Source organism: Vombatus ursinus, unplaced genomic scaffold, assembly GCF_900497805.2.
Source record: "Vombatus ursinus unplaced genomic scaffold, bare-nosed wombat genome assembly UNPS02009062.1, whole genome shotgun sequence".
NCBI classification, from domain to species: Eukaryota; Metazoa; Chordata; class Mammalia; order Diprotodontia; family Vombatidae; genus Vombatus; species Vombatus ursinus.
In genome coordinates, this window is record NW_020948840.1 from 17471567 (window position 1) to 17595093 (window position 123527).

A 123527-nucleotide genomic window follows, 5' to 3' on the forward strand; every position below is an offset into this window, starting at 1 on the left:
TGATGACATCTTTTATGCCACCTACTTGTGCAATTCCTCATTTGTAGTGAGCTGCAGATGGAAGGCTGGACAAGATCATCTGGCAATCCAGTTTACTATATACAAAGAAAATCTACACTAGCAGTAATGATTTTCAGGACCACTGAAAGATGATTTATTCTTAAGATATCTGAAAGGGGGGGGGATAGCAAATATGGGAGAACAGGGGGGAAGGAAAACTCAGCCCTTATCATTAACACCCCAAAAAGACAAATGAGAAGATATTAGTAACTACTGATCCAGATAACTACTTTCCACATCTATGAAATCACACACAGAAAGAGTCTTGGATGAAGGTATAAGAAGGGAATGGGCAGACTTTAACAAGTGAAATTCCATAGTATACTATATCGTTATAGTCACACAACTAACTGAAAGATGGAAAGTAAGATTTCGCTGTTATGGTTGTTGTTCAATTGCTTCAATCATGTCTGACTCTTTGTGACCCCATTTGGGGTTTCCTCATCAAAGATAGTGGGGTGGTTTGCCATTTCCTTCTCCAGCTCATTTTAGAGATGAGGAAACTGAGGCAAACAGGGTGAAGTGACTTGCCCAAGGTCACACAGCTAGTTAAGTGTCTGAGGCTGGATTTGAACTCAAGTCTTCCTGACTCCAGGCCAGGCACTCTATCCACTGCACCACATAGTTGAATACAGCAATATGCTACCCATCTTAAAAGCTCTACTCAATCAAGGTGTATCCCATGGCTTTGTCAAATTCATATAAGATTCCTTGAAAGATGTAGAAAATGTTGTTCAATAACCCTCTTGTTCTTAATATTGAGGGAAGCATAACTAAGATTGAGCTAGAATCCTGCCCTAGACATTTACTGTGACCCTGGACAAATCACTCAACCTCTCTTAGCCTCAGTTTCCTCATCTGCAAAATGGGGATAACACCCACCTCACAGGGTTGCTGTGAAGACCAAATGACATAATACATGTAAAGTGCTTTGCAAAACGGTTAAAGTGCTACATGAATGTTAGCTATTATATTAATTTTATGTTATGGAGAAGATTGCCCACAGTCCAGACTTGTCCAGGGCAGGGACCGTCCTTTGCCTTTCTTTGTTACCTCTCCTCTCAGAGCAGAGGGTTGGAGAATGGAGGAATAAATTCTACCCAAAATCTTCCTTTAGTAGAGGGCTCCAAATTTTCAGGACCCCCCAGGTAAATTCTCCATTTTCCATCAGCAGCTCAGGTTAGTCTGGACTTCCCAGAGCCTCATCTCCTTCACCCCACCACTTTTCTTTTGTGAGTTGTCTTTCCCCATTAGATTGTAAGCTCCTTGAGGACAGAGGATACCTTTCTTTTCCTTATTTGTATTCCAAGTGCTTAGCACAGTGCCTGGCACATTTCTGTTATTTGTAGTTGAGTTCTTTCAGTCCTGTCCAACTCTTCATGACCCCATTTGGGGTTTTCTTGGCAAAGATGCTGAAGCGGCTTACAATTTCCTTCTCCAGGCCTGGCACATAGTAGGCACTTAATAAATACTTATTGACTAGCTATGATATGTAGTTCAATAAACAGTCCATTAAGCTAGTCCCACTGCCAATAGAAGATGAGCTGGGTCCAGAAAGAGCAGGAGGTGAATAGGTTGAATGGATTTTGGCAAATTGTGTGGTTACTTTAGGATCCCAAGTTGCTCCCCAACACAAAAGTTTGCCTTTCAAAGCTGAGGCTCTTCGAGGGTCATAGCATGGCTATCAGTCATGGAATATCAAAATCTCTGAAGGTCTGAAGGTAAATATCACCTTGGGTGATATTGGAACAATGCAGAGATGCATGGTGAGAATGAGAAGAAAAGTGAGCTGATGGAAAATAGATGCATATGTGTGCGTATGTATACATACATACATACACATACAGATTGTAGATTGAAAAGGTCAACCTAAATCCATCCTAATACAGCTAAATTTGAGAAAATATGTAATTATATTGACTATAACTAACCAAGTCAAATTTAAACCAGAACACATTAATGGAGAAAGACAAAGAAATTTTATCACATCTAAACATGTCAGTGAAAATAGCATATTAATTTTATGCATCAAATAATAAATAATTAAATTTGTAGGGAAAAGCAAGTGTTTAAAAGGAAATTAATAAAAGATTTCAACACACCACTATTAGAATGTAATAAAACAAAGATAACAAAGAAAGGAACCACAGAATTGAACACTAAGAAACTGAATTTAATAAATCTATAGGAAAAAATTTAATGAAAAAAGCAAGGACCATACTTTTTTCCCTCCTTAGTAGATGTGGAACATTCATAAAAATTGATCATGTCATTGATTATAGAGAAGTCCCAGGTACATTTAGAAAGGTGAAACTTTTAATGGACAGTAATTCAATAAAACTAGAAACCAGAAACAATAATATAGAGGGAAAGTAATAGGTCTTTTTGGAGATTAAAAGAAATAATTTATTAAACATCGCCTGGGTTAAAAAGGAAGTTATAAAAATAACAGACTACTTAAAAAATAATAACAACATAAATACTGTGTATTACATCATGATCTATACTTAGAGGGCATTTTGTATTAGTGTTTAACAAAAGGGGAAAAGAAATAATGAATTAAATCTACATTTAAAGAAAACAGAAAAGGAACAAAACAAAAGTGGAAAGTGGAAAAGAGGGGTCAGAGGAGAAATTAATAGAGGACAAAACCAACTGAAATGACAAACAACCATGTCCAAAATAATTGATAAATAATCAGCAAATACAATAAAAAACTCAATCTTACCAAACTCAAATTGAAAAATCACAGTAAACACAAAATTAAATACCAAGGATTGCTATACATAAAATTATGCTAATATATTTGATGATTAGGATAAATATCTACAAATATATGAAAAAAAAATCCAACTCAGGGGAAAAAGAGAACATAGGTATGCCAAACAAACCAATTTCAGAAAGAGAAATGAGACAGACTGTTCATGAGTTTCCCTATAAAAAGGCACTGGATTCCAAAAACTTAAGCAAATTATTTGAAACTGTCAAAGAACAAGTTATCTATAATGAAGACAAAGTTTCTATGGTAATTCTTCTCATGGGGCAAATGTAGTTTTGATACACGATTTCACAAAGGTAAAGATAAAAAACAAATTACAAGCCAATGTCATGAATAGTGATTTGAAAACACTAAATGACTGCAAAATAAATATATCAATATTCCCACCCCTATCCCCAAAAGTTACTACAATCAAGTAGGAGTGTTATCAGAAATATAAAAGATGGATGATTCAATATTGGGAAGTCAAAATCATACCACATCAACAACAAAAATCCTTTAAAAGCAATAATCTTATCAATAGTTAAAATTCCACAAAACAGAGCTGTCTAAATAAGAGACTGCATCTGTTTATGAATGTTTAAAAAGCATTCAAAAGTACAACAGAAAGAGTTTTTCCTCAATACGATAAAAAAGTGTCTATTTGAAACCAAATGCTACCAGCATAGGCACCACAACATGAATGATAATGACTTCACATTAAGGTAATTCTCAATAAAAACAGGATGAAACCAAGTTTGTCCATTTTCATTCATTCTATACAACAGTTTTAGAAATGTTAACAAGAAAGAATGGGGAAGAAGTTAAAGAATACGCATTGGCAAACACTTCAAAAACTTCTACTTTCAAGAGACTAAACAACAAAATGAGAGATAATTAATGCAAAGTAGTGCTATATAACATAAACCTACTCTGCATTCTTACGTATCACTTACAGAAAATAAGAACAATTGAAGGACAAATATGTTCAACATATGTTCACAATTACCATCAATTACCTACCAAGAAATATTTAACACCTACATTTAAAGATAACTTTTAAATGATTTGACTAAAGTGAGTAATTGTTTTCAGCATACATAAGAATGAGCCAACACTGTAAAGGTGTTAATGCTTCTTAAATTAATTTATATCTATTCAATGTGATCCCAATCAAAATACTGATGAACTATGTATATAATCTGATAAAAGGCTGACAAAATGAAACAGAGGTCAAGAATATTAAAGACAACTGTGAACCATAATAAAGTTAGTGAAGAGGAACTGACCTTCCCAGATTACAAAACATATTATAAAGTGGTAATTATTTCTAACTATATAGTACTAGGTTAAAAAAAAAAAAAAGAACAAAGGAACTGAATAGAGAATCCTAAATAGAACCAAATGTGTATAAAAGATTGGAATTTGATAAACCCAAGATCACAAAACAATGGTGAAGAGAATCACTAGTTAATAAAAAAGATGGGGAAAGTTGAATAGCAGTACAACAACAAGATGGTAGAAAGCCCCATCATACACAATAAATTTTAACTGGATTAGCAATCTAAACATAAATCACTGGAAATTTTTGAAAGAAAAAAATAACATTTTTATCTCAAGCAGAGGAGAAAATGTTTTAATTATCAAATAAACAGAAACAACCTTTGGAAACAAAATAGATTACTTGAGAATATAAAAATGAAAAGATTTTGCCTAAGAAAAAGCAAGTTAACCATGATTTTGTTGGTGAAGATACTCCCAGTCCATAGCCCCTGACATGGAAAAACTACTGTACAGTCAACGTGGTTCGGAAGGCCTCCAAAATTATCGAGGCTGATCGTCAGATGACAGACGTCCAGTCTGTTGTCGGGGCCATTTGAAGCTTTTTCTGGTTGATATTTCCTGTCAAAGTATGGATTCACTGGCATATCCTTCAGGGAACTAGGTCATCTCTGCACCACAATAAAGTATAAGAGGAAGGACTTCAGTGAAAATCGTGGCAAATGTTTGATAAAGCAAGCATCTGACATTTAGAATCTACTGATACAAACTTAAAAGGAAAAAGTACCCATTCTCCAAAAGATTAAGGATAGGATCATAGATATGGAGCTGGAAAGATCTTCAGAGGTAATTTAGACCAACCCCCCTCATTTTACAGATGAGAAAACAGGCCTACAGGTAGGACTTGACTGAGGAATATAGCTATTGAGTGGGATAGCCAAAATTTGAACCCAGGTTCTCTTAACTCCAAATCCAACTAGCTTTTCCCCTCCCATGCTGCACAATTTTTTAATGGTTCAGGGATATAATTGATATTTTTTAAAGAGATAGCCCTAATTCCTCTCTTGTTTGACCCTCTTTAATGTCTTTTGCTAAATCTTTACCTTGGTTACACCTGCTAACTGCGTCTATCGCCCAGTGCTCTGTCCTAGGTTATCCTCTCTTCTCCTTTTATATTATTTTGCTTGATGATCTCATCAGTTCCCACAGACTCAATTATATCACTATGCAAATGATTCTCAGATTTAGTGGACCCTAAGCTCCCTACTGACTTGCGGTCTCACAGCTCCAACCACGGGCTGGTTATCTCAAACTGGATGTCGCACAAATGTCTTAGCCTTACACAAAACTGAACTTAGTATCTTTCCCCCAAGCCCTCCTTTCTTTGGACTTTGCTATCATTGCCAAGGGGGTCACAATATTCCCAGTTATCCTAGGTGTCATTATTCCTTCTTCTTCTCAGCTCTCTCAACTCCCACATCCAGTGCATTACAGAGCCCTCTCCATTCTACCTTCTAAACATCTCTTCTACTTACCTGATTCTTTCCTCTGACATTGCCTGATGTAGGTACTCACCACCTCACACCTCAAGTCTCTCCTCATTCCAGATCTATACTCAGCTGTCAAATTGACTCTTTTTTTGTTGTTGAGGCAATTGGGATTAAGTGACTTACCCAAGGTCACACAGCTAGTAAGTGTCTGAGGCCGGATTTGACCTCAGGTCCTCTCAACTCCAGGCCTGCTACTCTATCCACTGTGCCACCTCGCTGCCCCTTATCAAACTGATTCTTAAATAAACACAGGCCTGCCCATGTCATGTCCCTTCTTCAATAAACTCCAATGGCTCCCGTGACTTTCTGGATCAAATATAAAAACACTTTCTGGTTTTTAAAGCCCTTCGTGATCTGGGTCCTCCATATCTTTCCAGTATTCTTTTATCTCATCCTCCCTCACATGCTCTGTGACACAGTGATGTCGACCTTCTGGATGCTCTTTGTTCATGACGCTCTATGTCCCAACTCCAAACATTTCTATTTGCTGTCTCTCATACTTGAAATGGTCTTCCTCCTCCTGGCTTCCCTGGTTTCTAAAGTCCCAGATAAAACCCCACCTTCCACATGCCTTTTCCCCAACTCCCTTCATGCTGGTGCTTTCCCTCTGTTAATTATCTCCAAATTATCTTGTCTATCTCTTGTTTGTACACAGCTGCTTGCATGTTGAAACCCCTATTGCAGGCAACTAATGACTCAGTAGAGAAAGCAATGGGCCTGGAGTGAGGAACCCCTGAGCTCAATTCTGACCTTGGATACTTACTGGCTGGGTGATCCTGGGCAAGTCACTTAACCTCTGTCTGCCTCAGTTTCTTTGGCTATAAAGTAGGGATAATAATAGCACCTACCTCGAAGGGTTTTTGTGAGGATCAAATGAGAGTAGTGATGGAAAATACTATTCACATCCAGAGAAAGAATTATGGAGTCTGAATATAGATCGAAATACACTATTTTCACTTTTTTTTTTTCCTTTTCTCTCATGGTTTTTCCCTTTTGTTCTGATTCTTCTTTCACAATCTGAGTAATGTGAAAATATGTTTAACATGATTGTAAATGTATAACCTATTTCAGATTGCTTGCTGTCTTGGGGAGGGGGGTTGAAAAATTTGGAACTCAAAATCTTATAAAAATGAAGTTGAAAATGATCTTTACATGTGATTGAAAAAAATAAAATATGGGACAGCTAGGTGGTGCAGTGGATAGAGCACTGGCCCTGAATTCAGGAGTCCCTGAGTTCAAATGTGGCCTCAAACACTTGACACTTACTAGCTGTGTGACCCTGGGCAAGTCACTTAACCCCAACTGCCTAAAAAATAAAATAAAATAAAATAAAATAAAATACTACTAAGTAAAAAAAAAAAAAAGAAAAAGAAAATGCTGCAACAACAGCAAGAATCTAAGATCAAGAAAAGCAATGGACAACTTTCAAAATGTCACCTGGTTAAATCTCCCTCATCCCCCTTGATTCTAAACCCAGCTCACTGCCCATCTAGGACCTTTTGTCTAAGTCAATACCTCAAGCCACAAAATTTCAGAGTTGTGAGGTGTATCAAAGACCATTCAGACATTCATTCATTCACGTACATGCCAAGTACTTGGCTAAGGGCTGAGGATACAAAGACAAAAGGGACACTCTTTCCCCCCAACCCCCAGGAGCTTACCTTCTATTGAGGGGTGAGGTAAAGGGAGTAACACGTACACAGAGATTTAAGTTAAAATTTTTTAGGTAGTAGGACACTAGAAGTAGTAGGAAGCAGGGGGGATCAGAATCTAATTTACAAAGGGGTATTTAAGCTGAGCCTTGAAGGAAGCTAGGGGTTCTACTAGGTGGAAGCAAGGCCAGTGTATTCCAGGCAACCAATCAGCCAATGGAAAAGCATAGAGAAAGAAGATAGAATGACTGTAGGAAGAACAGCACATTAGCCCACTAGTCCAATTTATATATGAACAAGGATGTTCTCTAAAACATACTCAAATAAGTGATCATCAAAGCTTTTGAAACCTTTTAGTGAGGAAAAATTCAATAACTGTATGAGGTACAAAGCTGGTAAATAGTGATTACAATGTCTTTGAGATGTCACCTTATACTCAATGTAGGCAAGACTTTGGACAAATAGGTATGTCATTACATTGCTGGTGGAACTATAAATTAGTGCCACCTTTTTAAAGGATAATAGACAATAAGACTAAGTAAAACTGATTATATACTTTGTTTCAGTAGCTGCCCATTGCTCAGGATTATGTCCTAAAGGGGTAATTACATACGAGAAAAGACCTATACATACAAAAAATATTCATGAATGACATACATAATAGCAAAAAAGTAGAAACCTCTACGTCTAACAACTGTAGTCTACCAAGGTGGTGAAATAGCAGACCATAGAAATGGCAATTACACATATACGTGTGCATATATATGTGTACATATATATATATATATAATCCCCATATACACACAATTATATATACAAATACAATTTTATACACATACTATATACACACGTGTATAGACATACAAACACAATTTAAAATATATGTGCACATATAATTTTCTATACACACATATCTATGTATATATATGTGTGTATATATTATATATATATATATATATACACACACACACAAACACACAATTATATATTTATATACACATACAATTTTATACACACACACTCTTATTCTGCCTCCCCCTGCAGAAACTGCTTTAGGTCAACTAGGAAGATGGGATCCTTGACAGTCATATCTTGGACTTCTAATGATAAGGAGATACACACACACACACACACACAGGAAAATCCTAGACTTCAAATGTTGTTTTCTACATGCTAACCTGTCATTTTCTTTTTGAGAAAACTGACAGGAAATCCCAAGCCTCTTCTTCAGAAAGGGGCATGGCTGTTTTCTGAGAAAACAGCCAATAAGACAAGCTTGGGGAAGGGAAAGGGGGATTTCTAGCCAACTGGTTCATGAATGCTCTTCTCACACTTAAGTGGAAAAACCAGCCTTCGACTGTAAATAGCAGGAAAAAGACAAAAACCAGATGGTTCATGGCGGTTTCCATAGAAGGTTGTGGTTACAGGAAGCAAGCAGCACGTCCCTTCTTCAGTCACACAGCTTCCACTGTTCCATGAACCTTGAAGGCTCCTGGGCTAGAGCTCACCATGATGTTAAATGTGTGGTCTTAAGCCACCGCTCCCTGGCAATGCCCCTCAGGCTACGAACTCAGTATCCTCCTACTCTCTAAATTTTTTCCTTTTCTCAAGTCTAAAAATAACTGGAGGAAATTTTATTTGGCCAAAGTTTTAAGACACTGCATATTCTTGAACTTTAATTTGCGCGGTTTACTTGGCACAGTTCTGTACTTGAACTTTAAAAAAAATAATTAGAGGGAACCATGGAGGTGACTAAGAGAAGCTTCCTGCTAACGGGGCCATGACTGGGGACCTTGGGTTTCAAGCAGCCACAGAACCATAGGTTAGAGCTATGAGAGAGCTTAGAAATCACCTAATCTAATACTTTTTTAATAGAGGAAACCAGCCTAAGTAGATGCCAAAGATATGAGTAACTTCTACAATCAGAAATTTAAGTAAGTAGTGACTGGAATAAGAGGTATCATGGTGTGAGGGGCAGAGCTGGCCTCAGTTTGGAATAAGAAATGAGTGGAAAAAAACATTCATGAAGAACCTACTATGTACAGTCCCTGTTCTCATGGACCTCACATTCTTGTATGACAAGACCGCACATAGGAGTTTTCAGCCTCCAGTTAGATGACTCCCAAGGCAGTCAGGTGGGGCAGTGGATAGAGTGCTGGGCCTGGCATCAGAAGAACTAAATTCACATCTGGCCTCAGATACTTACTAGCTGTGTGACCCTGGGCAATTCACTTAATTCAATCTCCTTGGCTTCCTCATCTATAAAATGGAGATGAGAAGAGCACCTCCCAGGGTTGTTGCATGATCAAATTAGAGTATTCGTAAAGAGCTTAATATGTTCTTGTTCCTTTTCCCTTCTCTTATCCCTACCAACATGATCCTTAGGATACAAGAAGCCGTGGGTTCAAGTCTTGCCTCTGACATATACTAGTTATGTGAGTCTGGATATGCTACTTAACCTCAAAGTGCCTCTAGGTGGTTCAGACTATGAAATGAAGAGATGACATCAATCTGCTGTGCTAGACAAAGTTCTTGTCTAGCTCCCTATGCCAATGAAATCAAAGAGCCAGTAAAAAAGAAAAAAGTGTGATTAGAAAAAACAAACCAAGTACCGTAGACATGGTGGCCCTGGGGCTCCTGCCACAGGAGAGGCGGAGGTTGCTTAATTGCTTGAGTTTGGCAGTTCAGGGGTATAGTGAGTTAAGCTGATCCAATATCCTCACTAATGCAATAGGGTGAGTACCTGGGAACAGGGAGGTACCAGAGCATCTAAGGAGGAGTGAACTGGCAAGATTGAGTCAAAGCTCCCTGGCCAGTCAGCAGGGATGATGTCTACCCACAGGGAGCTGCACTTCCAGCCTGGGTAAGAGAGAGACCCAGCCTCCAAAAAGGGAGGAGTAAAAGGGGGAAGGGAGGGAAGGAGAAGGAAAGGTGTGAAGGAAGAAAGGAAAGACAGGAGGAAGGGAGAGAGAGAAATGGAAGGAAGGAAGGAAGGGATAGAGGGAGGAGAGAGTTGAAAATAATGGAGAGGCAACAATTGTTCTAATCAATTATCATTTTTACATTTTTCTTGTTGAACAATTTAGTATCTACCATTTATTTGACCCTTCATATTCAACTTTGGTTATTTTAGATGTGTTTGCTTTATAGGATCATAGATTTAGAACTAGAAGAGACTTGAGATATAATATTATATATATAATCCAACCTCCTCGCTTAACAGTAAAGAAACCACATTAATTGCCTTGTCCAAGGTCATAAAGCTAGTAAGTACTAAAGCTGAAATTCAAACTCCTGCCAGGACTCTAAACCTAGGCAGAATCACAGAGCTGAGCCACAATTTCCTTCAACTAGGCTGTTAGCCTCTTGAAGGCAGCAGGTAACATGCCCCGGACATCTTTATATCTTCACATCTTCCACAGAGCCTGGCATAACGCTAGGCCAAGGCAATCAAATGCTGACTGGTGGATTTAACATGTAATATGATTTAATAAAGTGGCATTTGCAAGACAAGTCCTCACAGAAGCTTATTTCCTACTAGGCACAGGTTTGAAGTTCCTGTAGCAGTTATCTGAATTGGGCTGTGAGCCTTCAAAAGCAATCAGTTGCCAATCAAGGGGAATTTGCTGTGGGTTATCCAAGAAGCAGGCAATGAAGCTGCCACGCAGCCCATGAGTCTGCATTAGGCCAGAAATTCACTCATGGGCACTCTTTGGGTACTAATTTAGCACTTTTTTTTTTCTTACACAAAGAATCCAGGAAAATCGACTAATAACTATTCAACATTGACCCAAAGAGTTAAAGTGAATTGTTCCTTAGCATTTTTGAGAAATGTGCAAATAAATCCAACTACTGGGTTAAGGGAGTGGGGGGGTGGGAGAGTAGCAATGTCTAAATACATATAGTATAAATTTTTACAACTTTTTTGAAATGATTAGAAAATTTATAGATTTAGAGCTATGTATTCAGGCCATCAAGAGATTATTTTATAGAGCTAGATAAAATAATAAATTCATTTGGAAAAACAAAAGGTCTAAACTTCAAGGGAAAAGAATGAATAAAGGAGGGATAAAAAGGGAATAGCATTTATTATGAAGCAATAATTATCAAAACTATTCAGTATTTTTTTAAAGTAAAGTAGATCAGTATATAATTAATCAGATAACCAAGAACCAGAAACAATCAAAGATAGCAGCCTAATGTTTGATAAAAGGAGAGGAAATAAAAAAATTTATTATTTGTTTTATCCATATCTTAAAACCGCTGGGAAAACTGGAAAGCAGAATAGCATAAAATAACTTTAGATCATTGGAATTATTCAAAAAGTGGCTATACGATCCACATCCTATTACTCAGAAATTCCACTGCTAGGTATATACCCCAAAGAGGTAAATGAGAAAAAGCAAGGTTCTGAACACACAAAAATATTTAAAGCAGCACATTTTTGTGATAGCAAAACACTAGAAACAAAGTAGATACCCATTATTCAAGAAATTGTTAAACAATTTGTGGCACATGTATGTAATGGAATATTATTATGCCATGAAAAAAAAAGAAAAATATGAACACAGAGAGAAGCAGGCGAAGACTTCCATGAATTGATGCAAAATGAAGTAAGCAGAGCTAAGGGGGGAAAATATATATATATATCATGCATACATATTATATATATATATATATGTATACAATTACAACAATGTAAATGGAAAGCTACTACAAAATAATAAAAAAACTAATGTTGCAAAATCGCAAAAGATAAACTTGGTCCCGAAGAAAAGATAGAAGAGGACATGTCTCCCAAGTCCTTTGAAGAGGTGGGGACCCACAGGTGTGGAATTTCACATTTAATATTAGATTTGTTTCATCTTTCTTCGTTATAGGGAAAAAATTTAGGTGACATAAAAACAAAAGATATAATAAAAATCTATTTTTAAAAGCTAAAGTAGATCAGTGAAATAGATTAGATAACAAAGAATCAGAAATAATTGAATGGAGTAAATCCAAGCACAAAAACAACTAAGGAAAGGAATCACTATTTGACAAGAACAGCTAGAAAAATCAGAAAGCAGTTTGGCAAAAATAGCTTTAGACTAGGAGTCTTTAAAATTTAATCTGTATCATGGTCCCATTGACAGTCTGGTGAAACGTATCTACTCCACAGAATAATGTTTTGTTGCTTACATTTATAATGGAAGGAAATGCCAAATTTCAGTTAGAAGTTAGTGACAATAAAGATGAACTTTTTTGGGAGCCAAGTTCACAGACTCCCTGAAATCTAACCACAGATCCCTTGGAAGTCAATAAACCCTGGACTAAGAACTCATGCTTTAGACCAATATTCTACACCACATGCTAAAATAAATTTCAAACGGATAATCTGCCTAAGTATAAAGAGTTGATTCATTTAAAAAAAAAAAAATTACAGGCAAAAGGAAAAAGGTACCTTTCACAACTATGGCTCAGGGGAGAATTTTTAGAGAGAGAGGTGATAATAATAGGGAACATTAACAAACATTAACAATTTCAAATACATAAAATGTAAAACTTTTGCACAAAGAAAATCAATACAGTTGGGGTAAGAAGACTTAAAGTCAAAGGGAAAAAAATCTTCACATCAACTATCTCTGTTAAAAGTCTAATATCCAAATAAAAAAAAAAAGTCTAATATCCAAAATACAGAATTGACACAAATATATAACACCAAGAGCTATTGCTCAATATTTAAGAGGCCAATACTCAACACCTATGACCAATCTCAAAATAAAAATTGCAAATTATCACCAAACACATGCAACATTGTTCCAAATCACTAATAAGTAATGCATAAATAAAAACAATTCTGAGGTCTGACCTCATAACCATCAAATTAAAAAAAAATGGCAAAGGTGGACCTATGAATTGGTTTAATCATTCTGGAAAACAATCTGGAATTATGTGAGAAAAAGTCAATAAATCATTCATACCCTGTTACTAAGAGATCCCATTATCAAATGTATCCCCAAAGAGTTCAAAGACACCAAGATAAGTCTCATATGTACAAAAATATTAACAGCAACTGTTTCTGTGATCAGAAAAAAAACCCCCAAAACCAGGAAACAAAGTGGGTGGCCATCAAATGAGGAACAGCTGAAAGAAACTAGCATATGAATATAAAAAAATGTTGTTAGTGCTTAGCACAGTGCCTGGCACACAGGCACTTTATAAATGTTTATTGATCGTCACGCTATAACAAACAGCTAATATAAATAATCAGAGAACCTCGAGAAAATTTGCATGAACTGATACAGAATAAAGAACATATACAGTAACAATAATGTAAATGAACACTAAAACAAAATCGAACATTGTATAACTAATTAGCAATCTTGGACAAGGAGAATAGATGAGGAAAAGTGCTGCTCTCCTTTCAGTAGCAAGGTGGGGGACCATGAGTTCAGAATGTTACATATGCTGTCAAATTCAGTGTTTGACCAAAGTTTTGCTAAACTATTTTTCTGTGTTACAAGGGAGGACCCATAGTTAGGGATGAGGAGGCTGGGAAATGTATTTTGAGAAGTAACAGGGCTGGACAAATATAAGGCATCAATACAACATGTTAATAACTGGAATCACCTTACTTTTTGGCTGGGCCTTCACTTCTCAAATGTAAAATGAGGCAGTGGAACTAAATGGCCTTTAAAGTCATGTCCAGCTCAAATACTTTCATCCTGTTGTCCTCAGAGTGGGCATGGTGTCTCTTGGGAATGATGGGATCACAAATTTGGCATTAGGAGAAACCTCATACATCAACTAGTCCTAACTCCTCAACTTTACAATTGAGACCTTGAGTCAACTTTGACCCACAGGACACAGCAGATGCTATAGCACTGTTTCGAAAAGATTGGAAACACCCTCCCTTCCCTGCCCCCTTCACCACAGACCTTCTTATGCATCACTATTTATTTTATTGCAGCAAACTTGGATGGGTGTTTCTTCAGTAGTTAGCACTTTTTCATGTAACAATGAACACCAAGCATTTTGTATTCCTCTCTTGCCATGATGCATGGGGTTCAAAGAGTCATATGGGGATGGCTTCAGAAGCAGGGTCTTCAACTGATAAGAGTCTCAGAAATATAGCAGGTTTTGATCAGTGCAGACTATTGCTGGACCAGAACAACAATTCCTGTAATGTCAGATGACTAACCCAGAATACTCATCTCCAATCCTCTCAAGTCCTCCAGCACATTCTCAAAGCAGCAGATGAGTGACATGTGAGCTTTTACTCCTTTTCCCATCATCCTCATATCCACCCACCAAAAAATTACCCTGAAGTGGGCATTTAAGTAGGAGTACTGATAAGGGATCTGGATAACACGTGGTTACACTGGGGAGGTTTCCTCTTAAGCTAGATTAATAAACAGACATGTATCGAGACTAGAGTATTTACAAGGCTTGACATGGTAGCAATCACCGTTTGAACACGGATCTAATCTATCAATAATTTAACTTTTTTAAATAAAGAAAAGATGAGGGGCAGCTAGGTGGCGCAGTGGATAGAACACCGGCCCTGAAGTCAGGAGGACCTGAGCTCAAATCCGGCCTCAGACCAAACACTTGTCACTTACTAGCTGTGTGACCCTGGGCAAGTCACTTAACCCCAATTGCCAAAAAAAACAAAAACAAAAACAAAAACAAAAATAAATAAAGAAAAGATGCCAAGAGAAAGAAAGGTGTTGGCCAGTACCTCCTCCCTCAATGAAGAGGTAGAAGACTCCAAGGGCAGAATATTGTACACATTGTCATACAGTCTCCGTGCTCGATATTTTTCCTTAATTGTTTTCCTTTGACACAATGGAGAGTCTAAAGTGGAGGAGCCGGGTGCGGAAATGACTGACATAAACATAAAAAAAGTCAATAAAATATTTTTGAAAGCTGTTGGCTGCAAGTTGAGGGGGTCAGACTAGATGGTCTATGAGGCTTCTTCTAGTGTTAAACCTGTGATCCCATAATTCCCTGAAGGAAGTATGCACCACTCCAGGATAGAAGCTCATTTAAACAGGAAACATGATCTAGATTGGAACAAGAAATTAGTGACCTCGTGGTTTGGGAGACTGTTAAGACATTCCTCAGCCAGGAGAGCTTGGGTTTGCTCCTGGTTACACCTACACCTTGGCTAAGTCACTTTAACTTCTCTGATCCTCAGTTTCCTCATCTGTAAAATAGGGGTAACATTTTGGCACCCCACCACTCAGGGTTACTGTGAGGTTCAAATGATATAAGATACATACATACATACATACATACATATATATATATATATATATATATATACACACACATACTTTTTTTCTTTAAAGAGCTATAAAAATTTCTGTTTTTACTAAAAGGCAACCTGTATTCCCCACAAATAAATACAAGAAATGCCACAATAGGTAAGAACACTTAATCCAGCCTAAAGGAAAAGAAAAGGAACAAGTATTCATTAAGTACCTACAAAGTACAAAGCACTGTGCTAAGTGCTTTACAAATATTATCTCATTTGATCCTCACAACAATCCTACAAGGTGTTATTATTCTCCCCATTTAATAGTGGAGGAAATTGAGGCAGAAAGAGGTTAAGGGGCTTGCCCATGCTCACACATCAAGTTAAGTGTCCAAAGCCTCATCTGAACTCAAGTCTTCCTGACTCTAGGCCCAGCTCTATCCACTGGGCTATGTAACCAATAAAAAGAAATTACATACTGATACCCTTGCTAAATACTTTTCCCCCATTTCTTTTTTTTAGTTTTTATATCACCTTCATTTTCATATTCTCTCTTCCCATACCAACAAAGCATCCCTCGAAATAAAGAAACAAGAGATAGAAGAAAAAATAGTTCAGCAAAATTAACTAACAAAACCTGAGAGTATATACAATGCTCTAGACCCATAGTTCTCTATCTCTGCCAAGAAGCAAAGAATAATTTTCTTACCCATTTTCTGGGGTAATGCTTGGTCATTAAAATTATACAGCACCTATTTTAGCTACATACTGATTTTTTAAAAAAAGAAACTAGCACATCTCATGAAGGCGAATTAAAAATAACAAAAAGCATTTCATTAGATCATTAAAAATGTTTCCCAATTCTTCACACACACTAGCAAACACTGCAGAGACACTAATAACAATTTGAGAGTATTAGTGGCTGACAAGAACAGAATGAGTTACCCTGGAATGAATCTTAAAGACTATCTAGTCCATCCTCATTCTACCCCAGAAAAAAATGACTCCACAGAAGTTAATGGACTCATCCAAGGTCACACTGGTAAGACAGTAAAAGAGCCAGTACTTGTGACACTACTGCTTTAAGAGTTCCTTTCTATGACAATTATAATTCTCACTCAGATTTTCGATGAGATGTGCTCTATTTCTCATATTCATGCCCTGTAACATAAGCATAAGAGCTATGCTTCCATAATAACAGTAATAATTATAATAGCTGACACTTTCATAGCACCTCAAGGTTTGCAAAGTGCTTTAGACACATTGTCTCATTGGCTCCTCATAACAATCCTGTGAAGTAGGTGCTATCATCACCCCCACTTTACCAACAAGGAAACCAAGGATCAGAGAAGTGAAATGATTTGTCCAATCTAAGCCTTCTTGATTCCTGAAGTCTACTGTTTTATCCCACTACATCCCATTGCTATATGCGTTACACACTGCTATATGCAATGCATCTCAATATGCAATTGAAATATTACAGGTATTTTTCCTTTAGCAAGAAATTTGAATGCCCATTGAAGTACTCTATGCTGAGCCATCAACATTGAAAGATTTTCTAAAGCTGGGCACTAAGCCACGGTAGTTTCCAGGGATGGGGATTATATTAGTTACCATAATACCTTCGGAATAAATGAGTCATCTACTCGAGGACAAGTGCCTCTAACACAATGGATTGTGCCATGGATTCCTTTGGCATAGTCTGATAAAGTCTATGGCCCCCTCCTCAGGATTACAAAGGAAACTAATTATATTGAATTAGTTATCACTCAGATAAGGGTTTGGTATTCGAGTCACATAAACTAAAAGATCACACACACTCACTCACTCTCTCTCTCTTCCCCCCCTCCCCAGGATATAGGATAAAGATAACCTCATCTTCCTGTATGGTCTCATCGGCCCACCTCATCCCTATCTTCCACCTCTCTGATTGGAAGGTGGAGCCATGAATTCCAAACCTCTATTTAAGGAAAGAGTTCAGCTCAGGGATCTCATCTCTCTCCTGGCTTCACTACTTTGGGCCTTCTCTGACTGATGTCCACCATGTTCCAATACGCTCTACCACTTTTTAGTCCCCCACTCCCTTTCAGTTGACAATACTAGTACTAGGCTCATTTGATAGTCATTAATAAGAAAAGTCTTTATATACACCAAAATATTTATAGCAGCACTTTTTGTAGTAGCAAAGAACTAGAAAATAGATGCTTGTTAACTGGATAATGGCTAAACAAATCATGGTAACATGAATGTAATGGAATATTATTGTGCTATAAGAAATAATAAACACAGAGAAGCACAGAAAGATTTACAAGAGCTGATGCAAAGTGAAATAAGCAGGGCCAATATACACAAAGACTACAAAATGGAAATAATCACAAGACAATCAAAAATGAATATTGTGAAATTACAAACTACAAACATGGCCCCAAGGAAAAGACAATAAAAGGACCCCTTCCATCCCATTCATTTGAAGAGCCAAGAGATCCATGGGTATGATATATTGCATATATTTTCAGGCTTTTTTTAAAATGCAGTGATTGCTTTTGCTTTTTTATTTTTCTTTAAAAATGCTATTTGGTATAAGAGGTAGCTCTCTGAAAAGAGAGGGGATACTGGAAAAACTGGCAATGTAAAAACACAAACAAAAATATCAATAAATTTAAATTTTTTTAAATGTTACAAAAGTTATCAAAATACTTTAAAAGTCCAAGTTTATGTACCTCAGGTTAAAAAATCCTGCTAACAGATAAGCTTCATGATAAGAGCCCACTACCTAGAACACAAGTTTATACAGTCCCTTCCATTCCTAAACTTCTAGACCATACCAGTAATTCATTTAGCATCCCATAATGCTTTAAAAAGGGCTGAAGACACTCATGCCTCAGTAAATTGGCCAATAAAGAATCAACAATAACTATTCAACTGCCCAGGGAAATCTGGTATGCAGACACTCCCTAAAGATCATTCCATTCTGAGGAATCATCCAGTCTTTGTCTATGAACTAAAACTAGTGACTAATTTGCTTGGGCTCTGGATTTTTTTTTTTTAAACCCCAGAACTTACTCAAAGCAAGGCTGACGCCCAGTGGCTGCTTTTAGTACTGATGTCTGATTCACACCTGAAAAAAGTAGAAATGAAGTATATCGTAGTGGCAAACCAACAAAAAATACTTTCCCAAAAGGCTACTTTAACAACATATAACAAAAGAGGTTCAGGGACCCTGCTAAAGTTCACTTTACCATATGAAGAGCTTTCCTAACACACAGGTAAGCAGCTAAAATGCCAAAAAAATCAGACAAAACTAGTCCACCCTTTTAAGTGAAGTGACTTGTCTAAAGTCATACAGATGGTAAGAGGCAAAGCTAGGAATTAAAACCAGGTCCTCTGACTCAAGATCCAGACCTCTTTTCCACTGTACCCCATATGTCATTGGGATTCAGATGCTGTTTTAAGATACCATCCTTTTGTCTGACAGATAGCAAGATTGCAGTACAAATTCCAGTTTACCCACCCTTTCCTTATGACAAGGTTATTCTGATAAGATAGTTCTCATGACTCAAGCACCTCTGCCTCACAGATGTCAGTCAACATTTACTGAACATACAGCATGCAGAGACTGTACAAGCATCTAGAAATTCAAAGAGTACTGATGGAACACCTACTATGTGCAAGATACACAGAAGAGCCTAGCTACTTTACCTAAGCTAAGACAGACAGATCACACAGCAAAAAGAAATAAGGAAAAAAAAAGAAAAAGAAAAAAGAAAGAGCCATGATTCCCTAGAAGTACATATGAGGCCAACAGTCCTAAGTACAGAATAGCAGAATAGGTCAACTAAGCACAAGGGGATAAAAACAAACTTCCCATTCCCTCCTTTGAAGTTAACAGAAAACTGAATTTCTTTAAAGATACCTTTGAAAGAAGTCTTGCTTACTCTGAAATAGGCCTAATACTAATTAGTTCTCATTCTTAGGGGACGAGTTATCAAGTCTCACATGCCCCTGTACGAACTATCTTCTAAAGAAGGATAAAATAAAGAACCTTGCTCAACAGAATGAAGGGTGAGACACACTCTCAAAAGCAAATGAACTCTAGTTTGCCTTGACATTCCAAATCAGGATCCACTGGGGGTCTTGGAAAAATCTGCCCTGTGAAAACTACACTAGCAGTGGCTGTGAACTCTTAACTGGGTATCTAGTACTATTATTTCCACACTCAAACTATTCTTAGATTGACAAGTACTTCGAGAACAAGATACCTGGTAATTTCCCAAGAAATCCCAATCTTTTCAGGAGTTTAACATAGCCATTATTTGACACCAACTTCTGGTTGATGTGAGACAAAATCCCTGGACTAACCCCACTGCATCCAATCCCTTGATGTGGCAACTCTAAGATAAACACATTTAGAAAGAACTTTAAGGTTGACAAAGGGCCTCACATGCATTACCTTATTTAAGCCTCAAAACTACCCTGTGAAGTAGGTACAACAGGCATTAACATGCCATCTTACAAATGAGGAAACTGAGGTGTAGAGTTTCCTGTGATGACAGAGCTAGTTTAAGAAGGTGGGATCTGAACCTAGATCTTTTGGACTCCAAGTCCAACCGAGTATCTGCCATGACACAGTCTTTGTTGCTAGGTATCTGGTTTTAATAACTTTCACACAATACATGAAGGAAGAGAAGTATCTTAAAAATCAGCCCCTTGGTTTAACTGACCTAACCTAACAACCCAGCAAGATTACTTTTAATAGCTGCTCATGGCAGGGTTTTCAAAAATAGTATATTCTTTCGGCACAGATTTAAGAATATCTTCAACATTATATCCCCATGGACTAAATACTATTAATATGAAACTCAAAAACGAACTTTGAGATATTCAAGCACGTGTAGTTCTAAGATGGGAAGACATCAACTAAAATGAACTTGACCGAGAAACGCACTGATAGTTCAACAAGGTTTTGAACTCAACTTATAAGAATGTTCAAACCCACATTAGATACTAGAATACTTTCTAGCCTAATGAAAAGGGACTTTCAGTCACTAGTCAAGGAAGCACCAAATCAGAAGCATATCCTATTATCTGATTCCATTCATTGGTCACGATATCACAATGGGCTGTAGGTATATAATACATCAATGGTTACACTATACCGTTGGCAAGGAAAGGCTAGGCAAGATTTGCCTAGAATGGATTTTCTACAACTCAGGCCTAAAACTGTAAGATATATCTATCTAAAAGTTATTACTAGGTTGTCAATTCCAGAAAAGCCAAACGGACAGATATATCACCATTAGCACCGTGATGTTTTATAAAGATGTGGCCTAGTAAAATACCCAATCCCTCTCCTTCAGTCAGCTAAAATTATTTACGTGTACAGATCACTTCAATAAGTGCTCAAAAATATCATCCATAATGATCACATTGAGTTAGGGTATCCAATTTACAAGGTCCATCAAGTCAGTTTTTTACATGTTTATAAGCATGGACCTTTGGTTCTGTTTTACACATAGGTAAACTAGACTATTTGTCCATAAGAGGAAAACACTGGTCTATGTTCATGTTACACAACTTAGGCCACAGAACTTTTACTCTATTGCCCACCTATCTAAGACAACTGCTAAGGCAACAGAAAGAATCTGATATAGAGGAAGGAAGGGAATAAACATTTATAGCATCTACTAGGGTGCTACGGGAGAGGAAGAGGGATATTATTTATAGATGATGGTGATCTAAGCACATCATCTTTACTTAACCTTTGGGAAAAAAAAGTAAAAATTGATCAGCAACTCTCTCCAAGTATAACTACTTGTGTCAAGACAGTTATCAGCATTCAATTACAGAGCTTTCTTCTCTTCATAAGATGGTTTCTCCATCAACACTGGTTAACACTCACTAGATAAAACCCTTCTAAATATAGGAAAAAATTTCTGAACCACGTAACATTCTCCCATTCAACAATCACCTATTTGAATAGTTAGCTGACTACCCATGAGTCAAATTCATGGAACCACAAAGGACAATGTACAAATCCAGCCCCCCTTTACTTTATAGACAAGGATAACTAAAGTCCAGAGATTGGAAGTGGTTTGCTCAGTCACAGAGATAATAAGGGCAATCACTGAAAGCAAAGCAGTATGATCATTGATTGGGAGATCAGAATCCAAATCAAAAAACATGAAATTAAAGAGAAAAATAAGCTAGATCAAATTACACAAAACAGAAACCATCTAGCTCCTATAAGTTTCCAGGGCTGTGGGAGATAACTTAACAAAAAAATGATGTGGATTATTTATTTCTATACTATTGTTAGAACACTGACTTCAAAAAATTCTTCGATTAACTTAACAATGTGTCTAATACCTGCCTGTCCTTAGAGGTAAGAAGGTAAGACAATGATAGGAAGAACTTCTGCATCAAATGGATGATGTCTTCAGACTGAGAAAGTCCAATGCCAGAGTTTTACTTTTTATCCTCCCTCCAACCTCCAGGGCATCCTTAAATCATGGACCAATAGACATCAGCTGTTATCCATAAAAATAAAACAAAGGCAGAATGCCACTTACTAGCAGTGTGTTCCTAAAAATACATGCATATCAATTAACAGTCATTTCAGATGTAATAGGCTGTTTGCTATTTAACGAAATCATCAGTAAGAGTTCTTTCAGAATAACCTAATTTGCCTGAAAGCTTGGAGCACCCGAATACTAAGTACTTACTGTAATATCCAAATTTTCTTAAAACTGAAACATTCCTTCCATGATAAAGGAATAAATGAATTACTATTCACAACCAAAAGTGGATATGGGGAAATGATGGTTAGCCCAGTGTCAGCAATTACTTTTCACCCACTTCCTACACATAATCCTGGTAACACAAAGACTACTCAAGTATGTAATATCCATACAAGCCTATTTGAGAATGTAGGGCCATAACTGCTCAAGTAATGGTTCACTGATTCTGAAGAAATACACATCTTAAAGACTTCTTGGCCCACTCTCTTATTAGGCCTTGAAAGCAGATGAAGGAAATGCTTATTTTCATTACAATTTCTACATGCGCCAGGCCTTAAAATCAGTGTTCCATAAAGGCCACTGAAAATCAAACAGCAAGCAATGAAGCTACGCTTTCCTTGCCTCTTTAGCAGATACCACAAGACAAGCAACTGGGTAAAGATGTATATTTATTCACTTTACAAATATGGTGGTCTGGAAGCCATAAACAGCTCCATCTATAGACAAAGAGACTGTACATACAATATGTCCATGGCCAGCTCAAATTCACTCTGCCCAAGATGTTAATGTAGCTCCAGCTCCATAAGCAGAGTAAAAGGAGATTCTTGTTTGGCCACTGAGATTAAAAAGTCCCTAACAAATATGGTTGTTTTAAATATTCACAGGAAAAAAAGACCTATCCACCTAGCTCTTCCTTCCTGTTTGAGACCATGTTCCAATGAATATCCCCCTACTTAGCCCTAAACAACCTAGTTTTTCTTTTCAAATAAATGACTGATAATTCTAAAAGGTCTTTTTCAAGACACAAAAATAAAAATACTGGTTTATACATACATAAAAGTTTGAGTTCAAATTTTTTTTTCTTTAACAAGGAAAAAAAAAAGATATCCAAACTTTGCCAAGCTCAGGTAATAGAAAAAGAAAGCATTTAATTACTAAGTTACAACTGTATTTTCCTTGGACTAAAAAAAAAATTAAATTAAATTAAAAAAATCTGTTGCTAGGATGGCCACTGATACTATTATTAACTGAAGCAAAAAGAAAAAAAAAATGGTCTCTGTTCTAAAAATTTAATCAACAGTGGAAAGCTGAAGTGAATTTACGACTTTGACTGTAGGTGAATGCCAAAGAACAGCGTGCAGGCAGTTGGCATGTGCTTTAAAAATGAACATGGATGGATCCCTGGTCATGTTCTACAGTCACAGGGAACCATGCATGTGGCTAGGGATGTTGGTTATTTTGGTTTTTGAACTACCATAATTGTTTTTCTTTAAAAATTACTTAAATATCTAAAAAAAATATTAGCAGATTTTCTGAGGGGGGGAAGTTTGGGAGGTGTGGTAGGGTGAGAGAATAAGTCCAGTGATTGAGCCTGCCTGATTAAGATTACTTTGGCTACTATTCCTAGAGATTAAAGGTGCTTTTCTAAAAACCTTGCAATCACATCTACACCTTCATTTTTTGTCACATCTCATCTTCCACACAAAAAGGCAAATTTGGCTCATGCTCAACTTCTTACCAAGTTTACTCAGGACAGGGTCACACCTGGACCAGATTACACACACCAACCTGCAGTAAGAGTGGATTCCTCCAAAGAACAGGTTGGGCTGTGGTTTTGGTAGGGGAATGGGGTGAGGGGAGAATTTCCTCATCTTCATTTAACTCAATTCTTGATATAACCAATTATTCCAGGACTTTATTATATTATAAAAATATAAGATATGTAGGACAATCGTGTCAGTATGTTGCAGAAAAATGTGTCTATTTACTGTGTAAAGTTTATTAACAATTGAAAGAAACATTCTTATTTACACAGTTAAGTTTGAGGTGGGAAGGACAAGGGGGCTGGCATGGTGAGATCACCATTTTGAATTTGGAAAGGTGGGAGGACTTTCTGCATTCTGCCACAGAGGTCAAACACAGAGACTGCCCTCTCCAGGAGAACATGGCAGCATTCAACAATGTGAACCAAAGTTTATAGTTCTATTGGCCTATTTTTCCTTTCTTCTTCATTCTTCTTCACTTTCATTTTCTGGGTCCAAATCAGAATCTCCATTTATTTCTTTTTCAAGAGCCATTTCTTTCTCCTCACCATTTTCTGTGTCCTGATCTATTTCTTGTTGATCATCATCATCTTCCTCTTCCTCTTCATCCTTTTCACTTTCTCTCTCTTCTTCATCCTCCTCCCAATTCTCCTGATAAATTAAAAAGCAAAGGAAACATTCACAAAGGCTCTTTATCAGTAGGGTAGCTGTACAAGAGAAGGCTAAAGACCACAGTAGCAGGAAGAGCTACTTACATCAGAATTTTTATCTGCCATTACTTCATCATCAGACTCCTCTTCAGAAGATTCTATAAAACAAAATCTTTGCTTAATTCTAAAATGATCTAAAACCCAATACAATTAAGAACTCTATATTTTATTTTATAAAATGCTTATCTAGTAATAATGTTAGTCAAATGACTGTTTTTGACAAGACCTGTGAATTCAAAATAAGGAAATTCCCTCCACCAATGCAAACTGACACCTTCTCTGCAACTCAGGATCTCAGTTACTTGGTTCACTTCAAGGGACTGATATACCCAGGGTCAAATGTGTGTCAGAGGCCTTCGTGACTCTATAGCTAATCTCTAAATTCACTTTGCTAGACAGATTCAATATCCAAGCAAAAAAATTTTAATATTTCAACAGCATTTTTCTAAACTCGAGCTGTAATTTCACTGGAAAAGAGAATTCCTAATATGCAAATTCACTTTCCTCCATAAGAATGTGAGCACCTTGGGTGCAGAGATTAGTTTTTGCCACCCCTCCCCTTTTGGGGTGTGTGGGGGGTGGGGGGGATGAAAGCGATTCCTTGTGATTAGTACAATGCCTGGAAAATAGTAGACACTTGAAAAATACTCACCGATTGACTCTACCAGAGCAGATTGGTAGCTCTTCTGCTAGAATTAGTCTCAAAACGTTGCTTAGAACATTAAAAGGTTAAGTATCTTGACTAAGATTGCATAGCTACTATGTGTTAGAGGTGGGATTTGAGCCCAGGTCCACCTGATTATAAGATTGCTATTCTCTCTATATGACACACTGTCCTTAGATACAAGAGGCAAATGTCCTTGATGCCAAGGCCTCAATGCCTGCTAAAAATGATGCAACAAAAGAACCAAGGATCTAAACATACTTTATTAAAATTCAAGCTCTAAAAGCTCTGACAAAGTCCTAAGCTTTGACCTATGGCTTGTAAAGATGCAATCTTTCCAACCAAAGACAAATGGAGTGGGTGTGATTTAGTTACCATATTTTCTCTAAGACTTAGTATCTTATACAGCTTTTCCACTACAAAGCCGAATTTAAGAGAAGCAAAATTAAAGTGATACTTCTCATTTTCTACATTGAAAAGTGCAATAGAGAACTACAACTCCAATGTGAGTTCCCACTCCTTACCTTCCTCATAGACCAGCTTGGCTGTCTGCTCAGGTGGAGGCACACCTTGAGTTTTTTCAGAAGCTGCCACCTAAAAGAAATATTAACACAAAAGTCAGTCATAGCCTGGCTCCTCCCACCTTACCCATTAAAAAACAAAAACCCTACATCAAAAGATAGAAGACCAGATATTTTCAAGATTTCAATGATCTGTGGTTTCTGTCAGTGTGCAGCCATTCATCCTCTAACATGGCAGATCACACAACCCCTCTAAAATGTCAGAGATGGCTTCTGAGAGCTGCTGGGGCTAAGATGGTAATGAGCTTTATAAACACTGCAAGGCCTACCTGCTTTCCCCAGACAGAAGCAAAGCCCAAGTCACCACCCACTCAGACAAGAATAGGTTTCAGGGGGCTCCTTCAAAGGTTAAAAAAAAAAACATAAAAAAAAGAAAAATTCCAGAAAATGTATAGAAATCGGGGTAAAATATAGCAGTGTTAGCTTAAATACCAAAATTCTACGCATTCGCAGTAGCTCTGTTTTCCACAAAAAAATCCCAAGAATGTTGTGTGAATTCTGACAAACTGAGCATTTCTTGAAAATTAAGACAGGATCTTTCTACTACTGTGTATTCTAAATTGACCTGGCATATTTTCCACTAAAATAAAGTAGGTATTTCTATAGGATCAGATAAATGTGTTCTCATGCTTCCATTACTACCACATTCAAAATCTTTCATTGTGGACTATATGGTGATGTACATACCTGTGTAATGAGAAGGATGAGTTTTCCATGCAGTCGAGAGAGCTTTCTTAAGGTCTTGACTCTGCTCTCCATCAACTGGTATAACATCCCCAACTGGGGTACCAGGTCAGGCAACTAAAAGAAAAACGATCAAAAAGCACTTGTCTCATTTTGTGTCAAGCAAACAGAAGCAAAGTGAATCTCAGATGGACACATTAATTCCTTTAAACAGTCCTGACACAGAACTATTCTATGAACAGGGAAAAAACTACTAGGAAAAAAATCCATCTCTTATACCATTTTCTTAGTTCTCTTTCCCCCATTTTAAGCAGAGTATGAGTCAAGTTCACTACTCAATATACCTGGAGAATTCCTTGACACAAATCCCCACAGTGTGCTTCAAATGTTGAGATCCTCACCCTTAAAAGACTTGCATTCTAAAGAAGCAGGGGGTGTTTTAGCATCAACTATTGAGGTTAAGGATATGGGGATACAGGTGCAAGTTCACACAAACCACTTACAGAAAAAAAAAAAAAGCAAAGAAATGATGAAGAGGCTGACTTCAGAAAAACCTGGAAAGACTTGTATGGTATGATGTTGAGTGAAGTGAGCAGAACCAAGAGAACGTTGTACACAATAACAGCCACGTTGTGTGATGACTAATATTGATGAACTTAACCCTTCCCAGAAATACAAGGATCTAAGGCATCTCCAAAGGCCTCGTGATGGAAAATGCTATCCACATCCAAAGAAACAACTATGGAGTTTGAATGCAGATCGAAGCATACTATTTGCTATTTTTTTTCTTCTGTTGAGTTTTCTTTCCTCTTTCTGATGGTTCCTCCTGTTGGTTCTAATTCTTACTTATATCACTAATGTGAAAATATGGTTAATAGGAATGTATATGTATAGCCTACATCAGATTGTGTGCCGTCTTGGGGAGGGTGGTGCGGAGGGAGGGGGAGAAAAATTTTAAATTCAAATGCATATGGAAGTGATTGTTGATAAATCAAAATAAATTAATTAAAAAATAAAAAAGGCAAATTAAACTTTGATGCACAATTAACTTTTTTAACATTGGTATAAACTAAAGCTTTCATATGACACAAATGATCAGTCTGTTTTTTAGCAAAGCTGAACACAATATTTTAAAAAATTCTCTTCTATGAAATGCAGACATTATCTATAAGGATATATTCCAAAGAGCTATGAGGATCAAGGGAGAATGTATATACAGCACTTTCCAAATATTAAAATACTCTGTTAATGTCATATCATTATTGTGTGTGTGCGGTTAGCAAATATGAGGTGAGGACTGCTTAGGTGTTAACATATACCGAGGCCTGAGAATACAATCTCTTCTTTTCTACCATGTTTCCATTTACCTTCCCCACTCCTAAAGTCAAGAAGGGGAAAGGAGAAAGAGAGACCTAGAATAGATGGAGAACTTTTTCCAAAATACTTCTAGTTCTTCTCTACCTTGAAATCTCAAAACAGAACAATAAAAACAAAGGACATAGAGGGAATTGCTGATAAATTACATTATTGACATTCTGTAGGCATTCTTAATGTTGACATTAATTTTTCCCTAGAGTTGCAAATGTCTATTTCGCTGATTTATTGAGGTGAAAAAAAAGGAAAAGTATAAAAACTTCAAATATCAATAATAGCGATTTTAGGAGCAAAATGATTGTACGCAGCAGCAGGTAGGTGGTGCAGTAGATAAAGTGCTGGGCCTGGAAATCAGGAAGACCTGAGTTTAAATCTGGCCTCAAACACTAGTTTTGGGGCCTTGGGCAGGTCACTTAACCTCTGCTTCAGTTTCCTCATCTGTAAAATAGGGATAATAATAGCACCTACTTCCCAGGGTTGTTGTAAGATCAAATAAGGTAATAACTGTAAAGTGATTAGCACAGTATTTGGCACACAGGAAATGCCATAGATATAAAAATGTTAGCTATTATTAACAGCAACACACATTCTTATGTTCTTTTGATTTGGTCAAAATTTCTATTTCTTCATAAATAGTGCTTTGTTTCTTCCTCCACCTGCCCTGAAACATACCTTGAGGACAAACTTTATTTGATGGTTTTTGGACACTCTGGGTAGGGCCCAGATTCCCAGGAGACTATCTGCACCATCTTCCCTGGCCCCTGGGCTCATTTTCCATTTTCTGGGCTTTTATGCTGCTCTATACTGCTTCTTAATAACTAATGGTAGTCAATGAGACATGGCTGGATCATGCTCCTACAAAATATTATACAAAACCAGTGACCTGAAAAATAAGGGGCTATGGTATCACTAATTATAAATGGTAATCTCTAAGAGACATTACCTCTGCCTAGTTCAAGGGGGGATTTTTTTGGGGGGTGGGGTTGGGGAAAGGTAAGAGGGTTAGAGGTTGTGTGAATATTTAAGCCAAACCTTTTACTGAACTTCAGCAAGGTAAGGGGACCCCACTCACTCACCCACCCACCCAAGGGTATTACAAAGTGTCTGTCTGGTATTATTGCTGAAAATACTTACTGTGGACAGATAAGATGCATGTATGGTTAACACAGATTTTAACCATGGAACCATAAGTACAGCACTGGAAAGAAAAAAAAAATTAAAACCCAAAATTCAAAATAATTTGGTTATTAACCTTAAGGGGAAAAAAAGCTATATAGGAGAACTACACTACAGGTCCTGTTCTCTGAAGGTAAACTGTCACATCAAGTCTTAACGGAGTTCTATAGTTTCTAGTTTTTTCCAATATTCACAGGAGGCCTATTTTGAGTTTTATACTGCACTAGAAACTACAGGGGAGTACAACATTAATTCCTTTGGAAACTTCAAATCCAGTTGAAGAAATTATATTCTTCTACTATCTAGAGAATGAAGTTGAGGTAAAGAACCATTCCTTTTGCCATTTTCATTCTACTGCAACGCCCACTGTTGGCATCATGAGGAGAACACAAGACCTAGTATCAGAAAGATCAGAGTTCAAACACTATCTCAGACACTCATTAGCTAGGTGACCCGGGGCAGGTCATTTAACTTGTCTGCCTCAGTCATAACAGCACCTACCTCACAGGGCAGTCGCAAAGATGTACTGAGATAATATGTAAAGCACTTGACTAGTGTTATCATAAAGAAATTCAATCCTCTTTACTGACCGATACAAAGGACTTAATAATAGGCTTTTAATGAGGAAAAAAAAATCAGCTGACAATTCATGTGTAAACATGAGCAAAAACACAAAGCTAAAGACCCTCATTCACTAAAAGCAAGGGGTAGGGGACAAGAAGTATATCCACAAAAGGAAATTTTAAAATCATTACTACTACCATTAAAAAACAGCTATGATGAAGTGACATAGCCTTAACAGCTTGAAAGGCACATATGTGTATGTATTATGTATGCATGTTTACATGCCTGTAACTACTTCAAAGGCTCAAGGATAAAAAAAAGGAATCAAGAAATTCTGTGCCTTAACTCAACAAGCAGACAACAGAACCACTTCCTCACAACAGTATTAACAGACATTACCAGCTAGAGTCAGGTTCATGTAGAAGACGTGTGAATCACGCATGCTTTTTTTTTTTTTTTACAACAACAAAAGACTTAAATGTTTTATAGAGCATCAGGAACAATGTAGCAGAACTAAATTCCCAACATTTAATCACACTATGTAAAATAGCCCGAGCTAGGAACCCCAAAATGCAAAATGTAAAATGACAGCCCTAGCCTCAAGAAATGCATATACAGTATACGACAAGAAGCTGCAAGGTGAAATATGACCCGGGCCAGGAAGAGAGTCAGAGAAAGTGCTCTACAAAAATGTGAGGTGCAAGGGAATACTTTCCTGGTTTTGGGGACGTGGAGGGAAGGAGAAAATTACCACCAGGCTGCATATGAGCCGAGCCCTGAAGATTCTGAAAAGGAATGCTAGGGAGGAAGGACATTCTAAGACTGAAATTTGGCAGGACAGGGAATAGCTAGCAGTCCAGTTTATCTAGAAGCTTGACCAGAAGGCAGTAATGGTAAATAAGGCTGGAAACTGATAGGTTGCAGCTACATTGTCAGTTGTTTAATCTGTTTAAATCTGCATTCTATCTTATAGGTAATATGGAACCAACAGAAGTATACATCCAGACCTAGGCCATAAAGATTATTTTGGCAGTCCATGTGAAAGATGGTTTGTAGAAGTGAGAGACTACAGATAGGCAAATCATTCAGGAGGTAATTAACAATAAGATAGGTAAGAGATAATAATGAAGTGTTATGTTCAAGGAACAGCAAGTAGGCCAGGGTATAGGAAGGGAATAGGACTTTAAATGTCAAAAAGAAGATTTTATATTTGATCCTGTAAATAAGTAAGAAGGCATCAGAGTTCAATGAACCCAGGGATGACTGGTCAGACTTAAACTTTAGAAAAAATCACCTAGGAAGCTCAGTGGAGAACAGACTGGAAAAGGGATAGATTGGAGGAAAGTGACCAGTTACAAAGCTACTGCTTAGTAGCAGTACTACTTGCCTGTAGTCCAGGCAAGAGGCAATAAGGATCTGAGCAAAGATGGTAGTGGTGGGTGGTTATGTGAAGGGCATATGTGTAAGAGATTTTGCAAAGACAGGTGAATTGTATATTCTTCAAGGACACAATTCATAACTCACCTCTGTGCGTATTAAATTCCGCTTTTTGATTTCTCTTGCTTCCTTTAAGACTGAGCTCAAAGCCTACTTTGCTCAGAAGGCTTTTCCAGTCTCCCCAGCTGCTGATGGCTCCACATTTTAGATGACTTATTTTGTATATATCTCATATATACCTAGATTTTTACATGTCTCCACCATTAGACTATATGCTTCTTGAGGAAGGGAACTGGCTTTGGGAGGATTTAGGGGCCTTTCTTTGAACCCAAAGCATTAAGCAGTTTTTGGCAAATAGTAGGCACAATAAATGCTTGATGACTGAATGACAGTTATGCTACTACATTCTTAAATAACAGAATAAACATTTATTAAGTGCAAGGCACTGTACTAAGCACTTTAATAAATATTAACTCATATAATCCTCCCAATTACCCTGGGAGATAGGGGTTATTAATATCCCCATTTTACAGTTGAGGAAGCTAAGGAAGATAGAGGTGAATTGACTTGCCAGGAGGTCTTCCTAACCAGGTCCAGTGCTCTAGCCACTGCACCTCAACCCCCCCTTCAATGATTTGATATGACTCACCAGCCTCTACAGAATTCTACAGCTTAATGCAACTACTATAATGTCATCTACAGACAAGAATCTGGGGGCACCGTTGATAAGGATCCCTCTTCCATTTGAACTCAGAGCTGAACGTTCTTCATGACAGTATGCTTTTTGTGAACATAGACGTTTTATGCCCCCACTTTAATATCAGTAAATCAGAGGAAAGTCAAATGAAGCTACCTCTATTACTCCACCTATCAAAGAATCCTGTATAATTTTACAGAGGGATTTGAGGTACTGGACTTGTCACAAGAGAAATGAACAAGGCCAGACAGCACACATGATATTGTATAGCTCTTCTAAAGCCCTCAAGACTCTTTGGGAAAAACAATCCCATCAATACCAATTATTTTTCCAGCCACGTTTTATGACTACAAATTAGATAATGCCATTCTCCATGAATCTAAACTATAAGTTAGCCAAAGGGAAATGGAAACATGTATGATAGGCCCACCTAAATAAGCAATAAGTAGTTTAAAAAAAAAAAGATATCAAAGAGATTTATGACCAGAAAAGGAGGTGAACTGGCCACATATTGAAAATGAATGATAAATATACAGAAAGCCTAGCTGCTGCCCTGATGTGCAATGTTGAGGAAGGACCTCAGCATGTTAAGTGGACCACCTTTGGATCATTTAAAGGAGGACATGAACAAAGGAAGAATGAGTTGCAATATGCACCACTGGAGGGAATACCCAACACCAATGAAATATAAAAAAGGAACATACTAGAATTAATATCATTAGGTACAGTTTAATGGCAAGTAACAGAAAACTAACTGGCAGGGTTGGTCTTTAGCTATCTCCAAAGCTATCCTTAAACTATTTAAAATCAAGATTACCCAGAGGAAAACTGTTCTTCCTGATTTTATTTCTCTTGGCATATCTGCAGGAAAGCAGTAGACAGAAGAGAAGGGCAGATCAAAACGATGGTTTCATGATTTCTCAAAGAGCCACGTATTTGGCAGGTAGGGATGCATTCACATTTTTTCTCAGCTTATCCTACTTCACTCCCAAAAGTGCCACAAGGCATATAATTAAATTATCAAGTGAATAAAAGATAATTTTCAAAGACTGGAGACAGCTTGGGGCAATCCCAAATTTGGGCTAAGAAATATTGTGGTAGTCTCACAATAATATGCACATCAACAACAAATTCTTAGCAAAAAGATGATGCCTCACCTATTTGGATGTCCTTGCAACCTCTTAGTAAGCTGGAAAGAAAAAAAAATCAGAACCAATATTTAACACATGATTATCTCTATAATTTCCAAAACTACCTATGCCACAAATATATCCAAGGAGAAAAATACTAAAGCCTTTTCGACATTACGGAATTTTTAACTTTAGTTGTCAGTTTCTATAATGTTAATTTTTAATAGTAAGATATAAAATATATTCATATATATGTACACACACACAAAAAGAATAAATCTTTGATATTCAAGTCTCCAGCAGAGAGGGCTTCCTCTGAAATGGGATTCGCAAAGGAAATGACTTCAAAACAAAAAAGCATCAATAAAATGCATAAAAATTTTTTTAAATTACACCAATTCAAATTTCTTATTCTTACCACCTTGTCTCCCAAGCGTTATTTGCTGGAAAAGAAACTACTACATAGAATACTCTTTTCCTGGGGCCATATTCAAAGCTCTCCCTAAGAGAAGTATTTCACTGATCCAACAACACTTAATATATGGTACATATCAACACACTGCTACATCCTCAGCTGAGGAAATGTCTGAAAATGCCAATTTTAAGGAGTACCCTTAACAACAGTATTATTTGGTAGTTACCAGTAACTCCAAAGCCTGAAGCCGCTGTAAGCTCTGGATTAATAACCTTAACCTCTAACTCCTCCCCTCCAAAGCTAACTTTTATATGCTTTCAGATCTCTGGATTTATGTGTTATTCAACTAAAATTCTCAAGTATGTCCAGGTTTAAAAAAAAAGGCTCTGATGCAGAGAGAAAAGAAGTAATGTAAAAATGATTTATTTTCTATTAAAGTCTGTAATAAACATGGTTACTCATTTATGACAATCCTTTGACAGACTGACTTCAACAAATATTTATCTAGTGACCATGTCTAGTGAGTTTCAAAATGGACACTTCTGCTAATAAAATAACCAAATGTGCACAGTGGTGCATCTTATACCTTACAGCAAGCAGCCCAGTAGAGCAGAGTTCACTTAGTTGAACTGAGCACAGAGTTCAAAGCTCTAAACTAGGGATCAACAAAACTAGCTAAAGTTTGAGGCCCAGTCCTGCCACTCACTAGGTAGTGTGACTGTGCAAATCACAACTGCTGTGTTCTGAAAGGTAATCTTTTTAGGAAACAGTACTAAACAAAATGGTTCAAGAATTGTAGGAGAAAATAAAACATGCCTGGTCTTATATACGAGAAGGTTCTCTTACCTCATTCAATAAAGGAATAACAGCATATACTGGAATCCTTAACACTGTGTTTCTTATTAAGGTATCCTTTCTTGTTTGAAGTACTTTCTGTAAGTAAAGGATAGAAAATTATCCAGTAATACAGCCAGTAAGGACACAAAGTTAGTGGGTAAAAAGGATGCTACTAAATTTTAAACCTAAAAGGAAAACCCTGTAAGGAACCCTTAACAACAAAAATAAATGAGGGCAAGACAACTTAATTGCTATACTGTGACCAACTGAAAATGAGAAAGCTTTAGTTTTTAGGATGAAGAGGAAATATATTTTGATTACAGTTTTTCAACAAATAACTTTTTCTTTACAAAACATAAAAAAAATTTCCCCATTAAAGATGAAAAAGTGCCTTGTATTTGCAATCACAAGACCTGGCTTTAAGTCCTGGGACGGGATCTTCCCAGGTGTGTGACTAAAGGCAAGCCACTTCAACCTTCCTGAGACTCAGTTCACTACTTTCACAATATCTCACAGGATTACAGGGTCAAAGATCCACTCAGTAATCTCCAGTGGCTCTTGACTGCCTCCAGGATCAAGTACAAAATGTTCTCTCTGGCATTCAAAGCCCTTCCTAACTTAGCTCCCTCCTACCTTTCCAGTCTTCTGCTCTCTCTCCTCAACTCTGCCTACAGACCTCCCTGGCTTGCTTTAAGTCCCAACTTAACACCTTTTACAGGAATCCTTTCCCAACTACTCATAATTCCTGTGCCTTCTATCAATTATTTCCTATTTATTGTGTATATTACTCACTTGTACATAGTTGTTTGCATGTAGTCTCCCCTATTAGAGGGTAAGCTCCTTTAGGGCAGGCTGTCTTTTGCCTCTTCTGGTATCCCCAGTGCTTAGCACAATGCCTGGCACATGGCAGGCACTTAATATATGTTTACTAATTGATTCGTACAGTTGGACTTGTCCTCAGAGGACATCTAGTCTAATTCTCTCATTTTACAGATGAAGACACCAAAACCCAGGTTAAAGTCACACAGTGAGATTTGAGAATCCAGATCTACTGACCAGAATAGTGCTCATGCGAAAACTCTAGCTAATTGGTAAAAATAAAACTCTGTGAATATAAGTATTTTACTGTAGAGAAAAACCTCATTACATGACTGAAAATTAGTCCAACTTACAGTTGAAAAACCACTATTTTAAAAATATTAAAATAATTAACATCATTAGATTTCCTCAGAAAAAGATATAATTAACACAATGCAGTAAACTCTGAAAATTCACTTAAATGACAAAGAGGATAAAAAGTCTAAGTTACTAAAAGCTAAAGTATTATTATACAATGAAACTAGAAATATTATACAAGAAATTGCATCCCCTTGGGTAATCTCTACATAGAAAAGAGGCATGCCATCATGCTTTGACCATCATATGCTCAGAACACACACACACACACACACATATCCCCCCACATCCACATTGCACTCCCCCCCCTTTTTTTAAATTTAAAGTACTCTGGAAATATCTTTAGATAAGGTAATAAACTGGTCATGTAGCACAGACAAGGACATCTGGACATGACATCCCTGCTCCCCACCATGGCACCAGAGTCTGTGAGACATTAAAAAGTCATGGGAAGAAAGCTTCTACAACACTAGATAGTAGCTCCTCTATGGAGAATGTGGATGAAAAGGCCAGCATGGATTATCGGCTGAATCAGTCAAAGAATTATACAATCTAATCTCTTAAAACACGTTTGAGTACATACAGACACACATGTAGATGTGCCAAATTATCATATCACATACACTAGTTTGTCTCAACCAAAATATTTTATAGAGGTAGAGGATACGACCCCAAAAGAAAGATGTCATGAATCACGAAAGAGTTCATGAATCACTGGCAATTGTGTTACCATTTCAGATCTATGCAAAACCAACAAGTGACCCTTACATTGAGCATATAGCAGTCGTTGCTCTCTAGGCCCTGCACCAGAAGAACAGGGTAGCTGTCCGCCTTCAGGTCCCCTTTTCTTTTTTCTTTCGTGGTGTCTATGTCCATTGCTCCCAATCGCTCTTCAATGCTAACTTGCTGAATAAATAAAAACACTGTGGTTAAAGCACATTGAACTACTCCATTATTATGCATATGCAGCCAGCCACACACTAGAATACAATGTTGCCATATGATTATCCTATGTCCTTGTGCTCAGATCCAAGAGCTAATAATGGGCAATTGTCACCTCTCCCTCCCTCATGAAAAAAAATAAAACAACTCTTTCCTATTGTACTAAAAATCCACTATAATGGCTAGTGCTTGGGACAAAAAACAGCACCCATAATATACATTTTTCTTGTTAGAGTAGAACTATGATCACAGTGTGCAAAAAGGGATGACTCAATGTGCTTTACAGAAGAAACACTATTAGTTACATTCTCCAAAGATTAATATTTATGAACTGAAAAAAGTAGGTCCCTGATGGTCCTTCACTCAATTTCTCAGTTGTATTGATACTAACAACTCTAAAACAACTCACGTGTCTACTTCTATTCCCTGCCCTGTATTCTACTCACATCCCATTACCACCTGCCTGATACATGATTACCTTCTTAGAATAATGATTCCAACCTCAATTCTCTCTAATCCTTACTTGGTAAATTCATTTCACTTATAAGCAGATCTGATCAGGTCAGCCATTAGTCTATTCAACACTTTTAAAATTTAGGCAAATGAAACTGACTGCAAATAAAATCTAAACTACTTAGCCAGGTATCCAAGGTACTCCACATCTGAAGTTATTGTAGGAACAAAGTTTTCCATCTCAATACTCTCTATGTATTCTACATGCCAACAAAAGCCTCTAGAACTGAACTGATATTCAATTGAATTGACTGCTATCATACATATATATATGGTATGCATGCATATTTGTATATATGTATCTATCTGAATCTATGTGTTTTGAAAAGCTACACATTCTTCATGATATAGCTTACATGTTCCTATTTCCTCTATAAATCTTGTCTCTTTGATTACTCAACTAAGAAATCATGCCTCCTTCTTCCTTACACACCAAAAAGAGTATTTTGTACCACTCACTTCAGACCTGTTTTGTACAGAGCACTTTGTCTGTGTTGCACCTCAGGGCAAGGATCATGTCTTCATCTTCTTTGGATTCCTGGCTCTAGCTATGGGACTGCATACAATATGAACTTAACGTTGTATCATGGAGTAGATGAGAGAGCCCTAAAATGGGTGTCAGAAAGGCCTGAGTTCAAATCCTAATTAAGCACTAGCTCTATGATCCCAGGCAGATTATTCAACTTCTCTGTGACTGTGCCCTGATGCACTCCAACATCAGAAGGCTGGACTAAAGTTCCTTTAGGCTCTCAATCTATGATCCTATGACTGAATGCCAGACATGCTCAGACAGCCAAGAGAAAAGCATCACTGGATCTCAGCAAAAGGCGAAACCAGATTGAAATCATCACAGCAAGTACTGGCTTTTATTTAGTTCTGTAGCACATGAAACATTCTGACAACGATTATGCATATATACTCCTTTCTAGCTGATGTGTCAAGAAAAAACTAAAGGGGCAGCTAGGTGGCGCAGTGGATAGAGCACTGGCCCTGAAGTCAGGAGGACCCGAGTTCAAATCCGGCCTCCGACCAACCACTTGACACGTACTAGCTGTGTGACCCTGGGCAAGTCACTTAACCCTGACTGCCTCACTAAGAAAACAAAACAAAACAAAAAAAAAAACACAAAAAAACTAAAGATTTATATTTCTAACCCAAAAGTGGTCCAAAGCAAGGGTCATTTTCTACTTTTTTTGGCACTACACTCATAAAGGAAAATAAAACAGCAACAACAGCCTGACAAACTTCTAAAGGGTTAAGACTTAAATGCTAATTAAGTATGATACCACCTCCCACTGTCTTAATGGAATAAACAAACAGAACAAATAACCTAATTAATACAAGTTAGACATAGTATGTGGTAGCAAAGGTGCCATCAGCCTCTTTGAAGGCTTCAATGGCAACAAAAGCAATGACTGACAACTGGACGAATGTGCCATTCTTTGCAAAATCTGTCACTTTAAATTAAATGAAGAATCACCTGGATGACCCATACCATTTGATATCCCTCACTTCAATTACCTCCTTCTCCTTTAATCTCCTTTTGCTTTCCGTTTTCTCTGTCTCCAATGTAGGTTTGATGGCTGCATGATGTCCAGGAATCCCAGGGCCTAAAACTTTGGCCTCAGAGTTCATCATGGGTGTTCTTACCTATAGAATTGGAAACAGTGTTAAGAGAAATGGGGAAAAAAACCACATGACTCAATTACTCACCTCAGACAAGCGTAAATCAGGAATAATGGTGACATGCATCACAAAATGGGTGAGATATACCACAAATGTCTGCTACTTGACCTAAATTCAATATGTATTAGACTCTCTCTAAAAACATTTTCAATCAAAGGATATGAACAGGCAGTTCTCAGATGAAGAAATTAAAGCCACCTATAGTCATATGAAAAAATGCTATAAATCACTATTGATTAGAGAAATGCAAATCAAAACAACTCTGAGATACCACATCACACCTATCAGATTGGCTAACATGACAAAACAGGAAAATGAAAAATGTTGGAGAAGATGTGGGAAAATTGGAACACTAATGCATTGTTGGTGGAGTTGTGAAATGATCCAACCATTCTGGAGAGCAATTTGGAACTATGCCCAAAGGGCTATAAAAATGTGCATACCCTTTGACCCAGCAATAGCACTTCTAGGGCTGTATCCCAAAGAGATTATACAAATTGGAAAAGGACCCACATGAACAAAAATATTTATAGTAGCTCTTTTCGTGGTGACAAAGAATTAGAAATTGAGTGAATGCCCATCAATCAGGGAATGACTGAACAAGTTGTGGTATATGAATGTAATGGAATACTACTGTGCTATAAGAAATGATGAGCAGGCGGATTTCAGAAAAACCTGGAAAGACTTATATGAACTGATGCTGAGTGAAGTGAGCAGAACCAAGAGAATGTTGTACATAGTAACAGCCACGTTGTGCAATGACTAACATTAACAGATTTAACCCTTCTCAGCAACGCAAGGATCTAAGACATCTCCAAAGGTCTCATGATGGAAAATGCTACCCAAATCCAAAGAAAGAACTATGGAGTTTGAATGCAGATCAAAGCATACTATTTGCTATTTTTTTCTTCTGTTTTGTTTTGTTTCCTCTTTCTGATGGTTCCTCCTATTGGCTCGAATTCTTCCTTACAACATCACTAATGGGAAAATATGTTTAATAGGAATGTATTTGTATAGCCTACATCAGATTGCACGCTGCATTGGGAAGAGGGAGAAAAATTTAAAACACAAAAGCTTATGGAAGTGATTGTTGATGAATCAAATTAATAAAAAAAATTTTTTTTAAATAATATGGCATTAGTTTCTTCCCAATCTAACAGATTTTTTAAAAATCTAACCTTGATTGAAGATTTAAATTAGATGACAAATTGATTTTACCAGAGAAATATGTATATTTTAATTAATTTGCCTACAAACAAGTTTCTCAACCATAAAACTACATATTTATCAAACTTAATTCTTAATTCTACTACTAATTTAGTTTATAAAGAATTTTCAAGAAGCATCACTACATTAAAAGGAAAAATGCAATAAATCTCCTTTTATAAAACTTACCATTTAAAAACATAGCTGATTATTTCACCAAAGCTACCTAACTGATATGCCAGGACAGCTCAGACAGCCAAGAGAAAAGCATCACCTATGAAACTCAGCCACAAGCGAAACCAAATGGAGGTCATCACAGCAACTCCCAGCTCTTATGGTTTTGTTTTTTCTGAAGTATACCAAACTGATTTTACTTCATCATTAGCCTCAAATTTGTAATCAAAAACAAGAGTGTCATGCTCTTTACCTTTTTTATTCTCCAAATCAAGGGATTATCAGCAAATTAAAATCTACAATGACTTTAATAATTCATTGGACAATATCTTTATCATCTTTTCTCAAAGATGAGTATTTTCAGATGGACCTGCAACATTTACTTATTCACATTTATACTCATCATACAGGAAAAAAAAAATCACAAAAGTATCTTTAACCCTAATACAATCCAATTACATCTTTTTTTTGTGGGGAGGGGGCAAAAGAAGGGGGTGGTACTGGCCCACAATCAGGGTCAAGTAACTTGCCCAGGGTCATACAACTACTAATGTGAGGCTGGATCTGAACTCAAGTCCTCCGGACTCCAGGGCCTGTGTTTTATTCACTGAACCACCTAGCTGCCCCTCACATAATGCCTTGATCCATTAAGTTAACCTAGAATAATAGCCTCAATTTACCCAATATAGTTTGGGCAGTTTTTTCCCCAAGGTAACTGAACAATTAATATTTGCCTAAAGAAAAATTACTCTAAGTTATGGACACTCCTGTGTAGAATTGGAGGGGTTCTTCTCTTTCAATAATTTTTAGGAATATAGCAACTCAAAAACCTTTGAAACAGGAATGAGACAAGCCATGCTATATAGGGTTAATATGTCAAAAGATATCTTACAAAATTAAAAATTAAAATATTGAGGTTACTTCTAATGACCCTTGTAAAGCATAAATATGAAATCCTCTCTTAATCACAGGGATAAAACCCAGAAAACATCAAAAGTTTACGAAAATGGAGGGCATTTCAAAGTATATGGCATATGCTGAAGTAATCAGTGACGTAGAAAATGTAAATTGCAAGTTGTCTTTTGATTATTACCCAGTAGAACAAAAGCAGGTAGTTTGAGTACAGATCTTAGGTTCAACTGAGTTTCCAGGTTCACTCCAGCAACAACTACTTGAGATGAGTGGCTACTGGAATATTAACCGAGATGCTGTACTGAATGGCATGAAGGCAAAGAACAGATTATACACTATGCAAATGGAGCAGCTACCCAACAAGTAGCCAGCATATTCCTGCCAGGCACTAGGGGAGGCCATGGTAAACACAAATAAAATGAAAGACTCCCTGCTGGGAAGGAACTTACACTAACAGGAAAGACAAAAGTTGTATTAAGAACAAATACAAATGAATACAAAGTAGTCAAAGAGGGAGGAAATGCCTTAGGTCAGGAAAGGCTGTGTATGTCAGGGTTGCTTGGGGAGGAGGCCAGACAGAGATGAAGAGCACTGCGGAGGACAGAGGGAAAGACAGACTATGTCACTGAGGCTCAAACAGACAGAGTGGGGCTGGATTTTAAAGAACTTTTAAAGCTAAATGAAAGGACTTAAAATTTATCTTAGAGGCCAATTGGGAACCACTAGAGTTGATTGAGGAGGGGAGTCACATAGACAGACCTGCACTTAAGAAACATAGAAGCAGTGTGCATAATGAAGTCAATGGAGCAAGAAAAGACCTGAAGCAGAAAGATTAAGCAGCCACTGAAATAATCAAAGTGAGAGATGATGAGGACCTGAACCAAGAAGGCAGCTGTGACAAAAGAGATCAGGTTTCAAAGAAGCTGAGAAGGCAGAAATGGCACAATGTGGCAAGTGACTGGATATGGGAGGTGGAAGAAGAGCTGGGTTCAAGATAATATCAAAGTTACAAACCCAGGAGTCCTGGGCAGTGTTGTCTTCAACAGAAAAAGTGAGGTTTGGAGGGGGGTGGGGGAGTAGGGGAAGATAGGGTCGGCAGGGAAGCTAAGTGAGGGCAGTAAAAGAAAACTCTGGATGTGCCACGGAGCAAAAACTCCCCCCACCCCGTCATGATAGGTGGGTTCTGAGTGAAGTTTCAGGGCAGTGGTAGAGTAGACCAGGGAGGAGGTGTTGCCATGGGGAAGCTGGGTATTCCCAGTGAGGGCTAGTGAATGGAAGAAGTGCGAAGGGAAGAAGGAAAGCTCACTTTCAGTGAGAGGCAGGGGACATGTGTAGAGTAAGGCTTAGAAGGATGGGAGAGGAAAATGGGGTGGGGGAGGTTGTGGGGGTGGTGTTGGGGATAGTTTGCTCTCATGTGGCCAAGAATGGATTAATATGGGCAAATGACAGATAAACAGGGTTTGGGAAACTGTTCAGTCTGTTAGGGAAGGGTAGGGCTATAGAGTTCACTTTCTCCTGTGAATCAGGAGTGGTATCACCAAATGGAATTGGGATAGTTTCATTCCTAGTATTTGTGCTCCCAACAACTAATGGAATACCCAACATATAATAAAGAATCAATGATTATGACAGACTGATTCATTAAATAGTTTATCTAAACCTGTTACCAAAACTGGCACCACACTGACTCACCTTTGTTACAGCTATTCCTATTTTTGGAGTCCAACAATTGACATCTCTTATCAGACACATATGGGGTTCTCTGGAGTTCAAAGACTAGAACAGGTAAAAAGTAAAAAATTAATTTCAGACACACCATAATCAAACACAGTCACAAAAAATTTAAACACATATACCAATGTATAAATACACACACAAAATGTGCATATATTAGAAGATGGGATATGTCTTCTAAAAGCAATTTGTGTTCTGATCATTAAAAATTATGGACTTTAAAGAACCTTCTTAATGCTAATGAGTTCAATTTACAAAGAAATCTCCTTTTTGCCGCTCAAAGACCCATATGTCTTCACATCCTCCTCTCTCTTATATACAAGTATGTAACATTAATAAGAAACATAACAGGTTCTGGACTTGTACTATAGCCACCATATACAATTACCAGACATGAATTTTTAAAAGTACTCTAGTAATAATGGCATGCTCATAACAACTCATCAGAAGTCTTCAAAGAAACTTAAGGAATTAAAAAGATTAAATCATTACATTATCCATTATATGGCCATTCACTGAAATTCAATGGATGCTAGCACTACACCCAGAGATAAAATTCCACAATAAACTCTCCACTAATCCAATTTAAGATCCCCTCCCCCACTTCAAAAAAGCTACCTTTCAGGTAGGTACTGGAAAATAACCTTTTAAAAACCAACAAGACAGAACAAAACACCACATTAAAATCTTCTTCACCCTTAAATACACAGTTTTATATTAGTTATTCAAAAGAAGCATCTAGTTATCTACCTACCACTCTTTCAATAGCTGGTTGCAAATGACTGCCATATACAAGTAGCAAAGATTGCTTGTCTGAACAAAAAGCTGCTGCTAGAATTGGGATAGGTGTTGGTGTTGATTCTTTGTCTTTCCCAGATGTTGCAATCTGAATAGTGCAATTCGAAGTCAAAGGCTTTTTGCAGTATCTAGAAATGGAAAAAAAAAAACCTCACATGTGATCAAATCATTTGAGATTTAAGTAGCAAGTTCAAACTTACTATAGGAATCACCTTATTAGAATGCAGAGAAGGGAATCATAACCCAGAATACTAAAATGCCCTAAACAAGGTAGAAACCAGATGGAGAGGGTACACTGAATATACTCGTGCTCATAAGCTATCTGCATAGTCTATGGCTATCACAATTACACCAACCTTCTCTACCACCCTCTACAAAACAAAGGAACAGAGTCACTGTTTACAAGGTTTACAGATCCACACAGGTACCGTGCAGGTTGTTCCATAAGTAAACCAAGAAAGAGTGTGTGGGATGCACTATGAAAACTTAAGACCAAACTGCATCATAAAAACACAGGAATCTAATTAATGCTCCTCTGTGGGGACATCTTGTAAATCCAAAACCAAGCTAATACAATTTCTTGTTCCCTTTAAAGGTTTTCATTTTAGGTACATAACCACAATTCAATTCAAAAAAATTTATCTACCATGTGCAAAACACTGTGCACAATCCAATAAATGCAAATAAAGAAAGGTCACGACCTTCAAAGAATTTATAATTTAACAAAAGGTGGACAGAATATAATAGACAAACTAAGTATGATATAAGGCAAAATATGAGAAATGCCAAAGAGAGGTATATACAAGATGCCCAGACAAATTTTAGGGAGATGACTTCTTGCTTACAGGAGAAGGTGAAGGAGGGGATCAGGAAGGCTTGATAAATAAACTGGTAAAATACAGAGAAATCCTCAAAGAGATGGAAGGAAGATAGGATGGCCATTCTCCACATGAAGGTGATTGCAAGGCCTGAACCAACTACAGTGGGAGAGCAAAGACCCAGGTATAGGAAACACCACAGAATCAGAAACCATAAGCTTGAAGATTAATTGGATGAGGGAAAGGGGGGAAGAGAAAAAAGAGTCAAATATTGGTTCAATGACAAAATAGAGGAGCTACCAACAGAAAGTGATATTAAAGGAAAGAAGGCTGAGTGAAGTTTAAGGCACAGCTAAAAGAGGAGCTTGTCTGTAGACACATTGAGTTATGTGGTGTTCACAAAACCTCTAGATATAGGTAAGAGAAGGCACACAGAAATGAATAAGAAGAGCTCCAGAGAGGCTAAGGAAAGGGATATATGGATTGTGGAGTCATCTGCACAGGCAGTAACTACAGCCTTAGGAGATGCACATTTTGGAGATAAGAAGAAGACTGAAAAGAAATAAAAAGAGGACAAGAGAGTGCCATTTTACAGAAGACAAGTATGAAGGAGTATATTAATACTAAAGAGAGTATAATCAAAAGTATGAAATACTGTTAAAAAAACAACAAGAAGAAGGATGAAGACTGAGAAGAGGGTACTAGATTTGGTAAGAGAGAATACATGAGAGAGAGAGAGGGAGAGGGAAAGGGAGAGGGAGAGGGAGAGGGAGAGGGAGGGGGAGAGAGAGAGAGAGAAAGAGTGTGTGTGTGTGTGTGTACACACAACCAGGCTGAAAAGAGTCAGCAGTGAGTGTGCAGCAGAAAGCCAAAGTAATAAATCCAGATTATTACGGTGGAAGTATATCAACAAGCAGTTTTCAAAAGGAAAAAAATCAAGCTATCAACAACAAAAAAAATGCTCTAAATCACTAAGAGAGAAATGCAAATTAAAACAACTTTGAGGTACCACCTCACAATTACCAGACTGGCAAAGAGGTCAGAAGATGAGAAAATGCAAATGCTGGAGAGGCTATGAATCGGTCCAGCCATTTTAGAAATCAGTTTGAAACCATATGCATCAAGTTATTGAAATGTTTGTGCCCTGTGACCTAGGCATACAATTTTGTTCTTCTTGTTCAGTTGTTTCAGTCATGTCCAATTCTTCGTGACCCCTTTTGGGATTTTCCTGGCAAAGATACTGGAGTGGTTTGCCATTTCCTTCTCCAGCTCATTTGACAGATGAGGAAACTGAGGCATAAGAACTTATGAAATGGGACACTTTCAGATGTAACTGAGAAGATCTCTGTGAACTGATGCAGAGCAAAGTGAATAGGTAGTAGAACAATTTATACAATACCATTTTAGAAAAAAATCAACTAGGAAAGACTTTGAAACTCTGGTCAATGCAATGACAAATCATGAGTCTAAAAGAATGAAGATGAAACACAACTTAAGCCCTAACAAAGAGGTGATAAACTTAAGATGCTGAAAGAGACAAGGCTGATGTGGGAATGTGTTTTGTTGGACTATGCAGTTATGCATTGATGGGTGTGTTTTTTGTGTTTACTCAAGGAGGAACAAAGGAAACCCATGGTGAGGAAGAGTAGTAGGAGGGACAGACAATTTTTTTAAAAAAGAGAAAAAATAATTACAGTGAAAAATCAAAAAGCATAAATAATTTTAAAGAATTTTTTTAAGGTAAAAGGAAGTTGGCTTTCTTTTTTTGGGGGCGGGGGGAGAGGGCACACACAACTGAGAAGTGGGGGGAAGATCCACACAGGAGGGAATAGAAGAATCCTAAGTAAAAGACAATAGCTGAGAAAACTAGAAATGCATATGCTGAGAATAGTTAATGGAACAGACACAAGAGAGGGCCTGGATAGGAATAAGAGCACAGACAAAGCAGTTAATCTCAGAAAGGAAGGTCTTATCCTCCAAGACTAGAAAAGGACTGATTAAGACACATATATTTAGAGAGAGAAACAAAGGGCAGCTAGGTGTTGCAGTAGATAGATCACTGGGCTTGCAATCAGGAAGACTCAAGCAAGTCACTTAACCCTGTCTGCCACAGTTTTCCCCACTGTAAAATGAGCTAAAGGAAATGGAAATATCTTTGACAAGAAAACCCCAAAACAGGGTCACAAAGAGTCAGACACAAATGGGAAAAAAAAAACTGACTAAACAAAAATTTACAGAAACAAAGGATGGGAGTTGCCTCAGATCCTTAATCCAGCTCCAAATGCTTAATGACTATGTGACCCAGGGCAAGTCACTTAACCTGTGTGGGCTTAAGTTTCTGTAAAATGGGGTAAAAATAGCACCTATCTCCCTGGATTGTTGTAAGCATAAAAGCAGATATTGTAAAGCACTTTGCAAACCTTAAGGCACTATATAAACACTATCTGTTATTATATAAATTCTAGCTACTATAACCACTACTACAATGTTAGAAAGGCTCATTCTCAGTAAATCAGGAGGCAAGGCCTTATGAGAAGGGTAATGAGATGGATGTTTGAGGAGAAAAGAAGATTAACAATAATCATTGTGGGCTCTTCTAAATTATTTTTTGACCAGCAATCATGAGCAAAAACAAACACTCTGCTAGTTCTATGACTAGAGGAATATGAATACTAAAACTTATAATCTGGTAGATATAGAACACACACCTGATAAAAACTTGAGAACAATTAAAGGGAAACACACAAAAACAGAATGACACAAATGCCAATAGACTATAGGTAAGAAATGTAATAGCAAGGAGCCAGGAAAAGAAAAACAAATTCCCATTTGAAAAATTCTAACTTACCCATTTAATACGTGTTCAAATAAATGGACTTGTCCATCTCTGCAAACAACAGCTAACTTTACAGGCTAAAGGAGTAAGTCAGAATGCACTGATTATTCTAATTGGAATCAAACATTCAACAATTTACATTATTTATTAATGTACTGTCTGCCACAAACTAATTATTCCCAAACATCTATACCTCCTCCAAACTATAAATTCAACAGGGGCTTTCCATATCATGAAGGGAAAACACTAAGTAAGGCAGACTTTTAATATATCATTATAGGAATATTTAGTTATTGTAATACATGGTTAAAATTTGTGATCTACAACTCAGTAACTTCTGCACATGCACCAAAGGAACACTTTTATTACCAGAGTTGTGGAGATAGCTACACAAATGGGGTGAAGGGCAAAGGTATGCCGAAGCATTATGAGTTCCTCCTGTTTATGGTTATTCCAGGTCTCTAAGCTCCAAGACAACTAAAGCCACAATTCTGCAGATGGAGCTTGGGTAAACAGGTCTCGCAGGGTTTCTTGGGAATAGAAAACACGTGGGGAGATACTACCATAAGGGAAGAAGTGAAAAAAATGAGGCTTTGTCACATCACTACTAAAAAGTTGCAGACTCCCTTTACTGATATATATCAGCAATTTATATACCTGGAATATTAGAGAGTTAAGTAAAAATTTGGGGAACAAATGAAATAGGCAACATTTTGGGGGGGTGCGTTCAAGAAACTAAAATCACTGTTAACCTAGGAATTTTAAAATGTAACAGATGTCAGCTGGATTACTTATAATATTCACAGGAACACTGTATTAAATATGGAGAGTCAAGAAAATTGGAAAAAGTGGGAGTAAGAAAATAAGTTTTCCCTTCCTGGACTGGTGTCCTGAATGACCAAAAGAAGGTGCTACCTCAATCACTCCTACCCACCATCTGATGTCAGAGACAAAGTAAGCTTATTCATTTCATAATAAAATGTTTCTATGAAACAGAATGGGAGGACCCTGAAAAACTATGGCATAAAGTTAACATTATACAACTATCAAGATCCTACTATTTTTAAAATTTCATATTATCCTGATTTTTTAACAGTACCAAATGAGAATGTAAACAAATAAGAAATTTACTTCATTATAAGGGTTTAGAACTAAACACAAGTATGCAAAGTGGAAAGCTCGATGCATTTGCAGTCAAGAACACAGGTTCCAATCCTGGCTCTGCTACTTACTACCTGTGTGACCCTGGACGAGGCACTTCCCCTTTCTTGGTTTCAGATTCCTCAATATGAAGAGGCTGGATTTTAAATAATCTATATGATCAGAATTATTCTACATAAATTTCATGCCTCTTGATCAATTTTACGCGCCCATTCTAAAATGTTGATTTTGTATTTATTGAAGGTTACTAAACTGAGAAGTGGGGGGAAACAAAGAAACATGTGAATTTTTAAATGGCAAATTTTCATTCTGTAACAGGCAGAATTCTAGGGGGTTGCCCTTAGAAAATTAAGCTTCTTAATTCTGATTGTTATGTACAGAATAGTGTCTATGCTTTTCAAACAAAAGTGTTAACATAGATATCATTAAGTTTGTCACTGGCTACATTCCTTAAAACTGAAATTCAGAATTATATACAGTCTCAGATGGTTTAAAGTAGACATTTAAACTAGCTGTGATGTAAGGTATGATCATACTGGGAAAAAATGTCATTTTAAGCAACCTTTAGGGAAACTGCTACCATCTTTGAGCCCAGAACATCCAAAGTAAAATTCAACATTCTGGAATTTTGTGCTGCAAATGAAGTATCAGGCAATGCAGCAAAAGATGGATTTATCCTGTTAATAAAATCTTTTTCAATAACTATCCATTCTAAATTGAGTTCAAAATGTTCTAATGAGATTTGCAGTAGATAGAGCACTAAGCCCAGAGTCAGGCAGACCTGACTTCAAATTCAGCCTCAGATACTCATAGCTGTGTGACCCTAGGCAAGTCACTTAACCTCTGTCTGCATTAGTTTCTTTGACTGTAAAATGGGGGTAATAAGTATTAGCACCTATCTGCCAGGGTTGTTGTGAAAATCAAATAAGATATTTGTAAAGCACTTAGCATAGCATCTGGTACATTTCAGGTGAATATTATATGCCTATTTTCCTCCTCCTCCCCTGCCTCATTCTTTACTCAAAAATTTCATTAGTCATTTTATTACTTTTCTAAAAAATCTTAACAGATTCACACACTTCACTCTTTTTGGTCATTACCAAAACTGTGACCTTCCCACCACTCAGGTTTGTATATGGCTCACAAACCCATTAACATACTGCATCTCGCAAAATGGGATAAAAAGGATATAGCATTTCTGAACAGTCAAGACCAAATTATCCAGTAATTTTACCTCCTCTTTGTTTTCTGACAGAGTCAGGTCAATGTAGACTGGTTCATCAGTAACTGTAAAAGACATCACTGCATTCTTCTCTTTATTTTCTGACCGAACTTGCCTAGGATACACAAACCAGCATTTATCCAGTGAGATGCACAGAAGATGGAAACATCTAAAGAAAGATCATATTACTAGACTCCACACAGAATTAACCAATAAGCCAAAGTTAAATGGAATAAAAATGAAAATGAACCTATTCTATCACTTAAACTGGTTGCCTGGGAAAACTGAAAACATCTATCAATACTACTTGGCAGACATAGTGAGCAATAGCATAGTTATACAATAAAATCTCATAGACCATAACATAGATTTAGGGCTGAGGACAATGGTAGGAGCAGCATCTGTTTTATACAGGCTGGGCTGGTCCACTCAGGCCACCTGAGACACGAAAGGCCTGGCCTCTGTGGAGTGGATGTTGGAGGTTTAGCAGATTTCCCGTCACTAGGTGGGATACTTACCTAACCTAGCACTGTTAACTGTGCATCAGTATACTTTTTAGTCATTCTATGGTAGTTTTAATTGATTTTTATGGTCCACAAATGTTTCTTCTAAATTGCATTCTAAATTTGCACCAAAATCACAGCACTGATCTGAGTTAGGCCTGGTTGAAAATAAAGACCTTAGAGGCCATCTGAGCCCACCCTGTTCCTTTAAAAAAATAATAAATGAGGAACTGAGACCTAGAGAGGTTAAGTGATTTCCCAAAAGCCACACAGGTAACAAGTAGCAAAAGAACCAGCACTTGTCCCAAGTTCACTTGCTCCAAATCTAATAGTTCTTTTTCTTGTGGTTATACACGCTGAGGTTGTACTTCTCTAGTAAGCAAATACTGACAGTTCAATTACTAAAAATTTTGAACATATATTATTCAATTTTGTATGTGTTCATAGAAAAGAGATCTCTATATATTCAAAACTCATTACTTGGATTCCTAGATCCTAAAAACAAATCATCTCCCTCCCCTCACAAATTTAAGCCTATAGACAGAAAGAGTCTGATATTAACCAGTCTATATTACAGATGCCAGTTCTTCCTTTCATTAATATGAAGGAAGGTTCAACTCTGGTATAAAGAAACTCTGTGACATTTGCAAAATATAATAAATATTCTTGATAAAACATGAAGGGAAATAACACTAAACAGTTACAACCTCTTAGACCAAAAATAAACTACACACACATTTAAAACATAGGTATATTTCTAAGTATTCATACAGTTTTTCAAAGCTGACATTTTTATTACTCATTTGCCCTAAAACCGAGGCACCTAACTGCCTAAGAGCCCAAAAACTATGGTCTCAACCCTTGCAAACACCTCCCCCTCAAAAAAAAAACCAACAAAATATGAAGTGCTCACCCCCTTTGGCAACTGCAAAAACAATGTCCTTGTGTACACCTCAGGGATAAAAATCAATCCAAAGTTCACAACCCAGTTTAAAAAAATGTCAGTAACAACAAGGACTGCTATGGCTTACCCAATGATTTTGAAGAAAGACAGAAGACTAGAACATAGGAACTAAAGAGTAAAAAAGGTCTAAAAAGGAAAATTTTCAATTCAAAGTCATGGTTCTGGAACTATAGTTATAATGATACAGACACAGAACCATCACCTATAATCGATAAACAAGCATTCGTTAACAATATTTATCAAGTATCTATCTGTCATGCACTGTGAAAGATTCTAGAAACACAAGGCACAAAGACTGAAAAAATCCTCACTTGCAATGAGGCAGAAACTATGCTATGTATGCTTCATGGCACACGAAAAGGAAATAGTCTCTTTCTTCAATGAGTTCACATTTGATAGAAGCCAGGAGACATGGGTTTTGAGTTCTACCTCTGCTATTTATCAGTGATCATCTGCAAATCTCGACCTAAATCCAATTCATGTGTAAAATAGGGATAAGATTTATCCTACATTAAAAAAAAAGGGGAGGGGGGGATAATATGCTACTTCTCTCCAAAAGCTATTGTGAGCATCATATGAAATCATAAACATTAAGTGTTTGTAACTCTAAAGCACTGTGATTACATGAAACTACTGTTATTTTATACATATAATTTACAGTCTATTTATATTACTAAACTATTCATCATCCTTCAGAATTTCTGCCATTTAATTTCCCAACTGGGGGGAGATAAGTAAAATTACTTAGCATCTATAAAATATCTAGACTATTTCACATTAGTTTCTATGTTCTAGTAATGTTGTTTTCAAAACATCTAGGAAAGTTACAATCCAAAAATAAGTATTAAAACACACTGGGAGTCAATATTAATTCATAAAACTTTTTACATAACTTATAATGTAAGAACTCAGGATCTGAGTCAAAAAATGTTAATGACCACTTATTCCAGAGCAATTTTGGTCTTAAAAAAAGCTGGTTTGAAGGTAAATCAAAATATAAAGTGTTTATAATAATATTGTAAATAAGGATTGATGAGTATGCTCAGACACAGGCAAGGAATTTAATATCTTCATTCAATTATCGGTTTGAGGAAACCACAGTTGGATGTCATCATAGCACCAATCCAAAATGACCTATAGCTAGGTCCCTATCTAGTGCACAAATGAATCTAGAAAAGTGGCTGCATTATTCAGATGCACACTGCATAATTCCACTGAGCTAGAACAAATTACTGACTTTTACATAATCACAACTTCAAATAGTGCAAATTGTAATACATGCAACTACTTCCTAGGATTCATTATTTGTATTTATTGGAGTGTGTTTACAGAATTATAAAGATTTTTTAATAGAGAAATATTTATTATCGATCAGCTTCTTGAAAACTCAGAGAAGCAAAAATAGACTGGGGATGAGGAAAACGAGTTTATCCTCATCAAAGACAAATTAATGAAAAATCGGCCAACTTAAAAGTTTTTTCAAATTCTTTTATCACCTCTTCCCGTAAGTTGGAAGGTCCTTATAAAAATGAGAGACATAACAAAATCCCCATAACAGAACAAAGTCAGTCAGACTTTTTAGATCCACAAGTGGCATTTTTTTAAAGGTTTTTAAACAATTTTTTCCAAGTGAAAAGAAATACATACCACACGTTAAGTAACCGGTCGTGTACTGCTCCAGACAAGAAATAAAGGCCAGTAATTCCATCAAAGGGCTGACTTTCATTAGGAGGTCTTATAGTTGTGAACATAAGTGATGACACAGCTGTCGCATGACCTGTGAAATGCTAGAGAAAATTAAATTTCATTAGGAAAAGACGGTTCTAAAGCAATTGTACCAAAGAATCCGGATATTTCTTTCAGCCAGAAATTGTAATAAACAATAGGGACAGGTGATCACAACTAAATGAAGACAATTATTTTGAATTACTACTATACTTGGAACTAGTTAGATTTACTCACTCTATAGATTTCTTTGTTCTCCAAGTCCCACAGTTTGATAGCTCAAGCAACTGAAGGTATTTATGCTGAACTCTTTAAAATTCTTAGGAAATAGGGCAGCTGCCTAAATTATAAAATACTACAAAGTATTCTTTCTTAATAACCTACATGTCCTCCCCACAACCCATGTTTCCTTACAATTCATAGTAGAAAACCAATTTCTTAGTTCTACCACAAAATCAAAGGGGTACTGGATATGCTCAGACACAGCCAAGGAATTAGATGTCCTCATTCGACTATCAGTTAAGTTGAAACCACAATTTAGTATCATCACAGCACCAAATCTCAGTAACCCCAAAGAACTTTGTCTTTAACCAGTATAAAATCCGTAACAGTACAGTTTTCAGTCTAAAAAACAAAACATCTGTGGTTAGCAGTACAGTAAAAGCTCATTAATTCAAACTAACCTAAATCAAAATCTATAGTAATTTAACTTGTCATGTACTTAGCTTTATACTATTGTTTAAAAAAAAAATTAACACCAAGTAAATTAAAATAAAAACAAGATTTCAGGGTGCATATTTGTTCTATTTAACAAGCTATATCTAACAGACTTGAGCAAAGTCATAGTGAAATGATTCAGAGGCTTCAGAGCTAGAAGGGAACTCAAGAAAATCATCTTGTCCAATCTCCTCATTTTACACATGAGGAAACTGAGGGCCAGAAAGGCTATGACTTGATCAGATCACAAAGAGAGTAAGCAGCAGGGCTATGATTAAACCCAGGCCCTCTGACTCCAAATTCAGTGTGTAAATAACACTGCTAATTCTAATTGATTCTACTGCTATCAAAACTTATTTGGAAACATTTCCTTGGTAGCTGATTCCAGTAACCCAATGTACTTAAACATAAGAACATCATTATTTTGTTAATAATAAAAATAATTCATACTTTCCCTAATTCAAAATTATGTTCCTACCAAATTAGTCTGAATTATTGTGCTTTTACTATACCTCTACCTAGTTTGACTCACTCACTCTATAGACTTCTTTAGTCTCCAAATCCCATAGTTTGATAGTTCGACCAGCCGAAAGCAACATTTTCCCATCAGGGCTGATGCACAAAGCACTGACACTGCTGATGTCACCTTTCCATTTGCTGTATTACAGAGAGAAAGATTGCAGAAAATGATTATTTTCATTCTTTTGCAGTAATAAGCAGTAAAAATGAAAGTTGCCACCAAGAGCTTCATGCCAAGCAGTGTTCCTTGAAAGCCAAACCTTGTGTTCAGTTGTGCACAAGCAAAACTGACCCAGCACACTGTCATTCTGTCCCAGCACAGCCCAGGCCCAGCCCTGAGAAAACCTGACTGGCTCCTGTCCAAATAATCCTAGAAGTGGCTCCTTTCAGCAGCTTAAGAAGGGCAGGCAGATGATTCCTTCACGGTACTGTCTCCCAGTGATCTATAATCTAGTTCTTTTTCTTGTCCCTGACATCAGCCCCATCCCAATCATGTCTGGGTCACACACTAACCTGAGCTTTCAGTCTTTCAGCCCAAGGTAGATTCATGTTGGTGTGGCTGCTAGCATTCTCATCTCCTTAGAAAACATGTTTCCTAATCTTATTTCCAGGTGTAGGCCCCTGCTGGAGGAAAGCATCAGGGGGTAGTGCAAGAACATGGGACTACGAGTCAAGAGACTAGGGCCTCATCCCAGCTCTGTAACCCTGAGCAAGTGCTCAAACCTGTCTAGACTTCAGTTTCCTCATCTGTCGACCAATGGGGTTGAAGTATAAGATATTTTTCAGTGCTACGTTTCTATGTTTTCTCTCCTAGACTTCAGGTCACTCTGACCTTGTTGTCAAATCCTATGCCCTACAGAAGTCATTTACAGATTTGGTCCTACAGGACTGAAGAAGTTGGTGTTGCCCAGCTAACTATCTGAAAGAGTCTAGGCCAATTTTACACACTGTCCAGCACCATTATCACCCCCGCCCCCAAGAGCATCTCAAAAATGCTATCTAAGCGTCTATTCATTACAAGAAAATGTTTTTTTTTAAACTAATTGATTCTCTATTTCACTCCAGAGTGCCAACTATATTTTATTTATTATCTCTCAATTTTACAAGCTGAGTTCAGTATATATTCTATATAATCACCCCAAGATCCCTCAATCCTCTCTCATTGTGAAATGCATTAAGATGAGGAAACCCCATGTAAGTAGTTATTTGTGTATCTTCAACAATTATGAAGAACTTCTCTGACTTTCTCAAGGAATAGCTGGATAGCATATCAACAATCAGGCTTCCTTTTTTCTTAGAAAATTACAAATTTAATAGCCACCAAGAAAAACAAACCAAATGGCAAAATCTTACCTAAAGTACTTAGAATCTGAGAAGGAAAAAGTAAGAATTAACAAACAAGCAAATGAGATTAAGAATTTCCTTAATTTTAACTGGCAAAAGAAAAAAGGGAACAAGCTACCAGCACACCTGGGAAAAGAAATGCAACTTTTACTTCAAGAATAGTCTTCTAGGAGACAGCTAGATGAGCAGTGGATAAAGCACCGGCCCTGAAGTCAGGAGGACGTGGGTTCAAATCCAGCCTCAGACCAAACACTTGACACTTATTAGCTGTGTGACCCTGGGCAAGTCACTTAACCCCAATTGCCAAAAAACAAAACAAAACAAAACAAAAAAAAACTTTGTGGATCTGCTTTTTTCTTCTCTTTTTTATTCTTTTAAAAGGGATGACCTTCTGGGGAGGGGTAAAGGAAGAGATATTTTTTGGAAATCAAAGTGATGTAAAAACAAAAGCTAGAAACTTTAAAGAAATTAAGATGCTTTCGTGAGAACAAATTTTTAGCTCAAACTGTCTACGCTACAAGTCTTTAATTCATTACCTAAAATTATCTTTTAAAAAAGCTGTTAAGCTATATCTAAAAACAGTTGTTCTTTTATTCAGACTATACAGTACTGATCTTTTCACTGTCAAACTTCTAAAAGAGTTTTATATATCATGGAACCTCTAATTCTTTTCCCAGTCACTGTCTCCTAAATACGCTAAAATCTGGCTTCTGTAACCAATATTCTCCTGAAAACTACAATCTAGTCTAGGAGCTCCAACAAAAACCTTCCAAATCAAACTTTCTTTTTTCCTTCAGGCCTCATTTTCGTCTCCTATGTTGTTTCTGATACTATTGATTTATGTCTCCCCCAACCCACCTGGCTGCTGTGGCAGGACCTATCCTTGTTCTACTTTTACCTTTATCTTGCCAGTTGGTGGGATCCTTTTTCCTCCCACAGCTTTACCAAAGACTCAGTTCTCTCTCCTTCTTTCTAATTTCCACCACCCCTACTCTGAAGGACCTTACTCTCACAGATCCAACTTATATGCCTACACAGATGATTCCCAATACTGCAACTCTGTCCTTGAGCCCACTTCCCTACTCTCAGACCGTCAAATGCCACATCTAAAACCAAAGGACAACATGGTTCAGTGGGAAAACCATCAGAGAACAGCAGCAGTACTGGAAGGATGTACTAGGACCTCCAAGTCAGGCAGATCTGGTTCAAGCTCCACCTTTAATACACATGGGACATGCAATCTTCAAGCAAGTTACTAAAGTGTCCCCAAGCTTATAAGACTGTAAGTTGTATATCAGCTCCTGATTTGCTTTAGCACAAAGAGTTTCCCCCAGGAGTCTATTTTTACCAATGAAATCACAGATTTGGACAAAAAAAAAAAAAGTACCTAATTTGGATCCAGGAGGCATGGGTTCATTTCCTAGATGCTTGACATAACAAGGAGTTCACTTCCCTTCTCTAAGGCTGTTTCCACATGCATAAAACTGGGATAAACAATGTGCATACCATCTATTACATACAGTTGTAAGGAGAAAAAGCCTTTGGTAAACAATAAAAGGCTAGATTGGGACAGCTAGGTGGCACAGTGAATAGAGCACCAGACCCTGGAATCAGAGTCTGAGTTCAAATCTGGTCTCAGACCAGATACTCGACACTTACTAGCTGTGTGACCTGGGTATGTCACTTAACCCCAAATGCCTCAAACCCTGCCCCCAAAAAAGGCTAGATCAATGTGGGCAATTATGAATCAAATTCATCATATTGCTCCCCAAACACGCACTCTCTAACTTCCCTATTTCTATCTGGCAACACTATCACTCTCCTGGTAATGCAGGTTCAAAACTTAAGATATCCTAATATTTTTCTCACCCCTACCTCTCTCCTTCAGCCACCAAGTCCTCTTCAGTCTTCCTTCAAAATGCCTCTCATATTTGTCCCTTCCATTCCCATTTCAACCATCTTCCAGGGGTAAGCAACCTGTGGCCTCAAGGTCACATGTGGAAGGCAGAAACCTTTTGACTGAGTCCAAGTTTTACAGAACAAATCCTTTTAAGAGGATTTGTTCTATGAAGTTTGGACTCAGTCAAAAAGCCACATCTGAGGACCTAGAGGGTCACATGTGGACTTGAGGCTGCAGGTTCCCCACCCTCGGGCCTTAGACTCTGTTCAAAGTCTTGCATTTCAGTAATTGCCTCTTTAAATTAAAGCATCTCTAGCTTCTCTTTCCTTCAATCCAAACAGCCAGACTGTTTTTACCAAAACACTACTTTAATATCACTGTAGGAGTCAAAAACTTTTCAATGGCTTCCCAATTTTGCATTTAGAGTCTTTCACAATTTGTTCCCCACCGATCTTATGAACCTTATCTTCCAAATACCCCAAACTCCAACAATGGACTTACTGCTCCCTCACCATCATCCTGAATTCTTGCATAATTATCCAAATTCTAATTATCTTTTGAGATTTATTTCTGGTCTTTCTTCCTACAATGAAGCCTTTCCAGACCACGCCAAAATATTTCTCTTTCTTCTCTGAATTCAGTGTTTATTTTGTGTGTGTGTGTGTGTGTGTATTTATATATGCATGGCCTTGAGATAGCTTTTTCTAATCTGTCATTTGCCTTTTGTCTCTTTGTAACTTTTAAAGACTTTTGTCTCTCTTTCCAGCTAGATGTTAAGTTCTTTGGTAGCAGACACTATTATCTTAAATTTTGGTGTACCCCTGTAGTACCTAACAAAGAGGTTTACGAAGAGCTACAATGGCATCCGTTATCTCCTGATGGGTTAAACTCCAACTCAATTCTAAGCAGTCCTGGAATCCTTCTATTGAAACAGAACCATCTTACTTACCACTTTACTCTGCAAGTCTGTGTATTCCATTCCACAATATGTTTATCATCTGAACAGCTATACAAACAATCATTATCTTGGTGCCATTGTATGCAGTTTACTTTATTGTCATGTCCACCGCTCTGGAGAAGGAAAAAAATATTAAACACAAGCAAAATATAAAAGTCAATAAAGTATTTACTTAAATAAAATCAACATTCACAACTTCACTGTCAATTTACATCCATTATACACCTGAAAACTAACTTACCTACTAAGACAAAGTAATATATTTTCTCCCCTAGCTGTAATGAATCAGTTTATACCACCTTAATTTCCAAAATAATTTCCAAGTTAAAATATACACAGCATCCAATTGTTTTTTTTTACGATCTGATAGCCTATGGTCAGTTCTAAACAGGGCACAATACTTAAGAGTAAACAACAGTAATATTCTTAACAAAACAAACAAACAAACAAACAAAAAGCTAGTAAATACATATATTGAGGGATACAAAGAAACAATGCTTAAAACTTTACCCTATTGTATAAACTTTAAAACAGATTGTTGTACCAATTGTTGGGGTTGGGGAAGAGAAAAGCAGAATTATATCCAGAAATCACTGATATAAAAATAAAAAGCATTATTTTTCAAATTAAAAAAAAAATTATGTTACTTCAAAAGAAAAATAATTTTCAAAAGCAGAATTTAAACACATTCTACCAAATTCCTTCTTCTACTTCTTAAAAGTTATTTTCTATGGGCTACATATTAAAAACAAAAAAAATCTCAAATACATAACTATTACTCCCTCCCCAAAAAACCCACATTTCAAATCAATTTAAATTGATACTATATATTATTTTTAAATCTTAAAAGAACTTAAAAATTATGGATGCCAGCTTTCCATCAATAATTTTATTTTAGTCTTATCAATGGTTCCAATGGATCGCACATTTCCAGAGGGCAAAAATTCCAACGTGAATATAAAACACCATTGATCAGGCTCCCAGTTTTAATGGATGTTAGTAAAAGGAGGACCAATAGTGGTAAATAATAAGTAGGATACTCCTTTATAATAGATTTGGCCATATTTTGGAATTCTTCCCTTCTCCCAACTCCCAAAGAGTATAACTCTGTGGCCCAAGTTATTACAATGTAAAGAAACTAAAGTTTCATTTTTCTCATGCTTCTATGGCTACAGTGGCTGAGGAAGAAAAGGATGTAACTGGTTTAGAAAACTTAACTGAGTATCAATGGACACTAATTGCATAACCAGTAGAAGCACCTCACTGCCCCCTACTCACACTCCAAGAAGATTACCTACAGAAAAGGCAAGGAGGGAGAGAGACAGCCACTAACTCACTCACCTACCCACCTCTACTTTGCTATTCTCCCTCTCCATCCTCTTCTGTCTTCTCTTTCTAGTCTATCTCCTTTCCCTATTATGAGTCACTCTTCCTTTCCCCAAAAACATTCAAAAAAATATCTTCACGCCTACTATATGTGTATTTTATCTCTTATAAAGTTTTTAACAAGAGAATATATTTTTTCTTCATCAAAAGATACCATGATACAAATTGTTGGAACAAACAATCCAAGCTCATAAGAGCCCTCAAAAGACAAAATTAATAAATAACAAAATATTTATTATAAATCCCCTACAATCCTCATAATCTCCTTAGTAAAGAAATACTGAAGTAAACATGACTACAGAAACTAAGTACCAAGCGATTGTTTTAATTCTTTATATCTGCAAACAATCTATATGACAGAATCATTAGTCCAAATTTTACTTATTTTACCTCTCTTTAATAAAAGTTTGTCAATTGTTTTTAAATAACGAATTCTCATTTATCCAAAATAAATAGAAATGGCATTATCTCATTGCCAGTTAATAGTTACCATATATAGCATATCCTACATACTTTGTATAAGAGAATTTTTCTAAGATAAATATTGACAGAAATTTCATTCCTACGCCATGAAATTTCCAAAGATAAAATCATTCTCAGCTTCTCAGTAAAGTAGCAAAGCGGAAAAAAAAAAAAACTTTTTTGAACCTTGTGGGAGAAAGATGACCACATATTTCTACTCCTTTCTTCTTCCTGGACATTTTTGGTTGTTTGGTTTTACTGTTGAGTTTAGGTAGATTCATTAAGTGAATAAAATATTAAGAGGTGCCAAGGGGTGAAAGGATATACAGGATATTTATAAACTGTAGAGTGAACTAATAATTGTCCCTAGAAGTTAGGATCAAAGAAAATGACAAGAGCTCAAGTATCATTCAGCTGTCTCACACACCAGAGATAGCAAATGTGCAGTATCATTCATAGTATTGAATTTGGTATATCATTCACAGTACTGAATAAGGTTAACTTGGGAAATAGCTTTATTAATCAAAAAGCTTCCTTGTGGGGGTCATTCTAGTGGGATTTTAATTACACATGTGGATCACCAATTTTCAAAGACTAAAAATCAAAACTCAAAATACTGAAGAAAAGCCATCAAAAAGATTCTAAGAGGAATGCTAATTATGTTTATTTACACAATGTTACAGACACATAAGGTGTAAGAAATTGGGGTGAAAAACTGTATTGATCCCATGATACAACCTGTAGATTGTTATTCTTGCTTAAAACACTCCAAGCATTTATCCCATCTGAGTCTTATAAAAGTTGAGTAAAGAATATTGCTTCCTCGTTACCTGACAGACAAAACTGCTACTTCAACATTCCAGTTTAGATTGAGACCCAAAACAAAACCACGAGAGTTCATTATGCTAAGTTTCAAAAAGCATACTTACTACTAGTTTGCTCTGTAACTCTCCTTTTACCGTGCTGTATAATAAAATGCTACCAACCGCTGTACCGACAGCCAATAGGTCAACCTGGTCACTTGTTCCTACAGCTTCAGATTTCCTTTTTTTCCTCTGGGGACCATCCTGGAAAACAAAATAAAAAATCCCCACAACTTTTTGTAGTATTTCAAGTAGTCCTGAATAAATTTTCAAGATAAGTTGCTAACAGTTAAACGGACAGAAGATTTAGGTATGTTAAAACCCATTAGCTAATAGAGGGAAGGCTCCCTACTGGGTCAAAATACAGAAGCCGTGAGTGAAGAACATATGTTTCTCATACTTTCCCACAAATTGCTGAGATGCCACTTAAAAAAGTCACTTCAGAGTAACTGGGAGATAAACCCAATTGGAAACCCCACCTAAAGTACCTGGGGTCACAAACAGCTGAAAGGGACCCAGGAGATTCCTTACAGCTCTAAAGTTTTTTGGTTTTTGAATGCATAAATGCATTTATTGAAAATCCAGGGATAGCAATACACTGCATGTACAAACTAAGATTTTTGAGACATCCTGTATTGAATATCTGTAGATGAAGGGTCACAAAGTTTTGATCCAGCAATAGAGTTCTAAAGAAAACAGTCTCTGAAGATGCTCTGGCAAATGTAGTTTAAGGATGACCAACGAAAAATGTCAAAGTTTTAATGGGAAGTTGTTCTTGAAGAATTATATCTAATGAACGTAGACATAGGTTTGGTTGTTTTTTTTTTCCTTAGAGATAGGCCATAAGAATAACATAAGGTAGTATTTCTAACGTGGGCAAGGTAATCAAAAATTCTCCAAGCCTTGAAAAACTTTTGCATCTGCATGCCTTATGCTGTGGCTCTAATAAGAGAAACAAAGGTATAGCTCAGTTTTGTTAACTAAGGCCCCCAAAATGTGACTTTTCCTACAGTCACACAGCCAGCTACTAGGTGACAAGAGTCAGAACTTGGGCCCAGGTCATCTGAAATTTGAATCCAGACTCATATGAATATAGATTTAGAGCTGGAGGGAAGTTAAAGTCAGAGTGCAACCCTCTCATTTTGCAAATGAGGAAAATGAAACAAAGAAGTTAAGTGATTTGCCTAAGGTCACATGGGCAGCAAGTGGTATAGCTATAACTCAAAACCAGGTCCTTTCACTCCACAAAGTATTTTTTTCTACTGTACCATGCTGGTTCCACACAGCCACCAATTCCATGGAAGCAAAAACCCCAATTATTTGCCTCATCCTTGCACAGTCCTGCCCCATTTCCCTTATTTCCTCTGAGAGGTTGCTTCTTTATTACTGCTCTCACTCTTCCCTGAAGAAAATGGGAAAGGGCAAAGATGTTGAGAGCTAGTCTAAAGCCTTACACACAGAATGGACCTTAGAGGTCATCTATTTCCACCCCCTTATTAATGAGGAAACTGAAGTGGTTAAATGATTTGCCCAAGGCCATACAGGTACTAAGCAGAAGGGATTCATTCTCCAAATTCAATATTATTTCCACAGTACTACAATCTTCAAATTCTGATACATTCCAAAACTGCACAGCCTCCAGAAGGATTTAATTACAAGCATTCAAAAGGAAGTATTCTATTCTCTCAGAGAAGCTGAGCCCTTCCCTCAACAAAGGAGGGCTTAAATTATACTTTAAAATCTCTAGAATTAACAACATATTACCACATCTTCTTTCTATTTATTTTCTGGAATTTAATTCAACAAGCACTTAGGAAATGCCTACTAAGTGCTGACTCAGTTCAGGAGGGGGGAGAACAAAGAAGAAGAGAGCCACAAAGGGCAAGTACCTCATTAGATATCTAGCCACATGTGTATAAAACCATAAAACTTACATTTCATTATTATGTAAGATACGGATAAATCACAAAATTATCTATTTTATGCAAAGAGAAGTATTACTTCAGTGCTCAGTACAGAGCGAACAGCATTCTGTACACTAAGAACTATGGGGAACCAAAAAGAATCATAGTTGCTGTCCTCAAAAAGCCAAATCTAAGGTGACAAGAATCAAATACACAGAAAAATGCAACCATATAACTAAACGCCTAAATAATGTTTTTAAGAGTTTTACATGAAAGTGTTGGGGTTAGTTGGTAGGGGCTTATCTGAAGGCAAGCTCCTGAAGCAAGTTGGTTTAACAAGGGGAAAATAAGCATTTATTAAATGCTAACTATGTGCCAGTAAGGGCATACACAAAAAGAATGAGCAATTCTCTCTCAAAGCTAGATCCCTTAGGAGGTAAAGTTAAATAGAAGCAAAAAGTTACATGAGCTAACTCTACAAGAGACTTCTGTTCAAATCAGGAGAAATACTTCATGTTTGTGTGATTTGCAAGTGAATCATAGGCATGAAGAATATATGAAGCATGGACAATTTCCTCTAGCTCCTCTAAGAAAACAATCTTTGAACTTTCCGTATTCCAAGAAAGGATATTTATGAAGAAGTCAGAGAAATCTGGGTAGACTTAAATGAAATGAGACAGAGTAAAGTAGGATGAACTATAAGGAAAATTCACAAGATGACCCCAAGGAAAACAACAGGGAAAGACTTCTAGACTCTGATCAATGTAGTGATCAATCATGATTTCAGCAGCCTGATGGTGAAGCATGCCTCCCATAGGTGGTGGATGACAGGAACAGAATGAGGCATACCTACATCAGACATAGTATCTTCTATTTAATTTTACAAATTTGTTACAAAGTAATTCTTCAAAGAGTAGAGAGAGTCATTCATTGTGAAGCAATAGCAATGTTTAAAAAAAAAAAAAAGAAAGAATAGCTTTTTTTTTTAAGAGTGGAAGTGGGAAAAGACCAGTGATAAAGGCAAACTCCCACTATCAATTTAAGCTATCACATGCTTTATAATTTTAAGAAAAATGTCAATGCCTTCTAAATTAATTTACTTATTCAATGCTACACCAAATTTCCAAAAGAATATTTTATAGACCATTGAAAAAAATAATGAAATTCATATGGAGGAACAAAGGTCAAGAATCTCAAGGAAATGACGAAAAAAGTGGTTAGTATCAGTACCAGTTTTCAAACTATACTACAAAAATAGTTACCACTAAAATAATTTGGTACTGTTTTAAAAATGAGAGGTTAATCAGTGCAACAAACTAGGTACATACACAATATACAGAAGTAAACAAACATAGCAACATAGTGTTTGATAAACCCAAAAACCCTAGTTACTGAGAAAGACACATTATTTGACAAAAACTTCTGGGAAAACTGAGCAGTATTCAGGCAGAAATTAGTTTTAGATCAACACCTCATGCCATTCATCAAGATATACGCTAAATGGATGTGAACTAGATATAAAAGGTCACATCACAAATAAATTACAGGAGCAAGGAAGAAGTTCCCTTATGAATCTATGGCTAGGGGAAGAGTTCATGACTAAACAAGACACAATCACCCAAGATAAAAGGACAATTTTGATTAAATGAGATTAAGAAGGTCTTACACAGACAAATCTAATGCAGCAAAAACTAGAAGGGAAAGAAGTAACTGGGGGAAAAATCTCTTCAACAAGTTTCAATAAAGATCTTATTTCTAATATACAGAAAAAAATGGATTAAATCTTCTAAGAGCCATTCCACAATAGACAAGTGATCAAAAGATGTGAGCAAGCACTTTTCAAAGGGAAAAAAAATCCAAGCTATCAATAACTACATTTAAAATGCTCTAAATACACTATTGCACTATTGGTGGAGCTATGAATTGGTCCAGTCATTCTGGAAACCAATTTGCAATTATGTACATGAGGTTATTGAAAAGGTCTGTGACCCAAACAACTATTAGGCTTATAACCTAAAGGTATTAAAGAGAAAAAAGGATCTACATGTACAATAAATTTACAGCAGCTCTTTATTTACTCAGTAATTTGTTCCGCCCATCCATTTATTTATGACATTCTTTTTTTGTTTTCCCTATTAGCCACAATAATTAAAAAAAGGTAAGAAAAATAAAGTAAAAAAAGTATGCTTTAATCTGCATTCAGTGTTGATCAGTTCTCTTTCTGGAGGCAGACGGCATTTTTGTCAAAGGTCCTTTGGAATTGTCTTGGATCACTGTCTTGATCAGAGAAGCTAAGTCTTTCACAGTTGATCACAGTTAAAATATTGCTGACTTCACTTTTCATCAGTTTATATAAATCTCAGGTTTTTCTGAAACCATCCTACTTGTCCTTTCTTATAGCAGGACAGTATTCCATCATAATCATAATACTACAACTTGTTCAGCCATTCCCCAATCGATGGGCATCCCCTTAATTTCCAATTCTTTGCCACCACAAAAAGAGCTTTTTAGCAGCTCTTAACATGGTAGCCACAAACTGGAAATTAGGGAACTGTGTTCCTATTGAGGAATAGTTAAATAAACCGTGGTATATCAATGTAATGGGGTATTACTGTGCCTTAAGAAATGATGAAATCAAGTTTCAGAACTGGGAAAACCTCTATGAACTAATGCTGAGCAAAGTGAACAGAGCTAGGAGAATGATTTATACAATACCATTATGGAGAAAGACAACTTTGAAAGACTTTGGAACTCTGGTCAACACAATGACAAACCACAGGTCCAAAAGAATGAAGATGAAACACACAACTCACCTGCTAACCAAAGTGATGAACTGAAAATGCAGAAAAGAGACATATATTTTCAGACAAGGTTAATGAAAGAATTTGTTTTGCTGGACAATGCAGCTATATATTGAGGGCTTTGTTTTTTCTTTTGTTTAACTTCCTCAACTGAAGGGAGAGAGGGGTAAAAGGAATAGATGATTAAAAAAAAAAAACAAATACTTGAAGAAAAAAGATTTTACTAGCAAACTAATACTTGCTTCTCTCCAACTTTTAAGTTTAGCAAAGCACTTCAGGTGGCCTTCTGTTTTACCAGCATCCAAAACAATGAGGTAATCATGTCCACTCACAATTTATCTCAACTACAATTTAAGCATTTTCTTGACTGATAAAGTCTAATGTTTACATCATTGCCCTAGTCTAAGCATTATCAAACATCAAAAGTTTTTACCAATATCCATTAGATATGCTATAGGTAGGAGTCCCTGCTACTTTAGTGGAGTCTATAATAAAAAGATTACATGAGTCAAAAAGGACATATAGATTTTTAATAATTATATGAATAGTTTAGATGATAATGGGTTAGAAAGTTGGAAGCTAGATTCAAAGGTGGCATATATTAAGTGAACAAAGTTTCTTGGAAGATCAGATTCACTAGACAGAAAGGGAGACTGTTACAGTATGGAGGGTGACCCAAGGAAAAAACAAGAAAAGTAATTGCCTGGACAGTACAAATAAATGTATAAGGAGAGTTAAAATTTGTTATCTAACAGTTATGTGTTATTGGAGTGTTATGCCCGAGGATTAGCACTTAATCTGTTAGACCCATTAGATTAAGTACCAAAGTACCATAGCTTAAGTGGCATGTGAATGACAATTTACCAAAGGAGAAAGAAACTTGCAGCCTACAATGGAGGCCAGTATAATACTGGAATTAAACTGTAAAACTCATGAGTTAGTATCAAGTAGAAATGGAGGAAAGAAAGAAAAGTTCAAATGATTATAAAATCTAAACTAGGTGACTATCTATAACTATAGTGCAAAATACTGAGGTTATGCCAAGGCAAGATTTGGGTAGAAATACCAGAGACAAAATCCATTCTACTTCACATATTAACCACTATTTATAGGATGGGGAACCAAAATAAAGAAACCCACTACAGGATCTTGGGTGCCTAGCTTTTTTTCCTCAAGGATGAATACTGACAAGATGCTCCACACACGACACCAAACACTAGAATAGAGGACAAAGTGAGGGGGAAACCAATACCTGCTTTTAGCTGACAATGTTTCTCCCTCAGCAAAGCTGGAGTACTAGAGTGACAATATTGTCCTCAGATTTCTCCTGATACTGTCTTCATAATGCTATACTTTGTTGTTCCTCACCAGAAGCAGATAAACCAGGTCCTCCAAAAGGCCAATAGGGCTGGGACCCAGGCAGAATGAAATGATGACTATTCAAAAGACAGAGAACGTGCAGAAGGAAAGAAAGAGACAGGGAAATTTTAAAAAGAAGGGGAAATATTTGGAAATTGGGTTTCCTATAGGATGGTAGAATCTATTTCTAGGGGCTTCTGTGCCTAAGTTGTTTTGGACCCTAGGCTAGGGCCAGCTAGGTGGCACAGTGGATAGAGCTCTGGCCTTAGAGTCAGGAGGACCTGAGTTCAAATCCATACTCAGACACCTGACACTTACTACCTGTGAGACCTTGGGCAAGTCACTTAACCCTGACTGCCTCACAAAAAAAAAAAAAAAAAGAAAGAAAAAAAAGAAATCCTCTAAGCTGTATCAATCTTATCCTCCTTGAACAGATCAGTGCCTGGCCTCTGCTCCTGTCCAACCTCATTCCCCAATTCATTCCAGCATGACCCAACAGGGAATGGACACAAACGGTCCTATGAAAAGTACAAAAAGATATACAAGCTTAAAGTGGCATTTTTTTTGGTATCACACAATGGAAAGACTATGAATTTGGAGTCAGAAGACCTGGGTTCAATTTTTAGCTGTTACTTAACACCCATGTGACCTTAGACATGCCACTTAAATTAGATATAATTTCCTCATTGGTTAAAAAAGAAAAAAAAATGAGCAGATTAGACCATCCAACTCTAAAGCCCATCATCTATGATTTTCCTATGACCCAGGAGAGAAAGAAATAATCAAATTGAAGACCCATATCCTTACACCTAGAGAATTCCCATCTTAACTAGTATCAGGATAGGATACTATTAATTTGTATATACATCACATGTTGCTAAACCAAGAATATTTCAACCCTCTTACACAAAGGCATTCTTGGAATGCCTATCAAATTCTAAACATAATCATTTATGCTCATGTTTTGAAGTGAGATGAAAGCTACTGCAACAGCTCAGGTGAGAGGTAATGAGGGTCTGAACTAGAATGGTGTCTGTGACTAAAAAGAAGGGAACAGCACAGACTCCAATCAAAAGTTTTCATTCTGAACACACACACTAACTGGCAAAAAGTAGACTGGAAGGCCAAGGGTCATGCTAGGTAAATAGGTAATATCAGCCTAAGACAAAATATGTGTTGTTTTTAAACAGAGATTGACCATATTACCTCCCCTGCAGCGTTGAAGAGAAAATCTAAAAACATATAGGAAAGTTAAGAATCAAAGAGCATTAAAATTGCCTTAACCACATATAAGGTATTTGAGAAGAATGCAACATTAAACTTGGTGGAAAAAATAACATCTCAATTCAATGCTACTGTAAGAAAACTATATGATTTTCTTTTAAAAGAAAAAACTGGAGCTACTTCCCTGAGAAGCTAAATAAACTTTATACTGTAACTTTTTTTTTAAATCTGAGGAGGAGACTATAATCACCTCATCTGTTTGGTATCTTTACTTCTAACTTACACAGTCTGTATTTAGGCTTCCTGCACCATGCTCGACTAAAGATAAGAGAAAGGGACTTGGATTTGAGTCAGTAAGATATGGGCTGAAATCCTGGATTCACCACTGACTAGCTATGGACACTGGCAAGCCAGAGCTGCCTCTATTTACATCTGTAAAATGTCCTGCCTACCTTTTAGGGTCTAAGATCAGTCAAACTCAAACAGAACTGATCCTTGCTGGCCACCACATAATGACTTAGAAAACCACAAATTAACATCACCTGTGTTGTACTGCATTTTTAAAAACCTTTTCTAATTATATTTTAAACTGATTCAGTTTTAAGCCTTATGATTTTGACACCTCTGTTGTACAGATTTATGCTTTGTTTACAAAACAGCTGTAATGAATTGGGCAGGGTTACTCAGCTAGTTAAAATGCTGACTCCAAGTCCAGTGTCCTTCCCACTTAATACCATATTGCCTTTCATTCAAGAGGCAACTAAAATGCCAAAAGATATTCATTCCACTACTAACCTTGCTACTAGTTGGGTGATCCTGGACAAAAAACTTATCCCCATCTATAAAATAAAGATAACCTGTGCTCCCTGCCTACCTCATAGGTATTATCATCTCGCTTCCTAAACCCACCTATCCTCCAAATTTGTACATTTCTAATGAGGGAACCACCATCTTCCCACTGCCATTTATCCAGGCTCATAAAGTCTTATCCTTGTCAATTCCCTTCCTCACCTCCCAAATCCAGTAAATGCCAAATGTGGTCAATTTTACCTCTCAAATATGCAAGGAATCTGTCCCCTTCTCCACTCACACAGCCACCAACTTGGTTCAGATCCTCATCACTCCTTGCCTGTGCTACTACATTTAACAGCCTCTTAACTAGTTTCCTTGTTTCTAGTCTCACCCCAATCTATCCTCCACAAAATTGCCAAAATAATCTTTCTGAGTCTGATCATTCCAGCCAAATCAAAATCATCAGTGGCTCCCCCATGCCCAAAAGATAAAATGCAAACTCCTTAGCCTGTAATTTAAGGTCTTTAACAACCTAGCTCCAACCTACTGGTCCAGCCTTATGCCATACTAGTCCTCTTCATGAACTCTACATCCCAGTCAAAATGGACTATTAACTGTTCCTTAACTTAAGAACTTTGATATTCCATCCCTGCCTCACTACCTAAAGATAAATCATCCCATGTGCCTGGAATGGAGTGCCCCATCATCTCTCCCTCTCAGAATTTTCACTTCCTTCAAAGTTCAGCTCAGGAATCATCCTTCTGTAATGCCTTCTCTGATCTTCCCAGTCGTTCAGTGTATTTTGATTTAAATTTTCTTTGCACAATCTCTCCCCATTCCCAGAAAAATGTCACCTCATGGACAGCAGGGATCATATACCTAGAGGAAGCTTCAGAGGCCATCCCACCCCTCTTTTTACAGAAGAGGGAACTGTGGGGCAGAAAGGGGCACATTAAATGGCTTGCCAAAGATCATCTAAATGTAACAGTCAGATTTAAGCCCAGGTCCTCTGACTCCAGGGTCAATGCTGTATCAAGCAGCTTGGAGGGTGAAGGGTGTTTTTGTATCCCTATCACATTGCAGGATCTTAAGAAAAATGCCTTGACTTGACTAACTGTAACAGTTAAAACAAAAGTCACAACCTCTCAAAAATACTTTGATAGTTCGGTGTTATTGTACCTATTATGCACCACGTGGGTTTAATAGTTGCAGAAGATGCAGTCGAATGACTCAAACACCACCAAATGGTATCTCCTACCTGAGTTGGGCCTTTCACAACTGAAGGCCTTTCAGCAGAGGCAGATTTGGGGTACTTTCCTCCCCGCTCTTCCGGATAAAGCCAGAAGGTCCCTTTTCCCACTCTCGGATTTACACTTAATTTATTCCTTATTTAACAGAGATGAAAGCTACAAACGGATTAGCAGGAAGGAGAAACCCCTGACGAGAGCCTGAATGCTTGTGGGGGAGGGGCGTGCAGCGTGTTTCCAACGTGGTGGGTGCAGGAGGCCGGAGCCGGGGTGATGGGTTGACAGGAACAGAGAAGAGGGGAGGAAGTGGGTACGATAGGTTGGGGGGGGGGGGAGTGCGGGATGCAGAGTGATTAATCAGGATTGCCCAGGGGAGCTCGGGTCGATCTAAGTCCGGGCTGAGCACGCCGGAGGAGGGGAGCCGGACTCCCGCGTGCAGAGAGACACGCATGGCTAGAAAAAACTACTGGCCGCCGTGAGTGGCGAACAGCCCGCGTGGACAGAACGGCAGCAGGCGGGTGGGCCCGTCTGCTCCTGAGGTCCTCCCGCGGCGGGCAAGCGCTACTCCGCGGCAGGCCCCGCGGCCCCGCTCCTTCCCGCGGCTGCTGGCTCCCGCCGGGACCGCACGCTCCCCGCGCACCGCCCGGCGAGGGTCGACCTCGCGCCCCTGTACCCCCCCACTCCGGCTTCGCGCGCCCCGCCACCCCAGCTCCGCTCCCGCGCCTCCAGCCTTACCTTGGCCAGCGACCGCGGCGGGGCCCAGGCCAGGCAGGTGCAGGTGGCGCTGAGGTGAGCTGAAGGAACGAAGTCCTGGTGGAGGCGGCTGCTGGCTGTCTCCCACACTCGCAAGTGACCATCCGGACCGGCTAACGAGAAGTAGTGCTGGCCCCGCGGAGAGAAAGCACAGGGAATCCCGGACGGGGCCAGAGGGTCGCGGCGGCCTCCGCCACTCGCCGCCATTGCTCTTCTGGCCCCGCAGCAGCCACGTGTTCGGCCGCGCGCCTGCGCAGCCGGCTTGGGCGGGGTGTGTGGAAAGGAAGCTGGCCCGGACTGGACCGGGGTGGAGGGGCGGGGCTTCGGCGTCGCTCAGCGCGCCTGCGCGCGGCGGCCGCGACTACTTTAGGTTTATTGACTTTCAGCTGCGAGGCGCTCGGGAAAGCTAAGGCTCTCACCACCCTCTTTTTTTTTTTCTGACGAGGTGGTCTCCTGCCCAAAGGCACATAATTATGTGGTAAAGGAATTTGAACCCAAATCCTCTGACTCCAGACAGAGAAATTTTTCTCCTGTTTCTTTATGTCCAACCTTGAGCTCCTATGGAGAGCTGCTAACCAGTAGGACACAATAGTGAGATTTTGCACAAGTACCTGTAGCTTTTTAAAAATTGATGTATTTTCTTTTTTATATCCCCTTAAATTCTCAGTATATCTTTCCACGAAGAGAATAAAGAATTTTTTTTAAAATCTCTTTAAAGAAACTAAAACAACCGACCTACCCCTTTAAGTCCCATCTAAAATCCCATCTTTTACTGGAAGCCTTCCCCAACCCCTCAGTTCCAGTGCATTTTATTAATCATTTCCTATTTATTCTTTATATAGCTTGCTTTGTATATAGTTGTTTATATATTGTTCCCTCCATTAGATTGTAAGTTCTTTGAGGGCAAAGACTGTCTTGTGCCTCTTTTTGTATCCCCAGAATTTGGCACAGTGCCTGGCACATAATAAGCACTTAATGTTTATTGACTGATGGATGAATGGATTGATTGACTGATTAATTGGTATAGGTATAAACAGTGTTCCAGATACTTGGTCTTCTATCTCTGCAAAAAAGAGGCTGCCATCTTATTTCTTCTTTGGGGTCAAAATTGGTCACTAAGTTTACACATCTGTGGCATTTTGAAGTTTGGCACAGTCAATAAATAAAAAGGATTTATTTAGTACCTGCTAGGTGCCCAGCAATGTGTTAGGCACTGAGGATACAAATACAAAAAAGAGATAATCTCTGTCCTCAAGGAACTTCAAGGAATTCTATCAAATAGCCTGTCTACATAGGCAGTTTTCAATCATGGGTCCATTCAAATGTAATCCTTATGATGCAATGCAAAAAAAAAAAAAGTTTGATTTGGAATCAGAGTACTCCTGGGTTTAAGTCCCTTCTCTGCTGTTTGCTGTGTGACCTTGTCCAAATCACTTCCCTGCTCTAAGGCTCAGTTTCTCTAGATGTAAAATGTAAGACTGGATTAAACTATACATAAAATCCGTTCTGGGGTGAGAGGTCATTTCAGATATTGATACCAATTCCTCTTGCAAGCATACAATTAAGAAAATTAAAGCAAGTGTTACTGAAAGATCAAAGAAAATGAAATTGAACCTTATACCCTTAAAAAACAGATAGATGTCTTTCAAAGAACTGCCCTCTCCCAAAGATCCAGGTTCTGCCAAGTGTAAATCCCCCTGCAGTCCAGCAGGGTCAGGAATTATCGTCCACAGTGGTTCATCTTTGCGGTTTCCCCAGCAGACCATCACCAGATATTTTTCTTGGATATGGCCAAAATCCTCTGGGTTGTTGGGAGCATCCCTTGGAGCTGATAGTACCACCAATGTCTCTGTAATTTTCTCTTAAATACTGAATAAGCAACCAGGTGGGATTATTCAAATTTCCCTGAGGGCCTTGTAGGGTAAAGTATTCATTCTCCAAGTCTCCCAGCAAGATACTTTTCCCACAGAGAACATTTTCTTTTTTGGTGGGTAGTGGGAAGAGGAAGAAGTGAAAGGAGGGAATAGTTGGGTAACACCCTAGAAACTGTCTGTTTCCTATCCTCTAGTACACCTTCATTCTCCTTCTAGTGAACTCCTTCCCATCTTCCTGAAAATATGCGGTTTCCCCAATCCCGAAAAGCCTTCCTTTTTCTAGCCCATTCAACTACTACCCCAACTCTTTGCTGCTCTACTACTAAAATTGTTGAAACAATTGTCTATACCTAATGTTTACGTGTCTTCATTAACTACTATCTCCTTTCAATCAAGTTTCTTTTCCCAGGATTCTAATGAAACCATTCTTTCAAAATGATCTCCTAATTGCCAAATCTAATGGCTTTTGTTCAGTCCTCATACTCCTTGACATCTCTACAACTTAAAGCTCTTCCAAACTTGGCCCATCTTACTTTCTGGTCTTATACCTTATCCCTCTCCCTTCACTCTATGGCCCACTTATATTAGCTCACTGTCTGTTATTCACACATGACACTTCACCTTTCATATCTTCATGCATTTGTACTGACTGTAACCCTTTCCTGGAATTTTCTTCCTCCTCATCAGGAAATAAATTAGAAAGTTTTTTTCTCCCAGAAAGTAAAAGAAATGAATCTATCGTGATTTGACAGAATAGGGAAACAACAAGGATGAAACCCAAGTTCAATTAACTTAGTCACATCATTTTCAGCCTTCAAGACTATATTCACAAGACAATTTTACAAGCTGTCAGGATAAAAGCACCACATAACAGAAAGTAATTTTTGAATTGCACAATATTTTTCTATAAAAATAAAAGGCATAAAAAGTTGAAGTATAATAGAATAACTTATTTACCCTGAAATCAACTACCTACCATAATTACGTATACTTTTTGAAGAAAAAATATAGTCTTTCAGAAATTTACAATAATTTGAAAAATGTGTGGATCCCCAAGACAATCTGGAGATTACAATGTGCAAAATCAACAAGGTTTGGGTTGCAATAGATGAGAGGTAGACTGATGTAATAGGGGTGATTTTGCAGTTCTATCAATGTAACCTCAGATCAAGGTCACGCAGCCTTCCACAACGCAAGTTGGGGCCTGCAGCTGTGTGCCAAAGCAAAAAGACCAAATGAACGGCAAGCCTGCAAATCTGTTGCTTAGGACTCTGAGGAAGACCTGGGACCAGCAGCTGTTCAGTGGAGCTAGATCATCAGAGGCTAGCTTGCAGACCCAGAACTGGGGTTGTGAGACTGCAAAGTTCCAACTTGGAGACTGATCTAGTCAATAAACATTTTAAAATTGCCAGCTATATGCCAGTCATTGTGCTAAACCTGGGAATAAAAAGAAAAACAGAAAAAAATCCCTGCTCTCAAGGAGCTCACAGTCTAATGTTGAAGACAACAAATAAAAAGAATCTATCTGATCAAGCCCTACAGTTGACTAATTAGGGCATTGCACATTTTGATTGATCCACTCCTGAGGTGCCTAAAGAACAAATCCTTGGGTATTCAAAGGGAGCACTATCAGAACACCAGATAATACAGATTAGTAAAAAAACAAGGCCCTACCATTCACCCCAGAAATGCACAGTCTGACCCTGTCATGAAATTCTAACTTAGGAACCAAAGCTGGAAAAATGAATAAGCAAAAGAAGATACTAGAAATAAAGAAATGTCATGGATTCAAGAATGTCTAATACACAAAGCAAAGAACGAAACAACCCCACAACATTTACACAAGCAAAGGCTCACAGAATTGCTTGGCAACTATGTCAATTAAAATTACTGGAAGAAATAAAGCAAGAGTTTAAAAAGATACTAAAAATAGCATGAGAGCTCTTGATCAGTGATTCTCAAACTTTTTGGTCTCAGCACTCCTTTATACTGTTGAGGATTCCAAAGAACTTTTGCTTAGGTGTTTCATATCTGCTAATATTTAACATATTAGAAATCAAACTGACAAACTTTTAAAATTTTATTAAATTTAAAATATCAATAATAAACCCCATTATATTAGATATATATAACCATATATATGACTAAAATATGTCACAAAATGAAAAAATTATTGAGAAGAATAACATTATTTTTAAAAATCTAATGTCTGGCTCAATAGAAAAAAACTGGATTCTCCTATCTGCTTCTCAATTCATTCAATTTGTTGCGATATGTTGTTATCGTTGAAGAAAAATGAAGAAAATTTGGCCTTACAAATATGTAGTTGGAAAAGGGAGGAAAATTTTAATAGACCAATAAAATCTTAGTATTAGTATGAAAATAGTATTGATCTCACAGACCCATTGAAAGCATCTCAGAGACCCTCAGGGCTTCTTGGACCATACTTGGAATTACTGAGAAAAAACAATTAGAAAGAAATGAGAATTATAAAGAAAAGACTTAGAAAGAACATAAATAGTTCAGTACAGGAGGTGCTTTCTCCCCTCAAATCCCCAGGTAAAGATTGCTTGTAGGACTGCTGAACGAATATTTTGCATTCACCTGCGGCTTTACTATCTGAGCAACTCAGAGAATTATCATGGAGGTATAGTAAAGTCTGGGTCTCCTGCCTTTTGTGGATTTAGTCCTTTACCTACAATATCTGTTTGTTAGTAGCACTTTTCTACTCAGAGAAACATGCTGTTAGGGAAATCTCTCACTAGGGGGCTGGCGCCTGACTCTTGAACCCAGTACCTCTCCAGCTATGAGGTAACCCAAAGAAGATGGATTAGATTTGAAAGGACAGAATTCTGATCCTAAACGCAGAAAAACCTGGTTTAGAATCATACTTCTGAGACTTACTGAGTTGTTAACAGTTCAGTTGCTTCTGACTCTTCCTGACCCCATTCAGGGTTTTCTTGGTAAAGGTACTGGAGTGGTTTGCTATTTCCTTCTCCAGCTCATTTTATAGATGAGACAAACAGTGTTAAATGATGGTGGCCAGGGTCACACAGCTAGGAAGTGTCTGAGGCCAAATCTGAATTTAGGTCCTCCTGACTGCACAGCTGGCACTCTCTCCACCTGGACACCTAGCTGCCCTGAACCTACCTCAGTTATTTGGAGGTAAATGAGATAATGTGTAGCAAACACTTTGTAAACCTTAAATTGCTACATAAACTTTAAGTTGCGATGATGAATTAATCTACAAACATTTATTTTTTAAAAATTAGGTTATGGATAGAGCACTGGCCCTGGATTCAGGAGGACCTGAGTTCAAATCCGGCCTCAGACATATAACTTACTAGCTGTGTGACCCTGAGCAAGTCACTTAACCCCATTGCCTAGCCAAAAAGAAAAAAAAAAGAAAGAAAGAAAAATTAGGTTAGCTCTGAGGAAACTAGAGGTAACACATGAATGAATGAATGAAAAAAAAGTATTTGTTAAACCTCTTACTAGGTGCCCTGCATTGTTCTAAACGTAGGGAATACAAATACAAACAGAATGAAAGACAGTTCCTATCTTCAAGGAGTTTATATTCTAATGGGGGTAAGACAATTCATAAAAGGAACATGAAAGGGTCATAGGAACATTGAACAGAAAATCTGGAATGGAGCCTGGAGAGGAATGAGACATAGTCTGGGTGCCCTCTTTAAATGGAAGGTCTAGATTAGGAGCTGTCCAAACAGAGCAGGAGGCCACAAGGGTGGCGAGTACTTCCAATGTTTGAATTCTAGGACTGAAGTGAGCTTCCCAGATAAAGAGGTTTCCATGAGAAAGTCCAGAGTGCATCCTGAAGAGGAATAAGAGATACCAGAAAGAAGTTCTTGCCTTAAGAAGTTTACATTCTAATTGAGGCAAACAACTCAAGTTTGAGAGTGGTGACTGGGGAGTGGTGTGCTTTGGTTTGGAAAGTTACTAGGATGATGAGTAGAACCATAGAGGATTGGGACACACTTTCCAGGAAGGACAGTAGTATTGATTTCATTACACTTTCAAAATGCGTCTAGGGAGGCAGGATCAAGAGAAGCAAGTCAATTAAATCCAACAAGCATTTATTAAGCACCTACTATACACAGAGCATTACGCCAATTGTACACAGTCCCCGCCTTTGAGGAGCCCACACTCCCTTGAAGCCCTTGGGGGCTCGGGGTGCACCGACTGGCCCCTCTGCGGTTCGTCCGGTCCAAGAGACCCCAGCCGTGGTGTGATTTACTCGGCCACGGCAATTCAATTCAACAAGTACTTATTAAGCAGCGGCTCGGCGCCAGGGACTACGCACACAGACACAAAAAAGAACGGGTTCCTGCCTTGGAAGAACTGACCTCGTCCTTCGGGGAAGGACTGGACACCCATCGGACCCAGGCCGTCCCAGCGGCCAGCGCGGCTCCCCTCGCCCCCACCCCTACCCCCTTGGAAGGCTCGGACCCGGCGCGCGGCCGGTCGTCTTCCCCTGAGCTCTTTGAGGGCTGGGACGGTGTTTTTGCCTTTCTTTGTGTCTCCAGCGCTTGGTACAGTGCCTGGCACATAGTAGGCGCTTCATGAATTTTTGTGATTAATTACTAGACGAACCGAGCTATTGCTTGACAGGCCGGCAGTGACCCGGAAGGCTTCCCTCGCCCGGCTTACGTCACTCGTACGGGACTGTGGCAGCTCTCTTGGAGCCTGGCTAGTCCTCGGATCCGGAAGGCTCTAACCCCGCCCACATGACGTCAGTAACCTGTGATCGCACCGGCTGTGACCGAAACCATGCTTCTGCCTGCTGGGCAGTGCAGCTCGTCGGTGCTGCAGTTGCTACGGAGGAGTGGGCTCGGACTTGGCCACTGCCAGCACGGGAAGCTTCCGGGCTGCCTGCCAGTTCGACTGAGGCGAAGCCCTCGCTGCCTTTCAGGAGGGACTGGACCGCGGCCCTGCGCCTCCTTTCCCAGAGGCCCTGGGGATTTGGGTGGGGGGAGCGGGGCTTGGGGGAAAGATGAGGAGCCCCTCGATGCTTCTGTTCCCCCGCAAGGTGACGACGCACCCTGGTCGCAGCCTTCCTTGGGCGCCCAGACCGCCCGATCTTTTTCTTCTTTGGAGAAGCCCACGCGAATATTTCCAGAGGAGATGCAGCCTCCCGAGATCGAGTACGTGGCCACTGGCCATGAAGAGTGCAGCGATGAAAGCGAGGCGGCCTCCCCACCCCCACTGCGGACCCCAGCACTGTGCTGTGAAGCCCAGCCCGCGCCGGCTAAAGAGTTGCCTGCCCACTCGGTCGGGTCCAGTCCGAGGGAGCTCCCCTTCCAGCCCGGTGACCTTCTTTACGCCGAATTCCAAAAAGGCGAAAATATATTTAAAAGATTGTTTAAGTTGGAGGCTGCAGGACAATTAAGCAGTAACTGGGGAGCAATTCCATACAAAGAAATGATTGGAAAGTTACCTGGTCAGTTACTTAGGAGTTCCATTGGTCACCACTTTATGCTGAGAAGACCAGCATTGGAGGAGTTTGTTTTATTGATGAAAAGAGGGCCTACCATATCATATCCAAAGGTAATGCCCGTTATTTAGGTAACCACCAATTCCTGAAACGGCACGCATATGGTGGTCTAATGTATGTGAACTTTACAATTTCAGCCCTGGTGAAAATATTTACTCCTGTATTCTCAGTTGTATTTAAAATGTATTTGTGCCCTTTAAAAATGATAATTTTGGAGGCTCAGGTTACTTTTTTTGGGCAGGATCTGCTTACCACAGGCTTGATTTTATTTTATCTGCTGCAACACTCAGGAAGATATCAAGGTGTGGAGGAGATCTTCATTGCTAGGGAGTATCCACATGAATAAACTCACAGTTCTTTGAAGTGTTGAAGTGTGTGTGTGTGTGAACCTTAAGAAATACCTATTCTTGAGGGTCAGAAAGATGAAGAACCAGCAGACAGAAGAGTGATTAGAAGCAGTGTGTAGATCCAGGAGAAACTATCTCTAAAGCTAAGAAGGGAGAGAATATTCAGAAGGAGAAGAGGGGGTGGTCATTAGTGTCAAATGCTTTAGCAAGATCAAGGAGGATGTGGACTATAAAAAGGGCCTTTGGATGTGGCAGATAGGATGCCACTGGGAATTCTGAGAGCAATTTTAGTAGATTAGTGGATATTGAGACCAGATTGAAAAAGTTTGAGGAGCAGTGTGGGTGATAAGGCAGTAAAAACTTTGGGTATGAGTAGCTTTCAAGAAACTTGGCATTAAGGGGCAACTAGGTGGAGTGGATATAGCACCGGCCCTGGATTCAGGAGGACCTGAGTTCAAATGCGGCCTCAGACACATAACACTTACTAGCAGTGTGACCTTGGGCAAGTCACTTAACCCCATTGCCTAACCAAAAAAAACAAAAAAGAAAAGAAATTTGGCATTAAAGGGGAGGTTCAGTTTCTAAAAATAGATTTAAAGTGGTTTCATGACATACTTATGAAAAGCCAACACTAGTTTATTAATGGCCTTAATTTTGGAAAAAACTAAGAGACAATTGTTCTCTTAGAATCTTTGATTTCACCATTGCCAAGAGGTCATTCTACTAAAATAGCTAAGTCTTAGAGTGTTACTTGAAGAACATAAAGGTTAAATTATTTACTGAGGCTCACATAGCTAATATGTCAAGGCGTATTTGAACTTAGGTTTTCCTGACTCCAAGTCTAGTACTCTAACCACTATCTAGTGTTTTCTCTATTGTTTCCAATTTATCCTGTATATATCTTGTTTGTACATAGTTGTTTGCATGTTGTCTCCCCTATTAGAGTGTGACCTCCTTGAGAGCAGGGACTGTCTTTTGCCTTCCTTTGTATTCCCAGTACTTAGCACAGTGCACGTAGTAGGTAATTAATAGAAGTTTACTGATAAGCAACTGTTTCTTTGTAAGTATAAGAAAGTAAGTAGCAGACAATAAAGGAGTTCTGAGGAGGGATTGAACCTGTGGCCTAGAATGTGGTTTTTATTAAGCCATTTGGTTCCTATTTTTATTCAAATTCATTTTTAAATGCTCAATTTTCATTCATTTCTTTACCTGGTTTTATTTAGTCCCTAGAGTGTGTAAGTATACAGTCTCTCTCCTTGGGCAGCGTATAAGTATGGGAAATAGACAGATACACAAATGACTAATATAAAAGTCTGTCAGTCATTAGAGAGATAAAATGTAGACTAGTTGTGAGTGAAGATATCCTGGAGGTCATTTTATTTGAGCTGGGCTTTGCAAGGATAGGTAGAATTTTGATAGCTAGAATTAGGAGTGGAAGATATTCCACCCATAACGAACAGAATGACCAAGTCTAACACTACTTGTAATACAGTGGATGAAGACATATAGTTCATTTTCTTTCTTCTCTCATCAATAGCCATCATCTGGAAGGGTAATCGTAGAAATTGAACGCTAGACTAAGAAGTTTGGATTTTAGTCATTAAGTGGATTGGAGTAACTTGATCAGAGCTGTGCTTTAAGAAGATCACAAAGGTCTAATAGTAGCCCTGGAGGATGGATCAGAGGGAAAGTTTGAAGGTAGAGAAACAAGTTAGGAGACTGTTATAGCAGTGCAGGCTCAAGAGATGAGGACATGATTTAAGGTGATAGGAGTAGGAATGGAAAGGAGAGGTAAGAATTGGTATGAAGACAATTGACAGGTCTTGAATGATTGGAAAAGAGAAGAATAAAAGATAACTGAGCTTTTGAATCTAGATTACTAGTGAATTGGTGGGGTCAATAGCAAATAGTAAAGGATGAAGAGCCAGTTTGGAGAGTAATATATGGAATTAGGTTTTAGACATGTTCAGTTTGAGGTGCTGCTAGTTGGACATTCATGTGGAAACACGTGTCAGATACCTGGAAAGAAAGGATTGCAGTTTAAGAGAGATGCCGAGGCTAGGAAGTAAAACTGGAAATTCTCAGGTGATAGTTGAAGCTTTTGGAAATGTTTCAGATCTACAGGGGAAATATGTAGAGAAAGGAGATAGTCTGGGACAGAACTTTGGAGAGAATCCTTAAAGATTGTCAAAAAGACAAAAAGGAGGAGTTAGAAGTTGCAGGAGGACCAAGATTTGTGCAGTGCTTTGTAAGACAAGGGAGAAATGCTTGACAAGGTCATATGCTACAGAGGCTGAGGATTAACACTGAGAAAAGATCATTAGATTTGGTTATTAAGAGGTCTCTGGTTTCCTTTAATTGAAGATTTTAAATTATATTATCTGTAATGTAAGCTCCTTGTGAACATATTTCCTTTGTTTTCTCCTTATCCTTTATGCCTAGTATAGTGCTCAAGTACTTGATTATATAGATAACTCTAAATTATCAATTTTTTTCATAGGATATGAATATGATGTTGATGATGATGAATGTCAAACAAGGCGATGTCATTTTGGATGTTGGCTCAGGTTCTGGCGGAATGAGTTTGTTTTTATCACAAGCCGGTAAGAAATTGTGATTAGACTGAATTTAGACAACAGAGGAAAAAATTTTATTTTGTATAATATGGCAAGAACTTAAAACAGCAATAAACATGTGGCTATGACAACAGACTGGATATGCAAGGAGTGAGGTGTTGAGGATGATGAGATTTTGAAGGTAGAATGGACTGAATAGTGGTATCCTTGACAGTAATAAAGTTGGAGAAAGAGGAGGGTTTGGGGAGAAAGATAAGCTCTATTATGTATCTCTACGAATACTATCTCAGGAAAAGTCTAGCAGTTCTTTGCTTAACTCCATCTTCCACAGCCTCCTTGCAAACAGTGGCACTTGTATTCTTCCCCCATCTCTTCCAGTTCTGGAACCCTGAACCAAGATCCAATCAATTGTCATGTTACTAGATAGGGTGTGTCAATCTTTCCCCTGTAGCCTCACTTACTATCCCTATAACTTTCCATGGTGAAAGCCCACCTCTCCCCTGTCCCTTATTCCCTTGGAGCAGGGACAGTCTTATGTATTTATGTCCCTAGGTGTTAGCACAGTGATTGCACTGGTAAGCAAGCACTTAATGATTTCTCATCTGTTTATTAATGTGACCGACATATAAACAAATTTCTCTAAATCAGGTGGGAACCATTCTTTATATCTTCTCTCTTAAACCTTCATCCAATTTTCTATCGCTTCTCTAACAGTTCCTCTTCTTTCTGCCCTTATGCCTCAACCATTTGTCTTCTGTATCCAAACTTCTATTCACCATTCATAGGATAATTACATTTAAAGCTGAAAGGGGCCTCAGACGTCATCATTTTACCCTGTTATTGTAAAGATGAGGAAACTAAGGCCTAGAGAAATTAAGTTACCTGCCTAAGGTCACATAGTAGTTTGTGGTAAAGCTGTGATTAAATTCAATCAAATGCTTTTATGTCCAAATCCAAGTCTTTCTCTGTACCACCAAATGGCATAGTGCAAGTCACTTCAAATGTTTTTTTGTGTATTTCCTAGTTAAGACATTCTAAACAATAGTGTGTCATTCTTTTGAATTGAAATTATAAAAGTAATGTAGTCACAAGAATGGCAGCATAGAATGGGGGATGCAGAGCTGACCTCAGAGTCCAGAAGATCTGGGTTCAAGCATTGCTTCTAACATAAGTGACTCTGAATAAATAAATTGATCTCTCAGTGCCCCAGGCAACTTTCTAAGACTAAAAATTCTTTAGAAGATGTGGATCTGCATTTGTAGATGGAGTTTCCTCACTGGAAGTTCCCTATGCTAATAAAATCATAGCTCTGGTACAACAAAAAAAGTAATCACAATAGATTACTTTGGATAGTAGAAAAGCCACTCTTTAGATTGCTCAGTCTATAAATAGTTTTACCACAGAAGTATGGATTTTTAACCAATCTGAAATTTGGTTAGCTGTATTTGATCATTGGTTGTAGTTCTAAGTAAATTAAGTTGATTCAGTTTGGTACCTAATGGACTAAAGATGTGATGACATTCTTACGAAAGTATATATTTGTTAGGTTTGTTTTAAATGATTTGTAGTTTCTCCTCCGTCATTTAGCTATAACATGGCTTAAAATGGTCCATGATAATTCTTATTGTCAGATTTAATATAGGGTATGGGGCAGCTAGGTAACAGTGAATAGAGCACTGGGTCTGGAGTTCAGAAAGCACAGAGTTCAAATCTGATCTCAGACACTAACTAGCTTTGTGACCCTAGGCAAGCCACTTAATCCCTGCCTACATTAAGATGGAGAAGGAAATGGCAAATCACTCAAGTAGCTTTGCCGAGAAAATTCCAAATAAGGTAATGAAGATTTGGACATGACTGAACAACAGTGGGATTAATAGCTATGAGACTAAACTTAGCTTTTTGCGTCTTGATTAGCTGCTGTTTTCCTTTGATATTCTGTTCTATACACTAAGTCACTATTAAGCCCTTCAAATCTCGTTTGATTCAGTCTTTTTGTGAAGTTAAATAAATGAATAAGCATTATTCATTATTCATTATTAAGCATTTACTATGTGGTAAGCTCTGGAGATAGAAATACAAAAGGAATAAGTCCTTGCTTTCAAGGAACTTATATTCTTATGGGTGAAATAACACATTTAGGGGAGTGGTATTTTGTTTTGGAAAGTTACTGGGATGAAGAGTGGAGCCACTGGTAAGTAGATTAAAATAACCTTTCCAATAACAATGGCAGTATCAATTTGATTATGGTTCCAGAACTGGAAAGTAGAAATCTAACGAGAGGTTAGCTTGCAGATGTGTCATTGAGACCCACAATTGGGTTTACAAGCCTGCAAAGCTCAGACCTGGAAGCAGTGATAAGTCAGTCATTAAATATTTATTCATCGCCTACTATATGCCAGGCACTGTGCTAAGTGCTGGGGATACAAAGAAATGTTAAAAAACAGTCCCTGCTCCTAAGGAGCTCACAGTCTAATTGGGCAGACAACATGCAAACCACTATGTACAAACAAGCTATATACAGGATAAACTGGAAATAATCAAAAGAGGGAAGGTGCTAACATTAAGAAGAGGCATTGGGGAAAAACTTCCTGTAGAAGGTGGGAGGCTTCTTTCTTTTGTTTTTAAAAAACTAACGCCATTACAAAATTATGAAATATTATTACTATTGTTCAATGTTATTCCCTCAATTATTTTAGTTGGATCACAGGGACGAGTTAAAAGTTTTGAAATTAGAAAAGACCACCACAACCAGGCTAAGAAGAACTACAAGTGCTGGCGTGATGCATGGAAGATTAGTCATGTAGAAGAATGGCCAGATAACGTGGATTTCATTCATAAGGATATTTTAAAAGCTGCTGAAGACATAGAATCCATAACATTTGATGGGGTAAATCGTCTAAAAGTGTGTTGTAGAACCCTAGGTACTCAGACTACACTAGGTACTCTGACTACATGTATTCAAGGTTGGATTGGACCATTAAGAAGGGTGTATATACTTCATGGTCCCTCTTTAAATGATATAAGGTCCTGTTGTATCAACTCAGTTTTTTCACTTATGGCTTCAGACTGTGTGACCCTGGGCGAGTCACATAACCCCAATTGCCTGAAAAAAAGAAAGACATTGATAAGCTGGAGAGTCCAGAAAAGAGCAACAAAAATGGTGAAGGACTTTGAGATTATTTCACGTGGAGATTGTTTGAGGGACCTGCACACAGTCTAGAGAAGTCTCAGAGGAACATGATAGCTGTCTTTAAGTATCTGATGGACTACCATATTAATTTTCTATTTGGCTTGTTCAAATTTGTCATAAAAAACAGTAGCAGGAACAATGGGTAGAAGTTGCAAAGAGATAAATTTAGGCTTAATAATAGGAAAAATTTTCTTATACTTAGGGCTACCTAGAAGTACACTAGCTGCTTTGGGAAGTGTTGACTGCCCTTATTGGAGGTCTTCAGGCAAAGATTAGATGAGCACTTATGGGGTACATTATAGTAAGGATAGTTAGGATAGTTATATTAAGGTAGTAGGATATTTTCCTGCCATGCAAACATGATATCCAAAAGGAATATTGTATCATTCAAATTACTACCTACCAGACCATAAGCCTTCTAACTTGGATTTTGAAATTTCTCTTTTCCTTGAGGACAATGGCTATTTCATTTTTGGCTTTGTATCCCCCACACTTAGCCTAACACATTGTAGAGTAGGTACTTAATAACTGTTTGTTGAACTGTATTTTTTCCCATACTTAACATACTTTGTTTCTTCTGTTGACACATTTTAACTAGGTAGGAGCTCTTTATGCAGAATGATTGGGGAATATTTTCTAGCTTATTGAATATTCTGGTTGATTAAGTTTTCATATTGCACATGTCAAGTTATCAAAGACTGGAATATCCTTTTAACATTGACAGTATACTGGACATAATTTAATAGGCCTTCAATAAAAGTTTTAAGTGGACTGCAGACTCTATATGAGTCAGCATTGTGATGTGACAACTAGATAAGTTAATGAGATAGTGGGTTGCATTAATCAAGGCATAGCTTCCAGGAACAAGGAAGTGGTAATCCTCCTGTACTCTACCCTGGTCAAACCAAATCTGAAATACTGTGTCCTGGGTACCACAGTTTTAAGAGAAACATTGGGATAGAACACCAGTTCAAATCTGGCTTCAGACTGTGTGACCCTGGGCAAGTCACATAACCCCAATTGCCTGAAAAAAAGAAAGACATTGATAAGCTGGAGAGTCCAGAAAAGAGCAACAAAAATGGTGAAGGACTTTGAGATTATTTCACGTGGAGATTGTTTGAGGGACCTGCACACAGTCTAGAGAAGTCTCAGAGGAACATGATAGCTGTCTTTAAGTATCTGATGGACTACCATATTAATTTTCTATTTGGCTTGTTCAAATTTGTCATAAAAAACAGTAGCAGGAACAATGGGTAGAAGTTGCAAAGAGATAAATTTAGGCTTAATAATAGGAAAAATTTTCTTATACTTAAGGCTACCTAGAAGTACACTAGCTGCTTTGGGAAGTGTTGACTGCCCTTATTGGAGGTCTTCAGGCAAAGATTAGATGAGCACTTATGGGGTACATTATAGTAAGGATCCCTTTTTTTTTTTTTTTTGGTTGGGCAATGGGGGTTAAGTGACTTGCCCAGGGTCATACAGCTAGTAAGTGTTATGTGTCTGAGGTCAAATTTGAACTCAGGTCCTCCTGAATCCAGGTGCTGTATCTACTGCGCCACCTAGTTGCTCCAAGCACTGGACTTAATGGTCTCTGAGATTCCTTCTAGTTTTAAAAAACTGATACAAAAGATATTTCAGGATCTTTGAGTACCTTAGAGTCATCATAATGAACATCTTTGCTAATTATGCTGGTGAAGCATGGAGGTGCTAATTCATGGAGATTTTCAGTTAATAAAATGCTAGATAAATCAGTGTTCGTACACATGTATATGAACAACTCTGTTTGCAGACAAAACTTGAGCTAATTATTTGTAGAATACTTTGTTTTACAAAGCACTTTCTTCACAACAACTGTATAAGTAATACCAAAAATTATCTCAATTTTACAGATAAGGAAACAGATTCTTTTTGCTGGGCATACTAACCAGTCTCTAAGAAGAACTTCTCTCATCTGTTCACATGAGAGCGAAAGTTTGACTTGCCCAGACTCACAAAATTTAGTATTGTGGCAGGTCTTGAACCCAATTCATTTTGATATAATGACCAAGGTTACAATTCAGTTTTTAAAAATTATAGAAAAAAAGCATGCATCACTCATTAATTTGTTAACAATTTTCTGTTACTCAAATTCAGCTCTTATCAGAAACATAGATTGATTTGGATAGACTTCAGAAGTTATCCACTCTAACCCCTTCATTTTGTAGATTAGGAAACTGAGCCTTCAGAAAGATAAAGTGATTTTCTCAGAGTTGTAGTCCAAAGTAGAAGAGCTAGGTTTTGAAGGTCTTCTGACTCCAAGTCCAGCATTCTTTTCACTGAACTATGTCCTTGTTTTCAGCTAAAGACTATGAATCAGTTAATGTTCATCAATGATTAGCCAACAATGCTACCATTAGACCAGGTTGGCTATTTTCAATTCAATATTTTGCTTATTTGGTTACTATCATATCATCAAAAATATAATGTAGATTGTGTTTTTTTCTAAAAACAAATCACCTTAGTATAAAGTATCACTCAATAAACATTTAATATGTAAGTAGCTTCAAATTGTTAGGAGTCATCAATAAATTTTTTTTGTTTTTGCCATTGACTATTTTTATTTGTAGTGAATTTTATATTCAAAATCATTCCTCTAAGAAGAATTTGTTTAGTACCATCTTTGTGACTAGAACAGTATTGGGCACTGTGAGGAATATAAAAGAAATCAATTACAAACTTTCGTTAGGGATACTTTCTACAAACTTACAGGTGCCACTTCCCCCCTCTCTTTAAAAGTAAAGAACTAAAGATATGAAATGTTGCATACATGGTAGATTTGTTTACTTAACAGTTTACTTAACTGTTTTTCTTTGTTTACCAGGAAAGGTTCAATGATGGTGGTCATAAATGGTGATGAAGCATGTCAGGAAATGAGGACTTGACTGATTTTAAAAACAAGCATATTAATAAAACATTTAAATAATAAATTCACAGGGCTATTATCCCCCACCTCAGACTTGTGATTTTTCTTCAGTATGATAAATTAAAACAGACTTTAAATAATGTTAATTTTTATTGTTAAAAAGTTTAAATGAAACGTGTAAATTTTTAAAAAGAAGTTCAAAGAAAAATGCAAAATTACCACATCTAAGACATGTCATTCTGTTTTTATTTTCAAAATATAGAAGTGCTGACAATTATAGATCACCAGACAGGTATATCAATAACAATCATACAACAGTTGTCAATACTACATTCTAATAAAAAACATTCTTAAATGTATGAAATAGATTTCCAAAAGTAAACTGCCTCTTCTCTATTTCTCTAACATCCCCACCCCCAGATTTGTGCCTTTACTTAATAAAATTCAGTGCATCTTTTCTTTCCTTTACAGGTGGCTTTGGATATGCTAAATCCTCAAATTGCTTTGCCTATTGTATATCCAAATCTTAAGCAAGGTGGCATATGTGCAGTATATCTAGCAAAGTGAGTATGCACCATCATATTAACTACATTTTGATTTCACTGAACATCAGACTGGAATAATGTTTAGTTGTACTTTGTGGAAACAAATATCATACAGTAAAACCCCATCATAAAGTACCATACTTATCTGCAGATTGTTATATAAATCACATCTCTTATATACACTTTCATATATGTCAGGTCTCTCTTCCATTAACATGGAAAGCTATAATGTAGATGTCATGCTAATACCAGGATCTAAATGAGGTTCTTGCTTGCTCTCAAGGTTCTTGCAGAATACAGTAGCTTTTTTTTACAAATTGTTTTTAAGCTTGACTCAGTGCTATATTTTGGTTACGATTGGTGGTATAACAGACATATTTTTAAAATATGTAGTGGTCTTATTAAGATTTCAATATATATTTTGCTTTTCTCTGAAAGTATCACACAGGTAATTGAACTTTTAGAAGGAATACGTATCTGCAAACTTTCGCTCTCATGTGAACAGATAAGAGAAGTTCTTCTTAGAGACTGGTTAGTATGCCCAGCAAAAAGAAAAGATGGCACTTTAGCCCAAAGAGTAGAGCCTAAAACCAGTATGGATTTAAAGTTATATTCTCAAAGGGATTTTGAAACTGAAGAAAATGAAAATGTACAAGAGAATGATTATGGTAAGCATGACTGCTGTGGTATGAAAATATTTTGCAGTAGTAAATGGACTCTGGGTTTCTGAGTATTCAGTGAATATCATTTGAGACATTTAATACTTCACTACTTTTAGGTAGTGAAATATGGTACTTATTCATGTCAAGTTAATTTAGAATCTCCTGAATACATGAAGCTCTTATTTTCCAGGGAGTGACTCCTAACTTTTTCCTGACTCTCAGTGACCTCTGTTGCTCTTTGGAGGTGTTGAGTTTCTTAGTGTATACAATATTTTTAAATGATCTCTATAAGGTTTGTAGAAGATGCTGTGCACATTAATATCTATTAAAAAAAAGCTCCCAATATCAGTAGTTTTGATGAATGAAAAGTATTCATATTTAAATAGTAGGGCTTTATGTGCAAATAGTTTTTTTTTAAATGTATCTTATAAAGAAAACATCTGGAGGCACAAAGGACTTAACAAACATGAATAAATAGAGAATGGAAGTTGTGCAGAAGAGGATATTTTATAATTTCTAAAGTGATCACCTAATATAGAGAGCTGTTTTGAGAAGTTTGAAAGAAGTAAAGTCAGAAAAACCTGTGGTATGTATGTGTTGCTTAACTCTTAATCCCATAAATTAGTTTCTAAACCTTGATCACTGATTGTATAAACACCTTACAAACATAGACAAGGTGATGCTGTGATCAGTTTATTTTTTTAAGACAACAGAGATCCAGAGATGAAAGTTAAATATAAGAAGTTAACTTACTCAGAGAAAATATTGTATTAGCCAGAGATGGGGAATAAAAAGCACAACAAAGGAGAAGCAATGTTAAGTTATGTTAATAGTTCTTATATCAAGTTTTAGAGATTTTTATGTAGTTTATAATATAAATAATAACATATGTATATATTTGTTTGTTTGAATCCAGGTGAATCACTTTCTGGTTTTCCATATAGCTCAATTCCCTACATTGCTAGACCCTTTCATTGTCAAGCTAATCATACAGGTAAGTAATACTCCGCAAATAATTTTTATGCTAGATAAAATGTCGAATATTTTAAACCACATTTATAATTTAACATTTTAAACTCAGTTATCCATGTAAAGTGAATTCTATGTCATTTTAATGACACTGCTTTTTTCTTTTAAATTAGCTTTTCTTGTCAAATTGAGGAAGTTCAACCCAGAACATTAACCGAGTAATCCAGATAACTGACTACAACTAATTTCAAGATTGCAAAGTACCAAGATAAACTTAATATTGTAAATGATTACTTTTATAGATTTGTTGTTTTATCTTTGTTATTACTTTGATTTACAAATCTTTATTACATATGAATTTTAAAATATAGCTAAATGAACAGGCAACTGTGCAACTGTTAAAAAACAAACCATATGTTACCTCATTTCGACACTTATCTTGGAAATTATATTCAGACATTTTGTATTTAATGATTCCACGTTGGTTTAGTTGAGCCATTTCATTCTTCATTTCCTGTAAACCACTCCATAGATTTATCTCGCTTCATGCAACTAGTTTTCCTTCCCTTTTTTGATATGTTATCAGTGGCTATTAAAAGTTAAAAAAAGGTATTAAGACATGGAAAGTTAGGTTTTTTAAAAGTATACATTCAGATGGTTCTAAGCATATTTGGAAAAAACAAAACCTTTGGGTTTCAGTGAATGTAATTTATTCAGGCTAATAAAAAGATTCAAAACAATTATTAATTTTCACCAAAATAAAAACATTTTGGTTAAGTCAAAAATCTTTTCAATAAACAACATTAGAAATTTTCATGTTTCCTTTTGTTTTTTAAAGGCGTAATGTTGTTTTAATCATCTTGCCAAAATGTCAATTATATTGACATTAAAAGTGCTGTTATGCCTCTATTTCTACAGTATATTGGTGGACCCTCTGCTAACAGACATAGATGAAAATTGCACAGGATAAAGACTGTTGGACTGTTAGGCTGCAAAGATGGAAGATATACACATACTAATGAAATCACAGATTTCTAACTAAATGAGATACAAGATAATTGTACATCTTTTAGAATAATTTTAGATTTAGAATTCATATTATTTGTAGTATTTAGTTGTCTATTTTTTGCATGGAGTACTTTCTGCATAAAGAAGGCTATTATCTATGTTAATTAAGTCCTCAGGCTAAATCTTGGTATAAATTGGGAGAGATTAAATCTGCTCACACAAATACTAGCTGTGTGACCCTGGGCCAGTCACTTAACCCCATTTGCCTCAGTTTCCTCATCTGTAAAATGGGCTGGAGAAGGAAATGGCAAACCACTCTTTGCCCAGAAAACCTCAAATGTGGTCATGAAGTGTTGAACATGGCTGAAATGACTGAAAAACAACAAAATTTGGGGGGCTCCTTTCTTAAGCTTTTCAGGGTATATAAAAATTTACTACATACTAAGTCTAGGACTAAATAATTTATATCTTTAAATCATACCTTGGGAATAACAGTAAGATTGAGGTGGTTCAAGTGGTAAGTGCACTGAGAATGAATTATATGATTCCCGAGATGAGTATTTCTCCATCATTTCTAATGTGCCACTGGATGAAGAGGATGATGATGAAGATAATCCCAGTCCTACAAATCTTCCTTTTTTACCACAAAGTGAACAATCTACTGGTGTGGCACTAGGTCCTCGGGGCAGCTGAACTTCATCTCTGTTGTAGTTTCTGACAGCCCCACTGTGGTGCATGGACCGTTCTCGCTGCCATATATAATGCGTTGGAGCAATAGCCATAACCTATGATGGAAAACTTTCATTTATAATTTTACTGTCTTAAAAATTAACTACTATACAATTATAACTTAAATACATCTTATTCTATTACTTTATTTATAAGTCGCTATCTTCCTAAGGCATTACTTGCCATCTAGTAGAACTGAGTCACTGTCACTTATATTCTCTATAAATTGTCCATGGGGATTCCACCTAACATTCAAGGGACTTTCCTCTAAAGTTAATGTCTTCACATGGATACCAGGGAAGAACACAGATCATTCAGACCATTCGTCAGTCATTCTTAACTTTTACTACATGACCAACCCATCTTCTTTTACAATCATAAATTTCTGATGATACTCAAGAGATGGAATGGCATACAGGATCTAAAATATATTAGGAACATAGTTATAAGACCTAACAGCTAATGTGACAATGGCCAAAAACATGAAGGGATAATTTCTGAAGAACATACAAACTATTTACCACATGAAAAGATGCCCCATGTCCCTGATAGGCAGTATAAATCAAAACTACTTTAAGATACCACCTTGAAGCCACTAGAATGGCAAAAATAGCAAAACATCATCAAATTTAATGTTGATTGAGCTACAAGAAAACAGGTACTCTAATATATTTTTTGTGTAACTAGTCTGGTATAAATAGCAATATCACAGTAAGAGTTAAAAAACTGATCCTACCTTGACCCAAAAAGTCTGTTGCTAGGACTATATATCCAAAATATATTATAAAAAAAGAAAATGAGAGCTTATCTTTATAAAAATATTCACATCTGCCTTATTTATCTTTTTTAAAACTATATCCAGTGATTAAAGAATGGTTTAAAAATGACATGTTAATAGAAAATTAAGGCACTCCACTCCATTCTCCACACAGATGAACAAAAAAAAAATCTTCCTAAGGGATAGGACATTCCTAGGCTTGAAAATATTTAGTGGCTCCTTATTCATTTTAGGAAAAACACAAAGTCATCCTGGGTTTCAAAGCCCTCCACAATCCCCAATTCTAGCCCAAAAGACATACTAGCTGTCTCCTCAACTCTTGCCTATTTTCACCCCAAACTATCTCCCATGCCTGAAATACCCCTCCCACTTTACTTTGGCCTCCAAGGATTTTCCCTTCCCTGCAAGGTTAAGCTTTTCCAACACCGCTTAAACTAACTGATGTGCTTTCTCTTCTCAAAATACTTTGCTTTTGCCCATCTATACATATCATTTCCCAACAGAATTCCATACACTTGAAGGTAAAGCCTGTTTCCCTTTTATGCATAGCATAATGCTTGGAACATATTAGGTACTTAATAAAAATGCTTACTGAAATGGGTTGGATAAATATGAAGAATGTATGTAAACGTAAACACCTATGGGAAATGATACAAAGTAAGATTAGCAGAATCAGAACTGTATACGTATTGACAACTAAGGTCTATAGGTGGGCCAAGACAACGTAATAAAAATAACATTACTGCCTAGATCAGTTTACTTATTCCATGCCATCCCAATCAAGCTACCAAAGGATTACTTTATAGAGCTAGAAAACAAACAAAATTCATTTGGAAAAACAAAAAGTTAATTATCTCAAAGGAAATAATGAAAAAAGTAGGAAAGGGGCCTAAACCAGATCTCAAATTCCACAACAAAGTAGCAATCATCAAAAAAATTTGGTACTGGTTAAGAAATAGTGAGGTAAGTCAGTGGAACAGACTAAACACATAGTCTATGGACGCAGATGAGCGCAGTAGTCTGGATCCCAGCTATTAGGCAATAAGTCATTATTTAACAAAAACTCTTGGGAAAACTGGAAAACAGAATAGAAGAAATTAGGTACAGACCAACATTCACACCATATAACAAGGTAAGTTCCAACTACCTATATAACTTAGACATAAGGGATGAAATCAATTAGAGGAGGATAGAATAAATTACCTGTTAGACCTATAGCCAGAGGATAAGTTCATGACTAAACAAAAAGAGAGGTTCACAGGAGTAAAATGGGCAATTTTGATTACATAAAATTAAAAAGTTTTGCCCAAACAAAACCAATGCAGCTAAAATTAGAAGAGAAAGGTAAATGGAAAAACATTGCTACAGCAAGGTTGTCTGATAAAGATCTCATTTCTAAGATCTATAGGAGCTGATTCAAATTTATAAGAATAAAAGCCATTTTCCAATTGATAAATGATCAAAGGATATGGATGGGCAATTTTCAGAAAAAGAAATTCATGCTATCAATAGCCATATGAAAAAATGCTCCAATTCATTGAGAATGCAAATTAAAATAACTTTGAGGTCTTACCTCATACCCACCAATTGGCAAAGTTGACAAAAGGAAAATGACAAATATTGGAGGGACTGTTGGAAAACAGGTGTGTTAATGCACTGTTGGTAGAGCTGTGATTTGGTCCAGCTAGCCAGTTTGTAACTCTGCCCTAAAAGCTATTAAATTATATACAATCTTTGAACCAGCAGTACCATTACTAGAGAGCAAAGAAAGATGAAAAGAACCCCTATGTACAAAAGCATTTATAGTTGCTGTTCGTATGGCGGCAAAGAACTGATGGGATGTTCATCAGTTGGGGAATGGCTGAACGAGTTATGGTATATGAACATGATGGAATGTTATTGTGCTATAAGAAATGATAAAGGGATAGTTTCAGAGAAACCTGGGAAGATTCTTATGAACTGATGCATAGTCAAGTAAACAGAACCAGGAGAACAGTTTATACAATTACAGCAATAATCCAATAACAAACAGCTTTGAAATACTTACAAATACAATAACCAACCATGATTAAACAAAGACTGATAAAAACATGTCTGGGGCGGCTAGGTGGTGCAGTGAATAGAGCAGCAGCCCTGAAGTCAGGAGGACCTCAGTTCATATCTAACACTTACTAGCTGTGTGACCCCATGTAAGTCACTCAATCCTGATTGCCTCCAAAAAACAAAAATAAATTTAAAAAAACCCCATGTTATCCACCTCTTGATAGATAGACCCCAAAAGTACCGATCAAGACATTTTTGGGGGCGGGGGGGAGGAGGTATGGAACACGGCCAATTCAGGAATTTTTTTTTTTTGCTTGACTATATATGTTTGTAATGGGTTTTGTTTTCCTTTCTCAATAAGGAAGGGGGACAGGCAGTGAGTGGGGTGGGTGGAGGAGTTGGGAAGGAGAGGTGAATTTTCACCAAAAAAACCCCTTATTTAAAGTGAAAACATAGATTTTTATAATTTGTTTTTATAATGACATTTCCCCTATATCCCTCTCAGAGAGCAATCTTTCATAACAAAAAAGAATTTTTTCAAAAGAGAAAAATAAATTCAGAAAAAAATTAAAACGGACATTATAGGCAATGTTCCACATCAGTGGACTCTCCCACCCCTGTGAAGGAGTGGATGAAGGAAGGTGGTGGTATCTTCTCATATCTCTTCTTTGGATCTAAGTTTGGTGTTTATAATTTTGCAACATTCTGTTTTAGTTGTTTCTGATATCCTTCTCCTAATTACACTGTTGAGGTCATTGTGTGTCCTGTTTTCCTGGATCTCCTTATTTCACTTTGCATCAGCTTATATAAATCTTTCTATGCTTCTTTGTATCAATCACTTTTGTTATTTTTAAAAGCACAATAATATTTTATTACATTCACATACTGCAATTTATCTATTTCCTAATCACTGGGCATTTATTTTGTATCTAGTTCTTTGCAACCACAAAAAGTATTGTAAATAATTTGGTGCATATGAATCCATTCCTTTTATTGATGACCTCTGTGGAGCATATAGATAGTAATTCTACTTTGTTAAATGCTAAGGGTTTTACTCTACATGTTTATTTGATCATTTCTCTTTCTTTATGGCTATTAAGCATATAATAAATTGTAAAAGGTTTTCACGTAAAGTTTTCATAAAGCATAGCATTCTAGTAAGAGCAAGAGAAACCAAATACTTAATGATCACCTCCCATGTGCAAAGCAATACTTTAGGTCACAGGTGTCAAATTCCCAGAGTGAAGTCCTAACCAAATTAAAATATAATTGGGAAATATTTAACAAAACAAATTAAAATACAATACAACATAATGTTAATTTGTGGTTTTCTAAGTTAATATGTGGCCTACAGGGATCCATTTCTATTTGAGTTTGACACCACTGTGATAGGTGATGTGGTAACTGTAAATGAGAAGATTAAAACTGATCCTGTGTAATTTTCTTATTGATCCTATTTATAAGCAATTGAGTTTGTCTGGTAACTGCTTTTGTCCTGTAAGTGCTTAAGTCATGGTTCTTTGTCTCTGAACTTAGTTCAGAGTTCAGCTGACCTGTAGTAGATTAAATTTAAAAGTCTTATCTATTCTTGCTTCAAGGAATTTTGCTAACTTTGGGACATGTGTGTGAACAGAAAGGGAGTCAGGTCTGATATCTTCCTAATATCTTTACTCCACCAAGCTATCCTTCAAGGATGTCTGGTTTGTCGTCCAAAAAGTCTGGGCTGCTATCTGACCACCTAGACTTAAACAATAAGCACTTCTTAGTCTCCTGAGAAAAGAAGGGGGGGCATTACTAGTCCCCATTACCAAACTTCCAACCAATCATGTTGCCCTTAATTCCATGATGTCATCTACCCTGTTCTGTTCTTTGTTCTATACTTGCTGAAATCCTATGTAAGGGGAACCGTCCTCTTGCTTGGGGTCTTTGGCATTAATGGAAGCAAGCCACTGACCCATTTATTGAAAGGTAGCATGCCCCTGTTAATAAATGCTATCTTGTGTGGAGATCTGCCTCAGTTTATTCTTCTGTTAAAATTCAAACATGACACAAATAAGTGTAAAACATTGTTCTAGTTCTTAAGATCACACTCTAATTAATCATTAAGAAATAATATAACATTAAGCAACCTCATTAAATTTTTGATCATGACAAGTTGGAATCAACCATAGAAACTGGAGAACCTTATGTGTTGCATGCACTAGGGTGACTCCACACTCCCACTGATGTGTTGAATCAGAGTCTAAGGTTAGCCTTAGGGAGTTTGAGGGTGGGGGACATTTTTCTAATGCTGTAGTGCATGAATCCCAATCATCTTTTAGAAAAGTATATTTATTAAGATAATATAGTTAGTATAAAACATCCCCCCCCCCAAAAAAGTCTGTAATACAATGACCCACAAATACAGTCTAAGGGAAAGTAGGCTCAAGCTTGGAGAGCACATGTAACAAAGTGGGCACAGCTCCTAGAAGTCCTTTTGCTGGAGTCTTCAAGAAGTTTCCCTCAGATATGTATAATGTTCTTCTGAGTTATTTGTAGAGCTATGCCTCTGTGTCTAGTCTATCCTTGGCTCCTAATCTAAATACTGTAGTTAGTTGTTAATTGTTCCAGAGACACTGCTATGATGCTAATAGAAGATAGGAAGTCTTAAGTACCTTTGAAGGTCACAAGATCTTCCTCTGGTCAAAGGCAGGTAGGAGAAGGACTGAAATCCAGGGCTCTGCTTCTCTTTTTTCTCCCTGCCCCCAAGTCAATTCCTTCTTACAGGTTTAGCAGGAATGCCCTCTCCTCTGCTTGCTCAAATATACCAGGTTCTGAACTAGCTCCCTGATTTTATACAGGCCCTACAGGGAGTTAGTTTTTTCAACTAATCCAAATATGCTTCCTATACAAGCCACTCCAACTGATCAAGGACTTTTTTTGCACTTAAAGTCTATGATTGAATGACTTATTCTCAGCTGATTTAAAGTATCACAAGCAACATTTTAGCACTTACGTTAAGTGGAATGGGATATTTTGACCTAAATCAGTCAATCCTGACCTTTACACTTTAAAGACAGAATTAGAACTCAAAGCAACCTAGTATGCCAAGAAAATAGTTAAAATACAATAATGCAAACAAAAATAAATAAATTCAAAATGATTGATATGCAGGAAGTAAAGAGCAAAAATGCAAGCTGTATAATAACCAGGCTAACTAGGGTGGAAAAATGAAGTTTGCTACAAAGCAATGAGAAACAAAATGATACTGCATATAGGAGTCAGAACTTAAATTCTATTTTATAACATAAATACATATATGTATTCAAAGCAACTGGAACTATGGTGTAAAAGAACATGAAGTCCCATTACATTCAACAACAGTTCATATTTTCACAGATTTAAGAGCTGATAGGGACCTTAGAAATCATCTACTCTAACTCTTTTATTTTACATATGAGGGAATTTAGACCCAGTTAAGTAAAATAATTTGCACAAGGTCATCTAGATATTAAATGGACTAGCTCTCTGACATCTCTACTGTACCATGCCCCTTGTGATAAATTCCTTCTCTCCAAAAAGGGATGAAAAAAGAGCTTGAAAATAGCTAGAAAATAACCAATGTTGGAAGGAGCCTCTCTTCTAGCAGGTAGTTATTTTTTCCCTTGTATTTTCATATCTGTAGGCATCACAGAAGTCCTTGAATATCATAAAAGACAATTGTCAGCAGAAAGTTTTGAGCTCTAGCAGGGCTTTTATAAATTCAGGATTCTATACCTCTCTCAAAGAGGATTCTCCTTCATTTTCCTGGGGTTTGAGCTGTCAGAATGCACTTGGCAAATTTTGTTCTTTTTGGCATGACTGGTGGCAATAACAAGAGAAGATGGTGAGAAGGTACTGTACCTGAGCTGCTAGACAAGAGGTGCAGACCATTCACTACTGGACACACAAGGAAACAGAAAGAGCTGGAATATGATGAGAATTCCCTTTCCTCCTTTCTCCCATGTAACTTTGAAACTGGGATGCTGATAGCACTTCCATTAAAAAAAGCCTTTGGATCCATTTTTTTAAAGTAATATTTTATTTTCCCCCCAGTTACACATAAAAACAATTTTTGACATTCATTGTTTTTTCTTCAAGTTTTTAGTTCCAAATTCTATCCCTCCCTCTATCCCTTCCTCCTTCATGAAACAGTAAGCAATTTGATATAGGTTATATATGTGCAATCATGTAAAACATTTCCACATTAGTCATTTTGTGCAAGAAAGCAGAGAGAAAGAAAGAAAGGAGAGAGAGAATGAAAGACAGGAAGGAAGGAAATAGGTTTCAGTCTGTATTCAGACATCAGTTCTTTCTCTGGAGGCGGATAGCATTTTTCATCTTGAGTCCTTTGGGATCGTCTTGAATCATTGTATTGCTGAGAATAACCAAGTCATTCACAGTTCTTCATCATATAATATTGCTGTTACTGTGTATAATGTTTTCCTGGTTCTGCTTACTTCATTTTGTACTCTGGATCCATTTCTAAAATACTAGATCATAGGATTAAAGATTTAAAGCTGCATGGAACCTTAGAACTTATCTGATCTAACCCCTTTATTTTACAGATGAGGAAACTGAGGTTCAGAGAGGTCAGGTGGCTTTTCCAAGGTCATATAGGTAGTAACAAAGTCAGGATTTAAACTTGGATCCTTTGACTCCAAATTCAGTATTCTTTTCATTATTTAATTCAAAATTCAAACCTTGGTAGATGCAATGAGGGCTCTGCCACTTTAGGGATTTTAAAAACAAGCTATGTTTGATTCTTTGAAACATGAAAAGTAAATGCAATCTAATTTAAATGCCAAATAAATGAATTTTTGATTCAAATTGAGGAGACTAGAACAAAAAGACTGCAAAACAGTCTGCCAAAGAGCTAAGTGAGTTTATGAATCATCATGGGAATATCTTTTTTCCTGGACTTTAGACTCTACTATGTGGGGAGGTGAGAGAAGGAGGGAGGAGGAAGTAGGAAAATACAGAGACTTTGGAAAGTTAGTAATACCTGCACATGGAGAAAGTGACTAAGGTCTGCTAGGTCTTGCTAGTACAGTCAATCCTCAACATCTGCACATTTAACTTTCATGAATTCAAGCATTTGCATGACTTTATTAGTAACCCCATTTTCACTTTCGAGTTGGCAACCATAAACATTTGAGGCTATGGAGAGTAGAGAAAAAAATGAGAGACATGATACACACAAGTCAGTGGAATGCCTGGTATCCTACTATGCATTTCACTGGTCTTATTCACCCTGCTGTTATGAAGAGCTCTCCATGTACTATTAGCCTTTAAAACTCAAGTTTTATGTTGCAATTATGCCCTCAAAGACTAGTCCTTTGGACTCTAAGGTGATGTTGAAACCTCACCAGTCTCATCATCTTCCCATAGCAGCAACTAAAGGCCTAGCAACCTCTCCCATCATTTTTAGAGGGTGGCCAAAGTAGAGAGGTTCACAGCAGTAGATTATACTGCACAATGCCCTCACACTGCCATCTGACACAGTGGAAAGTAAGATTCAGGGTAAAAAATATTTTAGTTTTAAGAATTTTATTTGCTGTACAGTATTTATAGTACAGTATTATAAAAAGTGGATATTGTCTGAAATCAATGTTTCTTTTCTTGAGATGTTAGCACAAAAGGTCACAAAATTTTAGGGAATTACTAGTGAGAAAAAATGTTTTGCATGTTACCAATTTGATTTTGTGTATTGCATTTTATGGGTTATTTCATGGTTACTATGTTAGTAAAATTGTATATTATCAGAATTAATGTTTTGTTATAAAGAACTGTATGCAGAAAAGTGTATTTCTAGCAATCTGTAGCAAAAGATTACAGTTTTTGATGGTTGCAAGAACCTAAACTCCTATTTGGCACAGTTTAGATGTATCAACCTTCCCATTTTTGACCTGTGCACCGTTTTCTAGGAATGTTACCCCCACAAAGGTTGGGGATTGACTGTACATGCACAGTAGCTTGAACTGGTAGTTAAAGCTTAAGAGTACCACCTGGTGGCTTCACTAGATATAGCAATGGGAATAGCTAACTATTCTAGCCACACAACTCTAATAGTACATGAAGCACTGCTCTCTATGAGGATATGTTGCTTAAAAGCATATTAAGAATATATAAACAGGGAGGATAGGCACATTAATGGACTATTGGTTTTTGAATCATTAATAGGAATATCTTTACTCCTATATGATTCTGTAATGCAAATTAGAATTGCTAAAAAGGCACTGAACTGTACATAGCCATTTATCTAGTGATATCACTATTAAGCCTATATAACCAAGAAATTAAAGAAGGGAAAGGACCTATATGACCAAATATAGCTGCACTTTTTGTTACAGCAAAGAACTGGGAACAAAATAGATACCCCTCCATAAGATAGCTTAATAAAAGTGTGAATGCAATGGAATATTATTGCACTATAAGAAATGATGAGTATGACAAATTCAGAGAAACTTAGGAACACTTGTATGAATAGATGGAGAATGAATTAAGAAGAACCAGGAGGACAAATTTCATGACCATAAGTATGTAAAGTAATTAGGGGTTTGAAAAGTGACTGATCTCTTGAGATTTGCAGTTAAGAGTGACAAGCATTCCTTCACAGCCCTGAATGTGATTTGGGACTATCATGATGTTTCAGTCAGTTTCCCATGAATGCAAGAAACATAAAAGTATTAGAGAAAGAGGTCTATTTAGTTTTTTTTGTTTGTTTTGTTTGTTTTTAAAGGCAATTAAGGGGTTAAGTGACTTGCCCAAGGTCACACAGCTAGTAAGGGTCAAGTGTTTGGTCTGAGGCCAGATTTGAATTCAGGTCCTCCTGACTTCAGGGCCTGTGCTTTATCCACTGCGCCACCTAGCAGCCCCTGAAAGTGGTCTATTTAGAAGGAAAGTTTGTTAATAATAGCACGACAGTTTCAGAATATACAATGGGAAGTCAGATGAGGATAGAAGTGTTGAAGGGTAAAGCTGAGATGGACAGGATTGAGAGAGGAGGGGACAGTAGCAAAAAAAAAAAAGATTTCTACTTAGTGATTCTGAACCACAGGGAATGAGGATAGGAATCTAATTACTGGGGATATAAAGAAAAAATTATCGTAGATATTTTGAACAGCTAAGAAATAGGGATATAGACAGAAAAAATATTACAGAAAGTTATTTTTAAGGAAACTGAGGAACACTGAAATCTGAAATATTTCCACTTAAAACACCTTGTAACATAGAATTGTAGAATCTCAAAACTGGAAGGAACCTCAGTGGTCATCTATTCTATCCCATACCTGGACAGGAGTCTTATAGACATTTCCAACAAGTAGTCATACTTAAAGACCTTCAGTAATGGGAACTCAATATATTAGTTCATCTTTAAAGAACAAGTATATGGCTAAGTAGTTATTGATACTATCTAAATTACAAACTACTAATATTGCTATTAATGAATTTATTTATTAATGAGCAACTCTATGTGTGCTTTGATATTCTATCTACTTATCTACTTCTATTTTGCATGATGGATCTTGGATTCCAGATTGAAGTATTCTACATTCCAAATTCTCCTAATTGCCTCCTAAAAAAAAGTTCAAATTCATCAGCTTATTATCTGTAAGGATTCCATTCCTATTTATCTTTAAAAAAAAAAGTTTGAGTTCTCTTATCACTAGAAGTCTTTTAAGTATGACCACTTGTTAGGGATGTTACAGAGAGGCCTTCTGTTTAGGTATGAAATAGACTAAATTACCACTGAAGTTTTTCCAACTATGAGATTCTATGTTGCAAAATATTTTAAAAGCAAAAATACTACAGATAGATTTCAACATACTGTCATCTCCCCAAGATAAGTTTCTATAAAATTCTTTCTGTTCTTACTAGAAATAAGGTGAATCTTAATTCTACTTAATTGGTTCAGGAAAAAAAATCCATTTAGCATGTCACATTTTTTTTTTCTTTTTGGTGTAGGAACTATGATTTTATCTATGTGAGGAACTTTCCCTATAGATGCACATCAGTAATTTATAGCTTCAAAGAGTTGTCTGGAAATATGTAAAGGTTAAGTGATTTTTTAAATGATCACAAAACTAGTGTTAGGCAAAATATGAATTCATCTCTTCTTGACTTCAAGGTCTTCTTTCTATCTACCATGCCACATTATCTTTTAGAAATATATAGGAACTGAGGGGCAGCTAGGTGGCGCAGTGGATAGGGCACCAGCCCTGAAGTCAGGAGGACCTGAGTTCAAATTCGACCCCAGACGAAACACTTGACACTTAGTAGCTGTGTGACCCTGGGCAAGTCACTTAACCCCAATTGCCTAAAAAACAAAAAAAACAAAACAGAAATACATAGGAACTGAAAATAATGTTTTAGATGAAAGAAGGATTGAACAGAGCTTTTGTCCAGACTAACTGCAAACTAACAAAAATACTGAATCCCCCAAATTATTTAAATTTACCTAATAAAAACTAATAAGATCAAATCACTGTTTTTCCTGACCAATTAATTTATATTCCAATTTCTATGATCCTCCCTTGTTCTTGAGTTCATTCTATTTATTGTTACTTGGTTTAGTGACTTCTTCCTTTCATTTTGTTTGTTTGCTTTGCTAAGCAATGGGGTTAAGTGACTTGCCCAGGGTCACACTGCTAGTAAGTGTTATGTGTCTGAGGCCAGATTTGAACTCAGGTCGTCCTGACTCCAGGGCCAATGCTCTATCCACTGCACCACCTAGCTGCCCTGATTTCTTCCTTTCTTCTGGAAGCTTATTATATGGTTTCCTTGCTTTTATAGCACTTAAAATTTAACTACCACGTAGCTAAGAATATTCAATCTTGGGTTCTTCATTTTCAAGGTTCTGTGGTTTCTATTTGTGGTGTGATGTTTTTCCTCCCCACATTTAATTTTTTTCTAATTAATAAGCATTTATACTCTCTTTCTTCCACTTTCTCCCACAAATGAAAAATAAAAAACTTGTAACAAAAATGCATATTTAAATAAAAAATTCTCACATTGATTAGGCTCCAAAATATCTCTCATTCTCTATTTTAAGTCTCTCACTTCTCTGGCAGGAGGTAGGTATCATGCTTCATCTTCAGTGTCTTGGTTTGTCTGTGAACTGGTCAGAGTTTCAAAGTAGTTGTGTTTTTTTTTTTACTTTTACTTTTTTTTTTTCAGGCAATTGGGGTTAAGTGACTTGCCCAGGGTCACTTTTTTTTTTAATATAATATTTTCATTACATAAACGCTATCTTAGTTCTTCATACCTGTGAACTAGTTTATATAAATCATTTTTCCAGTTTACTCTGAAACTGAAAAATTTTGTCATTTCTTATGGTACCATATTCCATTACATTCACATGCCATAATTTGCATAGTCATTCCCTCGGAAGTGAGCACCTCTGTTTCACGTTTTTGATCTGAAAAATTCCTGGTTGTTGGGGAGGTGTGTGTGTATATGCAGCAATTCTTGGAAATTTGCTTTAAGGATTTCCTCAAATACATTACCCAAATTCTTTTTTCTAGGTTTTAGGGGGATGTAAGTAATTCTGGGATTGCTACATCAAGATATTGTTTCTAGATCTATTACGCAGTTTTACATTTTCCAATAATATTAATAATTTGGTGATTTTTTGAGATGTTCTGCATTCTGTGCTATTTTGCTGTACACATTGCTGCTATGGATTAAACATTTTTTTTCCTATTCTCTTTTCCATGTTGGTTATTTTTTTCATTCTTTTAAAAATTTTTGCTTAAGTTCATTAGGTGACTATTTCTTTTTTCAAGCTCTTCTATTATTTGTTCTTGGGATTTTCTTAGCATGGTCAATTTTTGTGTAATTTTTTTCAATGTGTCATTTATCCTTTTGAGTACATCTCTCAGGATATCTACATGGTTTCTTTTTCTATTTTTGTTTCTTCTCATACTTCAGCAGTTTCAATTGCTTTATAATACAATAATCTTCTTGCTAATTTTTTATTACAGTTAATTTTTATTTTCTTGTGTAGGTGTACATGTGTTTTATTATTTATCTTCTCTTTGATGTTTCTCTTTGTTGAGTTTTGTTTGTTTGGTTTTCTTGTGGGACTTTTGAGAAACCTGTTCCCTTTAACTCTCAACTGATATTTTGGATCAGTTTCTTTGGCCAATTAACTTCAGTAGGCTTTTGATGCTAGATTATACAAATGCATCAACCTAGATTACTCTGCAAGGATATTTTTCACAGGTTTGAGTTGAATAGATTACTTGGGTGTACCCAAAGTTTGTTTTAGGAATGCAAAGGGAGGGGAAAAACCTTAAGAATTTCTTTTAGTTTTCAGTGTTGATTATTTTATTTCACTAATAGCTAATGTTATAGTACCTGTGGTCACATCCTGTAGGAGAAAAAACTAGTTTGTTTCTTCAGTGTCTAACCAAACTTCAGACAATTCAATTTGTATTTCATACTGAGAGTGTCTGCATCTTTGAAATATCACAAATATTTTATTTAATAAAAATTACTATCCCATGTCAATGTCATCATTCTCAAGCAAATATATGGTCAATGGCAATATCATGTGGTACATTTCCCCCATGTTTGGTGCTTTTTAAATCTGGGAAAAAGTAAAAAAAAATTAAAAAAAGAATTGGACTAGATGAACTCTCAGGAGCTCCCTTCAAGCTCTAACATGATCCTATACTGTTTACAGGAGCATGTCATGTAGGAAACCAAAAACTGTCCATTTTTAAGATTAAAATATCAAATATAAAAACAGTACCTTTTTAAATACAAGCTGTATAAATTGTAATAGCTAAAGCTAACAGCCTATTCTTATATGAAGTATAATCATTTTATGAAGGAAATACAAAAATGAAAATGCATAAATTTAATATGTTACATGTAAATTTTTATTTTAAAAAGTCCTTACCTCTTCACAGCACCGTCTGCTTACAATAGCCCTATAGTCAATCCTATCCCAAAGCTGATCCCTTAACTTTAAGAAATTAGGAAACAATTTCCTCCAGTTTTTTCCCAAAGCCCATGGAAAAATTTCATACTTTGATTCTTCTTCATCTTCTTCAACTGTATTAGCCAGATACCTATAAAAATGTAATACAATAATATATTGTCATAATATCATGAAACAGAATATCTAATCTTATCCCTACCTTCACTTAATGTTATATTAAATAAATATACAGAATATTAAAACTCCATTATAAAGCACCAATATGAATCCATTTTATTCCATTGTGGGTCAAATTCTGTAGTTATATGTAGTCTCTCATTTATTTGGTGTTTTCTACCCCATCTAGCACAGTGATCGTCTTAAATACCTCTCAATCGACTAAAAAAGAAAAAGCCAATAATATAAATGACCAGTGTATTCTCACACCAGGACTCTAAAGGGGATGCTACCTTCATATTGTAGTGGAAAGACTATTAGGCCTGGGTTGGAGTTCCAGCTCTACCACTGACTAGGTAAACCTGTGGACAATCACAACCTCTCTGAGTGTTAGTTTCTTTATATGTAAAATGGGAATAATAATATTTATACTACTTACCTCACAGAGCTGTTATGAGGACCAAATTAAATAATATGTGTAAGGTATTCTGAAAACTCTAAAACTTAACAGAAATGTGAGTTACTGTAAATAATTTTTTTAAACAAATACTTCACGTTTATATTGCATTTTATAGTTTAAAAAGCACCTTTTCCACAACCTTGTGAAGTATTATTCTGTCCATTTCACATATGAGGAAACTGAGGTTCAGAGACATGAGGTGACTGGCTCATGATCACACAGCTAGGGATAGGATAGGATTTGAACCCAGATCTTCAATTCAAGATAAGGACTATTTCTACTATATCATACTTCTTTTCAAAATAACTATAAACATGTTTATATATACATGAGCATAAAATTCTTCGTAAATACAAGCATTTGATAAATTATGTTACACATGTATGTGCTTTCCTTTAGTTTAAAATCTTGAGAGTAAGGTCCATGTCTTCTAATTGTCATTATATAAAGTACAAAGAACTGTAGCCAACCCACAGCTAGGTACCAATCAGTGTGAATAATGGTTTCTGTGAAGTGATTGGATGTATTTAAATTTGTATTATTCAAATTCATAATTATATAAAATATGGTCATTGATTCCTCCAATGGAAATATGTAGTGTAACTTCCATTTTCCTCTCTGCATTTGGAAATGTATATTTATTCCATATTAAGGGATGGAATACATGCCTTTCTTTAATGGCTGATTCAGATTTGCATTTGCCTTAAGAATTACTCTTTTGCTGCTGATAGACTGCATAGCATTCAACTTATTTTATCCATTTCATAGTTATGTGTTTAAACTTTTTTGTTTTGTTTTTGCTAGGCAATGGGGTTAAGTGACTTGCCCAGGGTGACACAACTATAAACTTTTTAAATATCACCGGTTCTCCTATAAACTGGAAATTGTGCTTACAAGTAATGGTCCTGAATAGCAGCACTGCATTCAAGTACAAAGTACATAGAAAAAGCTAGTGTTAAAAAAAAACAACTGCACTAATGCTCTTGGGACACTTTGTATATTCTTTCCTGCTACATGACAGAAGTCTGACCCATAAAGACTTAAGAACTGAGCTATTATCATTTAACAGATTAGAAAATTGAGGTAAAATGACTAAATTCAGTGGAAGAGCTCAGAAACAAAAGTATTCTCATGTCATAAATCACTGTTTTATACTAAGCCATGTGTACTAAAAGGCAGTGAGGAATGAATATTTTCTTGTTCTGTGAATGAATTTTCACAATGGACATCTACAACTGAAATATTTTAGAACAATAAGTATTCTGATGACACACAAACTGGCAATTTGAAATTAAATACTCATCTTGGAAAAATATTTTTAAAAAATTTGCAGCCCTATAAAATAAAATTAAGTAATTGAACGGAAGCAGCTTTTAAAAAGTACAAAGCACTGAAGAAATGCAAGTATTAATACCACTAAATTAGTATTTTGGTCTATGAAGAAAAATAAAGGTTAGCCATAGTGCAAAATAAAGTCTGGGAAAAGGACATAAAAACATCCTTTTCCAAAGTAAAAAACAAACTTTTACATAAGAATATCTCTTAAACCAAAGGCAATGACTTTAAATAAAGTTTGCTTTAAGTTGTTACTTCATACCGAAGAAAGAACTTTATACAGAAAAAATTCTCTTATACAACTAGATGAAAGAAAATATACTTACAGAGCAATAAAGAAATTTATTCTGGTATGCTCGCTTATACTAAACTTAGCCCTCCTGAAGTAAACAAAGGTCATAGCCAGAAGATACTAGAAGAAAAGGGTTAAAATTTTAATATTAATGCTTTATTTTCAAAGTAAAATTTATTTAAAATGTTTAACATCTTAAAATTTTTTTTGATGATTTAAGGCCCTAAAATATTAATACAAAATTTTAAACTTTATATATTCTTGGGAAAAAATATTTCTTTCTTTACATTTTATTTTTAAATTAACATTCTCTCCCTCCCATCTCACTTTAAAAAAAAAAAAAAATAAAATCCTTAAAACAAATTTGCATAGTCAAGCAGAAAAAAAAGTACACACTGTCTATGACCACAAACATATGTCTCATTCTGAATTTTAAATTGATCACTTTTCTATTAGGAATTTTCTATTAGTATCATGAAGAACATCGTCTATTAGCCCCATGAAATCATGATTGGTCATTGCAATGATCTGAAAGACTTAAGATCTCTGAAGTTTGTCTTTATAGTATTCTTATATAAATTGTTCTGACCTCTGCTCATTTCACTCTGCCTAAGTTCACACAAGTCTTCCCAGGTTTTTCTGAACCTATCCCTTTTGTTATTTCTCATGGGGCAATAGTATTCTGAATTAACATATTCATATTCCCCAATTGTTCAGCCATTTCTCAACTGATAGACACACCCTCGGTTTCCAATTCTTTCCTACTACAAAAAAAGGTGCTACAAATACTTTTAAATAGATAGATTCTTTTCTTTTTTTTGTGGCATAGGCCTAGTAAGGGAACCATAAAATTATGATAAGAATAGGCTCTTAAATTGAAAAACATTATTATAATATAATATTATCATAATATTTGTGTATGCTGACAAAACAGACCTCTTAAAAACTATGTAGCCAACTCATTTAAAAAATTGTTGGCTTTAAATGAGATAACATCAAATATTAGTATAATATAAAATTTTATATTTAGGTGGATGTGAAGAATATCTCTGTCTTATACTACAAAAGCATCGTATAGTATATTTAGTATGATATCATACTGGTATCACAGTACAATATTAAAACATTAATGGTAACCTAGAATTATTATTCCTTGCTAAGCACCTTATAGACTTGCCAAGAATGATTTAGGCTAGATCAAGATTAAATAATCAGAGGGCACTGAGGATAATAGAAAACTTATACTAAAGGAAAGCATCACCCCCTTGATTGAGCCAGAGAAATAAATGAGGTTAACAAGTGGAGCACTGTCTAGAAAGAATCTAAAGACCATAAGTGAGTAGTGAATCCCAAGCTTAGATTTTTTCATATAGAATTTTATTTTGATGTATCTTTGCAGTGATTTAAGTTGAACTCAGGTAATAAATTAATGTATAATGGAAACGAAATCACTCCTGAATAAAAGGGATTGCAAGTGACCTCATTATTCAACTGAAACAGTTCTTTCCAAAGTTTAATGATCTCTTAAGTGACAAATCTAATGATCTTTTCTCAATCCTCATTCTTCTTGACATCTTCCAGGCTTTGGTTTTTGTGACACTACTCTTAATTCTCCTACAGGTCTGACTATTCCTCAGTATCCTTTGTTGGACCTTCATGCAAGTAATGCCCACAAATTACTGGTGTTCCCCAAGGCTCTATCCTGGTCCCCTTTCTCTTCTCCCTCTCTACTATTTCATAAGCTAATATCATCAGCTCTTATAGATTCAATTATCATCTCCATGGTGATGATATCCAGATAGACTTATCTAGTCCTGTCTCTCTTGTCCTTCAGTTGTGCATCTCTAACTGCCAATAAGAAATCTCAAAATGGATCTCCTGAGGACATCTTAAACTCAACATGTCAAAAACTGAACCTATTACCTTTACCCTAAACCCTCCCCTTTTGCTACTTTTCTTATTACTTACTCTTATTACTGCTGAAGACATCACCATCCTCCTAGTCACCCAGTCTAAACACAAAAATATTTATAGCAGTAATTTGTTATAGCAAAGAATTGGATATCAAGGAGGCACCCATCAACTGGGAGATGGCTGAACAAATTATAACATATGAATATAATGGAATATTGCACTGAAAGAAATAAAAAGTGATTGATTCAGAGAAATCTAGTATGACTTGCATGACTCGATGCAAAATGAAGTAAGCAGAAGGAGAAAATTTTATATAACTACAATATTGTAAAGAATAACAACTTTGAAAGACTTAGGAATTCTGGTAAGTTCAACAACCAGCCATAATGTCAAAAGACTAGTAAAAGAATATGCTATCTTCTTCCTAATAGAAAACTGATCTACGTGTGGTGGAAACATGCTTTAAACATAATCAATGTATGGATCTGTTTTGCTTGATTAAGCTTATTTATTACAAGGGTTTTTGTTGGTTTTTCTTTTTTAATTGGTGGGAATGGGGAAGAGAGAAAGACTAGCAATAGTGATTCAATAAAAAGTAGAAAAGAAAAAAAAGAGGTCACTAAAACATTGAAAAAACAAGAAAACAGAACAGAAGGGGTGTGTGTGTGTGTGTGTGTGAGAGAGAGAGAGGCCAGCTAACTTTGAAACTTAATTTTTAACCTAAGCTATATGTAAATAGAGATTTGTAGTTTCCCATGCAAGCCTCTTTTTCTGTTCTTTGTATATGGAATACTTAACATTTGTAAAATTCAAAACAAAAAAATTTTTTTTAAATAATCTAACATCCAGACTTAGATAAGTTATAGTCCTTTTGAACCTGTCATATGAAAAAAACTTCAAGGGATTAGGAAAATTTAACTTGGAAAAGAAATAACTTGGGGAGAGAAGATAACTTTCTTGAAACATTTGAAATTCTTTTATCTAGAAGAGAACCTGAACTTACTCCATATGACTCCAGAAGGCAAAACTAGGACTGGTGGATGAAAATTATGGGGATATAGACTGGCTCAATATCAGGAATATAATTATGTAATAATCAAAGCTGTCTATAAGTATGATGAGCTACTTAGAAAATGAGCAGACACTTTCAATGTTCAAATAGTTGTTGACTATTTGAGAGGAATATCGTAAAAAAGATTAAGCTTTTAGGTTGAAAATGGAACTAGCTTAAGATCTAAGTTCTCTTTTGTCTTTATATCTTCAGTGCCTAGTTCATGGTAGACATTTAATGTTTGCTGAATTGAATTTTATTTGAAATCTTAAGATTTTATAGCAAATCTAAGTAGTTTAGTATTCGAAGTTTTCCATCAGCTATTTCTACTACTACTTCTTCAAACTCACTTTTCATCAATCTTCCTTGTTTCAGCTAAGGCCAGTTTGCTCACTGTCCCCTACTTAAACGCAATGTGCCCTTTTTGATGTTGTTCCTCCCACTACCTCTAATCTATCTTCCCAATCTAACACCTGTATTTCAAGGCAGCTCAAAATTTACCTCTTCCTGGGAGCCCTCCTTACATAATCCCTTCCCACCCTATTCTGATCACTTAAGTAGTAATCCAACATTTACTAAGCAAAGAAGTTTAAAACTTACTCTCTGTCCTCAAAAAGCTCAACCACTCCCTGACTTTACAATGGCATTTTCTGATCATCTTACCCAGATCAACTAGATGCAAACAAACGCCAACAGATAGCAATATGGCCACCTCCATATTACCCCCAGGACACAGCATCAAAGTTGCATTCCATCATTTTACAGGTAAGGCCACGTAGGCCCAAAGAATTGAACTGATTTGCCCTAAGTTACATGGGAAGTAAATGCTAATTCAACATTCAAACCCAGGTCTTTGACTCCAACTATAGTATACTTTCAACTATATATTATGGTGGCTACTGTGGAATTATGGTTTTTATATTAATCGATATATGTGTAATGAATATACTAATAATTTAGTTTTCTCAAGAGCTGCCTTTCTGATTCAGGAATGCAGCTTGAACTGATCAATCAAAACTTTGACAGTGTTCACAATCACTGGACTTTGAGTGAATCAAAGGCCTGCTTTGTGTGGCTATGAGCATTCTCAGGTTAGAGACTGGCTCAGTAAAAATCCTGTTAATACTACCTCCCTGTAGCTTAAAGGAGGTCTTCAGTAAAGGTGGGAGTAGAAGCAGCTCATAATTCTTTTCTTTTCTCCCCACCAGTACTTCCACCATCACCTGACATTCCACCTTTTAGGGAATCCTTTTACTTCATGAAAAATGGCTGAGTACCCCCTTTAGGGAAAAACAAAGAGCTCTTTCTTCTCCCTAAAAATGTACTACATAATAGTCTGGGAATCATTTGTTTCTCTTGAGGTCCAAAAAAAACAACACTGTGTTTTATAGGAAACAGTCATCATAACCACATTCTGCTACAATATAATTTGGTGATCCTGAAATTATAATGGAATATTTACATATTTACATATTCTCTATAGAGAATATTAGACTCTAACATAGTTTTTAGCCATGTATAACCTTTTCACCAGTGTTTTAATAGGAACAACACTGAGATGTGTAGCAGTTTAGAAACCTATGTTCTGGTCCTGCATTTTCAGCTAACTAGCTGTAAAAGCTTGACTAAATCCCTTTATTTAAGTAAACTCTCTAAGTTCCCTTTTAGCTTACAACTGCTATTCCACTAGAAATCAGTCCACTTAGAAACTATCATTTTTATATAATTATTTTCAAAAAAAGTTTGTTTTTAATGGAAAGAACACAAGTCTAGGTATTAAGAGACCTTAGCCCTGGTACTGGTACTTTCTCTCTGACATCAGGCAAGTTACTCTTGTGCATTAGTTTTCCTATTTATAAATGCTGGAAATACAGAATGATGGGATTTAGACATGGAAGGATCCTTAGAAATTACATAGTCCAACCCTCTCAATTTTACAGATGAGGAAACTAAGTCTCAAAAAAGTTAAATGATTTGTTCAAGTTTACACAGCTAGTAAGTAGTGACCTGAGATTGAACTTAGGCTGTCTGACTCCAAGTCCAGTGCCTTTACCTAGTTTTATTTTCTTCACTGGACACAGGTCTGAGTTCAGTCTCCCTATGGCTATAGCAGCAGTTCTCAAAGTATAGTCTGTGAACCCCTGAGGGTTCCTGAGACCTGTTCAGGGGATACAGAAAGTCAAAATTATTTTAATAATAATAAGACATTTTAATTTCTAGCTTAGTAAATAGCAATAGAGAGAACCCACCTAGAGTCAAAGGACCTAGGTTTGAATGCTATGTACTAGCTTTAAGACCTTGCACAGTCACTCTGCCCCTTTAGGCCTCACTTGATCTTTACCAAAAGGCTGAAAAAGTAACTCCTGATCTGTAAAATAGGTACATTGGATCTCCAAAGTCCCTTCTGGTTCTAAATCTACAAGAGATATTAAAAGTCTGTTCTGTTAATTTGTAAACACTGCCATCTGCTGTTCAACAGCTTCATCTGCTGTACTGCACATTACCTCAAATTAAAATTTTGCCTGAGATTGTGCTCAAGTCCAACACAGCCCTTCGTATTAATCTTGAAATAATGCTGTTATACTAAAACAAGTAATTATTAGACATCTAACTCAATTCAATTCAATTCAATTCAATTAAAGCATTTAAACACTGATACAACTGAAATGCTCCTTTATCATCTTCAAGCTTATCTCTGACCAGGGATAAACAAATAAATATACACCAACAACAAAGTAATTTTTTTTTTATTGTGGGAGAGAAGAGAGTTCTATGACAAAAACACAAAGTGAAGAGATTAGGAAAGGTATCATGAAATAGGTGTCACTTTAACTAAGCCTTGAAGGGTCCCAGGAATTCCAAAAGGAAGAGGTAAGTAGGAAAAGCATCCAAAATATATGGAAAACAATCTATACAAAGGTATGGAGGTGAGAGCTAGAATGTCTTATGCATGAACTAGGTCAGTAGCCATGTGAGTAGAAAAAAAGAGCACAGATGGAACAGATGTAGTGGAGGCAGAACTGATAAGATTAAGCAACTAATCAGATATCAGAGGTGGGGAGGAATGAAGAATTGGTTACAATTTTAGTGACTAATGGGTACTCTTGACAAAAATAGTTAAGTTAGAGATTTGGACTTCAGTAGGAAGATAATAGTTTGATGAATTCTGTTTTGGACATGTTGGTCAGCCAACAATCTTTTCCTTTTCTATAGCTGCCACTTTATGATAAAATATGGCACGGTGGTTCTTCTGTGCCTACCTACATAAAATTGAGTGCTGTAATCAGATATTTAGTACTGTAATCAGAGCTACTCAGGAGTGCCTTTGCTGTTTGTGTAGGATCATCTTTTCCCTAGCATACCATATGGCATGAACCAACCTCATTCTACACAAAAAGCTATACTTGAGATCCAAAATAAGACCTCTCAAAAGAACCCATTTTCAAAATTACCCCTGGAACTCTTTTTACCTGAATTTCCTAAAAAATATTAAAGTACATAGCAGAATATCTAGGTTGAATTAATCTAAATACTACAGTGCTTTCTCCCATGATAATTGTTATAATTTTAAATGATTAATACTATTTATTTACAAAAAAACAGATCTAAGACCTATAAGACCTCTCTCTCATCATATTCAACCAACATCTTACAATCCTGAAAACACAAATAGAATTGATCCAGAATGAGGATCATAGATCTAGATTTTAATGTTCTCACCCCAAGAAATTCACAAAAACTGAAATCATGAAGCAGTAAAAGCACATCTCTTTTCTTAGATCTGATTGATCACACCGGTTTTAATTAAAATTCTTAAGATGTAGTTAGAAATCAATGTTAAATGTCACTTGCTAATCATGACATGCTTTACCTTATCAGCAATTTTACAGCAGCAATCCATCCATAAGAAATCTTGAATTAAGTCATCATCTGCAACAATAGATTACTATTACTTTTCTTTTTAAAATAAACTCTTCTTGAGGAATTAATTTCTACCTAATGAGTTATAAATATTTGTTACGGAACTAAATAAGAATGACCAAAACAGAGACGCCATACGTTTAGCTCTCAGGCACCGATGATTGTTACTGCAAGAACTACCTAAATACCTGTTGTTTTCAGCAGTTATCTTCAACCTCTGATTTGCTTGTATATGTAAGATGAGACTAGTAAAGGAAGAGATGACTATAAATTATTACACTATTGGAGCCAATAGAATTTTAAGACATTTGCTTTGGGCAACTCTAAATTCTCCTTTTCTAAAAGGCATGTAAATCAACTTACCTATATTTGTGCTCAATGTATTGCAATTTATTTATTTGGCTACTAAGATACTGCATCACTCTTCTGTCAGATACTTGAACTAAACTTTGAATGAAAACCTGAAAAAATTGTTGTTTGCTGAACCCAGAGCATAGAAAACATTTTTTTTTGCTAAACTATTATCTACTTTAAAAAAATCTAATAACTGACCTTAAACAAGAACCTAAAATATGTATTTTCTAAAACTAATGAATCAGAACAAAACTGCAACAAAGCAATTTTCTATATCAAACTTGAACCAAACCATTATGAATAAGCAAAATATTATGAATGATTATCATAATTATAAGCATATTGCTTCACAAAAGCAACAAAAAAGAGGAATTGAAAACAAGGTAGCAGAAAGGTTGGCATGAGACCCAACTAAGCTAGATTATCCTAAGCATTTAAAGATGAAACAAGAAGACCAAATATATGTGAAATGGATCCTGTCAGTATCTTGGTGTGATCTATTCTCATCATAAATGATAGTAGAACCACTATAATTGAACTTATCACTTCATTACCTGATGGGCTATTTGAAGAAGTTGTGGCACTTAAAAAGATAGATAGTAGTTTCACCTGATCAAGTATACACACCATTCTGTGCTAAAGATGACAATTTCAAAGGCACTCAGAGATCATTTTTCCAGATCTCAACAAATCCAAGATACAAAAAATATTCCAAAATAAAGGAAAAGACCAAACATGGCTTTATTTTTTAAAGTTACTCAAATATATAAAAAAATCCCCAAATAATGAAAAAGATCAAGGATGATATTTTAATAGGTGACTGAGAAGATATCAGCAAATACCCACGTGCCTACTTTCTTGTTTCTATAGCTTTCACAATTTTCTACAGTAGCCTACATCTTCAAAATTACAGAGTTAACTATATAATACAAAAAATATTCCACTTTTTTTTATGTTAAAATAAAGAGACAGGCTTTTGCAATAGGGAACAGCTTGGAATTATTAGAAGCACTGCCTAATTTCCTAAATGAATACCAGCTTGACCTCCTCCTATTTAATTCAAGGTCCAGCTCATTGACCATCTGTACTGCCTATCCAATGGGCTTCCTAGCCAATTCAGTGTCATGATCTGGTCTATACATGTTCAACATCCACTTGATTTTTCCTACATGGATTACTAATCCAATCTCTTTAGACCATGGATGTCATTGGTGAGAACCTATAGTGTTTCTGGATTCAGTGCATTCTTATACAATTATTAAAATGCTTTAACCTACCAAATAATTTAAAGAAAGCAGTCATTTCTTGACGCTGTATAACTAGACATGGTCCTTTGGAACGTTTAGACTTGTTACTATTATGTGCATTTTTTTCAGATGTTTGCCAACTATCTTTAAAAATAGGACGCTTAAGATTGATAGCTTTTTTTGGCTGATGAGATCTACTTGATGCTGATTTTACATGAACAGTAACAGTTGGTGGTGTCTCACAACAGATCTGATTGTGTCTCATTCTGGGTAGTGAAAAGATTCCTATAAATATAAAACAGAAAATATTTAATATCCTGAATTTCATTTCTACATAAAATAGCTAGCATTTATAGAATCTTAACATTGTCAGTACTATATTAGAAAACAGTAAAAAACACACATCTTTCTATTAGCAAACACCATGGTAGATTAAAAAATTCACTTAATTTAATTACCCAAAAAGCATTTATTCAGTTTTTAAATGAAAAAATTCAGATCTTTAACAATCATGAACTTTAGCAATGAAATGAACTTTGAGTGATTGATCACATAAAAAAATCCTTAATTTTTTGAAGTTACTGTAAATGGACAAATGACTAGGTTATGAAAGCAGAAAGATCAGGAGGTTTAGTGCAACTTACAACAAAATTAATCTAACATTTAATGATATGCATAGTCAGTATTGTGCTACATGATAACAAAGCACAAATGGTAAGCAGTTTACCAGGCACAAATGGTAAGCAGTTTACATAAAAGTCTACAATTAGTATTATTTACATAGTAGTCCAAGCATTTTTTTAAGTAATCAGGGAAAAAGTGCTAGATCCAATGGGTATCAGAAATAAACAGCTCTGACATTTGCAATGCATAAAGTTCTGAATAAATCATATAAATTTATTCTATGGGTAATGTCTACAATTTCATTTGTCCCATACATATTAATATTACAATGAAATTATCCAGGAGCTATATTGCTTACAGGACTAACAACTCTGTGATGTTCGGCCTCCTCTAAATTCACACAAATTTGTGAATTTACAGAAATAGCCTCCCCTGAGACAGTTTAAATTGGAAAATTCAGGTGCATAATATCCAAGGGCAAATAGCTGTGCTTAGCAGTGCACAAACATGGAAGCATTTGTCTTAAGCACTGGAAGATAGGTAAGGTAAATAGATCCTGCTCCCAAACAAAACTACTGGAGTGGATGCCCAAAGGCCTTTTCCAGAGCTGTCTTATGGGTATCTCCACAATGCAATAACTATGAGACATTTCAGCCCTAGTCCAAATTCACCTGTTCTAGCAGCCAGCCACCTTGAGGTCTGTGACCTGTGGGCACTGCCCTCTACTGGAAGCAAAAGGTATAGCGGTGAGTCAAATTCCAGCCACACAAAATGAAAGGATGTGGGGCCTTCCTCGTGGGGTCTGAGCCCACACCACAGCTCTCCTAAGAGCCAGGAGCTTGTGTACACTGACCTACACATCCCTGAACACTCCATCACAACTTACCTACATACCTTCCCTCACACCTTCCCCCTCGATGCACACTCACCACACACCCACATACTTTTCCTCTCCCCTCCCCCATGCATTCTCCCCACACACCTTCCGTCACACCTCCCTCACTCTATGCACACTCACCATACCCACACTTTCCCTCACACACCCCCTCGATGCACACTCACCACACACCCACACACCTTCCCTCACACTCCCCCTCGATACACACTCACACCCCCCATGCACACTCACCACATACCCACACACCTTCCCTCACACTCCCCCTCGATGCACACTCACCACACACCTACACACCTCGATGCACACTCACCACACACTCACACACCTTCCTTCACACCTCCCCCCATGCACACCCACCACACACCCATATCCCCCGCCCTGACGCTCTCCCCACTGCTTCACACACTCTGACCCGGGCCTGAGCGGTCAGCCCAGCCACGCCCGCTTAAACTCAACACCGCCCCCTCTTCGGCCTATCCTCCCTCCCCCCACTGCCCCACCGGCTACTCTTAGGACAAGGAAGGGCGATAGACAAGGCCGCTTCAGTCCGGGGAACTGTCCAGGAAAAGTCCCGCGGGAAAGCGCTCTCGATGGATGTCCCTCTCCGCCTGCTCGCTCTCTGGAGCCTCCGGCGCAGAGGCGATCTCCTGAGGCAACCAAACCCGGAGATAGGGGAGGTACCTGGGAGTGACAGAATGCCTAGGCTCTAGGTCTGCGGAACAAAGGATGAGCAGGGGTAAGTCCTGCGGCGTCAGGCCTCACAGAAAGCCGGGAGCAGTTACTTCACTCGACGGCAAACAACTGCACACCACGGGACGCTCCGAGCCTCCCGCCAACCCGGAGGGAGGGAGCGAGAGGAGCGCGAGGGAGCGCGAGACCGGGCTCAAGGCGGCCAATCAGAGGGCGCCAAGGAGCCCGGGGCGGGGCGTCGCGCGACCGCGCGGGCCCCGAGAGATGCGCAGCCCTCCCCGCGCCAAGCGCCCCCTCCAGTCCGCCGCTCACACCCAGAGGGCTCGGAGCCCGCTGCAAGTGTGAGGTCCGGGGAGAGGTGCCCCGGCGATAATTAACGCCTCTCATCGTTATCATCTTGTCCACTTGGGCAGGCCTTTCGGGGCCTGTTTCTTCCTCCGTGCTTCGCCCCTTCCAGTTCTAAGTCTACTGCGGGGTCGGCTTAGGCGCCTTCCACGGGGTACCAGTGGCACCGGCCTGCCTCGGGGAGGCAGGGAAATTTGTGTTCTGTTCCAAAGTGCATGGCTTGTAATAAGCTCTTTATAATGAATAAGCGAATACATGAAGGAAAGCATGCACTTGGATGTTATTCAATTAAGTGCTAATTACCAAATTTACTAGTTGGCAAATATTAACGTCTTTTGTGTGGATCTTTTTTTGGGGGGGGAGGAGCCAGTATCCCAGAACCTTATAAAGTATAGCTAACGTCTGTTAGTTATTTTCTTCTAGAGAAATTGTTTCTTTAGAGCCAACTGGGGCAGGGAGATGTAGTGGGAAGAGCACTAATCTGAAAATCGAAAGACCCTAGATTCTATGGCTGGCTAGCACACTACTAAGGGTGTGACTTAACTAAGTACTTTTGTAGTACTTACTAAGAACTTACTAAATTCTCTGAAAAAAAAAAAAGAGGGAAGTTGGATCTTATTCTAGTTGGACAAGATCATAAGATTAGATTTAGAGCTGGAACAGATTGTGAAACATAGTCCAATCTCCTTCTTTTGCAGACAAAACTGAGGCCCAGAGAGAGAACCACAGCCTCACTGCTGCAAGCTTTCTTCATAGAAGGGCCTGTAAAAGTAAGGGCAGGGACCATGTTTTGTTTCTTTCAATAGTATATAGCACCTGCTGTTCTCACTAGGTTCTATTTAATGGTACCAAAAGGAAGGATCATAGCTAGTGAATGCTTTTGGTCATTTTGACAAATATTTCCTTAATACCCAACATAATTACAGCCCTAAAGACAGAAAAGAAACAGACCATAATCTTTCCTCTGGAGTAAATGTGCTATTGAAGTCAAGTGAGGAAGGAGTGCATTTCAGCCAAAGGACAGCTTGCATGAATACAGAAAAGCAGGATTTAAGAATTGAAAGAGAGCTTAGACTCTGTTCAGTCCAACTTCAATGAAGGGAAACCTCACATAGAGGTCTCATACCATACAAAACTAGGAAACAAAAGTCAAATTTGTCAGGAATGTTGAGCAGCTAAGGGGAATAGTATGAAATAAGGCTCAAAAGATAGGTTTGAAATAGAATGTGGATGATCAGACAAAGGAGTTTGTGTGTTATCCTACAGGCAATAGGGAGGCCACTGAAGGTGCTCAGAAGAGAACAGATCAACAGACCTCATTCGTTAAGTTTTTTGATTCTCTCTGGCACAGCACTTGATCCTGATTATGTGTTCTTAGGCAATGTTCACAGGCACCTCCTTTGGGAATTATAGTGCATGCAAGATTAATAAGTAGATCTCTGAGTGTATTGTGTGTACTCAGTAAGGACAGAGACTATACCGATGAGTTTCTTGGTATAGGAAGCCCCCTTTTACCAGTGCAGGTTGGCACCTTTTCTGAATCTTAGAAACCTTAGAGTTGCCTTAAGTACTGAGAAGTGATATGATTTGCCAAGGGTCACATACAGGCAGTATGTGTCAAAAGACTTGAGCCCAGGTCTTCCTGGCTTGCAGGTCAGCTCTCTATGCTACATTCAATACTCAATAAGTCAACAGTGTGACACAGTATTAAAACAAAAACAAAAACTGTTAGCCTGAATTAACAGAAGTATAGTAGCCAAAACAAAGGAGGTTTGGTTTTTTCTTTACAGTATCCTGGTCAAACCACAGCTCAAGTAGTGTTTAGTTACAGAGGCAACATCTTTTAGGATATAAAAAACCTACTTACTTAAGTCTTATTCCTATAACTTTATTGCAGCATAGAGATGACCCTAAGTTCTCAAAGATTATTCCAGAGGAATATAAACTCTAACAGGATCTTTTAGGATGGAAAGGCTTTGGATATGATCCTGGTGACATGCTTTGTTTACTGTCCAAGAAGTAGTCTAAATATGGAGCTCACTATGAGCAAGTTGGCCACTAATAGATAAATCCTTTGGCTACAGTGATACATAAAACAAACAAGCAAAAAATACAAAATGTCTTTGACTACTGTGAGAACCCCTTCTGCAGTGATGATTAGGTATGGCAATAAAGAGGGCAGGGGTGCTAAGAGTCACCCAGATTTTACACCATCTATAAAAACTGGATGTTAGTATTCCAAATGTGAAATATTTGTTGAGCAATTAAAGAACTGATATAATACTTAAGGAACTGAACAATATCCATATTAACATTCCTACTATAAACGAAATCGTGAAGTCAAAGCAGCTCTAAATTGCATAGTGATATACTAGAGACCAAATCAGGATTAAACTGTGAGAAGTTTTCATGGAGGAATTGGGACTTCAGCTAGGTTTGGAAAAATTGGGCAGCAATTGGAAAATCAAAGAGGAGCCAGAATATTCCAGGAAAGAAAACCAGCATAAATAAAAAGGTTAAATTTGGTAATCCTCTATGTTTTATCCTCCACCTAGGTTTGAAGTGCATGACTATTCACACACTGACCTGATGACTGGCATGGAAGCTTTGAAGATGACCTGATGTTCCTGAAGGCTCACCATATTGGTACTGGATGTAATGTATACACTTGATCAATCAGCTTGAGTACTACTGCAGCTCAGAACACCCAAATTTATGTGGTCCACCAATCTCAGCTTCCCCAGAAGGAGGGACTACACCATTCTATCACCAGGCCTGGCTTAATCCACTTTAAAAAAAAATATCTATCCAATTAGCTGATCTGCTTCATTCACTCTTCATAAATGTTTGCTCGCTTGAGTCACTGGCAGCTTCAACAAATAGCAGATAATCTCCTACGTATGGGCAACTTCCAAATTTACATCTCTAGCTCTGACCTCTCTGTGAGACTTTTCTTCTCAGTATCCCTAAATTGAGAGGCAGTGTAGTAATGATGTATAGAGCCAGCCTCAGAGTCAGGAAGTCTTGAATTCCCATCTCTGACACATAATGGCTGTATGATCTTGGGCTAATCACAACTTCCCAGGGCTCCTGGCAACTTTACACTAACATTTGGGTCCAGTCTCCCGTCCTCCCTACATCCAAACACATACACCAAATCCTCAACTTCTCTCAAACTCAGTGTAGTATGGAGTCATGGGTTAGTCAATGGATCTGATGCTTACTGGCCATGTGATCTGGTAAGCCCTAAACTCTATCGACCAGTCACCTTATATGTAAAATGCCTATCTCTGAGTAGTTGTGAAAAATTGTTTTAAACTAAAGTTTAAAATAAAGTTCTTCAAAAATGAAAGCTATTATTTCTCTTCAAGCCAGCCTCCCCTCCTGATTTATTCATTTCTTTCAATGGCACCATCATTCTCTTAGTCACTCAGGCTTAAAATACTTTCATTACCTCATGTCTAAGGTATTAAAACAACCTCTGAATCAATCTCCCTTGTGTCATCTTTCCTCATTTCAATGTACCCTGTATTTATGCCAGGTCAGTCTTCCTGAAACACCACTTTTAACATCAATGCCACTCCTTTGCGTGAAAGCCTGCTTTGTAATGTAACAGAAAGGGTATCAAACGATTTTGCCTCCAACACTTGTAAGCTGTGTGATTTTAGGCAAAGCATTTAATCTCTCAGACCCTTGGTTTTCTCACCTGTAAAGTTGAGATAAGTACCTGAACAAAACTGTTGGGAGCCTCAAATAAGAACTGAAAAATCTTTGGGTGGAAAAAAAAAGCTTTGAAAAATCTTAACACTACATACCTGTCAGCTATTTTTAAAAAATACACTTTTTTTTTTTTTAACACTGCCTAAGGCAGATTTTTATGTCATAGACCCCTCTGAGGTTCCTTTGGCAGTCGGGTGAAAGCTATGGCCACCTTCACGGAATATTTTCAAATGAATAAAATAGATAGGATTGTCAAGAAAACTAATTATATTTAGTAATCAAAATATGAAAATAAAATCCACAGACCCCAAGCTGAATCCCTGATCTTAAGAATAATGTTCAGCCTGGCAATCCAGGTCTGTGGCATCAAATCATTTCCCTCCCACCCCCTAATCACACTTCCTGTTTTCCACTTCCCTAACATTTAAATTTTCACCATTTTCCCAATCTTGTAATACCTTTCTTCACTTCTCTCAATTATACTCATCTTTCAAGTGTCAGTTCAAATTTCACCATCTTTTAAAACATTCCTTTACTTCTCACAGTAAAGAATCACTCTAGGAATGTTGGCTAATCTCTAAACAAGAAAGCCCCTGGGGATAGTGCTGTGGAACTCTGTTCAACTACAATGGTTTTTCTTTATAAACATTCTATCAATAAATTGTTTTATTGTTTTCCACATTACAGTTCTTGCTGATCTGAAATCTCTGAAATGTGAGTACTTATCTGGCACTTATATGCAGCTCTGCATTGTTATTTAACATGGAGAGAAAGCCCGTTTTTCCCCAAACCCTTTCTTTATTTGCTGTCTATATTTGCTGTCTCAATCAAGGTGGCCAGTCCAGGTTTTCATTAGTTTATACATGGATTTTATAATAGCCTACTTTCTAAGTCCCTAGACATGTCTTTCTCTTAACACAAGCTGCATACAACTGCTATATTCACATCTTTATTCTCCCCAAACACAGGTGGTTGTTCTTCTTTTACCTATCCAATATAACCCAAATTCCAGTTCCACATTACATTCTCAAGTTTTAGTTTCTTGGCAAAATTCCATTATATTCCAGCCAGGCTACTCTCAACTTTATATCTAACCATTCTAACTATGAATTGGTCAGGTCTGCCTTTTCAGTTTTCTTTATGTGGTTCCTGTTATCGCCAAATCTAACCCATCCTCCCTTCTCCATGAAGCTTTTTCCTTACCATGTTCTCTTTCAGAATTTCTATAGCATTTGCCCATACTATGTATAAGTGCCACATTGGGACCTTAGTGATCATATAACCTATGCCTCTTCTATTACATGAATTAACTGAAGTCCACAGAAGTTAAATAATTTGCTCAAGGTCATAGAATTAGCTAGTGACAGAGCCAGGCCTTGAACTTGAATTCTCTGACTCTAAATGCAGTGCAATTCCCAATACACTACACTGTACTTTTTGGTAAAATAAATTTTAGATGACTTTGAATGCAAAGATGAGTTGAATTGATCCTACAGACAACAGGAAACAACTAAGTTTTTCAACAAAAAGTTAAAAATCTGGTTGCCATGTACAGGATAGATTAGAGGTGGGGTTCCTAACCTGGGATACATATAATCCCAAAGGTTATGAGAACCTTAAGAAATAAGTATGGAGAATATTTGACAAATATCTATAACATCCTACTGAAATATTCTCAGAGTAGTAGTGCTAGTGGAAAAACACTGTGTACCAAATAGAGCTTT

At 37.0% G+C, this 123527-nt stretch overlaps 4 protein-coding genes and 4 non-coding genes across 9 annotated transcripts; 2 read left to right on the top strand and 6 right to left on the bottom strand.

The window, feature by feature from the left end:
* Positions 1–22712: 22712 nt before the first annotated feature.
* WDR43 (WD repeat domain 43) lies at positions 22713–70922 on the bottom strand. Its single transcript, XM_027850383.1, has 18 exons — positions 70675–70922; positions 60679–60816; positions 57893–58014; positions 53717–53837; positions 52386–52525; positions 49284–49386; positions 46901–46965; positions 43191–43362; positions 42395–42478; positions 38246–38374; positions 36038–36175; positions 34103–34189; positions 32869–32900; positions 28972–29035; positions 26467–26580; positions 25723–25792; positions 24580–24632; positions 22713–24475 (listed from the first exon to the last, which is right to left on the bottom strand). Exons 1-18 carry the CDS (start codon positions 70897–70899, stop codon positions 24290–24292), a joined length of 2043 nt encoding a protein of 680 aa, XP_027706184.1. The 5' UTR covers positions 70900–70922; the 3' UTR covers positions 22713–24289.
* On the bottom strand, positions 37506–37580 carry LOC114034795. Its single transcript, XR_003568141.1, has one exon. It is a non-coding gene; the product is annotated as a small nucleolar RNA SNORD53/SNORD92 (small nucleolar RNA).
* Positions 39861–39938, bottom strand: LOC114034796. The gene has a single exon (XR_003568142.1). It is a non-coding gene; the product is annotated as a small nucleolar RNA SNORD53/SNORD92 (small nucleolar RNA).
* On the bottom strand, positions 51777–51858 carry LOC114034798. The gene has a single exon (XR_003568144.1). It is a non-coding gene; the product is annotated as a small nucleolar RNA SNORD53/SNORD92 (small nucleolar RNA).
* LOC114034797 lies at positions 52936–53018 on the bottom strand. The gene has a single exon (XR_003568143.1). It is a non-coding gene; the product is annotated as a small nucleolar RNA SNORD53/SNORD92 (small nucleolar RNA).
* A 6408-nt stretch (positions 70923–77330) lies between the features above and the next one.
* Positions 77331–89534, top strand: TRMT61B (tRNA methyltransferase 61B). The gene is made up of 7 exons (XM_027850291.1): positions 77331–78131; positions 80926–81028; positions 83698–83888; positions 87565–87656; positions 88077–88306; positions 89217–89294; positions 89443–89534. The coding sequence occupies exons 1-7, from the start codon at positions 77355–77357 to the stop codon at positions 89481–89483; spliced, it is 1512 nt and encodes a 503-aa protein (XP_027706092.1). The 5' UTR covers positions 77331–77354; the 3' UTR covers positions 89484–89534.
* A 209-nt stretch (positions 89535–89743) lies between these two features.
* Positions 89744–117813, bottom strand: SPDYA (speedy/RINGO cell cycle regulator family member A). 2 transcript variants are annotated; one of them, XM_027850292.1, is made up of 7 exons: positions 117730–117813; positions 115557–115811; positions 113876–113934; positions 107074–107159; positions 104755–104926; positions 90759–91062; positions 89744–89858 (listed from the first exon to the last, which is right to left on the bottom strand). In XM_027850292.1, the coding sequence occupies exons 2-7, from the start codon at positions 115789–115791 to the stop codon at positions 89770–89772; spliced, it is 945 nt and encodes a 314-aa protein (XP_027706093.1). In that variant the 5' UTR covers positions 115792–115811; positions 117730–117813; the 3' UTR covers positions 89744–89769. The 2 variants fall into 2 exon arrangements, with proteins under 2 accessions (XP_027706093.1, XP_027706094.1); XM_027850293.1 differs by lacking the exon at positions 117730–117813 and adding an exon at positions 116822–116832.
* On the top strand, positions 116791–117739 carry LOC114034642 (pollen-specific leucine-rich repeat extensin-like protein 3). Its single transcript, XM_027850365.1, has 3 exons — positions 116791–116888; positions 116970–117431; positions 117472–117739. Exons 1-3 carry the CDS (start codon positions 116791–116793, stop codon positions 117737–117739), a joined length of 828 nt encoding a protein of 275 aa, XP_027706166.1.
* Positions 117814–123527: the final 5714 nt, after the last annotated feature.

Coding starts and splice junctions, on each gene's coding strand:
- WDR43 (XM_027850383.1), bottom strand. CDS start 70,899: ATGGCGGCGAGTGGCGGAGGCCGCCGCGACCCTCTGGCCCCGTCCGGG. Junction 43,363..46,900: donor TTTGAACACGTATTAAATGG/GTAAGTTAGAAT, acceptor TTCCATTTCTAG/ATACTGCAAAAAGCCTTTGA. Junction 36,176..38,245: donor GGAGATTAAAGGAGAAGGAG/GTAATTGAAGTG, acceptor TTATTTATTCAG/CAAGTTAGCATTGAAGAGCG.
- TRMT61B (XM_027850291.1), top strand. CDS start 77,355: ATGCTTCTGCCTGCTGGGCAGTGCAGCTCGTCGGTGCTGCAGTTGCTA. Junction 83,889..87,564: donor AATCCATAACATTTGATGGG/GTAAATCGTCTA, acceptor TTTCCTTTACAG/GTGGCTTTGGATATGCTAAA. Junction 89,295..89,442: donor TTGTCAAGCTAATCATACAG/GTAAGTAATACT, acceptor CTTTTAAATTAG/CTTTTCTTGTCAAATTGAGG.
- LOC114034642 (XM_027850365.1), top strand. CDS start 116,791: ATGAGACATTTCAGCCCTAGTCCAAATTCACCTGTTCTAGCAGCCAGC. Junction 116,889..116,969: donor CCCTCTACTGGAAGCAAAAG/GTATAGCGGTGA, acceptor CCCACACCACAG/CTCTCCTAAGAGCCAGGAGC. Junction 117,432..117,471: donor CCCATATCCCCCGCCCTGAC/GCTCTCCCCACT, acceptor CCCGGGCCTGAG/CGGTCAGCCCAGCCACGCCC.
- SPDYA (XM_027850292.1), bottom strand. CDS start 115,791: ATGAGACACAATCAGATCTGTTGTGAGACACCACCAACTGTTACTGTT. Junction 113,935..115,556: donor TGCTTTCTTTAAATTATTTG/GTAGGTTAAAGC, acceptor CTATTGTTGCAG/ATGATGACTTAATTCAAGAT. Junction 91,063..104,754: donor GCAGACGGTGCTGTGAAGAG/GTAAGGACTTTT, acceptor TTTCCATCATAG/GTTATGGCTATTGCTCCAAC.